This window comes from Urocitellus parryii, chromosome 12 (assembly GCF_045843805.1).
Source record: "Urocitellus parryii isolate mUroPar1 chromosome 12, mUroPar1.hap1, whole genome shotgun sequence".
Classification (NCBI taxonomy): Eukaryota; Metazoa; Chordata; class Mammalia; order Rodentia; family Sciuridae; genus Urocitellus; species Urocitellus parryii.
The window spans coordinates 70,979,998-71,124,176 of record NC_135542.1 but is presented as its reverse complement, the minus strand read 5'-3'; the positions used below and the strand labels follow the sequence as shown (position 1 = coordinate 71,124,176).

At 36.0% G+C, this 144,179-nt stretch overlaps 1 non-coding gene and 1 pseudogene across 1 annotated transcript; one reads left to right on the top strand and one right to left on the bottom strand.

Annotated features, from left to right (window-relative positions):
- The first annotated feature begins 47,701 nt into the window (after positions 1–47,701).
- LOC113180626 (large ribosomal subunit protein uL30m pseudogene) lies at positions 47,702–142,252 on the top strand (annotated as a pseudogene).
- On the bottom strand, positions 138,571–138,644 carry Trnav-cac (transfer RNA valine (anticodon CAC)). The gene has a single exon. It is a non-coding gene; the product is annotated as a tRNA-Val (tRNA).
- Positions 142,253–144,179: the final 1,927 nt, after the last annotated feature.

The window sequence follows — 144,179 nt, the reverse complement described above, 5'->3', positions numbered from 1 at the left end:
TTCCAGAATATAAATCTAAGAATGGGGAGGAGATGATTCGTCTCTTCAGGTTTATTTCTAGTCTAACTAAAGAGGGGATGTGCTCCTTTTGCATGATCATTTCCTATATCTCGCCTCTTTCTACTCACCAATTTCTTTCCTGTCTGCCCGCCTCCCACCACCACCACACACTTTTTTTCTCTGTCTTTTGCCTCAAATCACTCTGAGTGAGAGGAAGGATAGGGTTTCTCCCTCTTTTTTTTTTTTTTTTTTTTTCACTCTTGCTTCAAGCCTTGGCTGATTATTATTAAGGCAAGATGGTTCACACAGAATTGTGGGTGGATGCAGCTAATAACAAACCCATTCATTCAACAAATATTAAGAACCTATTGTATACAAGCCAGACCATTTTTAAGCACCTGACAGATTGAAGTGAACATGGTCGATTCATTCTCTTTCCACCTAAAACTTTCATTTTAGAAAACAAAGAGATTTCTTAAAATGCTTGGTTGCTATTAGATTCTTTGGCTCGAAAAAAGAGTGGGTCAAAGATTAAAATGAAGTCAAGGGGAAAAAAAAAAACCCAAGTTCCTCTAGGGAAAGTGCTGGCCAGCTTTTAGCTGTGCTTGCTTCTGAATCACTGCTGGGGGTACCTGCAGGTTATACTTCCTCCCTCCATGTTGAAGATGATGTCACCCTCAGAAACCTTTTCCTTTTGATCTGTTCTTCCTTTTTCTTTTACGGAGAGAAATTCAGGGCATCACCTACTTTCAACCGAAAGGGAAAAAAATCCTTTTCCCCATGGGGTTTCCTGATTGACTCCTTGAGTGCTGAGAATTGGTTCCAGGCTCGATATTTCTCCTTTCAGTGAGAGAGGGAACTCTTATGACAATACTGTGCTCCTGGGGGTAATGCCTACAATCAACACAGCGCTCTCATCCAGTGCTGGTTCTGATCAGTTCAAGTGATTTTGAAGAGGAAGGGGAAAGGAAAGCTTCAAAACAACTTGCCCGTTCACGTACTTAGGGATTCTTAAGTACTCCCTGCTCTGACCTCACACCCAGATGATCACATGGGCCCTGCCCTTCTGTTGGTTGTGGAGTCAGGCAAGCCATCAGCTGGGAGGCCGAGATAGTCATGCTACGTGGTCACAGCAGTGTTCTGAGCTAACCAAGCAGTAGCAAATAGGAAGGCTGATGTCAACAGCCAGGGCTCATACACTGCTACACAGAGTATCAGACTCATATTAAACATTCGGGGCTTGCCTTTCTCTGTGCTAGATGACAACATTTTCTTTGGGGCAGATAATCCATTTGTTGGAAGAAGTGGTGTTCTGATTTCAAGCAAAGAGAATATCACATACCTGTAAAAATAAAAGCTTACTTGGTGTATTTTACAGTTAGAAACTGCATACTGGAAAACCAAAAAGAGATTAGAGTGTCACTAACTAGATGTGACATTGTGGTACATGGCAGGTGGGAGGAAATAAACACAGGAGAATTGAAATTGCCTGCCCTAAGTATGGCTGAAAGATTCAGTGAATGCTACTTGTAGGTAATGTGACCACTGAGTTCAATATTTTACTATATACATACTTGTTCCTAGCTCCAGTTTTTTTCTGTGTCACAAATAGGTACATGTCCTCAAATACTTAGAGAGTCATTGTTGCTAGATCTCTTTATTTATATTAATATGCAATTATTTTATTAACATTTGTCATACATTTAGATTTTCCCTAATATTTTCACCATTAAGTTGCAATACTGTCAATCATTTCACTTTTTTCCCTTTTATAGAATTGTTATTAAAATTAATGCATAAGAATGGAAATGCTGACAGTATGAAAATAATCAAAGTTCTTTGTATTCTTTGTCATTCTACTTTGAAAATATCAATTTGTAATTTCATAAACAGTGAATGAATGGATACTCTTACAATGACCTAGTCATCTCTGAGTACTAAGTGTATGAAATGTTTAGAGCTGTATCTCATACCTTTGTTCATAATGCTTTTTTGGATTTAGAGTTTTAATATGAATTTTAGAGTCACTGGAAATAAAATACACCTGATGAGAAGTAGAAATTCTCTAATACAATAATATTGAGCAAAAGAAAGTTATCCGGTACTGTTCAGAATTCTCATAAAATGTAGACACACATCAAACAAGATACTAGCTTGCACTTAGTTAAATATACGTATTTTCTGTGACTACCAAAGAAATGATCCCACAGATCCATAAGGGTACATGTAAGAAGATGTGTGTCATTGTACGTTTATGGGATGAATAGGAAACAATTTAAATATTTATCAAGCACATTGTGCTCTTTATGATTTTCCGTTGCTCCCACTCTCCATTTTTCTAGCTAGAAAAATCAAGCTCACTCCTGAGGGCCCTACTCAAAAACCACCTACTCAATTAGGTTCTTCTGACCATCCCAAAGAAAGTTTTTATTAAGCTTTTTTACAGGATTCAGTTTCTTGCCCAGTTGGGGTGAAGAATGTATTTTTACATTGCTTTTAGAAATAAACGTCTCCACTTACTGTGCAACTATCTTTGAGGTCACCTTGTTTTAATTGCCACCCTTGTTTTCTCAATAAAAAGTCTAATATTGTAAAGATGAGAGGCACTTAAACATTATATTTAATCTTTAGGCAATTTGGAATGCAGCTACTATAAAATCAAACCCATTCCCAATTATCCAGGAGCTGGAACATACTTCTGCGTTTCAGCCAGTTCCTAAATGTGTTTCAGAAATCTGTGTTGTAACAGAAGCGGTCTGAAATACCATTTTGGAACTAGAAACTCTGTGTTCTTGTTTCTAAATCTGTACTAATTTTCTAGGAAAGTAGATGGCTTCAGGCAACTTAACCAGCCATGGGGTTCCCAGATTAGATATTATTTCTTGTTGTGGTCCAGAGGGATTTCTAGATAAGATTCTCATTTGAATCAGTACACATAAGTATGGTGAACTGCCCTCATCAGTGTGGACAGGCATCATCCAACGTATTGAGGACCTAAGTACAACAAAAGTAAAGAAATGAGGAAATTACCCTTTTTGCTTCTTTCCTGGTTGAGCTGAGACATCTAATTTTCTCTGGACTTTGGACTGGAACTTATACCATGGGCTCCCCTGGATCTTGGGCCCCCAGACTGGGACTAAATTATACCACTGCCTTTCCTGGTCCTCTGGATTGCAAGGCAGCAGATGGTGGAACTTCTTAGTCTCCATAATCATGGGTAACATCTCATTTCTTTCAGTCCTGTTCCTACTGGTTTCATTTCCTAATACAGGTTAATGTATTTAATTTCTTCAATTCTTAGCTTCCTGAATGGTCAAGTGAATTGAAGGGTATTTTTTCTAACCTATCAGAGCTTTTGATAACTTGGAAGATAGTACTACTTGAGACAAGAGAGGGATATATATATATATATATATATATATATATATATATATATATATATATATATAATCATTCTGATAAAATACCAAGACACATTAAAGCTGTAGCACTAAGAAATTTCTGTTAGAACTTTCATATACACTGGTTAACCGAAGAGGAATTTTATTTGTCTCCACTTGATTTTTTTCAAATAATTCTGCTTAGACAGGCCTACTACCCTGAAAGTTACTGAAAGAACCTTAAGTGAATTGGATTCTCCCCATCAAGATTTATTCTAGTTCAAGAGATGACACCTAAATACAGGGAAAAAAAGTAAATTCAAATATTAGGCTGGGCATGATAAAATGTTGAAAATAATGAGAACAATTGCTTAATACTAAGCATCTAATAATGAGTAAAAACAATGAATATAATGCTTTTTTTTTCTGCTTTCTACAACTTAACACACACACACAATGTCAAAACATGTTTCTCTGAAAATGTTCAAGGCCTTTTTAGGATTGCAAAGAAATAAAGCTATGGAAAATAAAGCAGTACATTACCCTCTAAAATTTAGCAGGGTGAATAAAACTTTATTGTTCATTTTTTTTTTCCTAATTAAACTTTATAGATTTCTTTATGTTAATCAGCACACAGAGTGTCTGAGATTTTTTTACTTCCTGAAGCAACTGCAAGCAGATTTTTAAATTGTCCATTAGAACTTAGTAGAGAAAAAGTGGACTTGAAATTGTTTTTTAATTATAAAGTTTTCATGGGAAGGGAAAAAACTGAATTAAATCACAATAGAATAAAAGTGGGATTTAAACTAGAATTTTTCTTCTCTAATTTGTTTTTCATTTTATTTAGCTGGGGGATAGTTGATCCTTCAGATAATGATTACGGCTGTCTGCTCATATCTGCAGTTTTCCTTTCCATAGTTTCAGTAACCTGTAGTCTATTGTAAAATAAAGATATTAATATTTATCTTTACTCGCTCAAAAGAGTCCACATTCACAAAACTTTTATTACAGAATTATAATTGTTTCATTGTATTAGTTATCATTAATCTCTTACTGTGCCCAATTTACAGATTAAATTTTAGCATAAATCTACATGTATAGGGAAAAAACTGTGTATGTAGGTTTCTGTATCATCTGTGATTGCAGGCTTCCACTGGGTGATCTTGCATCCCCTCTAGGTAAGAAGAGATTGTTGTATTTCCTTATCAGGAAAATATCAAATGTATTAGTGTTAGTATCCACTGATTTGGGGGATTCATTCATGATTTACTCATTCTTTGGCTCAATGGAGTGAGTAACAGAAATAGCAAATGGAGAAACCAAATTAGGAACATGTTTTGGTAAGCATTTCTATGCATAAATTTCTCATAGCTTGAATGCAGTCTGTCCCATCCTTAGTCTTTCAACCGTCTTCTACTCTCTGGGAATAGTAACCCAACTTCCTGAATTAGCATATGGAAATATGAATTAATATCTTTTTTAACCTGCCACATTGTTAGTAATAAATGAGTAGTAGAGTACGTGATTTTCTGTTATAATTCTAACCGGTCTATATATACAAGAGAAGTTTTCTTGGGCCTTCCAAAATAGCCTACCTATCTTAGTGCAGTTATATAGGAGAAACTAATTCTAATCATCTATAGCACAATATGGTAACTATAATCTATAACAATATATAATATATATTAAATAACTAGAAGATATTTTACTTTCTCAGTACATAGAAATGATAAATTCTTGAGGAGATGGTAATTAGCCTGATATGATGATTTCACATGTATACATATATCTAATAATACTGTACCACATAAATATGTACAAATATTAAATATAAAAAGGTAAAAAAAATTTAAAAGATATTTTAAATGGAGAGATGAGACAAACCAAAAAAAATTCTCCAATGACCAAACAAATTAGAAAGTATACATAGTTAATACAATTATATCTGTCAATTTAAAAAATATGTAAGAGCTAAGTATAGTGGCACACACTGATAGTCCCCAGCCACTCAGGATGCTGAGGCAGGAGGATCAAAAGTTCAAGGCCAGTCTAGGCAACATGGCAAGAGCCCTTTTATAAATAAATAAATAAACAAAGGTAAGACTAGGAAGACAAAGTACTTGTACCACTAAGGGATATGGTAACAAATGCTTGTCTTTTAATTTACTGTTTGAATGAAAATAAAATGTCTTTCCTGTGAATTTTTAATCACAAACAAGCTGTACCAAGGAAATGAAATATTATTTGCAGAGAATGTGTAGTCCAAAACATCCCCCTTGTTTAATTTATAGTGGTCTCAGATCAGCAATACTATGGTTCATGGGGGAACCAATACCAATCCTCTTTAAAAGAACACACCACACGTAAAAACTAGTTCTATAGGTAAGGTTTCAGAAAAAGTTGTTTTAAAAAAAAAAAACCAAGAGGACACAATAAATAAAGGTAAAAAAGAAAACAATGAAACATAAAGATATCAAATTCTCAAATTATGAGAATATAAGGAAAATATGTAAAAAAAAAAAAGTTAGAGAAGGAAAAATGAATAATTGGGAAGAGATTATTGAAAAAGGGACTAGATAGATTAGGAAAGAATAAGCTAGACTTTCAGAAAATGAGAGTAATAAAAACTTAGCATGTGTGATTACTCCCAGCTAAAAGAGTTAGTGAATTGCAAACTAAGTATGAAAAATTATCCAGAATATATCAGAGAAAAAATAAAAGAAAAATATAATACAGTATTTAAAAGACTAGAAAGAGCAAGAAGACATAACTTCTGCCCCTTTCAGAAATTCTTATAAACACAGCCTTGTGAATAGCCATGGATAGAAATCGGGGAGTCTGAGACAAGCATGGGGAAATTATCTTATTTTTCTTAAGCTCCAAATGAAGTCCAACATTTTATTCAATTATTCATGTAGGGAACAAAATGCTATAATTTTGCCAGTATCTTTCACCATTAAACATGACTTCTATTTTTATATTCGATTTTGTTGCAGGTATCTTAATATATTATGCTACTCATTATCAGAATTATTGAACTTTTAGATTCTAATTAATAATTAGAGCTTTGTTAATATGTTAGTATAGATGTAAATAAATTAATATATTATGAATTCATTTGCTTTTGTAATGCTATGTATTTTTTCACTAAGCCCTTTTTTAAAATAATGTTTTTTAGTTGTAGATGAACATAATACCTTTTATTTATTTTTATGTGGTGCTGAGGATCAAACCCAGTACCTCACACACACTACGCAAGTGGTCTAACACAAGCTACAACCCCAGCCACTTCACTAAGTTCTTAAAAATACTAGCTTGTAGCTGGGAATGGTGCTACATGTCTGTAGCCCTCCTGTAGGCAGGAGGATCATAAATTCAAAAGCAACCTCAATAACTGACCTATGCAAGAAAAAATTTTAAAAAGGGTAGGGATGTGGCTCAATTGTTAAGCATCCCTGGGGTCAATCTTTAGTGTAGCCAGGCACAGTGGGGCATGCCTATAATCCCAGCAGCTCAGGATGCTGAGGCAGGAGGATTGTAAATTCAAGGCCAATCTCAGCAATTTAGTGAGGCCCTAAGCAACTTAGTGAGACTCTGTCTCTAAATAAAATATAAAAAAGGCTGGGGAGGTGGTTCAGTAGTTAAGTACCCTTGGGTTCAACAGCTAGTACCCACCCCCAAAATAATTACATATAGTTCTCAGTAGAAAGAATATCAATATGTGATATGATCTGGCATAAAATACAAAATTCATTACTACTAATATCAGTATGAAATAAAAGATGCAATTATAGATCTTATAGGTATTCAAAAGGTAAGTAGAAAAGGAATTCCAATACTATGCTGAACAGAACAAGTGAGAGTGGGTATTGTTCCAGATCTTAGAGGCAAGATCCCAATTTTTCACCCCTGAGCACAATGTAAGCTGTAAGCTTATTGCATATGGTATTTATTGTATCGAAGTACCTTACTTCTACACCTGATTTTTGAGTGTTTTTATCATGAAAGGATGTTGGATTTTGTCTAGTGCTTTTTCTGAGTCTACTGAGATTATCACATGAGTTTTGTCCTTCATTCTGTTAATCTGGTGTATAACATTTATTGATTTGCAAATGTGGAAAAATCCGCACATCCTAGGAGTAAGTCCTATTTGATAATGGTGAATGTTTCTTTTAAATGTATCATTGAAATTTGTTTGCTAGTATTTTGTTGAAGATTTATACATCTATATTCATTAAATACGATTTTTGGCCTGTAGTTTTTTATGATGTTTTGTCTGGCTTCAATACTAGGGCATTCTGGCCTTGAAAATAATAATAATAATAATAATAATAATTATTATTATTATTATTATAATTATAACAACAACAATAAAAAATCATTGCCTTTTTAGAAAAGTTAGTGGGGAGTTAGTATTGGGTTTTGGTTCTTATTTAAATGTTTGGTAGTATGCAGTAGCAAAGAGTAAGTAGCTAAGCCATTATGTCCTGGAATTTTTCTTCATGGAAGAATTTTTTAAAACTGATTCAATCTCTTTGCTCACTATTGGTCTGTTCAGATTTTCTATTTCTTCTTGATTCAGTCTTGGTAGGTTGCTTGTGTCTAGAAATTTATCCATTTCTTCTAACTTATTTAATTTTTTGACATATAATTGTTCATTATATTCCCTTGTGATTCTGTGCATTTCTTTGGTGTCAGTTGCAATATCCTTTCTTCCATTTCTGTTTTTTATTTGAGTCTTATCTTATTATTTGTTAGTCTTGCTAAAGTTTGGTCAATTTTATTCTTTTAAAAAAGCATCTCTTAGTTTTGTTGTTGTTTTTATATTATTTTCTAATCTCTATTCCAGTTATTTCTGCTGTATTTTTATTATGTCTTTCATTCTGCTAACATTGAGCTGAGTTTTTCCTTCTATTTCCTTGGGGTGTAGTAGACAAGAAGAAGTGAAACAGGTGCTTTTTGCTGATGAAACAATCTCATACATAGAAAACCCTAAAGAGTCCTTCAAAAAAAAAAAAAAAAGAAAAGCCTTTTTGGAACTGATAAATTCAGTAAGGTTGCAGAATGAGAAATAAGTAGTGTTTGTCTTCCTGGAAAAAAAAAATCAAGAAAAAAAATCCTATTTACAAATGAAATAAAATACATGGGAATACATTTAATTAAGTGGCAAAGTTCTGAAAAGTATAAAATATTAATGAAAGAATTAAAGCCAACATAAATGGAGAATGATTGCTCATTCATAGATTAAAGACTTAATATTAAATTGCTCAGAGTCCCCAAAGTGACCTACAGATTGAATGCAATTCCTATTAAAATTCAATTTCCTTTTTCATAGATATAGAAAGAAAAATCCTAGAATTTATATGATATCACATACAGAAAAAAGGAGTCAAGCCAATCATGAGCAAAGAGGACAAAGCTGAAGCTACCAGATTATCTGATTTCAAACTACACCTCAATGGGATGGTAATTAAAATAGCATAGCACTCACATAAAAATAGACATACCAATCAACGGAACAGAACAGAGAGCCCAGAACTGAACCCATACATGTATAGTCAATTGATTTTTTTTTTTTAACAAAGGTGCCAAGAGAATATAATGGGCAAAAGATGGCAATACATGGCATTGGAAAAACTGGATATACAACTCTAAAAGAATGAAATGGATTCATTATATATCTCAAACCATATATTAAAATCAACTGCCCATTCAGTATTTTACTATAGCTTTTGCCCAGTGTAAGAAAAAAAAATATGCAGATTGGAAAAGAATTTTTCATTGATTTGCAGACAACATGATTGTTTTTATAAAATAGTCCAAAGAAGCTATAAGAATATTACCAAAATTGCAAAGAGAGGTTAGTAAGATCCAACTGACAAGGTCAATATATAGCAATCAGTGGAATTTTTGTACTCATAATAAAAATTTAGAAATTATAATTTTAATAATTCTATTTTAAAAAACATCAATTTTAATATATTTGTAAATTAAAATATGTAAGACTTATTTACAGAAAATGTCAAAATGTTCTATGAAGATTAAAGAAAGTATAAATAAAAGAAAAACTATATCATATTCTTAGATCAAAGACTTAAAAATCCCATTGAGAATTAAACAGAATTGTAGAGTTAAAGAAAAAAAAGTAAACCACTGAATAAAATGAATTTCAAATGCTAGGATTTGGGAAAATACATAATCCTAGTAGTGGGTAACTAAACATCCATCCTAAGAGAATACAGGGAAACTGAAATGGAGAAAACTTACATGCATTTATGAATATGTCAAAATGAACCTAAATATTTTGTATAACTATAATGCACTAATACACACACACACAGTTTTTTTGTTTGTTTTTTTAAACAGGGCCCTAACTGAAACACCAGGCCTAAATTCAAAATGGAATCTGGTAACCATTTGCTAACTGAGAAGTCACACACATAGTGTGTTCCTGGAAAAGCCATGAAATGGACATTTGTGGCCCTTCCTGAGGTATGTTCTTGTTTTAACTTCCAAGGTAACAGCCTCCAGAAAGTTCCATTTTGCTTATAGGACCTGGCCAGTGAGCTGTGACTTGTAATCAACCATCAGACTGAACACATTCTGTATCCTTCATTTGTATAATGGACTGAAGTGGGAGCTTGGGTGGGAGATTTCCCTACACAGCCAGCTCTTCTCTTTGCATCCTCAGAGTACAGTTTTGTTTTTAACAAGGGCTACATCTCTCAGGTTTGCAAACTTTTTTTTTTAAGTCTCCCTTTTTATCAGGTTATTTTCTGGAGAATTTTTATTGACAAGGCCTTAGGATATTGATTCTACAGAGTTTTTTTTTTTTTTCCCAATAAGCTACTAAGATTATATTATAAAAAAAATTCATGTTAGTAACATTGAAAATGTAAGTAAGGAGAGTATAAAAATTCAAAAAAAGTCAACCCCCAAATTAAATTATAAGGTAATTTAATCCATGCCTTAAAAAATATGTATATAAATCAAGGTATACTTTTTCCAAGAATTTATTTAGTTCAATATTAGAAAAATCTATCGATATTCTGAATGAAGGAACTTATTAAAATAAAAAAATGGTTTTCTAGATGCACAAAGAAATATTTTAAAAAATTAAATTTTTTCACAATTAAAAGCATTTTAACCAGTCTTCAGTGAACATCAATCATATTTATGATAAACAATTTTAAAAATATCAAAACATAATCAGTTTTAAGTATCAGTTGCAATAGAAATGCTTACTATCATCCTGTTTAATGTTGTATTCAAATTTGTAATCAGAAAAACAAAGAAGAAAAAAGGCAATAAAAATGAATAAATAATGTAAAAGTACTGGAAACCAACTGACTTAATAATTCTCCATATATAAAATCCTAAAAACTCCACATAGGAGGTATCATATTAAAAGATGTAACAATGTTGTTGGATATGAGATACAAAATTAAAAATTTATCATTTTTCTGTTTACCATGAAGAAAGTATTAGAATTATAATTTCATAATGATATTATTTACAAAAACATTTATTTTGTGCCTAAAAAGAAATATTACAAAAAATACTATCTTTGTGGAGAGAAATCACAAAGTTTGATCCAAAGATTAAGGCAAAAGTGTGAAGTGGAAATGCAAACTTCTTAGAGATAAGAAAACTGAACTTCAAACATTATTTTAAATAATTTTGATTACAATCACATATAATTATGAGATTTGTAAAATATGTTAAAATACTACGTAATAATGATATTATGTAAAATAGTATATGAAGATACCAAATCTTCACAATTTAACCGCAAATAGCCAAGACACTATTGAATAAAATAAAGGAGATGGTTAGAACGACTATTAAGATATATTCTCTAGCATAATAAACAACACAACAACTAAGTAAAAGAGTAAGTAGTAAAACAGTATGGTGCAGAGACACAAAAACCTAATGAGTTAGGGTAGAAAAAAAACAAACTGGATGTAAAAATCCTAAGACTAGTTTCATTTAAGAAAGTTCACTTAAAGAAGAAGGTTTTAGAACCACACAGAATTCCAAACCAAAGCTGGTTCAGAATGTCCCAACTTAGAATACAGTGAACTACTTTTATAACCAGAAAGACAGGAAATGACATACAGAGATTACCTAACTGTTGTACTCCAGCCTTTGCCTTATTAGCATGAAATTAGCCTTCTGCCTGGATTGGCTGAAGGGTCAGCTGTCCTGATTGGCTAGTTACATAGCTAGGAGAGCAAACGTTAAGGTTAGAGTACAACCTACTGGTACACCAAAGTAGGTTGTAGTTTGCTACCTATAGAGGCTTCTTTGGGTCAACTCATCAATCAAGTATGGAAGCTAGTTTAGGCCAATTTATTCCAAATTTAACAAGGCATACTCATATGCTTAGATTTAAAAAGAGACAAATGACAGACTCTCCTTTCAGAGGAGAAATTTCTATCAATGATGCTGAGACAATTCAAGTAGCCATTGAAAAGGCAGTAAATTGGATCCCTCCATCATATCATACACAAACATCCATTTCAGGTAAAACTTTAACAGAAAGGTAAAAATGAAAATCGTTTAGGAAAAAAATTAATGAGGTACCTTTACACTCTTTTAGTAAGGAATCAACAAGACTCAGATCTTCATATGTCAAAGGAAAAAAACTGATAATTGAAACTACATTTAGAACTATTAATCAAAGAACTCCATTAAAAAAGGCCAACTCAAGCCTCTAGAGGGCGATATTTTCCACACAGCATCCTCCTCTTCCTCTACACCACAATAGCCAACACTCATTCAATGCCTGGAGTGGTCCAGGCAGTGTTGTATGGGCTTTTCCAGTTTTTCATTTAGTCCTCACCACTACACTAGGACAGACAATATCATTATCCCCAAATTAAAATGAAGAAACTAAGTGCCAGAGAAGTGAAATAACTTATTCACGGTCATAATGATGACAGAACTGGAACCCAAAGAGATGTTATCTGTCTTGAAAATATAATGCACAAAGACAAAGACACAAAATCGAAACCAATGGTAAGATACTAAGGGATAGATTGTTTATGGAGATATACAATTCTGACAAAATCAGAAAAAAATCAATCGGTCATATGTACACCTAAAGAAACCTCAAAGTCAACGAGCATAACAAAGGCTATTTTAACATATTAGAAGTTAATGATTAAAGTGTTGCATATTAAGATTTGTGCCATTTCTAAGTAATTAAGCTGATACTTATAAACTTAGCCTCAAATTTCTGTTAGATATAGCTAATCAGATTTGCTGAAAATAAATGAATTTGACAAAGTCCTAAGAATCTTTCCCCAATATGGAAAAAAATATGTAAGCAACACATACAAGAATATCTCACAAGAGTCTTCTATGGTTAATAAATATGAAAAGTTATTCAAGCTCATTAATAATCATGAAAAGAAATCAAAATCTAAAATTATATACCATCTGCAATACAAACTTGGCAGAAGTCAAAAGTTGGTCTAAACCTAGTTAGTGAGGATGTGAAGTAAAAGAAATTCTTATATACAGCTTCTGAAAGTACAAAGTGCCACAATCACAGAAACATAAATGCATTATTTTCTGGTGAAATCAGCCATTATATTTGTAGTCATAATTGAAAACCTCACACATTTGCCTCAGGAGGATGGATACAAGTGTTTTTAGCAACATGATTTCAAGTAAAAAGATAAAGAAACCTTATCAAAAACCTCATCAAACCTTATCAAAAGAATGGAAAAAATATCCTTTGTGAAATAAATATAATGTGCGGATTTATACAATGGTGTAAAAGTGATGTACCCTAAAACTGACTTGTCACATTGATGTTTCTCAATGTGGCATGATAACAATCATAGGTTTTCATTTATATAGTGGTCCAATAGCATAAAAATAAACCACATGTTACTTTAGGCATTAGTAAGCATTTGATAAAATTACCAAGTATCAAGATAGTGGTTACTTGAGTGTGAAAAGGAGAGGTGTGTAACTGAAGGGAGCTAAATGACAGATAAACTAATGTGCACTTGAATTCATTTGTAATGTGCAAGAGATGTTCCAGGGAATGTCTCCCATGATAAGAAAGTCTTTTGCTTTTTAATATCTAAACTTCATAGTATATATGTAGCTTTAAAATAGTGCTTTCCCACTTGAACTTTTATAGACAATATTTATAATTATATTCTTAGAAGTCAAGGCAACATTTTTTTTTTTTTTTTTTACAAAACTAGGTGTACAACAGGTGTTGAGTTACACTCCAAAACCAGTGGTAGAGTATCTGAATCATGTAAAATGTTGGGAAAACAGTATTTTGTTTGAGACCATATTCATTGGTGATTAGGAAGTGATATTGAAAGCATTTTAAATTCCAAGATGCTAAATTTACATAGGACTGTAAATGTTTGAAGGAATTGTGTATATGTTTATGGTTGATTGTGATATCTGATAAATTTTCACATTGAAAACATGGAAAATAGACTCCTGATATACTTTCTTCCCAGAACATCTAATTTTCAGAATTTTTTTTTTTTTATCTTAAATGGAGATGTTCTAGGGTAAATAACTCCTTGGCTAGACTCATAAGCTGTTCTGTTTTGTTGGGTGCTCATTCCTCAGGCTTCATCACTGTTGACTTCTGCCTAGATACCAGTGATTCTGCTATTCTCTTTCATGCACCATTCATTTGCATATGATGCCAGCACCATGCCCCCCTTTCTCTCTGGAATTCCTTTCCCCATCAAAACTCAGACATCATTTCTGTAGGGAAGCTGCTCTGGCTTCTCCAGAATCTATGCTCCCACAATATCTTTTGAATCATACATTCTAGAACACAATCAGATACTTGAATCAGCTGTCTACTTCTCCATTTTCTAGTTGTCTTTTCATGGCCATGATCAAAATACCCAACAAGAACAACTTAGAGAGGGAATGTTTATTTTGGCTAATGCTTCCAGTTTTAGTTCATGATCAACTGAGTCTGTTGTTCTGGGCCCCACATGAGGCATAAATAACATCATGGTGGAAGGGTGTGGTGAAGGAGCACTGATCCATTCATGGCAGCCAGGAAGCAGACTGAGGGAAAAGGGGAAAGAGGCCACAAGGATGATGAACCATTCCAGGTGTGCCCCTGGTGACTCACCTTCTTTAGCCACACCCCACCTGCCTACAATTGTAACCCAGTGCATTCAAACTAGAATGGACTGACTAGCTTACAGCTCTCACAGTCCAATCATTTCACCTCTGAACAGGTGCATTATTAACACAGGAGTTTTGGGGACGTGCTTCATAACTAAACCATAATATCTGTCTATGGGCTTCTTCACAAAAAGAATTATGTTTGAAGAGGTGATGACAGTAAGTTTTAAACAAACATTTATATAAAGGCATAAGAGCATAGATCTCTATATGTCGAGATTTAAAGGATCTCTATATGTCTGAAAAGTAGATGTTCTGGGCAGAAAGTGTATCAGGAGTCTATTTTCCATTATTTTAAATGAGAAAATTTATCAAGTATTACAGAAAGAGAAAATAGACCTCAATGATATAAATGCTAAGAGGATAAAGGAGCCTAAGTAAGGACTAAGAAACAGAAAAAATAAATAAATAAAATGGGTTGGAAGAACGGAAAGCAGAATTTTCATAGGGGAACAATAGGAGAAAAGATTGTGAAGTAAAAGTGACCAAAAATTTAAAAATTTATTTTTTAATATTCTGAGACCTCAAAGTTACATAAATTTTTAATAGCCAACTGTTCTTAGTTGTATGATATGATGTACACACACACACACACACACACACACACACACACACACACAGGAATGGAGAGATCCCTACAATACTTCTTAACACTCTGTTTACATATTTGATATTAATCAGTTCTTTAGAATTAAGTAATTCCCTCTGCTTTCCTACTCCCAGTGTGTGTGTGTGGGGGGGGAGGGGGGTTGGTGGATGGCTAACACTAAATACACTAGCTTCACACTCACTCTTACCCTGTTATTGTTGATTCACTAAACAAACAATAAATAAATCCAAGCCCAATTGTATTTTCTGATTATTTCCCTAAATCATATTGACTTAGAAAATCATTTGAACACAGAGCTACCTCAAATTATTTGCTGTGAAGATGGAGATGTTTTGTCTGTGCCCTCCACAACAGCAGCCACTATCCACACGTGGCTGCAGAACACATGAAATGAGTCTGTGCTGCTGAGGAACTGAATTCTTCTTATCTAAGTTTAATGAATTTAAATTTAAATACCCATATGTGGTTAGTGTCTGCTTTATTATGCAGCACAGATCTAAAATATTTGTGAGAAAACTAAAACTGCAGCCACTACGCCTACCTCACTAAGCGGCCTTTCTTACTGCTTGAGCAAATAGATATGAAATCTGCAGTACCAAACCCCTAATTTGCTAGCAATTCTCCAATGGCAGTCTTTAATAGGAATTAAGGGAAAGCTAGGCATGAAGATTTACTCATTCCTGACTGTTACACATGAATGGCCAACAGAATCTATGTATAATCAGTCTATCAAGAAAAGTTATAATTAGAATCTCATTTATTTGCTTCTTGTGGAACGCTGGGTCCCCTTTACCATATTAATGCCATCAGTGGAAAAAGGCAATGGAAAATTGGCATTGACATGCACATTATTCCTTTTGTACCCATGAGGTTTTTGACATAAGTCAAAGCAGCATTTTGGATTAATGTTAAGGATGTTCCTGGTGATCAGACTGTCCTAAATAATACATGAGCCTCCACATGCATACACATTTCATGACAGCTACTACTGAGAGAGCATTCCTAACTACCCCTGGTATTTCCATCCTGTCCTCTGGAGGTCCACTTAAGTTGCTGAGTACACTCGGAAGAACTCTAAACTTAATTTAAAGAGGGAGCTTCTCCAAGCATTGGTTGTCTTTTGGAAGTGGGATTATATGCAAATAACTGGGGTGGAGTCTATGAATTTGCATTTTAATAAGTAGTATGATGGTTCTAATGCAGGGGTCTTCCCACCATGTTTTTTTTTTTCAGAAACATGGAATTGTACTGAGTAACCAACAGAGAGCCCTAGGCATACAACATGATACTGTGTACATTAATATGACATTAAAGATTTGAGGGATAGACCCTTTCAGGCAGTTCCCTTCAAAAAATACATGTGTTCAGAGATCTACTGTGCATATTTAAGAGTTGTGGGCCTAATTATATATATGCTAGAAGAAAAAGGCATTCTGAAATAGGAAATGTACAGGGAACTGAAAGCCCATAGAATCACGGCAGCCATAGCAGATGAAGAATTGTTATGGAGCTATGTCCTTTTACCTCGGCAAGATGCCCCATCACTAGTGGTTAACAAATGGTAACCTCCATATTCTGTTTCTTTTTTCTTAATAATATGGAGGGAAAGGCAAGCACTGACCTGAATTAAAATCCCTTTCCAGTCTCTGGTTGGAAGCAGATACCTTGTTTTAAAAGCACTGTGCTCTGAGCTGGGGTAAGCAGCTCAGAATGAAATGATTTCCAGCTGTTTGTATTCTTTCTCTTCATGGTAAGGCCTTATTAGGTATGGATTTCTTGGTAGCACATTTGGGGAACATCACTGGGAATCTGTCCAACTAAAGCCATTTCAAAAGTAGCCTGCCTTCCAGTAGTGCAGTGACTCTTATAAAGGTTATTTCACATCTTTAAGCATAAAAATAAAAAGCCATTCCACCATGCTGAAATCTCAGAGGAAAGCTTGCTGTGACTCTGTGTCTCCTGTGCTGAAATGGCACATGGCGGCTTCCTAAATGGGAGAATAATTATATTTCAAAGAAGACTAAAAGGATGCTCTGATTTGGTTTGAAAAGGCCAGAGTCTGAGACATACTAAAAATATTACATATTAAATACTGAGAAGTGCTCATGAGTTTTCATTAAATGGAATCCAATTTTGCCAGCTAGAGTTCCTAGGGTCAGCTTCTTTGTCTCCCTGCACCTTTACCTTCCTATCTCCCTCACCTTCTTTGGAAAAGAGTCATCAGAAGGAAAGGGACAGTGCTCACATTTACATTACATATCAAGTGTGATGTTTTACAAAAATTTCACGAAATAGTTCATAGTATCCCCACTTTATGGAAGAGCAAATTGAGGTTTAGAGCGGTTAATTAGCTTGCTCACTATCAAGGAACTAGTAAATGTCAGAACTGGTTCATATTCAAGGATTTGAGACTTCAAACTTCCCACTTTGTTAAAATGCCTTGGTCCTTATTCTTCTATTCAAAACTTTAACTTGTATCTATCTTTTTAATATATATATATATATATATATATATATATATATATGTTTTAGATGGACACAATATTTTTATTTTGCATTTATGTGCTGCTGAGGATGGAACCCAGTGCCTCATGCATGCTAAACGAGCACTCTACCACTGAGCCCCAGGCCCACACTTCCACACTTGTATCTCTCTTTAAAAAAAAAGTCACTACAAAACACACATATACACACTCTATTCTTTCTTATGTTTACCTAAGTTTTTGGAATAGCTCTTTCTTTGGCCTTCCTGTTGGGATTGTTTATAATTTTACCTACCAATGACTTCCTTTTAAAATGTCAATTTGCCATTTCCTATTCAGAAGGGGTATACCATTTATCATAGCTGCTAACCATATTTGAGAGTGCTTACTTTTGCATCGCCTTGTCAACAAATATGTTGGAATTTTGCCAACATAATTTGGCAAAATTAGGCGAGAAAAGAAAAAAATAGGTGAGTAATTAGAAATCTACCCACTTTTAATAAATTTATATGCTTTGGGAACAATTATTTCATATTTTCCATGTGTAAAGGCTTATTTTAAAGGATATAGAAAATCATCTTGATCTCACTGAGATTGTTACTGATTGAATAATTAGCAGTTATTCCACCCCCCCACCAAAAAAAAAAGTCAAAATCTGAACTGTATAATGGTATTTCTGAAATCCAGTTTTTTTTTCCTTTTTTTTTTTTAAGTATAGTCATTCAAACATAATAAAGCTCTAGAAGACAGGTACCAGAATGACAGAATGCTATTTTGAGAATAACAAATTATTGCCAAATTCAAGACAAATGTAACTTAAGCAAGAGTCACATAGGTATAGCAACAACACTTTATTTTTTTTCTCTTGTTTTATTACATGAACTACTAATTTGACATGGTGGGGACAGCACAACGGCACACCTAACACACTTCCTTCTATGTTGACAAGGCATATTCAGGTAGATATTGCAGGAGACTCAATAAGAAGTTCATGTATTGGCATTATTACACTCAGGAAGAGTTGTCTGCAGCTGCTGTGAAAGCTTCAAATTGATTTTCATGCAGGATAATCCTTTAGGGAGTAAGATAAAAATGCCCCAAATAGTGAGACAAAGCAGTTGTTTATGAGGAAATACTGCCAAGCTTACTCTACAGCCATGTATGCCAAATACAAAACTTCCCATTATTTCTTTGGCATTCTTGATTGCTTTTAACCTGCTCAGTCTTAGTTTTAAGATTCTCTTGTGTACCTTTTAACATATTTTTTAACTACTGTCAATCCATCAAAAATTCTCCTTATGTTGGAAAAGCAGTAAAAGAGAGATTTCAATGATATTGGCCCTTACTAGACATATTTAATTCAGGACATTTTCACCTCAGATTTTTTTTTAGAATCAAAAGACAACCATCATCTCAACTTTTCTTAGTCAAGTATCTGTGTAAGTCATTCATCAGTCTATAAATTTGAACTAAGAGCAGTCACATCCGGCCTTTGCCCCTACGTATTCTCTCTTGGGTCCTCTTTTCTTACTTTTATTGGCTACCTCATTCATTCTCAGGGTTTTAATGAGCATATGTGTGTTGATGACTTGCATACGTGTCTCTGTCAGGCTTCTGTATGTTTGACTGCCTATTAAATATACCAGTTTGAACATTCTACTGGGCATGTCACTCTGTTCCCCATATTCATTCACAGAAAAGTCTAGTCTACTAGTTGTGTTCTCTATATTAGTGAATGTTGTCACCATCCACTGACTTTCTAAAGTCACAAGTCCAATCAACCTCTTTCTCCCTCTCATTTCTCTTACGCTATTACTGAGTCCGGGTCATTATTTTTTCTAAATAATTTGCAAAGCAACCCTCTTTTCTCTATCCTGTGGCAGCCATGTGTGCCTGGGGCATTCTCCTCTTTCATTGGATGACCAAGTGACTCACTGCGGGTCTCATGTGCCACCTCTAATCCAATCCCCAAACTGCAGCAAGAGGAATGTTCTGAAAAAAATTGCAAATGAGGTTAAAACACACTGCTGAGCCCCAGATTGACATCTCTGGCTGCCTTTCCATTGTTCCTACAGACAAAATTTATGTGTTATAAGGCTACTTCATATTAATACCTGCTAACTTTTCACTCTTCACTATTCACCTCACTTTCTCCATATCTGTCAGACACAACTTCCTTAGTATCACTTCTACATTTGAACCTCTTAGCTATACCAATAGCTGGAACATTTCTAGTCTTACCTTGTTTTTAAGCTTTGGATGTCACATCTCTTGAGTGAGAAATAGATGGGCTGGGAAAGTTAGCTGTCAATAAACATATTTCTTGGTCCCCAGGATCTGCTTTCTCCAGATCTCATGTATACCTTCACAAAATGATAGACCAGTACAGGGCATGCCTCACTTTATATGATGGTAAGTCAGATAGCATCTAGACCACAATGGGAAAAGGTGATACATAATAGCCAGACGGATTTGTTTGTTACCAGAATCTGGTGGTATGTTAGTGACAGTTAATCAAAAGTAATAATGTTATTTACTTAAATGGCATGACTTCCCTTCAAAACTCTGAAGGTCTACATCATGATTTTCCTATTTAGTTTCATCATACATATCATTCAACCTCTTAATCTTCCATAGAAGCTTTAAACCTGAGGGGACAAATGGCAGAGCCGCTTTCTCTAGAAACTGGGCAATCCCCTTCTTTCTCTGAATCCCATTTTAAGATAGCAATTTTAACTTCCTATGAATTATTCAGAATAACACCTAAAATATGGTATATATACTATCCAAAATCTAATGAAAGCCTCTAAATGTCGGGCCCTTTTTAGAATCATAAGACAAAACCTATAGCAATTTGACATTGATGCTATCTTACATGCCCCTAGTCATTTTGATGGATCAATGAATCCATCCCACTCCCAAGCTTTACTGAAGTAGTTTGTTTTTGCATTTAGAGGAGGTTTTACACTTGAATGTTATGGTATGTTTATTTCCTATCACAGTTTCTTGGTAACTGCTAATATGCTTCCCAAGTATTATCAGAATCTTGTAATCAATGGTATGGACAAAAATCAATATCTCAGAGATGTTGAATGCACAGGATCCCTTGTGGGTAAGATTCAAAGCTAAATATTGCTGTAACTTTGAGGCAACATAGTGAAGGTAAGTTTCTGATCCTGACAATTGTAAGTAAGTGCTCCTGATGGTCTCTCATACTGGAAGAGAAAATATAGAATTTACTGGATCAACACCGGGTTCTAGAGGATAAGATAATTTCTTCATTGAGAGCATATCTAGAGAAGCAGCTGCAATCCGAATCAACTCCTGGATAGGCTTACAAAATTCGCTGTCATTCCCCAAGACTCATTTGTCTTCTGTATAAGTCAAAGAGGCAAATTAAAATGGAGATGCTTTAAAGATTATCATGCTGCCTCTGGAAAATATTTGATGGTGGCTCCAGTCTCTGCAGTTTACCAGTAAAAAAAAAAATACTGCTTTTGATTTGATAAGGGCCAAAAGCTCTAGAGGTTTCATTTGTCTTTTCTATCTGGAAGACAGGAGTTCTGGTAGCTGCCAAGTATTTCTATTCTGATTAAAAATCCAGGAATGGTACAATAGTCACAGATAGAGTTAATGGACTCAATGGTTAGGTAAAAAATCCATTTGCCATCTGATCCAGATAAGACCTCACTGTGACTGATGGACCACAGAGTAAATCTATGTTCTCAGAACTTAGTGTTAACTCAGAGGCAGTGATCAATAAATCCATCCCACTCCCAAATATGGATATTTCCATTTCTCTAGTTCACATTTAACCTGGTGAAGGATAACAATTTCCTTGGAGGAGGTATAAGAAGATCTATAGTGTACATTCCTGATGGATTTAGTACGACATTTCTCCAATGCTTCTGACTTTTATTAAATGGGCCTAAGAACAAGGTATATACATAAAGTAACTCAGTTCTGGAGAGTGGTGATCTGCCATGAGTCTACATGGTAGTGGCTGAAGCCAGACCTCTCATGTTACCTGGGTCGTGAATTACTACTATTATTATTTATGCATATTAAGTTGGACTAAAAGGGACATTTTAGTTTCCAAACTTCAATCATAGCCAAAGATTCTTATCCTTGAAACAAGTCACCTCCTCACTCTTTTGCTTACTATTTTCTATGGTCACCTCTTAACCTTGTCTTTAATGATTAAATTCTGGTGTCTGGCCTCTACCATTCTGAAAACCATTCATTTCAAATAAAACCAAGAATCCTATTTCAATTGTAGTATCTCCTACTTGTATCTGGGCTTCTAGAAGAATTCCATACAACTCTTTACAAAAATTCTGGTACTATCAATTTATTCCTCAATACCTGTACTTAAGAGAGGATCTTATGTGACTTACTGGGGACATTGATAGATATCAGGAAATTAAAGTGTATATGATAAACCTACTTTGATATTTATAGCAGAATTTTTAGATTCTCTTATGATAGGAATTCCTATCATCTAAATGTTTTTATAGGTCACAGTTGTAGCTAAGTTTCTTTGAATGAACCAAGCAAACAAAACCATTTGTACTATTACATCATGTGCAATCTCTGCATATCATTGTACTCAGCTTTACATAAAGTGATACTACGTCAGAGTCTATCTTCCCTCATTTTATCAAGTTATTGTACATATAGATTAACAAAACCTGCTCTGTAAGAGTTTCTGTCTTCTCTTGAGTTTGAGTTTGTGATTTAACACCCTGATATAAACTAGTTAGATTTAGTTGTAAACATGGTGACAATAAAGAAAATACAGCTGGGACTTGAAGGAAATCGATGTACCCCGGTAAGATAATATGGAGACAACAAGCAAATGTAGACTATTTTAGGACTATGTTTTATCCTAAAAGAGGATATTTAGTGAGGTTTAAGAATCTGGAGCCCTCTGAACCACGAACCTCCAAAAATATCCACAAGATCATGTTATGATCCCTCTCCATGCCTTAGTCATAGGAGGTGCCTGAGAGCCCACCTAGAAATATGTTGACCAGGAGAAATTCCCAAACTATCAAATCTTCAATGGCTCGATACTGAAAATGCCAGAGATTGAACTGAAGACCTTCTTCTACTGTGGCCATAGAATGACTAAATGCTTCTGTTAGCATATCTTCTTACAAAAAGCCAATGCCTCAACTGGCTAATTTTATTTTCCAAGTCTTTCATCATTTCTTTTAGAAATATGGTTTTAAGAGAGTGTAAAAAAATTTGGGATTGGGTTTTGATTTCTAGCCTCAGAAGTACAGGAAGGCACGTTAAGAGATTTGAAATTGTAGTTGAACAAGTCAATCTGAAGTATGTTCTCCATAAATATAAAATATATATTTAGTAAATGAACACAAATATGAATAAAAAAGAAACCATGTCACCAGTGACATTCCAAATTTCAAATAGGGAATTAATGTCACAGAGTAAAGTTCTGGGACCATTTCTCTCTACAAGTGTCTTACCTCCAAGAATACATTCTTTCTAGCAAAGAATATAATGAGGGCTGGGGATGTGGCTCAAGCGGTAGCGTGCTCACCTGGCATGCGTGCAGCCCGGGTTCGATCCTCAGTACCACATACAAACAAAGATGTTGTGTCCGCCGAGAACTAAAAAAAAAAAATTAATAAAATTCTCTCTCTCTCTCTTTAAAAAAAAATAATATAATGAAATACATGGCTTATCTTTTCATGCACTGCTCTTTGTTTTATTATTCTCCTTGATGTTTTAATAAACCCATTCTTTAACTCCTTAAGAATAGGATTCTTTTTCTTTTGATTTTTTTTAAACTTATTTTTGTACTGAGAAAACAACATAAAATCAAAAAATAGTTTGTATTAATGGAATACCATGTAATGTTTTAATACATGCGTAAATTGAGTAATGTTCAAATCAGTTTAAACATTTATATCTCATCAAACATTTCTTAATTTTCAAACATTAAAAATCCTTTTTCCAGCTTTTTGAAGTTTAGGGGACATTGTTGTTATCTATAGTTGTCCCACTTTGCAATAACACCCAGAACTTCTTAATTCCTATCACACAGTGATTTAGTACTTGTTGATCAACACTTCCCCAAGGGATGGGATTCTTAAAATTGACTACCACCAAAGGAAATCCTGGTGGTATTTTGACAGGTGTGTATCTATGCTAGCATCACAGTCTCACAATTTCCCTGGATCTGGTTTCTACCAAAACCAGGAGAAATAAAGAGAAAAATTTTTAGAATTATCTATTTCTCCTCCTCTTCCTCTTTCTCCTCCTCATTCACTTGCTTATTCAGTACCTGGCAGGTAATGAAATAAACCACGAAGATATTTGCCCCATGAAACTGGTGTTCCAGAGAAAATGAAAAGTTGCTTTAAGTCCTATGGAGTAAATTAGCACAATCATAGAGAACAATAGGGGTATTACATTTTAGATAGTGTGATCTTGGAAGGTCTCTCGAGGCAGTTCATCTTTTTTATTTTTATTTACACATGACAGCAGAATGCATTACAATTCTTATTACGCATATAAAGCACAATTTTTCATATCTCTGGTTATATACAAAGTATATTCACACCAATTCATGTCTTCATACATGTACTTTGGATAATAATGTCCATCACATTCCACCCTCATTTCTAACCCCATGCCCCCTCTATTCTCCTCCCACTCCTCTGCCCTATCTACAGTTCATCTGTTTCTCCCATACTCCCTCTCCCTACCCCACTATGAATCAGCCTCCTTATATCAGAGAAAACATTCAGCATTTGGGTTTTGGAGATTGGCTAACTTCACTTAGCATTATCTTCTTCAACACCATCCATTTATCTGCAAATTCCATGATTGTATTCTCTTTTATTGCTGAGTAAAATTTCATTGTGTATATATACCACATTTTTTTTTTATCCATTCATCCACTGAAGGCCATCTAGGTTGGTTCCACAGTTTAGCTATTGTGAATTGTGCAGCTATAAACATTGATGTGGCTGTGTCCCTGTAGTATGCTGTTTTTAAGTCCTTTGGGTATAGACCAAGGAGGGGGTCAAATGGTGGTTCCTTTCCCAATTTTCCAAGAAATCTCCATACTGCTTTCCATATTGGCTGCCCCAATTTGCAGTCCCACCAGCAGTGCTGAGTGTACCTTTTCCCCCACATTCTCGTCAACACTTATTGTTTTTTGTATTCATAATAACTGCCATTCTGACTGGAGTGAGATGAAATCTTAGAGTGGTTTTGATGGAGCAGTTCATCTTTAAGGTGAGAAAAATGTAAAGGGAGGTGAAGAGGCAGAAGTGAGCCCAGGTAGGAGAAAGAGGCAGGTGTGTGCTGAGCCTGAAGGTGAATAGCACGCAGCAATGAATGGATTTGGAGAAGAAACAAGGACCTGATTACTGAGAGCACCATGGTCATTGACTGGGGTCTACATTTTCTCTAAAGTCCTGGAGGCAAATGGAGTTACTTCCAACATCAGAAATAGTGCAGGAAGACAAACAGTGGTGGACTGAAAACTCTAGGCTGAAATGTTTCTATGGACCTTTGAGAAGTTCTATAGGGTTCTTCAAAAAGAATCAGAAAGTCCCACTTGCCTCAACCCAAGGAAATTTAAAAAGCCCCATGAGTCAACTTAAATAATCCTGAAGTCCATATAATTAATAAAGTTGCATTGATTCCTCCAGTTTATAGTTAGTATGTTGTTTGAGAAGCATAAAATTTTCATTCAGAAAGAAACTTCCAAAATCTTCTGATTAACTTTCTCATGATATTGGTGCAAAAATTAAAGCTCAGAAAGGTGGAGAAAACTGCTGAATTTTTTCCAGAGTAGCAGAGCCAAGAACCTGGGTCTCTCCCACGAGGGGGAAGGGAAGGAGAGGGAACCATGACATACTCAGGATATACCTAAAAGAGAATGAGCCTGTTGGGGGCACAGCTCTGTGGTAGAGTGCTTGTATAGCATGTGCGAGGTCCTGGGTTCGCCCTCCAGCACTGCAAAACTAAGAGTGAGTCAAATGTGAGAAATTGATTTTTTAAAATGAAATTGACTCAGTTATCTTGAAGGGGTCAAAGAATAAGTGATTTGTTCCTTTTTCCTTCTCTCAAAGAGGGGAAAGAAGCTAAACATTTTCTTTTTTTGGAGACAGAAAATGTCTCTACGTCTGAATTGTGTTTTAAATTGTATGTTGGCTGCACAATTCAAAACAAGATGGCTTGAGAAGACTGGGAAACCAGGAGATAATTATGTTTGGGGATGAAAAGAAACAATGAACATGAACCATAAGGAAGAGAAAAGCTTTCCAGAGGAAAAGGAAAGAAGGGACCAAGCCAGAGTATTCTAAACTGAGGAAGATGATAAGAAAGAGAAGACCTGAGGGATTTAAATGTAGTTTCTATAAAGGCAAGCAAGACACAAAAGGTTTAAGTACAAATAAGTCATTAAGGATTTAACAGGATCCTGCTTATTTTCCTATAGATCTGTGATGATCTTTCATTGTTTGATGCAATTGTTGTGATGAGCATGCACCTCTTTCCCCAGCCTGCCTCTCTCTGAACATGGTGCTCTAGGAGGAGCCTGGAAATCCCTTCCTGAGCAGCTGGGGTCATTATTGTGTCCAATTTTGTTGTGGGCTCAACATCTGGGTCTCCTTCTCAAATCTGTCGGAATTATCCCACCTTAGAGCTCTACATGTACAGGCCAACTTAAGAGTATTTCATATCAAAGTTAATAGGATCTTTATTCTTATTTGGTATGCAACCAACTTTCATAAAAAGAAGCCATAAATCATGGAGAGGAAAGCAGTAAAGCCTCCAAACAAGGCATCCAGCCCAGGATAGTGGTGAACAGAAATCCCAGAATAAAGTTTTGTATCAGGATGGAGAATGATCACCCATAACAAGCAGCAATCCTGAGAGCAGGAGGAGGAACTCAAGGAATGTTCTGCAATAAATAAATATTATTTTTAGGCTTTTAAAAATTGTATGAAAGTATAATTTGTAGTTAGTAAAATTCAATGTGTGTGTTATACGTATCTGCCTGTATTGAAAATGCATACAGTCATGTTACTGTCACAAGATCTAGAATAGTTCCATCACCATCCCCCATTCCCCTTTATTCTGATAGCTCGTCCCTGGCACCCACTGGTCAGTGTTGGCTCCATAGTTTTGCCTTTTTCCCAATGTCGTACAAATGTTATACAAAAGCAATATGTCATGCAGCCTTTCAAGTCTGACTTTTTTCACTTAGGATAAATTTGCAATTCATCCTTGTTGCTACCTATGTCTGTAATTTATTCCTTTTTTTCTCTCTTTATTACTGAATAATATTCCATTTTATAGATTTTTACAGCAAAATTATCCATTTATCCTATAAAGGATACTTGATTTCCCCCCATTTCTTAAGATTACAAGGAAAGTTTAATAAATTTAAACAGCATAAATGTATGAAAAACACAAACATAATGATAAATTAGTTAGTGGTTAGATCATGCAAACTCTAGACTCCAAATGAAGGTTATTTCTTAAAAGATAATGAGATAGGGAAAGAGAAGGTTATTGAACAGAATTAAATTCTCTACCACCAGAAGACATCAATAAATGGTGTCTAAAACATATAAAGGAAGGAATAATAATAAAACAATATTTATAAGCATGAAGAAAAATATCAGAAAAACTATCTAACGACTCCATTTGGATAATTAAGAAGGTTGGATCAGGGAACTGCAGAGTTTTGCTTTGCTTTGCTTTGTTTTTAACTCTTTATTTTCTTAAACTCAAAATCCAGTGAATTCCATTTAATTTTTTTACAATGTTTATTTAGTATTATGCTAGACATAAAAAGACCAAAGATGCTAGTATTTTTCTTTACATGCTTCCAGGGCTCTCCATGTGACCATTCTCTCAAACTTGAGGCCACCTCTCCTCCTTTACTTCTAAGAGTCATTTCTCTGTCTTGTTTCTTAAAATTATCATCTCATTGTTGCTATTATTATTTCTCTTGCTTTATCATTCTCTTGTCTTTTCAGGATTTTTCATGTATGTGTGTGATATAATTAAAGATATTGATAGAAATCTAATGATTCTTTTGGTCACATCAACTTAAAAGGGGACACAATAAAGATTTTCCCTTACCTGTATGTTGCTCAGACCCAAATTTATAGTCTCAAATACTATGCAGAGAGCCTATAGTCAAACTACCACCAAAAACTATAGTAATTCCCAGACCAAATTAAATGATTTAGGAAATTACTTAGGGGATCAAAGTTTCCCTTCTCTGGAATAAAAGAATCCCAAATAATATTTGTTCCAAATCAGCAAAAACATTAAATAGTCCATTGAGAGGAAATTTAAATAGTGGCAAGCCGAGTGGGACTATGGGAAATGTGGAACATTGAAGAAGAAATGGACTCAAATATGGCATGAAAATAGCAAGGAATTAAGCCCGTTAGCAAGACCAGAAGCTTCAGAAAAAGAAAGTAATTTTGCATGGCCCTGCTTATTTCCCTGGGGATTAATATGTGGTTGTATCTTTAAGGATGCTTTCATTAGATTTCAGTACTTTTGGTTTAATAAATTCAGAATATCCCTGGGATTTTCCAGGAGAAAAGAAGTTGATATCACATAAGTGAATCTGTGTAAAGAGAGAGCATGTGTCAAATCTATTCCTTTTCTTATTTTCCAAGTTTATTGACATAAAGGAGTCATAGGATACAGTAGCACCTGGGTCAAAAAACACTCTTGCCTATTTGTGAAGTGATTCAATGCTTAATGTCTCATGAGATTTCCTTAGCTCACCTGCCAAGTAGAATTTCAAAAAATTCTCCTGGAAAGATTAACGAGGCCATAGACCACAGTATAAATTCTGGTTTAAATGTAATTCACGGTAGGTACGTCCTGGTTAAACAAATTGCTGTTAAATTTTGCCAGATTAGCTTAAATTCCATTTACTTTTAAACTGACAGGTCTTCTCAAACTGCCACCCTATTGAAATGTATATATTTGGAAAGTTTCACCACTCCCCCACCCCCTGCCTATTTTTTGAGAAAATACATACTTGGCAACATTAAATTCTTATAAATATTTTTTGGGAGCAAATTAACGCAAAATAATGTACAACGGGTGTTAAGAAACACACTTTTAGAACAATCAGCATTTTAAGGTATATTGCAATTTTCAAAATAACTTACATTTAATATCTCTTTAGTTATCTGTAATAAGTCTGGCTCTTAGAGGACAGAAATATATATAAATAGTAAAGAAGTAATATTTTTAAATTTTGGCTTAAAATTTAGAAAAGTTGTGTCCCTGACTCTTCAGCTGAATGGATCAACAGACCTGTGATCAAGTTTTGACTGTCTTAAGTAGGTCACTCATAGCCTCTCTCAATTTTCAGATTCTTCATCTGTGAAGTTGTATTCATTATTTCTAAAGCTCCATAATGTTGTTAAAATCAATTATTTCCTTAAATAAGAACAAGATGTTCTATTATTTATTTTTATATCCTCTTGATTATTCAATCATTTTTTATTAATATATTTATGAAGACATTGATAAACTAACATGTTATAAATTAAATGCTAAATGCTAATATGACTTTTTTTTATAAAAACCATAATTAGTTTCTTAGCACACATACTCCCTTTCTTACAGTAGTCAATATGGTTTATTCAAAACTGACACTTTTCTCAAAGAAGGTAACAAAAGAGTGATGAAACTATTTTTTCTTTTTCTTTTTTCTCCTTTTCTTTATCTTTTTCTTTTTCTTTTTTTTTTTTTTTTTGAGATAGTCTCATTAGCTGGCCTCAGATTTACAATCCTCCTGCCTTAGCCTCCCAAGTAGCCAGGATTATAGGGATATGTCACCATGCAGGAACCTGGCAACTTAAATGGTTTTTAAAGAACATGCAATCCAGAGATGGTACATATATGCAATTTACATTTGCACTTAGGGGCTATAGAGGTCTAATTGATTTCTGGATTTCTTTTTTTTGTCCCCTTAGGAGGTTTTCAATAGAAGGTGCATCATAGTAAGTAAAATCTATTTCAATGTATTTATTTTATGATAGGTGATTGGGTTGATCCCTGGTCAAAACTAGACCCCAAATAAGATACTTCTGTGTATTCTAAAATAAATCTGTACTATTAACTTATAAAGCAAAATTCTATTCAAATTGATTTTGCCCTATTTTGTCCACATTTTTAGAATACTCAGGAAACCAGGTGTTTAAAATAATTTTAAGTGAATTAGGAGTGACAGAGGGTAAATTCATGTGGGGGAAAAACAAAGATCCAGATGAAATACTTCTCACTGGAATTAAGTGACAGGCAGATGTGAGGTGTTAAATAACACCTAGCATTTAAATGACAACTAAATGTAAACTGAGAAAACAGAACCAGAAACCAGGAACCTATCTTGAGGTTACCTAAAAAGAGGGAAGTATGAAAAAGCAAAAGGACCCATCACTTGTACAACTGTGGTAATAAAAAGTGATTTTTACATTCAATATTAAAATGTCATCTAGTAACCTCTCTATTTAAATGTTTTCCATCTTTTGTCTCCAACCCAAACTACAAAATCTAAAATTATTATTAGAGGCTAACCAACTTGAAGGTGTATAAATCAGTCAGAACTAAAAATTTCACAGACATGTGATTATGAAAACTTAGACTTTTCTAGAAATAGTTCAACTAGAATATTCCTATGGACTTAGATTGCCCCATCATTGTAAACAATGAATGTGAATTTACATTTATAGACTACTTGATTTTTGAAAAAAAAAATTCCAGGTCTAAATGATGCATATAATTTTTAATAGAAACACAAATTATGGTTGGGCCAAAGGAACATTGCCAAACTTTTTAGAAATGAATTTAACCTCTGTGTGGAGCAAAATTGTAAAGTTCCTTAAAGTGAATGATAATCCACAAAACGAAGTGTCATGGCAATTAATCACTTTTGCTATTTTCAATGTGACTTATTGTATAACTCCTATCTCATTTTATGGAAATAGACAACTTGTTCATTAGTGTAAAGGAAGTTAGAGTATTTTGTCAGGGGTGCTTTCAAGAGACATGCTTTAGGTGATTTGAAGTAAGACTTGGGTCAGTTATTGGTAAGAATCCAATGAAAAGATGCATGCTCTCACCAAAGCATGTTCTCATTTGGATTTTGTTTCCCCTTTGTAAATATAGAGGCTCCAAGCTATTGCTATTTGTTACATTTCAATTTAGGATCCATTTCTCACACATGACATGGTTTATCCATAGGTAATACCAACTAGTAGAAAGCACAATGCATATTCAAAGGCACTATCAACAGGAAATGACTCACCCTAAAGAAAAGTGGTTTCAATTGAGAGGCCCTGTAATTCACTGATGCTCAATAATAATAATAATAATAATAATAATTTATAATAATAATTATTATTATCATTATTATTTTTAGTTGTAGATTAACACAATTCCTTTATTTTATTTATTTGTATGTTATGAGGCTCGAACCCAGTGCCTCATTCATGCCAGGCAAGTGCTCCACCACTGAGCTCCATCCCCAGCCCCTGATATTCACTAATCTTTACTAGAGTTCTAGTTCTCAGCTCCTAGGGAGGTGTAAGCAGGGAGCTTGACAACTTAAAAAAAAATTCTAGAAGCCTATGGCAAGACCAGATACAAGCAGATCAAGGGTCTCTTCTTAATCTGCAGGTTATTCTTCAAGGGACCCTATCCAAAGAGTGACTATGTCCTTGGAGTTTTACCAAACGATTTATTTTGAAGCTCACCCATGGTGGCCCCATGGGAGGGAGAGTCATTCTTAGCCGACAATTGCTACCAAGTGCGTGGGCAGAGAGCGAAGGGAGCGAAGGCACAAACAGAAGAAGGCACTTGAGGCGCACAGTGCCGAAGTCAATTAAGCCTCATTAAAGTCCCAGCTTACCAGACACGTAGGTGGATGGGTTACATTTAAGTTGCTTGGGAAATAACATAAAATTCACTAAGTTCGGAACCAAAAATTTCTGGGCTCAGTTCTAACACTTCTGATTTAATTTGTGGATTCCACAAATATGCCCTTCTTCCTGTCTCAAACTACACCTACTTTAGGGGTTCAGAGAGCTCCTGGCCAATGGAACGCTGCAAAACAGCTTTAAACATAGGTTTCAAGGATCCATCTTTGCCACCCTGGGTCCTGGCACTGAAATTGTTTCAGTGAAGCACATCCCTTCCCAAACTACCTTTCACAGCCCCACCTTGGAAGGGAATCCGAATTGAGCCTCTCCATGTTGCTCCCTCTCCATCCCCTTTTCAACCCTAATTAAGTTGTCTACATAGTACAGAGCAGTGAGCAGGACAAGATATTAACATGGATCTTAGAAGGCTTGAGAGTAGATTATCATTGTCATAATTTAGGTCTTAGCAGTGAAAGACCTTTTTTTATTTTTCTTAATAAAAGCTTGAAAGAAAGTTAAATGCAAAAAGTCTGGCACGGCAGCAGAGACTTCAAAAATCGCTTGTGAGCATTGAGGTTTCCATAGTAACATTTGCTTGTCCAAAGACTTTATTTCTTCTAATTTATCTACCATAAGATATTACTATTTATTTTGACCTGTGGACCCAGAGCGATACTTATTCCATGCACAATGAAATTACAATTTGAAATGCTCTGAATTATGAGTATCATTCCTTACTGCCTCTTATAAGGATTTCCTGTTTGCCTATGTTATATATGCAGCAGTACCGTGTGGATCTTATCATACAAATCCTGCATATCAAATAGATTTTGGTAAACATACTTTTGATAGACAAGATGAGATAATAAAATAAAATGAATTCTAAATATACTCTCCCATTTCTTGAGCTATTTTAAACTATTCAACTTTAGTTTGGAGCATTTGGTTGAAAAATAACAGTTTCTTTCCTTGGAGATATGCCCTTCATCCTGTAAAAATTTTCGAGGTGAAAACCAAAAAATTTCGTTTTATTAGAAACTTATGAAAAAAAATTGGCAGCTTTGATGCAGTAACTTTTGCTGATGATTGTTGGCACTCTGTATGCAATCTCAGTCCATCAAGAAAAAGTGCTCATAATCAAAGTACATGCTAGGTGCTACTGGGACACACCAAATTTCAGGAAAGAAACTTTGACTTCAGATAATGGAACATCAAGTTGAGGAGAAAAAGATGTTCACAGACATAAACAAAAAAAATGACGGCAAATAATCCTAGTTAATGTCACAGTCAGACTGGGCAAAAATAAATTCTTCTACTGAAAGTTTTATTTAATGATCTTAAGCTATAAGTAAGTTAAAAACAAAACTAGCCAAACCTTATTAACTGGGTTGAGTGGAAGATGGGGATTGGTAGAAGGCTATTTTTAAAAACAGTGTAAATCAGAAATTGATGTAAAATAATATGAATTAATTTCAAAGATGTAGATTAAATGATACAAATCCTTACCTGAATAGGTCTCAGGACACTTCTTTTAGTAACTACTTAAGACAGGTTTTGTAAAGAACATGGTAATTGTACATAGTTAGTTCTTGAGTGCATTACATTATTTGAAATGTCTTATCTTCATAAGATTCCTGAAATTACTCACCTTCAACAGTATAAAAAATGCTACTGAATTCAAGGTAAACTTTAGCCAAGCTCTACCTCACATCATGTTATGGCATTCAGTAAGTTTTTGAATGTGTGACTGAATTATCCCCACCTGCAATGATTTAAGAGAAACCAGGACCTTGCTCAATTTCTCAAAGTGATCCACAGAGACCTACCTGGGGATTATTACTAAAACATCCTTCCTGTTAAAGACAGTATTTTATATAAAGGAAACAGGTTATTCTTCATAGCAATGAAATCTATCTTTCCAAAAATTGTAAGGACTAGTATAGAGAACACAGGTGTATTGTCAGAATTCTTGCAGGAATTTGAAAAAAGTGGATTTACTTTTGTAGCAACAGGGGGCTGGCAGTTCCTGGCTATGCTTTATTCGTAAACTCAAAGCAGAAGGATGGCCTGAATGCCTATGGGAGGGTTCCCAGGGGTGATATGTAAGTGAATTTGAATTTGTTTTATTAGAGGGAGAATTGGAGGGAGGAATTCTCTCTCTCAATGAAGAAAAGTAAAAAAATAAACAGTTATTGTCATTTAAGGAAGAGAGCTTTAGGCCAAAGACCAATGTCAGTTCCTTGCCACTGCAATTTCCTATTTATTAAAAAGAAATTAACAAGCACTGAAAATATCTCTTATTTGTCCTTAAAAAATAAAATCTCTGTGAGAAGTTTTGATATTGCTTCAGAAGCTCCTTCGCCTAACCCAGGAGGCTACTCAAATATATGATCACTATATTATAGGGCTGTGCAGAAAGGTATATAAAACTAAAAGGTAAGCTTTTTAACCTGTGAGTTAGGATCAAAATGTGTTTTAATTCCCTGCTACACCAGTTAGACTGTGGGCCTCAGTAAGATTGCTTTGACTGTGTCAAAACTGTGCCTTCAATTCAGGGAGTCCTCTTCATGCTCCAGAGAAAGCTGGGTGCCTTATACCACAGCAAACTCTGACTTCTTTCTGGTTGCTAAACTTCTTCAGATAAAACAAAAAAAAAAAAAAAAAAAGAAAAGAAAAGAAAAAAAAGCTCCCTCATAGAAATAAAGTCAGGCAGGAATTTTGTTATGTCATTTGAAGTCATGATACTTTACTTCTTATTTCAGAAATGTATTGTAAATTTGTAAATAGTAAATTCTACTTTTTAAGAATCTTAAATAAATAAAAGCTCTAGTTTTTCTCCTGTTACAAATTCAGAGATAAGCATTTCAGGGCTGGTGTAGCTATTGCTTCTATCTTTCAGTTCTGGCTGCCTTGGCTCATGGATTTCATCTTCATGTTCACAAGGTAGCTGATGATGAACTTCTAGGGGTTTCGTTTTTGTTCCAGCAGGAAGAAAAGAAGGGCAAATTGGCAAAGGAGGTTTGAGTCTCTCTGCTCTGAAAATCTAGATTCAGAAGATGACAACTTACATTTAATTAGCAAAACTGCATCACATGAACATCCCTAATTACATGAAAATCTCAGGCAGTGAAACTTTAAAAAAAAATATTTCATCATATGTATACACAATATACATATATATCTTACATATATTATCATATATAACATATTATTTATTAGTTATATATATTAGTTCAATTTATTGTGTGAGTATGTGAGTATATATGTATACCACATTATAGGGCTCTGAACACATACACACACACACACACACACAGACTGCCGCATACAACAAAATCAGTAGGAGGAGGGAGGGACTGGAAATTGGAGACCCAGATGTGCTCATTGTTATTACTCATTCTAGTTTCTTTCTTGTAGTTTAGCTGAGATGTTAACCATTTCCCCTGCTTGAGTTTAGAAATTAGTCTAACTTCAAACAAACTAGGGGTGGGAGAAACCTTATTGCTAATCTACACAGTGACAAGAATGACGACAGAACCTTATAAAGGCAGATAAAATTTTCTAACAAGATATCATTGGCAATGATTTTGTGTAGAAATGGTTTTCTCGAGGATGTAAGGCTTCACAGAGCTAAAAGATGGGCAGAAACATGAGTAAAACATGAAAAACGATTCTGTTCCTAGGTAGCAAAAACTCGGAATGACTTTAATCTATTTAGCCAAAAGCAAGAGGTGAGAGTCACTGATTACTCACTCAGAAGACAATGCAAGAATGACAAGAAGAATGATAGAAATGAAGTAAAATGTCTAGGAAGAAGAATTTTCTCCAGAACTCTGCCCTGCTGAAAAATAATGGGAAAGTCATTAAATGTTAAAGCATGCAAAAATGAACCTCAGACATCTAAAATGAAAATGTCTTTACCTTTCTTTAGGGATTTGAGAAATTAGCTCCCAGTGAACTGACAGTGGGATATAAGTGTGCTCTTTTCTTGTAATAAACAGCAAACATTCATAAGCTTCTATGAAATGTGTAATGCTTGTTTTAGACCTTAGTGGAAAATGAAGAATTTTAGAAGATTTTAAGATTTCCATTTTCTTTTTCTTTCTTTTTTTTTTTTTTTTTTTTTTTTTGTCTTGATCTGAAGTTCCAACAAGCATACTGCTACTCTCCAGTTGGGATTTGAATCTCAGAGCTCTAATTAAGTTCTACTGGATGATACTTAGAACTGGAAAATCTTCCCTAAGATTATTTAGAGATGAACTTAGAACATAGGTGAAAGCCAGTGGTCTGTGGAAAAATGTTTGTTTCTTCCTCTTCACCCCTCTGGATATAGACATTATTAAAAAAAAAAAAAAGAAGAAGAAGAAGAACAAGAAGGAGAAAGTGAAGGGCTAATTATCTTTTCTAAAGCATTGAATTTTCTTTCACTTCTTTTGTTGACCTTTAACTTAGGAATTTTACAGAATTCCTGGGTAAATGGGTTGATAGGGACAGTCCTCTTCAGAGTTGGAAATGAACCATAAGTGGGCTCCATCAAATATATTATAATAAAAAATATCCCAGGAGCTTAGACTATAAAAATCAAATGGCAAACTATATTTATTGTGAATGTTTTATTACTTTGTCTTTGTAAGGAGTCTTCCAATCTACCTTTTCTCTTCTGGGTCCCTTTTCTTCATATATAGTTCTTATTTAGTTAAGTTACAGCTTTTACTTTTTTTTTGTATCATTACAACCTTCATATATACCTTACAGTTTAATTAAGGATGATAGAAAAGCTATTATTTTAAACAGAAAAATATTGTTGACATACATGTGTACACTATACATGCATACTATTCATCTATTAATTATAAAGCAATAGAGTATAATAGAAATTTTGTAAGCAAAAATCTATACTATAATGAAATCTCTGAAGCAAGTCTGATGTAAAGTTCTTTCAAAATGATTATGGTTAAAATAAAGATACAGACTTCTGATAACTGACAATAATTCTTAGTACTTATTATCTATAGTGTTTTATCTCTTCTAAGTCTTTTCCTCCTCCCTCATTTTAAAGTTTTGTTTTTTTTTTTAACAATTTAACTTTGCAAAGAGGTTTTTTTTTTTTTGGTAGGCTGTTAAACATTACCATTTTCTTTAACTTAAAGAGGAAAGAAGGGAAAAAATCCTAAAATCCAATTTTTTTTGAAGACCTCAAATAGACTCAACTTTTATTGGCTTAAAAGAATTTGTAATTAATTTCACCTACTTCTTTTCTTCCCTTCTCCTCTCTAGAATAGTACAAGGAGAAAGCTGTAGCCCAATTAGTCAAAATAATAATGACTTGGCCTGAGAGCAGAAGGTGGGTAAGTCAGCAAGGATATTCAGAAGATGAAAAGAAATGAACCAACTGTCCACCCTATCTCCAGCCCCTGTATTAAACACAAACCATATTTGGTTTTCATCCAGGATGACTCTCCTGTCATTCAAATAAATAAGAAAGAAAATTGTAGAAAGAGAGAAGGAAAAGAGAAAAAAAATGTGTTTGTACTAGTCTTATGTCTGCCCAAACTACAGACCAATTTTGGGGACACATTTGTCTTTGAACACACTGTCTTGCCGCCAAACATAAACTAGTACTAAATTGACAGTCCCAAGGAGATTTGCTTAAGATTGCATCGTCTGGCTACTTGGAAATAGCAGTTGATATCCAGAGCTCTAAAACGGTAAAATCTGCTTTCTCTTAGACACATTGTCCCTTCAGACCCTTGATTGACTCCCATCACCAGAGCCAGGTGGGGATCAAGTAGTAATATCTGCTCATTTGAATTTAAGAAACAAGACAGGTAATGCCTTTTTCTTTTCTTTTCCTTTTGATTCTTTTTATCAAGTAGACAAGCACTCTTGAAAGTAAGAGAAATGGAATCTGCAAAAGCTCCAACACTACAATCTCCGCCAAATTACACATGATTGGCCTCTCAAAACCCAATGTGATTGAAATTGTACATGCAAGCCAACCAGCATGATAACAATATCTTTTTACTGTCCTATAAAAGTGTACATATCAGCTTCCCCTTAAATTAGTGACATTCGCTTAAATGTAAAGGGACATATTTTGATATTAATAAAGAATCATAGAATTTTAATGGCAGATACAAATAATAACATTAATTCCTATCTATAATGTGTGTAAAAAACTGGTTAGATTGAAAGTGCCAGGTATGAGCCCATAGCAAGTAGGGATAAATCTATCCAAAACAATTCTTATCTTTTTTTTTAATAATCCGGGGACTTCAGGAAGGTAATATTGACTAGATACTAGAACATTCTCTGTGACTAGAAAAAAAAGTCTATTCTTTTGCTATCCATATTTTTTTATCCATTACTGTCTATCTTCATTCTTTATGGAATAATTATTAATGGATGGACCAATCATTTAGCTGGTAGTTTATAACATTTTCACAACTAATCTGATTGTGTGGCTTTATTAGGTTAACTGAGGTTCAGTTTCAAGATAGCTGGTAGAGCATATGTTTTTTTTTTTTTTCTTAGAACCAAATTTGTAAATCACTAAGGAAAATACTGGCTAAAGATGATGGATACATTTATTATGATGGCAGTACAATGAACTGCAGCCGATGAGAAATTTTAGCAAATTCCTCAAATATGGAATTGAATGAAAACTGGCAGAATAATGAAACAGAAACAGAATCTACACCCCATATTTTGCATGGAACGGTTGCTCAGATAAAAGAACTAATTTTCCTTCGAGTCCACACACCCCCAAAGAGTAGACTCAGGAACAGAAGATAACCCCAAACAACCTAAAATGTTTTCAGAAAGCCTCAGAATGAAAGAAGAAATTTAAAAAAAAAACTAAATTCAAATCAGAAAGGTCAAAAAACAACAAAAAGTAAAACAAAACTGAAAATTCTCTTTAATTAATATTACCATAGTTATTTGAGAACATTTTACATCTTAGAAAAGAAAAGAATGGTTAGTATATAACATTAAAATCTAAGAATACCAGTACTTGGAATTGTGATTGCCCAGACTCAATTCACAAAGAGTAATTGAACATGATAAAAATGTTGACCTTTTAGAAAATCATACAAGGAAGTATTTCCAAAGAGCATAGAGATGGGAAATACAAGAATAAAAGTAAGAGACATAAACAATCCAGTACATCTAACATATTTTAAATCAGAGTTCCACAAAGAGATCTCATAGAAACCGTTCAAAGGAAATTTTCAATGAAGAAAAAGAACATCTCCCTAAATTACAGAGAAATGAAAGTATTTATGTGAAACAACTCCTTGAGTACAATCATGAGGAAATTTTACAAGTACTTCAGAGAAAGAAATGACTCTAAAAGCATCCAAAGAAGAAAAGCAAACCCAATATAGAAAATATGAAGGAAAAAATCAGATTGGCATCAGACTTTTCATCACCGAAATTGATGCTAAAAGATAGAATTTGGATAGCCTAACACCATAGGGGGAATGGCTTTAATCAAGCATTTTATATTCAGTCAATCATTCATGGGATTTGAGGGGAAAATAAAATAATTCCTAGATTTATATGCACTTTTAAGTTTTACTTCCAATGAATTTTTCCTGAGACCATTTCTTGAAGATGAACTCTGACAAAGTGAAGATTAAAAATGGAAAGTAGGAAGACGTGGGATTCCGCAAATGGTAAAAAGAATGTAGACTCTTAGTAACAGGAAATGCCAACTGAACACAGCTGCTAAGAAGACTGAAGATAGGCTAAATGAAAAGCTGAAGGATAGCAAAGGTGTAAGTGGCTTGTATTTCTTCTCATGCAAAGAAACAAAGGACATGAGTTATTTCAGAAAGTACCAAACAAAAGTACAAGAAAATAATTGTCCCAATATAAAGCAAATTGAAGTGTGGCATGACTCTGAGCTATAGTAAATGAGATTTCATTTAACTTAATGCTAAAAATATTTTTGAGTTGCAATGGAGTTACACTGTACATTAAGCCCACCAAGGAGGAGTAGGAGGTTTCTACCTGTCTTGGTATGGAGCTATATTTACAACTCATGATAACATAAATGCTGCTTTTGACCTTTTAACTTTCATAATCAATGTTTAGGTGACCCTCAGATGATTTAGTTGATAATACAGAACAGAATGGAAATATTGCCATCTCAGTTTGCATAAAGATTAATTTACTAGTACCAAAGGTAGAAAGTAGAATGCAAACATTGACACAGACTCAGACCCACCAAGCAGGATGAGAACAAAAGCATTCATTCATTCATTCACTCATTCATTCATTCCTCTTTCCTTGCAAGCCACAGTGGGGAAGAGAGAAAAATAAAGTAATTCACAACTCTAGGGAACTTCCATTAGTGATACCAAATAGGTGCAATAAGAACTGGCCTAGTATTTGTCCTGCTGACTCAAGCTGTCCTAAAGAGAGGCTCTTCTTTCAGTGGAATAGAGAGCCTAAAATAATTAAAGATACTTGCATGCTAACTAGACATGAGTGGTGGTCAGAGACAGATTACAGGGTCACACTGGGTTTTCTGCAGCCAAAAATTGATTGGCATTTCAAACACATATCCCAAAGCCATTCCCACGCTTATATTTCAAGCACTGGCATCTGGATTCAGACTTTCCTGTGTTAAGTAATAAAAGCTACTTTCTAAGGCTTCTTCTGGGACAGCTTAGTAAACAGAGAAAGAAAGAGTTGTTATTTTGTTAATTTTTCTATGTAGGGCCCTAAAATATGTTAATAAGAATTATCCCAAGGAAACCTATCAAGATTTCTTAACAGTATAAAATTAAAGGTATAGAGAGAATGTGTACATGAGCCTGAGAGTTGGATTTGAGAAACTGTGGCAAACATAAAATGGGCAGCCAAGAAAATTTACCAAACATCAGGGGAACAAGAAACAGTGGTTTGGGCTGGGGATAGAGCTCAGATGGTAGAGTGCTTGCCTTGCATGCACAAAGCCCTTGGTTCAATTCCCAGCACCAAAAGAAAAAAACAAAACAGTGGTTTGGGTATATTTGAGTTATATAAATAATTAATAGACAAACTAAATATCCTGACATAACTATAAAATTTATGAAATGAGTGGGCAGGTAGAAGATTTTAGTGAACATGTACTGAAATATCCATCATTGCACCAACTCAATACTGTCAAAATTAATGAGTTTACTATGTCTTATAAACATATTTACTAGAAATGGGTAGAAATTTCCCAGGAGAAATAAGGATAGTTATCCTTAGAAATGGATGGGGTATGGAAGTGGCAGACAGGGGCCTATTGCTTTTCATTTTAAGTTCATTTGTGCTATTGTAATTTTAATCATGAAAATGCATTACTTTAATTAAAACAGGGCGTGTGTTTGCAAAAGGAAAATATTACAGGAAAAAACTAATTGAACCTGTTCTTTGATTAAAAGGACAAAGACAAAGATCCACTGGCTATTTATTTTTTCTACAAGCTGGCATGATCTGTCTCATTTTCTTCTTTTTCTCTCTTATATAAGTCTTACGTAAGTCTACCCCTCTACTTCCTTCTTGCTCAGCTCACAAAATACTAAAGAATCCTTTGTCCTACTTTAGCAAGCATATCATAACCACTGAAATGTCCATTGTGTCAATCTTGTATTTAATATACTATTTCTATGTGCTCCACACTCCTGAAAGTAATTGACATACCAGCTCTGTTGTTCCTGTTATTTTTAGCTAAGAAAACTGATCTCCTGTATCAGATTTGTTTCAAGGGGAATCTGAACACTAAGTTATTGCTATCTATGGTGAGATCATAGTGAAAGGTTTTTTTAATTTTTTTTATTAAAGGGTAAGATGTTCCCAGAAAATGGGTGATTCAACAAAGTAATTATTTTCTATGAAGGCCCAGAACCTCAAAAGACCAAGAAGCATTATTTTCAGAAAATAGAAAATATCTTTGTAATTTGTCCATAAACTTCTTGTGTTACCCAGTTGCCTCCAGAAAACTATCATTTCAGCCTACTTGGACCTTTGTCTTTTTAAGTACATAGTGGATATGCCATTTTTTTTTTAATAATGGCCTAACTTTTGTTTGGGCCAAATTTTTAGAACCTCTTTCTAATTTTTTTTTTTTGTTCCCTGATATGTTGCCACTTCGGTCATTGGTGAATTAGATGTTGTTTATTATATATTAGGTCCTAGGTCTCCTAACTCTTTTTTAGCTCTTTTCTCCTAGCTCTTTTTCCAAGTCACTAAGGTGCTGGCCACCATGATTGAGTAGATATTCACTGAATGCTGGCTCTTTCACTGATCTTAACTTATGGACTTTTCCAGATTCACTTAGTCCCATCACTCTCTCTGATCATAGCTACATCTCCTGCTTCCCACAGTGAATGTCTCCAGTGACTACATTGGTCATTCTTGATCCCACAAAGCCTGCCCACTGCTTCTGATCTTCTCACAGCTTCTAACTCCTCTATCTCTGGTTCACTGCTAGGTGCAAAGCCCCCCAATACCCTCTGTAGTGAGAGTCAGAGCAGGAGGGTGGTCCAGTCCACCAAGCCCAAGGCTTCTCTGGCTTTCTCAGCAGAAGCCTGGAGAGTCTAGGAGGAAAACCCTGGAAGCTTCCAAAATTTCATGTCTTGGAGGAGAATTTGACCAAAAAGAAAGAATTTACAAGGCAGCTGGAAGATAAATTGAAGGGCTGCTTAAACAGGTCTGTTTCTTTGTAATGCTGTTGCCAATTGGTATTATAACATACTCCATCGTACTTCCTTTCCTTTCTTCTCTGATCTTCTCAATTTCCTGTGATTGTGCTCCTTCAATAAAGCATTCACATGAAAACTCCCATTATAGTCTGCTTTCTAGAAGATCTGGACTAATGTATTTGGCACCTAAATTTGGAAAGCAGACCCACAGTATGGGAATTTGGAGTTGGATTGCCCAAGCTGAAGGAAATAGGGTTTCATTACTGATAGAAAGTAGGACAGTAAAAAACTATGATGTACATAATTCTCAAAACTTTCACCTATGGTTAATTGGAATGAGGTGCTGGTTGAAGAGAGAGTTTTGAGAGCTCAAGTATTTAATGCACTTGACTAATGTGGGAGCAATGATAATTATATGGCTGTGTTTTGGCTGGCTAGTTTTGCAGCATCGGAGGTCAAATTAAAGCACACTTTGAAAGCAAGAAGTCTTAGGTGCATCTCTAAAAAAGATTCTTTCCCTCCCACCCCTCTGCCCTATCTAGAATTCATCTATTCCTCCCATGCTCCCCCTCCCTACCCCACAATGAGTCAGCCTCCTTATTTCAGAGAAAACATTCAGCATTTGTTTTTGGGGGGATTGGCTGACTTCACTTAGCATTATCTTCTCCAATGCCATCCATTTACCTGCAAATGCCACAATTTTATTCTCTTTTATTGCTGGGTAAAATTCCACTGTGTATATATGCCACCTTTTTTTTTTTTTAATCCATTCATCCACTGAAGGGCATCTAGGTTGGTTCCACAGTTTAGCTATTGTGAATTGTGCTACTATAAACATTGATGTGACTGTGACCCTGTAGTATGCTGTTTTTAAGTCTTTGGGGTATAGATCAAGGAGAGGGATAGCTGGGTCAAATGGTGGTTCCATTCCCAGATTTCCAAGGAGTCGCCATACTGCTTTCCATATTGGCTGCACCAATTTGCATTCCCAATGCAATTCAGCAGTGTCTGAGTATACCTGTTTCCCCACATCCTTGCCAACACTTTTGTTGTTTGTCTTCATAATAGCTGCCATTCTGACTGGAGTGAAATGATATCTTAGCATAGTTTTAATTTGCATTTCTCTAATTGCTATAGACGATTAACATTTTTTCATATATTTGTTGATTGTATATCCTCTTCTGAGAAGTGTCTGTTCAGATCCTTGGCCCATTTGTTGATTGGGTTATTTGGTTTTTTGGTGCTTAGTTTTTGAGTTCTTTATATACCCTAGAGATTAGTGCTCTATCTTATGTGAGGGGTAAAAATTTACTCCTAAGATGTAGGCTCTCTTTTCACCTCACAGATTTTTTTTCTTTTGGTGAGAAGAAACTTTTTAGTTTGATTCCATCCCATTTATTGATTCTTAGTTTTAAATCTTGCATTATATATTGCACTTCCTTCTTATTAAGGAAGTTGGGGCCTAATCCCACATAATTAAAATTAGGGCCTACTTTTTCTTCTATCAGGTGCAGGGGATTAGCAAGAATGGTGGAATGTGATAGACATCATTATCCAAAGTACATGTATGAAGACACAAATTGGTGTCAATATACTTTATATACAACCAGAGATATGAAAATTTGTGCTGTATATGTGTAAAAAGAATTATAATGCATTCTGCTGTTATTTATTTTTTAAAAATCAATTAAAAAGTTTATGATATAATGTTAAGTTAGAGAGAACTGATGTATGATATTATCCCTATTTAAAAATGTATCTACATCTATATATATAATCTCATGATAAGTTAAGTATGCTGGAAACAATGAAAACGTTAACAATGGTTATTTCTTAAAAAAAGATTCTATCTTTCTATGCACAGGACATTGTAAACTAAAATGAGACTTAGGGTTTGATCATAATAGTGGCAGAGATAAAAAGAAGATTGACTATGTAGTCTGTGATTTGGAAAGATGAGAATCTTGATACATTAAATGGGTTAATAAGATTATGACCCTGAGAATCTTGAGCCTTCAAATTTCACTGACCCTTCTGGCCACTAGAGGCACCCATCTTCCCCTTGCTGGAAGACAACAGTGTCCTTAAATCTGAAAACCATGAAATGCCCTCACCTGAAGTAAGATGATGCTTGTTTTCTTTAATACTTGCCCCTATTGGTTCACCTTACTTCCAAGTCAGGAAGAAATACTGTTCTGGGAATAGAGAGAGTACCCTCCAAAAGAATAATGGATCTGGAATATGGGTACCATCAGGAACTGAGGGAATAAGTACAGGAGTGGATTCTGAGTGTGTTAATTTAGGAAGACAGAATATAAAGCTGGGTAGGGGAGAGTTCATTGACACTGGGGTACTCATCCATATTCATAGTTCAACATTTATGAAACACACCTGATGTAGTTCATATTTTGCTGTGATTTTTTTTTTTTTGGAGATTGGATAATATTGACCTATGTGAATGTGGTGAAGACTTCAGAATACTTGACATAATACTAAAGGAGGACACAGAAGTCACAGAGTTGGCAAGACTTAGGTCAATTTGTATGGTTCATCTGAGAAACTATTACCTGTCTAAGTTTCCAGGGAGGACCCCTAAGACTCACTATGACAATAAAGAACACATTTTGAGAAGGATTTTAGTAGCTATTTCTGTGTGTAGATGTTACCATGGTAGTAAAAATCCAGGAAAGGGGGAAAAAAAGGGGGGAAGAGAGTATTTTGAAATGGTGTGGGCAAGGTGGCAACATTTGACTCTTAAAGACAAAGTGTAGTGGTTCTCCCTTACCAGTGTTCAACTGTGATCTAAAAATATTAAACTGAAAATGCCAGAAATAATGAATTCATATACTTCAAATTGCATAGGATTCCAAGTAGTTTGTTGAAACCTCATGCTGGGCCTCTTTAACCTGTCCAGGATGTGAATCACGTCTTTTTCTAGCAATGCATTAGTCAGCTTTTTGTTGCTATGATCAAAATATCTGATCCAAATAATTTAGAGGAGGAAAGGTTTTTTTTGACTCATGGTTTCAGAAGTTTCAATCTGTGGTTGTCTGACTTCGTTGCTCTGGGTTGGAGAGGAATTAGAATATCATGACAGGGTGTTGTGGAAGAAAGCTTCTCAATTCATGGCATCTGGGAAGGAGAAAGGAGCCAAGGACAAGAGATAGTCCCCAGGGGCATACCCAAGTGACCTGCTTCCTCTAGCCATGCCCCATCTGCCTAGTTTTCACCATCTCCAAGTAGTCTGTCAAACTATTAACCCATCAGATAGATTAATCCACTGATGAGGTTAGAGCCCTTGTGATCCAATCACTTCCTAAAAGTTCCAACTCTGCGCATCACTGCATTGGGGACCTAGCTTTCAACACCTGAGGATTTGAGAGACACTCCATATTCAAGCCATAGTACATATCTACACTCTATAGGTCACCAGCTTGTTAGTCACTTAGTAGCTATCTTGGTTATTAGGTTGTCTATCACAGTTTGAAAGTGTTTGTGTTTAAGTAACACATACATAGTAGCCTAATATTATAGCACAATAGTAGATATTATATCATCTCACATCATCACAGGAAGGGTAAGTACAAGAGTACAATAAAATATTTTAAAAAACTACATTCACTTAACTTTTATTATGGTATATTGTTATAATTGTTTTATTTTATTTGCAATTATTGCTATTGATTTCTTAGTATACCTAATCTATAAATTAAACTTTATCATAGGTATATATGTAGAGCCAAAATGATAGTGTATGTGTTTGCATATATATGTATGTGTATGTACTACCTGAGATTTCAGGCATCCACTGAGGGTATTAGAATGTATTTCCAAGCACAAGGAGAGACAGCAAAGTCAGTATAGCAATAAGCTCCTATAGCTCTAGAGCAATGGTTATCAGAGCCAACATAGACAGAAAACTAGGTGGGGTGTACTTAATTTACATAATAATTATAACAAAAGAAATCTGGCTGGCATACAAGCTCATCTCAACTGTCATGATGGAAAATCTCAGTTTTTCACTCTGGCTCCAAATCTGTCAGTTCATTGAGACAGTTCATTGGTTGAAGAGGAGGCCAAGGACTCTTGAAGAGATGCTCAAAAATGATGTAAGTGTATACAGTAAATATTCTCATAATCTTTCCCCAAACAAACTTTTATTTCTAGGGTAGCTATGCTCTTCTGAGAGCTTTCCGGACTTTGTAAGATGTGGGGCTGACATGATTCTGATATTGAGGAACTAAAAATACCATTACGATTTTCTGAGTGGAGTGAGAGTTCATTGGCCAAATGTTTTTGTTGTTGTCTAGTGAGTGTTTGGGTCCATTAGGAGACAACATTCTCGAAACTCAAATGTTTAATTGGGAGCTTAGTAACTGGAAAATCCTTCATGTTGATTCTCTGACCTCTGAGGTAAGTGTCATTATGGGAAGAAGGAAAAACAGAGAAGTTTATGGAACTGCTCCTTCAACCCAGTAGACAGAAAATTAGAAGAAACACTGAAACTTCAGGGAAATTATAGAGATTATTGTCCACATCAAACACTTGAAAGAGATAAGGGTGGTGGTTCCAACCATAGTATCATTTAATTCACTTGTTTGATTTCTGCTAAAACATGATTTGTCATGTGGGTGTTGGACTACCTATAATTTATTCCGGTGGCAGATCCAATTGCAGTTGCTATAAAATCTGGTTCTTTACCAGGGCAGCTCAATTACAATCGTTGGCATTTTGTATGAGGAATTTGTGTTTAAGTGGGAAGGGCAGCAACACTATCGATAATTTTCCTGAGGATTAGGGTGAGTCTCTTGTTCCCTCAGAACATAGTATACCAGGCATTTTTATTGTTTTGACACACCACTGAATATAATGGCAGTCTACTGTATTGATGACACCATGCTAACTTCCATACTAACCATGGGAGTGAAGATGGTGAGAATTACCCTTTTTTCCGTTTTTTGGGGGGTACTGGGATTGAACTCAGAACCACTGAGCCACATCCCTGGCTCTATTTTGTATTTAGAGACAGGGTCTCACTGAGTTGCTTAATGCCTTGCTTTTGCTGAGGCTAGCTTTGAACTTGTCATCCTCCTGCCTCAGCTTCCTAAGCCTCTGGAGTTATGGGTGTGTGCCCCTGCACCCAGTTAAAAATTACCTAAGAAGCCCTCCATGGCCACTGCAGCCTCTACCTCCTCCCTGGAGAAGAGAGATGAGCTGCCTGACGGCCTGGGGATCACTATTGGCAATGAGTGGTTCCGCTGCCCTGAGGCACTCTTCTAGCCATCTTTCCTGGGCATGGAATCCTGTGGCATCCGTGAAACTATTTTCAACTCCATCATAAAATGTGATGTTGACATTCACAAGGAACTTTATGCTACTAGAGTGGTGTCTGGTGGTACCCATCATGTACCCAGGCATTGCTGACAGGATACAGAAGAAGATCATGGCCCTGATACCCAGCACAATGAAGATCAAGATCATTGCTCCCCCTCAGCGCAAGTACTCTGTGTGGATTGGAAGCTCCTTCCTGGCCTCACTGTCTACTTTCCAGCCAATGTGGATCAGAAAGCAGGAGTATAATGAGTCTGGCCCCCTCCATCGTCCACTGTAAATGCTTTTAGGTGGACTGCTACTTAGCTACGTTACATCCTTTCTTGACAAAATCTAACTTGCACAGAAAATGAGATTGGCATGGCTTTGTTTTCTTTTCCCCTTTTCTTTCTTGTTTTGGTATTTTTGACTCAATTTAAAAACTGGAACAGTGAAGGTGACAGTCACTTGGAGCGAGCATCACCAAAGTTCTACAATATGGCCAAGGACTTTGTACATTGTTCTTTTTTTTTTTTTTTTTTAATAGTCATTCCAACTATAGTGAGAGGAATTGACCCTCACCCTCCCAAAAGCCACTCCACTCCTCCTCATGGAGGATGGCCCAGTGCACACCGGAGTCCATACAGGGGAGGTGACAGCATTGATATTTTGGAAATTATGAATGCAATTTAAAAAAATCTTTACCTTAATACTTTTTAAAATTTTGTTTTATTTTGAATGGTCAACCATCATGGCCCCTTTTTTTGTCCCCTAGCTTGCAATGTATGAAGGCTTTTGGACTCCCTGGGAGTAGGCTAAGGTGTGGAGGCAGTCAGGGCTTATGGTATACTGACTTGAGACCAGTTCAATAAAAGTTAAAAGTGCACACCTTAAAAAAAATTACTTTTGAAGCCCTGTTATGACAGTTTTATAGAAGGTAGAAGATAAATCCTATAATGATTTGGGATATTGGAGGGAAGTTTATGGGAATTGAGAGGTCTGGGTCATCCTATGTAATGTAGAGAGCAACATGTTGCATCTCATAACTCCCACAACTGAGAAAGAGGTACTGAAGCAAGACATCTGTAGTTGATGACTATTATTCATTCATTGGAATAACAACTCTCTGCATGTTAACAGACCCTATAGAGACTGAACACCAGATCATGGGACATTAAGAAACTCTGCAACTTCAACTGCCAATATAAACTGGGTATTATTATGTCATTAATTCCATGGTATGATGGATATGGTACATTTAGGACTGACTAAGGCAAATCCAAAGGCACAAGTACATTACATGAAAAAAGTAAATTACATGTCATCTATGTTAGTCTGTTTCCAGTTACCACAATGAAACGGATGAGGATGGGTACTTTTAAAGAAAAGGTTTATTTAGTTCATAGTTCTAGAGGTTCAAAGGCATGGTATCAGCATCAGCTCGGCTCTGGTGAGGATCTCATGGTGGGTGGCATTATGACAGCAGCTTGTGCAATAGGAGTGAGACATGGTGAGACAGGAAGTCAGAGTGAGGGAGGAGCCTGGCTTACACTTTTAATAAAAACCCTATCTTGAGAACTAACTCAAGTTTCCAGGATAACAATCTTAATCCTTTTCAAGGATGATGATCCTTATCTCCTAATCAACTATCTCTAGATACTACATTTTAAAGGTCCCAATACCTATTGTTACTCGGAAGTCCAAATTTCTAACATATAAATTTTGCAGGGACAAACCACATTCAAACATCGGTATCACCTACATCTGCTATACTTATACCTCTTTCTCAAGTCTCAACTATAGTCTCGTAAAAGAACTTCCTATGGGTTTCTTGCAGCCAACTGAGGTGGAAGGACAGTATGTGGGTCTTGTTCATATTTAAGTCAACTGTCTGTTTACATGTCACTCAGAAGTAGGCCCTCAAATACAACAGGGAAAGAGATGGTTCTGTAAGTAGGGAGAGCTTAAATCAACACATTCAATAATCCACTTAGTGTGGATAGAAAAGTGATGGAAGGATAAGCATTCACTCCAGGGCAGTGAGAAGAATGAACTAACGAGTTGGTTAAGGTCTGGGAATGACAGGGAATGAGAAGATCTGAAGCAACATTAAGTGGAGGTACGTATGTGTGAAGGCCAAGAGTATGCAGATCCCCAAAGTCAGGCTTTTGTCCACCAGAGAGAATATAGTACAGATAAGTTTATCAGCAAAAGATGGACTATCTATGGTTTCAGCCAGTGTCCTCCTAGGCCCCACAGTGCTTATGCTAAACTCAGATCATGGGGTCTGCATAAGTTCAACAGCAGGGATTTTATCTCATCAGTACTAATACATCTATCACCACTACTAAATTTCCAAACTTTCATTTCTCTGGGCCCAACCCTGAGCCCTCAAAATGTCACTGTACTCAGTGATACAAGCCAACCTTTCAGTGGTAGTTTACACTGAAACTTGGAGGAGGTAGAAATTCTTCTGAAGGAAAATCAATATATACATTGATCAGGATTTGTTTTTCCTGTTGGAAGTCACCCAAGGACTTAAAACGTGCCTTAGCTACCAACATATGTCCCATGCAATATTGTCTCAAATGGAAGAATCCATTTTAATGCAAAGAGGCTTGAAAGCAGATTTACAAATATGGGGTTACCTGGCCTTACATCACCTAGAGGCAGTCATTCATTGGTAGAATGGCATTTTGAAGGCTACTTAATTATTAGCTCAGGGACAATACTTTGTAAATTGTGAAGCTGTCCTCTGAATGCTCACTGAACCAACCACTGATACATGGTGCTGTGTTCCCAATAGCTAGAATTTCAGGAACCAAAAGAAGGAAGGAGGATTGGGCCTTCTCAACATCACTTTCAATGACTCTTATAGAATTTGTTTTCTATCTCTGCAGAATTGGTCTCTGCCAGGTTAGATATTCTATTTCCCCAAATAGGACAGACCACTTCAGTCAGGAGATACAGAAAAGGTTTCCCTTTAATTGGAAGTCATGATTGCCATCTGGCTACCACCAATGGACCAGAAGGAAATGACAGGAGGTACTGTTCTCATGGGGTTAATACATCATGGCCATAATGAGATAGTGTTTTTATTAGAATTAAGGTTAATAGGAATATATCTGGAACAGGGTATTTATTGCATCCCTCTTGGTGTTTGGTAGTTGTAAATGGACAATTGTACCAACCCCCTTTTTTATCCCCTGCTAATGGTAATGCAACTAAGAATTTAGACCCTTTGGGCCCTATCAGGCAAGCAACCAAGATATTTAGGCTTGGTCGAAAAAAACTCAACTTAGTAGGGGAAGACAAAGATGATATAAATCAATTATTGTTCCAAAACCAACTGCAACATTAGGAGATATAGTTTATTTTGCTTATTCTCTTTAACTCTTTTAAAGTATTGTTGCACTATGAAGAAGTTGACTGCACCTCCACTCTCAAGGTAGAAATGAAGGCATCATGTATTTATACAAGCGAGTGTAAGCAGATCTGGATAGTTCAGGAAATGAACTCTGCCCAATCCAGTACATGCATCTCTAAATATCATTTGTCTCCTATCTCTTAATAATTTGTCCTGCTTCTCAGATTCAGTCCTACTGAAAATGCTCTTGTAGTCCTAATGCCCTGGCCATTGCTGTGTGGCCTCATCTTCCCATACTACCAGTTGATTCAGTTTGTTCTTGAATTAAGAGCTGGGTCTTAGTATAGCTTTATGTGTTAGCTGTAGTGAGAGCCATTTAGCCTCTCCAGTGCCCAATTGCATCCCAAAGGAATGCACTGGGAGTCTGATTACCTGAAGAGGCCAAGGAGAATTCCCAGAAGTACAGAAAAAATAAAGCCCAGAGAAAATAAGTGGGCTGACCCTTGACCAATGAGAAACAAGACACAGGAAGAAGCTGTCAGTTAAAAAGTCTTCCTCTTTCTCCCCTTGGATAGATGTTCTGGAGAAGTGGTAACTCTACATCGCTTCTCCTTGTTATGAACACAAGTTGTCTGATAAAATGTGGCAGCTTGTTAATTCAATGTGGAGTGTTCATCTTCCTTCCCTGTGTCATGTCCCTTTTCCTCACTTCTGTCCTAGGGTTCCTCCTCCCAGTAAGCGTTAGTATCAGAGCCCTGCTTTCTAGAAACTCAAAGATGAGGCCACTTCTTACACTGGGAAGAATGAAGATCATCAAGGTGAAAATATTTGGGATAGAAAAAAAAAAAAATGAAAGCAAAACAAAACAACAAAACCCCCCTCCAACCAAGCAGTTTAGAATGTGTGAAGAGATTAATGAAATGGAGGTCAGGCAATATTTTAAAAGAAGAAAAAAAATCTTAGAGTCTTTAGAGAGAGTCTTAAGAGTCTTTTTTTTTTCCTATCATTCTCTGAGTGGCAATAGGGTGGTGAGCCCGGAAATGTGCATTTTGATTATGAAGACACGCTCGACTATTGGCTGGATAGATGATAAAGAACAAGGAATAGGAAGGAGAGATTTTCAAAATGTTTATGCTCTCATCTTTAAGGAACAGGTGTAAATGGAAATTTGAAATTTTATATTTTCCAATCTGGACTTGTAGAAATTTATACCAATAGTCAAGGTTAAACCTTAGTGTATTTCTCAAGACTTCCCCCTCCCCACAAAAAAACTCCCATATCTTTTATTCTCTTATAACTCTCTCATAGCAAGTATATTGAATTGCAAATTTGACTCTTTGCTAGATTATCAACTCATTGAAATCAGAGACCATATATTTTTATCTTTTTATCTCTTAAATTTATCACAGTTCCTTAACTACTCAATTATTTCCTGGAACAAATGTATTTGTGTTTCTGGAACTAGAATATGGCCATATGTCACTGAGATAGATATATAAATGGGTGACACAACACTTTACCCCAAAGTATTGACTTTTGTCTTTTGCCTTAAAAAAGCACAGTGCTATGGTTTGGATGTGAGGTCTACCCTGAAAGCTCACGTGTGAAACAATGCAAGAAGGCTTAAAGATGAAATGATTGTGTTATGAAAACCTTAACCTGATCAGTGAATTAACTGAGTAGTAACTGAAGGCAGGTGGGTGTGGCTGGAAGAGGTGGGTCACTAGGGGTGTGCCTTTGGGGTATATATTTTGTATCTGGTGAGTGATATTCCTCCCTTCTCTCTCTCTCTCTCTCTCTCTCTCTCTCTCTCTCTCTCTCTCTCTCTCTCTCTCTCTCTCGTTTTCTTTCTCTCTCCCCCTCTCTCCCCCTTCTTCCCCCTCCTCCCTCTCCCCCTTCCTGATCATGTCATGATCTGTGTTCCTTCACCACAATTTTCTGCCATAATATTCTGCTTCATCGTGAGCCCCAGGAAAATGAGCCAGCTTTCTATGGACTGTTATCTCCAAATCTGTGAGCCCCAAATAAACCTTTCCTCCTCTAAAATTGTTCATATTGGGTCTTTTGGTCACAACAGCAAAAAAGCTGACTAAACCACACATGTTATTGAAACACAGGAGTCTGAATTGTAGAGATATTGGATACTTCTATTATTGCTTTATTGTTTAGCAATTCTAACATTTATTTTATTGCAATGGCTTCTATCCTGTGATTTTGTCAAAATTAAACTGAAAAATTTTCAACAATTGGGTATTAACCTATTATCACCTCTTAGATTGTGTGATTTTAGCATAATTCTAGCCAATGGAATGGAGAGAGAGATTACCAATTTCTTTTTTTAAATTTTTTTATTTCTTATATCACAATAGAGGAGTGCATTACATTCATTTTTTTTGCATTGCAATTATTAATACACATTTATACCACAATGTATCAAATCTCGGTTTTATATAAGGTACGTGGATACCAAATTCACATCTTCATACATGAATTTTGTATACTAATGACCGTCTCCTTCCACGATCCTTAAAGATAAGAAAAAATTAATAAATTTTTTCAGAACTCCAAGAGAAACCACTTCTCCTCTTATCTAAATATCTCTGTTAGCAAAACAGCATGGTGGCACTGCCTCTTTGCTGGCCCACAAATTCCATCACTGGGATTTAAGAAAGAACTGTAAGGACTCCATTCCTTCTGGAGCCTACCTCCAGAGAGGCTCACGGCCTCTCAGCCTTACCATTGTGTTTACAATCTGTGTTGCCGACCATCAGTTTTTATCTGAGGTATGGATGTTATATCACTGTTTACCTCACCAATATATCCCTGTATTCCCATATCACCCTGCATTACCTGAGCTCTCCTCCTAGTATAACCCAGTTTCTGTCCACTGTAATCCTACACTAACTTCGAGTGCACTTCTGAACTAGGTTTCTAAGAACCCTGAGGTTTCTGCAAGGTTTCTTTCGAATGAGAGATTTTATTTTCCACCTTCAATGTACAATCCTTAATATTCAAGGCGTTTTCCAAGCACTATCTCCTTTTGTCTCCCTAAAATCCTAGTTACATTAAAGCACAATTATTATTCTAATGCCACTCTTTATTTTCTTACAGTTGTCATCTGCCTTCCTCATGGTCATAGTCCCTATCTGTTCAACTTTGTGTGCTGGATCATTCTCTTGCTCTTCATAAGACCCCTTTCACTAGCGATCCTTATTGATTTCTATTCAGAAAAGTGATCCCACCAATATTCTAGCTTATCAAGTCTAAACATACTTCATAACTGGGTAGAAGACTCCCATTCCCATAAGAATGTCTTTGTTATTTCTAATAAACACAACTCCTTCACAATGCCAACTTAATGTCTCTAACCATTCTATTTCCCACTGTTATCCCTACTCCCATAATCTTTTTTGACATACTGCAATTTGCCAAGAACTGACCTTATCTTTTTTAACCATTCCTTACTCCCCTCCAATTCTCACTTCATTTTTTATGAACCATGTGTTCCATAATCCAGTACCATTATCACTCATTTTCCAAAACATTCATCTCTTATCCTATTTTTTTCCAACAGTAAACTTAGCTTATAAAAGAATCATTTACAATTAAGACATTTTCCCTATCTACTTTGCCCCTGTAGCATATCCCTCAAAATTCTGGGAGAAACACACACACACACACACACACACACACACACACACACACACACATACACACACATATCAACATGTTTTTCTTTAATTCATGACTCATATCCTCAATAGTCATAGTATTATTTTTTTAATCCATATACAGTTCTCTTTTGCCTTCATTATCCTACCCTCTAAAACTACTACTTTACATTTTCTTCTTTTTTCTCAAACCTCAAGCACAGTTCCTGATCATCTTCAGCTGGTACATTAATTCTCATTTCATTAAGAAGATAGAAGCAGTCAGAAGAGTGTTTTAACATGCTGGGTTCGCCAAAACTATCAAACCACCTATGCTGGACTCATGTACCTCCTTCTGTGAACTGAATGTACTATTCTTGTCCCATCTATGGACACTGTCCTCATTTATGCCTGGGATCTCACTTCTTTTCTTCTATTAAAGAGTTTTATTCTTGTAATTGTCCTTTTTCTCCTCACATCAGAAAGCTGCTCTATTGGATCATTATCATTTACTTATATATATTCAAACATTTCTTAGCTTTAAAATAGTAATTATAAAAAATGTTCTCCTGATTCCACGTTACCTTTTAATTAGCAGTCATATTCTTCCCTTTGTAGCAAAACTCATCCAAAGAAGTTTTCATCTTTTCATTTCTACTGAAGTCATACCAATGTTTTCCTCCCACATACTTACTACACATGAAAATGACCAGAAGATCATCAACAGCACCAAAGTAGTCAAGTTCATCTGTGTACTTCATCCTCATTTGATTGGCTAGTGGAAGCATTGACAGAATTGATTACTCTGCCTTTATATCAGTAGGATTTAATCCAGAAAAAAAAAAATCAGCTTTTCAAAAATAAGGAATTTCATGAAACTTCAAGATCATGAAATCAGTGTAAGGTCTATGGGAGTAAGAATGAGACAACTGCAGTTGGCTTCAAGAAAGGAGAAAGAGCCATACTTGCTTGAAACCTCCAACAATTAACTCAGATTTTATCTCAACCCCTGATCAGTTCAGAAACAAGGAAGTAATTCATAGGAATTAACAATGAATTTACTTCAGAGCTCATGCTTGTTACCACCCATGGCTCTAAGAGGCTAATGGCTATTCTTCCAATTACATCTTTGATGAATGAGTTAATATTTCTCAGAGACATAATCTAAACCAGAAACCTTCTAGTAAAGGATTCTATGAAATGCTGCTCATGAAATTTTAGTCCTGTGATCCTGTGCAGGGTAGACTTTAGAAGGTTGGAACCCATATTGAGTATCAATAAATAATTCCCTGCATGTTCTTCTTAACTGCAATATTTTTTTCTGTTTGAAATTAAGGGAAAAAAAAACCTCTTTTTCAGAGTTCTCCCTTTATTTCTTAGCATGCTTCTTCTCAGTCTACTTTTCTTTCCCTCCTTATTTTCTAGACTACTAAGTATTTCTAAGAATTTTAGTTTTCTATCTAGTCTCTCTTCTTAGTATACCCCTAATCAGATTACTTTAAATAAAATCTCATACTAAAACCTCTAAAACAAAATCTCCAAACTGTACTTTTCTCCTGAAACAGACTTATTGAACAAAATGCCTAACCAATGCCCAAATGTGTATATCTATAAAATATTTTAACTTTTATACAAAATTGCACTCCTGGTCTTTCTCCTTAAGCCAGCTATTTTCCTAGTCTTAGCCTTAGTAAACTAACTAACTCCATTTTTCCTGGTCCTAAAGATGGGATCTTGTTATTATTTTTGAAACTTTTCTTTGTCTCTGAGCCTGTATTCAAGTATTGATAAATCCTGTAAAATCTATCTTCATTTTATATGTACTTATTTTTTATTTGATATTTTTAATTATGAGAATAGGGTGTATTTTGCCATATTGTACATACATGAAGTACAACCCATTCCAATTAGGATCCCATTCTTGTGGTTGTGCATGATGCAGTGTCATGTATTCATATATGAGCAAAGGAAATTATGTCCAGTTCATTCTACTGTCTTTCCTATTTCCAACCCCACTCCCTTCCTTCACTCCCCTTTGTCTCATCTAATGAATTTCCATTCTTCCCCTCCCTAATATTTAGAATCCAAAGAAGTTAAAACACAGAAGATTTGAAATGAAAGTATACAATATCACATGATTCAGAACTTTACTTTGGTTCCATCTATCCCTTAGGACAAAATTCCACATTCATATCTATAAGCCTACAAGTCATGGCACCTACTTCCTCTTTGATCTCACCCCCTACCTTGAGAGCAGGCATACTTTTTGTTTTGTTTTATTCATGAACATGAATCTTTTGTGCATATAACAAACCTTGTTGATGTTATGAACTTAACAAATATTTTTGAATAAATTAATGTATATTAAGCTGGGTTTTTAATCCCTAGAGATTAAAAAAAGGAAAATCATTAAAAATGAAAGAGTTTAAATGTGAATTCATGGATACTTGGATTAATGTTGCTGTTGCTGGGAGATTTTTATATGTTCTAATTTTGGAAATATCAAATGGTTGACAGTGGCATGCCTGTAGTAGAGAACAGCCTAAGATGAAAAGATAACTTGATTTCAAAAAGAAAGTTGAATAAAATAGAATTTTAAACTAATATTAACCATGATCAGATTGACACACTGGTTGAGAATTTCCAGTGCACCCAATTAGCAAAAAATTCTTGGGTAACCAAATAGTGTTTGTTCTATTTAACGCTAAAGAAAATAATGAAATTTTATGGCTAAAGTGATAAAAGTTTTAGAAACATCTATTATTAGCCTCATTAAGAGAAATTGTGAAAGAACACCTCCATCTCCAAGTGATACAAATAAATTTAGTGCCCCAAAAGGCAGATGTGACAAGCAAAAAAAAAGAAAGAAAAGAAAAAAAAATGTCATGGGACTTCTGTAAAAGCAGACTTCCTTGACATTTAAATAAAAACAGCAAAAATTACCTACTGGCTGTGAAATACAGTGTTTCCTATATATATATATATATTTTTAAAATCACCTTTATTGTGATATGCAGTTATTCTGTCATTTATAGCATTAGAAATGCTTATATAATATGAATCATGTCATATGCTCTTAGGTTTTTTTTTTAAGTTATGCCTTCTTAAAATAAAATATTCTATTCATCAGTCCAAAAAATCAAGATGTTAGGCATCTTTGAAGTTAGGATCCTGCATGAGTTGGTTTGGCAAGATAAGGAGTGAAGAGCCCTGATTTGGGAGTTAGCAGGTCCTCTTCCTGGTGAGCAGCCAGCCAACTGTGGGACAATGGCATATCACTCCGATTACATAAACCTTACACGGAGGATGTGGATTAAGTTAGCTGCAGACCCTGATATGCTTTATTAACAATGTGAAATTTCTAAATACTTAAAGTTTAACCCCAACTAGCTATTATACTGCAACTAAAACTACATTCTCCCCAAACCATGGCTCTTTTTTAAAAACTGACTCTAAACTTTCCAACTAGTTTCTTTTGTTGTAGTCATCCAACTTCCCAGATTTAAAAACTTGGTTCATTTTTTTTTATTGAATGATAAAATTATATGATTCTGTCATGTACAACATGGTGTTTTAAAATACATATGCATTATGAAATGACCAAATCTAGGTAAGTAGCATATTTATTACCTGGCATAGTTATCATGATTGCGGAGAAAACACCTAACATCCATTTTCTTAGAATCTTTCAAGAATGCAATATATCATTATTAACTATAGTCACCATGTTTAACAATAGGCTATGTGAGTTTATTTCTCTTATATAACCGAAATTTTGTCTCTGTTAGCCAGCTTCTCCCCTCAACCTCTATCCCCCAATATTCCCCACCCATTAGTAACTGTCATTTTACTCTCTACTTTCATGAAATCAACTTTTTTAGATTTCATATAGGAGTGAGATCAAACAGTTTTGTCTTTCAATACCTGAATGACTTTATATAATGTCTTCCAGGTTCTTCAATATTGTTGTAAATCATAGGATTTTCTTCTGAATAATATTTCATTATGTGTGTGTATACACCCTGATTTTTTTTTAAAAATCATTCATTTCTTTATCTAATCATCTTCCTATACTGTTGATGGCCATTTAGATTGAATACATTGGAGATCAGGAATAGGGCTTAAATTAACATGGGAGTACAAATATTTCTTTGACATACTAATTTCATTTATTTCGTATATATAGCCAGTAGTGAGATTGCGGGATCTGAAAATAATTTTATCTTTAATTTTTTTGAGGAGATTTATACTGGTTTATGTAAAGGCTGTGCTAATTTACATTCCAGATAATGGTGTGGCAGGGGTCCTTTTTCTACACAGCACTTGTTACCTTTCATCCTTTGGATAATAGCCTTTCTAAAAGCTGTGAGGTGATACCTCATTTGGTTTTAATTTGCATTCCTCTGATGATTGGTGCTATTGAGCATTTTCTTTATACTCCTAAGGGTCATTCATATGTCTTTTTTGAGAAATGTCTCTTTAGGCCCTTGACCTATTTTAAAATCAGGTTATTTGTTTTCTTTGGAGTCATTTTTGACTCCTCTTTTACTATTGCTTAACTTATAGCAGGGGTTGACTGATTTTTTTTTTTATGAACAGTTTCTCAGATTGACCACTACTTTATGTCCTCAAACCTATGACTTTGCTTGTACTCACCAAGCCATTGCCATCTTCCTCTCCTGACTGTATGACTCCAGCAGTTGCCTCGATGGTTTCACAGTCTCCAATGTCCTACTTACTCTACTCATCCCATATTCCACTTTCCAACTAATCTTCTCATATCAATGCTTTCATTTTACTTCTCAGCCCTAGAACCCATCTTCCTCACTCTTTAATGCCTGCTTTTTTTTCAAGACATATCTGTTGTCTAGGGATTTATGTCTTCTTAATCTCTTTTTTTCCATCTTTGCTCTTCCACCTTCCCTAAACTCGGTACCAAAACCAACATAGTTGTGCTTATTTGACCATCAATTCCTTTTCTTTGTATTATTCTTAAAAATAGCTATTGTTCCAACATAACAATTACTCATTGCGAAACATTTGAAAATATATAAAGTACAAAAAAGAGAATAAAAGTAACAAAATATAACATTGAAAGATAATCACAAATTCTTTCTCTTATATCTTGTATGTGTATATGTATGTATGTATGTATGTATGTATAAAAATGGCAATAAAAGAACACTTATGAATACTCACATGGGCCAAAAATTGTGCTTAGAAATTCATATAGATTATCTTGTAAAAGTTGAATGAACTAGATATATTTATTACTACTCTTTCCAGATAAACTATATTCTGGTGTTGAGGGATTTGTCCAAGTTCACACATAAAACTTTGACCTACTTTTTTGGGAGTCTATTTAACACATTGATACTGCCTACTAAATTCTTCTATAGGCAAATGTGTTAGCTTTGGCATTACTGTGACCAAAATACCCAACAAGAACAAATTGAAGGATGGAAAGTTTATTTGGGGCTCACAGTTTCAGAGATCTTGTCTATAGATGGCCAACACCATTGTTCTGAGCCCAAGGTGAGGCAGCACATCATGGTGGAAGGACCCAGTGGATAAAAGCTTCCAGTTCGTGGCAGGGTCAATAAGCAAGGAGAGGAAGTGGGAAAGGTGCCATAGGAAGATGCACCCCTATGGGGTATGCCCCCAGGGCTCCACCCCCTCCAGCCATATCCCACCTGCCTACAGTTACCAACCAGTCCATTCAAATTAGGAAGGACTGATGAGTTACCCTTTTCACAATCCAATCCTTTTATCTCCAAAGATTCCTACATTAACATAGGAGCATTTGGGGGATGACGAGTCACATCCAAACCATAACACTAAGTATATTCATTTTTAACATTGTTTAATGTCTAATTTGTTTATCTTATGCTGAGATACACATCTTTTAGAGGAAAAAATTATACCTGTTTCTTATGGAAAATCCCAAAGTCTTAGTCATAACTATGCTTAGTCCATTTCTGTAATACTGTGGCTAAAAAGGTAATACAAATATATAGACTCTGAAAGGTTGATAGTCTTAGACTCAAATTTAGAATTATTTTCCTAAACTAATTACTAAATTACTAATGACTAAACATTTTAGAAGTGATTTCATAGATCGGTAGAGAAAATAATTTGGCAACCTGAAGCAAAAAAGAAAATTCTTATGAAATTAGCTGGAAACATGTACCATGTTAATTATAAAGAGATGAAAGATCTACTCTGACAAGTTGAATAAATACTAAGTTATCATATTGATTCTATTTAAATACATATATATGTATATATTCCCCCTCTCCATATATATCTCTATATCTATCTATATTTTACTCAGTCATGGCCTCCAGTAAGCCATAAAAGCTGTTAAGAAGAGAGTTTTAATTTTAAATTTGGCATAACTCCTGGATAAAAATGTGCTAGATGAATTGAAATTTGTTTTTAATGATTTTTTATAAGGTATAACTCAAGAGTGAAGCCACATCATTTTGTTTATATAGATGAATGTATTAGTGTGTATTTCAGAGAAGTAGAATCATGCCAGGTGCAGTGGCTCATGCCTATAATCCCAGTGGATCAAGAGGCTGAGGCAGGAGGATCACAAGTTCAAAGCCAGTCTCTACAAAAGCGAGGTCCTAAGAAACTCAGTGGGACCCTGTCTCTAAATAAAATACAAAATAGGACTTGAGATGTTACTCAGTGGTGGAGTGCTTCTGAGTTTAATCCCTGGTACCAAAAAAAAAAAAAAAAAAAGAAAAGGAAGACAACAACAACAACAAAAACCAAAACAACAAAGAATCAAAGGGATATTTATATAGAGAAGGAGGAGATTTATTCTAAGGAATAAGCTTATGTGATTGTGGGCACTGGCCTGTCTGAATTTTATAAAAATGTAGAAGGGCTAGAGACCCAGAAGGAGTTGATAGTACAGTTGGAATCCATAGATGGCTGGAAGCAATTCTCTCTTCCTCAGAATCTTTAAGGCCTTCAACTGATTATATGAGGCCCACTAGCAGTACAGAGGATAATCTGTTTTATCCAAAGTCTACTGATTCAAATGTTAATCAATCTAAAAAAACACCTTCACAGCAGCACCTAGACCAGTGTTTGAACAAGTTGTTGATACATAAAATTAACTATGATAATAGCAACATATTCACTGAAATTCATCAAATATATGTTTAAAATTTACTTATTAGTGCATTTATTTATCCATGAGCATTTGTGATAAATGAACGAGCATAAGCAAATCAACCCTATGTTGTGTTTGTATGTGTGTAGACTACATCAAAATTTTCAAATTCAAACAAATTAACATTTTCTCAGACCAAATAAAATCCTGAGGAGTAAAATAAGAACAGGGACCTTACAATGATAAACAATCTCATTGTCCATCTAAATAAGGGGAAGAACTTAAGGAAGGCTAATGCTTTAGTAATATTAAATGTGATTTAATGTTGCTGTTTTTGTAATAATGAGTCCTATTCACAGAAGTTCCTGGTTGTTCCACACACACACAAAAAAAATTTCTGCCAAGGGAAAAAATTTATATTTATAGAGCAATATCTGCTGGCTCAGAGGTTGATAGATGACATTTGTTAATGATGTCCCATCTGGGCACAGAGAAGGGATGGAAACACAATATCAATGCTCCACCTTTTTGCATGATAAACTTTAGTGTGCATCTGAATCATCTGAGGCACTTGCTATAAGTGCAGGTAAATAGATCTCATCCTAGAAATTTTGGTGTAGATCTGGGCCATAACTCAAGATCTCTCATTTTCAAAGAATCTTCAAGATGTTATTGAAGCATGCAGTATGCAAATCACTATTTGAAAAAAAAAAACTGCTACAGTTAAACATACATTATGCCCCATTCTTGTTCTTATCTCTATTCTAATCATTTTGAAGATATTTTTTTCTTCACCATTACTCATCATTTTCCTGGAAAATAACTGATACAGTTTAGGCAGAATGGCAATTGCTCCCTTGCTTTATTGCCAATTGCTAACCAAGGAAAGTCTCAGAGAACTGAAGCCAAAGTCAACAGATTGACTCTTCTTCATACATGGAACTGTTAAAAATAACTTAATTCAATTGTAGGGCACATATTTTTTGAAAAACAATCATTGTTAAAATCAGTGTGCATCTTAGAGTAGATGGTACTTTACAATTCCTGTGGCCATGGGGCATTAACTGCCATGGGCCATGCATTTGTAAACTTGGGCATAACTTTCCACATTGTCAGTGATACAGAGGAATTTCATTCATTCTTAGTACTTTATAAAGCTTTATTGTTTTTTAAATATTTCCCCAAATTCATGTTATGTGATTTTACATTGAAGCAAAATGTGCAATGTTTAAGGAAATGCTCAGAAAATGGTGCCGTATCTGTTTTGTTATTAAGTGAAACAAATTTCTTGTCATTAGAGAAATGCCTACAATTCTCCATGTTCTTGCAAATCAGTGATCAAGTATTTAGCAACAGTGCTTTCCCAACTTTAATGTGCTGATGAATCACAAGGGAAAATGCTTAAAATGCATAATCCTGACTCATTCTGAAATAACAAATATTTCACAAGCTTTCAAACCTTTTCCATGATTCCATCCACAGACCACATTTCAGTGATAAGGTTACTCAAAGAAAATGCCAGTAAGTTCATTAACTTGTACTACAGAGTTCTAAGAAAAAGAATTGTCACATACCACTCATAATTTTAAACTCCCTACCCATTTATTATATAACCTAATATATCTATAATTGATGTTTTTTGTTCTAAATATATATACAAGTGATATATGGGGAACAAAGCCCCAAACAAGTCTAAAAAAGAGTCATTCAATTAAGTATAAAAATTCTGTGTTAAATCACTTAACTTACACTTCTGTTTTTCTTTCTTAATGGTACTTAAGATGGGTCTTAAAAATCAGTGCATTTCTGTGTCTAAAATGGGGAGCGTCATTCTATAAAGCAGGTAAAATTAAGCATATCAAATGTGACCTTTATTAGATCATGGCGGGCAACTTTTGGTATGGCTTTAGCTTCCCTATACTATTCTTGGTCACGTGACCTCTGGGTTGAGTGGATATCCAATTTCACTCACTGCAAATATTCCCTGATTCATGATGGTTTGACTTATTATTTTTCAACTTTACTATCATGCAAATGTGATACACATTTAGTAGAAAATGAACTTTGAGTTTGACATAATTTTACATTAGATCTTTTTCTGGGCTACTGATACTGCATATCTCCAGTATCTCTTGTGATACTGGACAATGAGAGTGAGATATAGTTCCAAGGTACCACCCTATCATAAAGGGTGAGCAAATGACACTCTATAGTAAACTGTGTTGTTAAGTTATGATGTTTAATTAGATGTATTAGTGAATTTTCAACATGATTCATTTTTTTTGCTTTGATGTGGATGTGAGTATATGGTCCCATTGGAACTTGAACATCTGTATTACTTAGGCTACTGAAGGGGTAAAGCTGAGTTTGGGGTATTCTAATTATCCTCTATATTGCTGGAAAACTTGGATCTTCTGATCAGGTCAGGTTGGGAACAAACAGGACCCACACCCTGTCCTTCCTCCCTTCTTTCTCCTTCTTCTTTTCTCTTCCTCTTCCTCTTTTTTCTCCTGTTCCTTCTTCTTTAATAAAGGTAAAGACACTAAATCTTAGAGCTCACCGAATTTCTATATATGTATGCAACGAATTACCACCCAAACTAAGACATAAACATTTTCAGGAACTCCTTGAGGCCAAATGTAATTTTCTTATTTTCAGTCTTTTCTTGTACCTAGCTAGGACCTGTGGGTAGGTGTGGGAAAGATAAGGCACTTATTTCAGAGAACAGTGTAAAATTCAGTTTAGCCCAAGGCCAGAGTCTTGCCAAACTCAAAGTGTTGTCTAAAAATCTTACATTTACCTACTGTATTTGTTATTAAAAGCACTGTCTTTGTCCCCCACACCAATCTGATAATGAAGACATGGTTTTGAGAAAATGGAAAAAGAAGTTTTATTGCTTTTCTAACAAAGGAGAAATACAGGAGACTCCTATCCCAGAGTCTGTGATTCTGCTTATCAGGGGGAACAGGGGGATTTTAAAGACATGATTCAAAGGCTACATTCTCCATGTTCTCTGTCTGAAGTTGTAATTCACTTGCTAATTTAGGAGCTATTCATTTTTTTTTAGATCTTCTGGTTCTATCCCTGAAATCTGAATTACTTAGTTCCTGTGGTGAGTGTGTGCTCTAGGACAGATAACTCTGCCTAGGATGGGGATGAAGGTAATCCTGTTTTCCAGAGATTGGGGAGAGGGAGGGAGAGAGCAAGAGAAAAAAGCATGTCCATTTTAAAAATAATTCACAGTGGCAGAGCAGCAAGGGCTATATTCAAAGCCTAAAGCAGACCAATGTTACATTTCTAGTAAGCATGTTATCTTTCTATTTTTAATAACTTATTTTAATAAAATAATATTTAAACACATGATGAAACACATAAGATTTAGCAATAGATCTTATGGCCATTTTTCAGGTAGGTAGAATAAAGTGGGGATGTTGGAGGATCATAATTACAATTACGCTAAGCAAAGTAAGACAATCCCCAAAACCTAAAGGTCGAATGTTTTCTTGGATTAGTGGAAGCTCATCCATGATGGGGCAGGGGGTGGGGATCATGAGAAGAATGGAGGAAGTTTGGATTGGGCAAAAGAGAGGATGGGAAGGGTTATGGGGTTAGTAAAAATGGTGGAATGAGATGGACATCATTACCCTAGGTACATGTATGATTGCACGAATGACTCATCTCTATATCGTGTTCAACCAGAGAACTGAAATGTTGCACTCCATTTGTGTACAATGAATTGAAATGCATTCTGCTATCATGTACAATGAAGTAGAACAAATAATAATTTAAAAAAATGATTTCATAGCTCCTCAACCACAGAAATGTTTGGTGTCCTTTTTTTCCCAAGGACCCAAATAGCCATGTCATCCTCACTTCTGTTTTATATGAAGCATGAGTTTTGAGAGCCAGGCTATCTTTTCCATCTTAAGGAATTCCTTCAGCATTTCATATTCTTATATAGAGGGCCTACTTACTTGTCCCCATGTCCACTCCAACTGAAAGTTTTCCAATTCTTGGAGTTCTCTTGGTCTTGTTTCTCTCCCCTACCCCTCTATGCTAGCTAGTTTAAATTTTAAGCAATGAAAAGTGACTGGCTAGTTTCAACACTTAAATATATTGAATAAGTGAAGAGAGGAATGTCATCAGAAGATTCCAGGGTCCCTCAAAATATCAAAGTAAGATTTTATAGGGCAAAGCAGAACTCGGGGAATAGGAGAACCCCTGCCAGTAGAATATGTGAAAGTTGACTTTAGTACATCTAGATAAATCCAAGTTCCCACACTCTGTAGATTTTCTGGGCCAAGTGTGGATTTGTGGAAGGTAGTGCTGGATCTGCCTCTGGATCTAATAATCTCTGGGGATAGCAAGACAGGGTCTGGAGGTGCAAATGTAGAAAGTTTCTGTTCATTTGTAGTTGAGGGGAATTATCAGGTATTCAGCAGACTCTACAGTGCCTGACATAACTCGCTACCTCTATTTAAAAAACAGATATTCTCCAAGGGAGAAAGATTGAGCAGAACTGAGTTAATTAAAATTCAGTTAATTCCTTAGAAATGCTATCTGCTGCTACAGTGCACCCTTCTCCTTCTTTATCAGTCATATCACCTTAGAACAAGCCCCTTTCTCACTTTATCGAAACAAGCTCTATAACAATGGAGGCTGGTGTTACACTGTTTAGGAGGGATCTGAGTGTCTACTTACTAGGGAATTTTATGTTCCTTGGTTTTATTCTACTCTGTTATATTAGAGATTAGGAGCAGGGGCTTCTAGATACCCCTCCCAGGCTTAGGCTCAGATATATTATAGGGATGTAATAGCTATTCAGTATATGAACTTGGGAAGGCTAAATAGCTTCCATTTCATTACCTCTCAAAATTGAAATAAAGTAATATCTTTCTCATAGGAGGTTTCAGTGAACACAGAGATTTCTACATGGATCGCTATTAGTGCCTGAGGTGCCCTCAGACAACCAGGTGCATTCCCAAAGTTGCTATTCCATTGGGGTGTGGATTTATCCTTCCCACTGAGGCCAAACAACCTTCCTCCCATGCAATATGGCTTACTGTTCCAGAATTGGAATGTTAAACCAAGCAGGCAGATGTATCAAAGATTCTTTGGTAAACACAGCCCCTGGAGAATTCTTGATGGAGCAAGAAAAATGAACTCTTTTTCCAACTTGGCTCATTAGAAATCCTCTCCCTTAGGTGTTCTCCTTGGTGTCTGCTACTCTGATGAGAGAGATGTCAGGCAAGTGTGCTTTGTCCCTTTATTTCAAATAAAACTTTCTTGAACCCTCTTTATAAATCCTGTGAGAAATCCAGTGCCCTCTCTTGACATCTCTGTAGTTTCCTGGGATGCAGGATCATTTCTTACTCTTTTCTATTGCCGTTACTGTATTTATTTACACATTCACATTTGTCTTGCACCTTGTGATGGGTGTGAAAAACTTTCCTGAATCTTCTTGAGAATGAGGTGTGTCAGAGAGAAGCACATGATTTACATCAACACAGCTCAGGAGATAACAGAATGACCAAGTAGGCACTCTGCTCTTTCAATCTTATGAATAAAGAAAGGCAGCAGATATCCGGGTAATACTTTTAAAAACACACTAGTGGTTTTATTATCTTATTTTTCATTTAAGAGAGTAGGTAATTTGGTGACTAAGTATTTAGAATGTACATCTCAGGGATTCCTGGGAAACTGAGTTCTAGCTACCATTTTTTTTATCTAGGTCATAGATACATAAAATCATATGCTTGTTGAGCTTCAAATGTGTCACTACTCTGAACCACTTTTAGGTGTGCTAAAATCCTGTGTATATAAGAATTTAGGTACCTATGGATAGAGCCATTCTTTTAGTTGTTAATATCACACACCTGTTGGCTATTTTATAGCCAAGTGGTCCTACCCTAGGAGAGCATATGCATTATTTCAGTTTTGTTGCTGGCACTAAATAGTTAACCTATTTCTAGTTTGTACCTCTCTGTATATATATGTATGTGTGTGTGAGACTGTGAGAACAGAGAGCCTCACTGCTAAAGGATTTTATAAATATAGAGCCTACTGCTTTGGGATTCATTGTGAAATCATATTGTGGCAAGGAAAAAAAATATTACATTCAGAGATAACAGCAAAATTCCTCTTAGGTATATAATAATCATTCCTTAGAGAACTACCTTACTGAGTGTGCTTATTTATGAAGACATGGCTCTTTTGTTTCAGGAATAGGAAAGCTTTCCCAGACCTTGTCTTTGTAGCCCCATATGCCTCCTCCAAAAAAATAAAAAAATGAAGAAAGAAAGAAGCGATCTTAAGCGCAGCAGAGCCATAGCTCTGGACAGATGGCATCTCCAAAGACAAGGCAAGGCTCAATCTCTGTAGCATTCCTTTACATCAATGAGAGCTGTGGGATTTAACCCATCTCTTCTGTTCTTTTCTTTCTGTTTTTTTCCTTTGCTTTTGAATTCCCATAGCTATTTTTTAAGGGTCATGGGCATCTGTTCACTCCCAAGTCTGTAGGCAGTCTCTCTGTGCTTCACCTTCACTCTCTTTGAAGAGATCCAATTGATCAATTTGTTTCTATCCATCAGAGAGCACTCTTGCTGAGCAAAACTGTCTCTTTATGTCACATTCATGCATGCTGCCTGGGCTACGAATAGCTCCTTATGTACTCATCACTGATTCCTTGTTCAACTAGTTGTGGCAAAGATGGTGGTGTCCCTTGGTTCAGGCTTGATCATCTAGGCATGAGAATGCACATAAGAAGCTATGGGTATGGTAAGTCATCTGAAGTTTCACAGACAGTCACTGTGACGGGCAGACATCTGACCTGGTCTACTGAAGCAAATTGTCAAGACTCACTGTGGTCTGCACGCTCTGAGTTTTAAATCAGTTTCAGTGATTTAAATCAGACTGATTCCTTTGGTATCCAACCCAAATAATCAAATAATTTGTCCTCTAGGACCTCCGGGACTATTCATCTACATGTGTGCACAACATTTTCCTTCTGTCCCCCAAAACATTTGTATTAAACATCTCTATTCCTTCAAGCATTCTAAGATTTATTCTGCCTTTAAGAATTTCCACAGTTCAAACTTTAATTCGACTCAATCATTCACACATAATACTTCAGTGTTCTGTAGCATATCGGGGATGAGACAATACATTGAGACAATTAAAACACAGGAAAAATGATTAAGATATCAGAATTTACCAAAAACAGATTATGCTACCAGAAAATAAAGAGCCAAAAAGCAAGTAATAGAGTTCTTCTAGCTCAGGACTGAGAAAAGCAAAGGGTCAAATGATATTGACTTAAAATAGAGTGGGGACAATTTGGGCTGTCACAAGAACGAAGACAGGGTGAGGAAAGAAGAAGGATAGGAAATTCTATTTAAAGAAATTCCGATGCTCTCTATGCAATGCAGAAGATCATCTCTCCCAAGCCAGGAGAAATATAAAAGACTGATACTCTTGCGGAGGTCTGGCAGGGCCAGCAGAGCCATTGTTACATCACTATCAGGCCCCTGTCACTCAAACAGAAAATCCCTATAGTACACAAGGAGTTCAAGGCTGGGGGCACATCTGTGAAATCCCTGCTCTTCACGTCTGAAAGTTGACATTCACTGCAGGAAAAATCCTGCAATTAATTGAAGTTAAAGAAATCTCTACCAAAAAGTTCCAATAAAACAGCAAAGGAAAAGGCTTTTAACTGTGAGAGTGATCTAAACTTGAGTGTGCAAGTTCCTGAACTGAACATGTACATTTTATTTAAAGTAGAAGCTGACTAAAACAATGCTAGTTCCCCGATATCCCCCGCCTGCTTCTACCCTTTATACATAATCACCATTATTTGTCCCGCAAGCCTACTTACTCCAACTTCATTTCATATCTGCTATAATGCCCTGCTCTTTACAGAAGAAATAAATAGAATAAACCTTTTAGGGAGACTGAGTTTTATGATAAATCTTCAATTAGACTGCAGACATCTCAAGAGCCATGACAATGGAAAGCTAACATAAGCTCTTAACAATTTATTTTTTAAGGGCATTCTTTTTATATTTATTTTTTATTGGTGCATTATAATTATACATAATAGTGGGATCCATTATGCTATATTCATACATGCATAGAACATAATTTGATCAATCTCATTTCACTGCAGTGTTTTCTCTTTCCCTCCCCTCCTCTCAAAGGCATTCTTTTTAAGAGTACTGAAAGGCAGTTTGATAATCATACATGTACATAGAATATGACCACTGAACATGTCATTTTCACATTAAGAGTGTGAACATTCAGAATCACATGGGAACTTAATTTCAACCTGTGTGATTTTTCTGAAGACCCCAGAGATCAACCCAATGCCTGATTTATTTTTATGCAAGTGAACATTACAGATTTCCTTATAGAGACAAGTCAACAAAATGAAAGGAAGCTGCATGCTTCCTGTGGGTATTATTGTTGATCTCCATTTTGGAGTCAGTGAGATAAACTGTGCCTTTCATGCTTCAAGTCATTTATAGCTTTTAGTCTTGAATGACATACTGTTGTTCCAAGAATGGCAACCATTTAATTCAATCAGATTGTTTCGTATATAATGTACTGCATATGCAGATTTAATAGTTGGTTGGACACTGTCAACTCTATGTGAGAAAATTTGTAATAATTAACTCCAGTTCCGTATTAGTCCACTGAAACATCTTCAGACCTGCATTCATAAAACTTAGCTCAGTGACAAATATAGCCATGTTATTTGTAGACAAATATCATCTGCATGATTGACTAAATTGACCTCAAAATTGCCTACACAAAACTCATTATTTAGAAAAAAAATCTCAAACATGACCCAATTTGCATTTTTTTTAAAAGAGCAAGTATAGAAGGCAACTTAGCAGCATGACTTTCCTAAAGGTTCTTCTAAGACTCTTCATGGAGCATTTATTACCAAGTAAATCTGCATAGATAAGTAAGATGTACCCCAATACTCTAGGTAATTGAATGAAATGTATTTATATTCTAGTTTTTCTTAACTTGTAAATTCATGTCAACAGTTCTAGTTACTATTATCTAATTATTTAGAGCAACTTCATGATGGATGTGCAGATACTGCATTTAACAAAGAAGTGGAGAAAGGCTAACCAAAATTCAAAGTTTCACAGAAAACAACTGACCCCAATATTTGGCCACTTCAATGTGGTTTGTGTGTGTGAATATGTTTGTTGCATACTTATACATATATACGTATAAGTATGCACACACACGTATACAGGGAGAGAGAGAGACTGAGAAGTACAGAGACAGAATATGTAAAGGGAAAGGAAAGAAAGAGGATGAGTATCTTTAAGAGATACCTCAAAGATATTGCAAGTTCAGTTTCAGACCACTGCAATAAAGTGAGACACAATTTTTTTGTTTCTCAGTACATGTAAGTCATGCTTACATTCTACTAGAGTTCATTAAGCTTGTGATATCAGTACATCTTAAAAGCAATGTACATATCTCAATTAAAGATACTTTATTGCTAAAAATCGTTAGTAATCATCTGTACCTTTAGTAAGTCATAGTAGTTTTGCTGGTGGAAGATTTTGCCTCAATTTGCTGACTGATGAAGATAGTGGTTGATGGTTGGGGTGGCTCTGGCAATTTTGTTCCTTTTTCATATTTTTTATTCTCTTTTTTTCCCTTCAGTACTAGAAATTGAGCCCAGTAGTATGCTACCACTGAGCTACACATCCAGCCCTCTTTATTTTATTTTGAGACAGGGTCTCACTCAATTTTCCAGTCTGGCCCAGATCTTGTGATCCTCCTGCCTTAATCTCCTGAGTATTTCAGACTTTGTATTATAGGTGCATGCCCCTTCTACAAGCTGACGGTGACAATTTCTTAAAATAAGACAATAATGAAGTTTGCAGCATTGATGGATTCCTCCTTTCCCAAAGTTTTTTGTTCCATGTAATCCTGTTTGGTAGCATTTTACCCACAGAAGAACTTCTTTTAAAATTGGAATCAATCCTCTCAGATCTTGCTGCTGCTTTATCTACCAGGTTAATGTAATGATGTTCTAAACCCTTTATTTTCCTTTCAGCAATGTTCATAGCAACTTCACCAGGGTTCAGTCTCAAGAAAGGTTCTTTGCTCCTCCATAAGAAGCAACTCCTCATCCATTAAAATTTTAACATGAGAGTATAGCCGTTCAGTCACATCTTCAACAGCCAATTGTAATTCTTATTCTCTTGCCATTTCTATCACACCTGCAGTTATATTCTTCACTGAAGTCTTCAATCTCTCAAAGTCTTCCATGAGAGTTGGAATCAATTTCTTCAGAACTTTTATTAATGTGGATATTTTAAACTCCTCCGATGAAGTACTAATGTTCTTTTTTAAAAAATATGTTTAGTTGGAGATGGTCACAATACCTTGATTTTATTCATTTATCTTTATGTGGTGCTGAGAGTTGAACTCTGTTCCTCACACATGCAAGGTAAGTGCTCTACCACTGGGCTACAAAATCCAGCCCAACTATGTTCTTAATGGTGTCTAGAATGGCAAATTGTTTCCAAATGGTTTTCAATTTACTTTTCCTGGACCCATCATAGGAATCATTGTCATTGCCTTATGAAGTGTATTTTTTATAAGACTACTAGACTAAAATTAATGCTTGATACTTGAGCTAGAGAATAAATCTTATGTTAATAGGCATGAAAACAATATTAATTTTGATAATTATCTCCATCAGGGCTCTTGGGTGACCAGGTGCATTGTCAATGAGCAGTGATATTTTGAAAGTAATTTAATTTTTCTGAGCAGCAAGTCTTAACAGTAGACTTAAAATATTCAGTAAACTATGTTATAAAAAGATGTGCTATCCTTCAGGCTTTGCTCTTCCATTTATGGAGCACAGATGAGTAGATGAAGTATATTCTTAAGGACCCTTGGATTTTCTGAATGACAAATGAGTATCAGGCTCAAAAATCACCAGTTGCATTAGCCCCTAATAAGAGAGTCCAAAGAACAAAAGGAAGAATTGGGTGATTTAAAGAAGCTTTGGAAGCTAGGCATTGACTTCTCTTCTCTAGCTATGAAAGTCTTAGATAACCTGTTATTCCAATATAAGGGTGTTTTGTCTACATTAAAAATGTGCAGTTCAGGGTAGCTGCCTTCCTCCATGATTTTAGCTGGATCTTCTGGAAAACTTGCTGCTTCACGTTGCACCTACACATTACAGAAATAGCTTTTCTTTCATCCTTGTAAATCAACTTCTGCTATCTTCAAATGTTTCTTCTGCAGCTTCCTCACCTCTCAGCCTTCATAGAATTGAAGAGTTGGTTGGGGGCTTGTTTTGGACTAGGCTCTGATTTAAGGGAATGTTGTGGCCACTTTGATCTTCTATCCAGATCTCTAAAACTTTCTTGATAATGGCAAAACATCTATCTTTTTTAATCAAGGGTCTGCTCACTACAGTAGTACTTTTAATTTCCTTGAGAAACTCTTCCTTTGCATTCACAACTTGGCTAACCAGCACAACAGATTTAGCTTTCATCCTGTCTTGGCTTTTGAACTGTGCTCCTCAAGATGCTTTTGATTTACAGTTAGACTATGCATCTCTTCTTTTCACTTGAACATCTAGAAGCCACTGGGTGGCTAATTTCAATATGGTTGTGTCCCAGGGAATAAGGAAGCCCAAGCAGAAGGAAAAAGATGGGGAATTGGCTATTGATTGGAACAATCAGAACATGCACAACATTTATTGATTAAGTTTGCCTGGACACAATTTGTGATATCCCCAAACATTTATATAATAACATCTAAAAAAAAACTGATCGCAGATTCCCATAAGAGATACAACAATTATGAAAAAGTTTGAAATATTGCAAGAAATGCCAAAATGTGACACAAGGATACGTTAGCAAACATGTGCTGTTAGAAAATGGTGCTGATGCTGGTTGCCACAAGTTTCAGTTTGTGTATAAAAAAAAAAAAAAGTCTGCTGAGTGCAATACAACAAAGCACAATTAAATTAAGGTACACAGGTATAGTCTATGTCTACTCTCTTTGCTGTTGATACAGTAGTGCACCTGACACTGGGTAATTTATCAAGAAAAGTGATTTATTTGGCTCACAACTCTGAAGGCAGGGGAGTTGGGGAATCAGGCATCCACATCTGGTGAGGGCGACAGGATGTATCATGACATGGCAGATGGCATCACGTGGGGGGATTGTGTGAAAGAGGGGCCAGCAGGTGTCTGCTGAAGAGGGAGGGTATAGGAAGTTACCACCAGCATCTCACTAGGGGTTCTTCTTCCTGCTGAGGAGGGTGTAAGCCATTTGAAAGTCTGAAATAATTAGTGAAGAACAAAAGACAAAGAGTCAGATATATATTTACAAAAGCTGAGCCCTGATAGGTTTAGTCCACACAGGAGCAGGAACTAGACAAGGAAAAATGGCTCTGGTGGTTTATTTAAGGGAGTATGTCAAAGGTAGGGATAAGTCTTGCTTCATGATGTCTTGCAATCAGCAGATTCATTGGCATCTTGACAGGTTATACTCATCTCAGGTGCTGTGAGGCTACAACAGGTCACCTCATCTTCTATGTGGGACCTTTGGCAGAGTGGGATAGGAATTCACAATTTGTCAGGGCAATTAACCCAAGGAAATATCCACTGGTCATTCCCAGACACCAGATGTTCCTGTTTACTAGGCTCAGTGCACGGGGACCTACATGTAGCCCATGGATGGCTCGCAACAGGAGGGGAAATGGAGCTGGGCAAGTCATCAAATCTTGCTCTGGTGAGAGCTAATCCATTCTCATAAGAACTAATCCAGTCTCCAAAGAAAGACAAGCCCTCTTCCAGGTCCCACCTGCCAACATTGCTACACTGAGGATCAAATTTCAGCATGAGTTTTTTGTGGAGACAAACCACATCTAACTGTAGTAGTATATCTAATTATATTTATTTCCAAACGCTTGAAGGATTTCCTACAATATATTAAAAGGCATTTTCAAGTATAATCCTTCAGTATTTATTGAGTTGACAAGGACCATAAGGGATAAGAGAGTAAGGGTTAGGTGGTTCCCATTTGAAGAGGCTGGTAGTAAGGTCATTTTTTTTTCCTTCAGAGTTATAAGAACAAAAAAAATTATGGTCATAAAATATATAGTTGTGATAAGTGCATGTTTTTAATCAAAATTTTCGGGTTCATTATAATTATATACTAAAAAAAATTCTAAAATATTCTCTATAAGAATTACTGCAATAAAACTCGATGCTTAGGTAGTGACAGGCACACAAAAAGTCTTTGTCCTATTGCCTCCTAGTTTAAATCTAATAACTATCTTCATGAAAGAAAATGGGTTATTGGGTCAGGCCAACTGACATTCAAATCTAGGTTCTAGCTTGTATGAACTTGGAAATGGTACATAACTTTTCTGAAAGTCAGTTCCCTCTTTTGTAAAGAATGGTTAATAATAAATACCATACACAGTTGTTTTGAAGTGCAGTGAGATGGGGTGCATCTCAAAATACAGTGCCTAACATCTGGTAAGGACTTGTGTGTGTGTGTGTGTACACGCGTATTTTTTCCTTAACGGAAGGTAGTTGAATTGTGAGGGGTATCAGGCTGTTTCTAAGACTTTGGAAGGGTCTTTAGAAATGTAAAATTTCTTGCTTTGATTAACAAGTTCTTCTCTTCTTCCAGTTCTATTATTAGAGTTGAACCCATATGTTCTGGTCTCCAGAAAGCCATAAGTGTAACCACTTTAAATTAAACTGTAACCTCTTTAAATTAAAGGTAAATTCATTACATTATAACTAGCTAGTTCTTTTAAAGGTAAAAGGGTGTATTTTGAAGTGCTAAGAATTTGGAGGAAAAGGCACAATGTACACAAAAGCCAACTTTTTCCCTTAAATTGACACAAGCACAGTACATGGGGTATTCATAGAAGTCCCAAATGTATTACTCCAGATTGTCTTGAAGCATATTCAACTAATATCCTGTTTTTGTTCAACAGAGTTTATAGATTTTTGATATTTTAATGATTTCATTGTATTTTCTGTTGCTGCATGATCTTCAGTATCCTTAGATATGGACATGAATATGGATACAGACATAGACATACAATTGGACATTTTTTTCATTTGTCCTGAGAATTAAATCTAGAGCCTTACATGTACAAGGCCAGTGCCACTGAGCTTCACCCTAGCCCTTGACAATTTGACTTTTAGAACACTTTCAAAAGTAAATATGGCTAAAGGTATGATGCTATTATAAATATAAAAAAACTAAAACTTGGATAATCTATTCTGGCTTATATTAAGTATCTGATTGATTCATATTTACCATTTGCACATAACTATTCAGTTCAAAACCCAAAATAGTCTTGTAATTAAAGAATCATTTTAAAATAGAATCATTTTTACTTTTTCTTTCACCTATTGCACAAATGAGAAACATTTTATGGAAGTATTACTATCATTTAGAAAAAATATATTAAAATTTGGATGTTCAGTGGATAGTAAATATGAATTTTCTCTTAGCAAAATGGAATTGGTGTAATTACTCCCTTAGTGCAGTCTAAAATATTTTTCAGCTATAATATCACTGTAGGGAAAATGAGTAAAGAAAATGACATATGGATGATACACACACATACATACACACACAGAAGCATAAAAGAATGGAAGAATACTTTGTAAGCCATGGAAAACAACTGAAAAAAAAATCTAGAAATACTTGTGTGTATATAGACTTTGAAGAGGGCTGTGTTTGTACATGAAGAGTTTGGCATAGGAACATAAAAAATGTTTAAAGTCCAAGGAACTAGACCTCAATGTGAAACAAAAATTCACAACACAAAGGTGATAAGGATAGCATTCTTTATAATTATAAACCACATGAAAGCAATTCAAATGTTTTAATACTGATTAATAGTAAAACAGTCTTTTTAAAATTTGTTCTTTCTAGATATCTTATAGTAGATTGTATTTTGACATATATACATACAATAAGTATAACTTGTTCCAATTAAAATACCATTTTTATGGTTATACATGATGTGGAGTTACATTGGTCATGTTTTAGTACATAAGAATAGGAAAGATATGTCTGATTCATTTTACTGTCTTTTCTATTCCCATCCCCTGCATCCCTGCCCTTCATTTCCCTTTGTCTAGTCCAATGAACTCCTATACTTCCCCTCCCTTGTTGTGGTTTAGCATTCAAATATCAAAGAGAACATTCTGCCTTTGATTTTTTGGGGGTATTGGCTTATTTCACCTAACATGATACTCTCCAGTTTCATCCATTTACTGGCAAATGCCACAATTTCATTTTTCTTTATGCCTAAGATTCCATTGTGTATTTACACCACATTTTCTTTATCCATTCATCTTTTGTGGGGCACCGAGGTTGGTTCTATAACTTGGCTATTGTGAACTGAGCTGCTATAAACATTAAAATCATTGTAGTGTGCCATGTTAATTCCTTTGTTATAAACCAAGGAGTGGGATAACTGAGTTAAATGGTGGTTCCATTCCAAGTTTTCAATGGAATTTCCATACTGCTTTCCATAGAGGTTGTACCAATTTGCAGTCCCACCAGCAATATATGAGTGTTACTTTCCCCCCACATCCTCACCAACATATATTCTTGATAATTGCCATTCTGATTGGGATGAGATAAAAATCTCAGTGTAATTTTGATTTGCATTTCTCTAATTGTTAAAGATGTTAACTGTTTTATTTATTTTTTGACCATTTATATTCTTCTGTGAACTACCTATTTAGTTGCTTAGCCCATTTATTGATTGGATATTTATTTATTTATTTATTTTAGTTCTTTGTATATCCTAGAGATTAATACTCTATCTGAGATACTGGGGGTAAAAATTTTCTCCCACTCTGTAGGTCTCTCTTCATATTCTTGATTGTTTCTTTTCTGTGAAGAAGCTTTTCAGCTAGATATCATCCCATTTATTGATTCTTAATTTTACTTCTTGCACTTTAGGAACCTTAGCCAATATGGTAGAGATTTGGACCTACTTTTTCTTCTAGAAGGAGCAGAGTCTCTGGTCTAATTCCTAGGTCCTTGATCCACTTTGAGTAGAGTTTTGTGCAGGGTGAGATAAAGAGGTTGTTTCATTCTACTACATATGGAGTTATAGTTTTCCCAGCACCATTTGTTGAAGAGACTATCTTTTCTCCAGTGTCTGTTTATGGTGCCTTTGTCTAGTATTCATACTAGACAACTGTAGTACTCATACTAGATAACTGTTTTTATGTTGGTATGACTCTGTTATCTTCTATTCTGTTCCACTGGTATGCTAGTCTCCAGTGGATACTAGAAGATGGCCCAGGGAAGGGAAGGTCCCCAGCACAGATGCCTCCAGTCTGAGCTCCAGGCAGGAGGCATTCGAGGTGGGCTGGGTGGGAGGACGCATGGCAGGGTGCTGGGGTTCTAAGGCTGCCAGAGGGGCACTCCACCATAGTCTCAGGCCTGGCCGCTTGCCAACAGCAGCAATGGCAGCAGCAACAGAGGCCTAGATCAACTCCTAGAGCCACAGAGACCCACAGGGGAGGGCGGGCGCACACGAAGTGACTTCTAGCTCTGTAGTATAATTTTTTTTTCTTATTGGTTGTTCAAAACATTACAAAGCTCTTGACACATCATATTTCATACATTAGATTCAAGTGGGTTATGAACTCCCATTTTTACCCCAAATACAGATTGCAGAATCACATCGGTTACAGGAAAGGTAGCAGAATACAACAGTTACTAATAGGGCATTATGTAAAAATGTGGATGTGTAACCAATGTGATTCTGTAGTATAATTTAAGATTTGGTATTGCGAAGCCTCCTGCATCACTTTTCTCGCTAAGGATTGCCTTGGCTATTCCGTGTCTCTTAATTTTCCACATAGATTTCATGACTACTTTTTCTATTTCTATGAAGAGCATCAGAACCTTAATAGAAATTGCATAAATCTGTGTAGTGTTTTTTGTAGTATGGGCATTTTGACAATATTTATTTTGCCTATCCAAGAACATGGAGCATCTTTCTATCTTCTAAGCTCTTCTTCAATTTCTTTCTTTAGTGTTCTATAGTTTTCATTATAGAGGTTTTTGACCTCTCTTGTTAGATTGATTCCCAAATATATATATTTTTTGAGGTTATTGTGAATGGGATAGTTTTCCTGATTTCTATTTCAGTTGATTTGTTATTGATGTATAGGAACACAACTGATATTGGTGTTAATTTTATATCCTGCTACTTTGCTGTATTCATTTATGCAATAGTTTGAGCTCTTCTTTTCCTTTTGGTATCCCTTTAACTTCTTTCTTTTATCTAATTGCTCTGGCTAGGGTTTCAAGGACTGTGTTGAATAGGAGTGGTGAAAGAGGATATCCCTGTCTTGTTCCAGTTCCTAGAGGGAATGCTTTCACTTTTTCTCCATTTAGAATGGTGTTGACCTTGGGTTTGCCATACATAGCTTTTCCAATCATGAGGTATATTCCTACTCTCCCTAGTTTTTTTAGTGTTTTGAGCATAAATTGGATGCAGAATTTTGTCAAATGCTTTTTCTGGGTGTATTGAGATAATTATGTGATTCTTATCTTTAAGTCTGCTGATGTGATGAAGTACATTTATTTATATCTGTGTGTTGAACCAGCCTTACATCCCTGGAATGAACCCCACTTGATCATGATGCACTGTCTTTTTAATATGTTTTTGTATGTAATTTGCTGGTATTGTATTAAGAATTTTTGCATCTATGTTCATCAGGGATATTGTTCTGAAGTTTTCTTTCCTTGATGTGTCTTTGTTTGGTTTTGGTATCTGGGTGATACTAGATTCATGAAATGAATTTGGAAGGGCTACTTCCTTTTCTATTTCATGGAATAATTTGAGGAGTATTGGTGTAAGTTCTTCTTTGAAGATCTTGTAAAACTTGGCTGAGAAGCTACCTGTTTCTGGACTCTTTTTGTTGTTGTTGGTAAGCTTTTGATGGCATCTTCAATTTCATTGTTCGAAATTAATCTGTAAAACAGTCTATTGAAAGTTACATGACTATCCAAATGATGTTTGTGAAGCACTTGTAATGATATAAAAATATTGTTTTGACTTAAAGAAAAAACAGGAGACAAAAAAGTACATGTAAAATATGACACTGTTCCTGAAAAAAACATATACCTGTGTTTAAAACAATATTGTTGAGAAAAGAGCAAAAGTATTAGCATAAGTTGAATGCAGATGAGAGAACTTAGTAATAATTTTCCTTGTTCTTACATTTCTCTATTCCTACATTTCTTATAATGGAATAAATAGACTTTATTCTCTTTTAAACTACCTAACATTCCAGTTTTGCATATAAAACCAACCATGCACTTTATATTTATTACTAGAAATACAGAAATATGCTACATATTTCAAAGGTAGAAACTTGAAGGGGATTGGTTCCAGGGCTGGGTATTGGAGATTGGAAAGCTCTCCCCTTCCTAAGTAAAGGATCATTGCTTAACTAATCCTAACAGGAGCAAGGTCAACAGAATGGAAACTCTTCTGTTTCCTTCCTGCCTATTAATTTCTCCCAGGAGGGCGTAGCCAAACCTGGGAATCTACTGGATGCTGAGAAATATAGTTTGTGTAGTCCCATCCAGAGCATCATGAAGAAAGATATAGAAGGATAGATTTGTAGCTAGAAGACAGTAACTTAACAGAAACCACAGGCTTATTCTGAATAAATAATAAGAATGATTCACAAGATATATTGCTCAAAGCCAAAAATCTTGGAGTTAACAGTATTGAGACACAGAAATTTTTATTAATGACTTTTGTTAATTTGATTACCAAGCCAAAATGCTTCTTAATGGGATGAATTGAGTACAAATAAGTGTTGTTAAACTTTTAACATGTATCATTTGTTTTTATTAAAGTGATTCAGCCATTGCCATTCTACTCCAATAGATATTTTATTAAAGAAACTAATTTAAATGTACATGATAAATGAACTGTGTTGAAAATTCTATTTTTCTTCAGTTCTAACCCCCTGATCTTAATTAGCTTCTCCACTTGTGTTTCCATAGAAACCAGCAATGCAATCAATAAGATGCAAAGGTAGTAAGGTACATGCAGAAGCATTCTACAAGTACAGTAACAACATTTATTTTAAAGCACAGGACAAATTAGTATTTGCAATTAGATTAGAGGTAATATAATTCAAAATTCAAAATGGGAATGGAGTCAAACTGTAAACAAAGATGATAAATTTTCCCTGAGCTCTACTGTTTTCTGTATTCCAATGCAAAACAGTATAATTCCTAGAAAATTGAAGATCATAATTTTGCATGGCAATTCTTTTTGTTTTTCTGTTGTTTTTTAAAAATTCTTTGATGTTCTATCTGCCTGCCCCATACATGTTTTCCTACCTACAAGTAAAAATGAGCCAACATAATATATAAAAGTTACAACATAGAAGCTTTGCTTTTTTGCATGAAAGACCTGTCCCATTTTGCCGGCTTTGAAAACTCCACTATCACAGGTGGGTACCAACAGGCAGTTACACATTCAAGGCACAACCCAAAGGAAACCCTTCCTGAGAGTTGCCCTTGGCTGATTAAACTGACAAACACCAACAGGGTTAAACTCTACTAGTTAGATGTGGATCAAATACTGAGCACCACAGTTGACAGGCTCATGACTGTGCGCTGGGTTGAGTTTCTTTGCAACATCCTAATTCAGTTGTCCTGCATCTGGTTGTGATAACTTTCCTGGATCTCCATCCCTTAATAAGAATTACTAGTAGCATACTGCCAATAATACTAGATAAGACAAATGAATGCAAACATTGTTTATGAACGTTTTGCTTAAAAAAAATGGAGTAGGTTCAAAGTTATTTCTATATACTTCTTTATCTCTTGTATTTCAATGTGATTTTATGAATGCAGAGAAGTGGATTAAGAGCTTCCGTTTATGAGAACAAATTTGTGAGGACAACTGTAATAATCCGTATTTGTCATTTCCCTTTCATCTTCACTGACTTGCTCTACTCTGCCAAAAAAGGAGCTAATCCTTAAATTTGTCTTTTCAACTGTATGATAAAAATGCTAAACCAACAAATTTGGTCATCAAATTATTCCCTTGATTTCTCATTTTTCAGACTTATATGAATGCATACATATAATATTTTATTGATTTACTGCATATGTGGTTAATTGAATATATTTTCATATTGTGAATATTTCATATTATATATACATATATATTTCATATATATATACATGCACACACATACAGTGAAAGAGAACACTATAAAATAAATCATTAGGTCAACAAATTGATACTTTTGAAATATTCTGGTGTATATTAGGGGTAAACTGTGTTCACATTATTTTTTATATTACTATCTCTTTCCTGTCTCCAAATACTGAGCTAGCCTATTGAGGGAATACACTACACAGATTTAGCACATTAAGATAATATATTGGGTTGTTATTTTCCTTTTTGAATAAATAGATATAGAAGACAACTAGTGCTTACTTCAATGTGCACACTAATGAACTTCGACATGTACAGGGTTTGCAATTACTCAATTTCCTCAACTCCATTTATCTTCAGTGCCAGTTTTCTGCAGCTATCTTAAAGCAGATCTTCATTATCAGAAATTGGATCATCAAGAATTTTAAGCTCGAAATTCCCTCTCTTAATGCAAATCCTTGCTGCATACTATATTACTATTCACAGTTCTTAGTTCCCTTCATGCATACCTTAATACTTTCCTGCTTTCTTAAACTTGGACACAGACATGTAATGTTTAGGTTGATGAAATTCAAGTAAAAATGAAGGATTACCACTTCTAGAGAGAAGCTTTAAGTACCTTACACCTTTTCTCTTGGCTATAATTGAAAGTGATATTCCAGATTGTGACTTTTTCATAGGCTTGGGTTCTAGAAAGTCAAATGAGAACATGGAGCACCCAGCTGACCTCTAATGAACATAAACTGTAAGCAAAATATAAATCCTTGAGACTTTTAAACAGCGGATGTGAAAGCCAAGACCCAATGTGTTTGGAAGTTTGGAACACAGCCATGCTTATTTGCTTTGGTATCAATTATGGTCACATTCCCTCCTACAACTGCAGAACCGAGTAGTTGTAACACAAAGTCATTGTGTAGTCCAAAAAGTGAAAACTAATTGCCACCATTCCCTTTGCAAAAAACACTATACTAAGTGTATCTTTGCCTGTATAGTTATGTTAGTCCCTTCCTCTTTCAGTATTCTCACACTGTCTAGCTCCTTTATGTTTTAATGTATTCCTTAAGCAACCTAAATTCTATGGACAGTTATTTGATTTTCTTGGTTTGAGCTCAAACTGAGCTCAATCTATGTCCAACTGAAAACAGGTTTAAATCCCTATTGTAGGCTTTTTTTGCCTTGCTTGAGAAGCTCACTAAACAGTGATGATTAGTTCTACCACAAATGTGTTCTCCCTAACTTGGCAGGATCCAAAATGCAACTCAGCAATTCTTTAAGTCTTCTCTAATTGACTCCCAATTATAATTCCTGCATTATAATTCTAACAGCTGTTCCAAACTATCTTCAAGCCCCAATTACAACCTATTCATTCATTCAATAAATAATATTTTTAGCATTTACTCAACACCAGGCTCTCTGCTAGCTCTTAGAGAAACCACAGTGAGAGAGAGAGACATAGCCTCTGGCTTTGTGAAGTGGATGAGTGGGGCAGATGAAACCCACACAGCTAAGGTATACTCTGACTAGGGTAGCAACAGAGCACAGGTATGCAGGAGTCCTTTATCACAATTCATTACATCTTATGAGTCTTGCTTTCTTCGGTTAAGAGCTGGGTTATCGCTTTCCTTGTCTCTCAACAGTCCAAAGTTGATGCCTGTGATTTGAGTTTACTAATCAGATCTACCTACATGTCAATTTAGAAAAGACTAGTTGGAAGGTAAAACTGAATGGAATTTAACCTGCCAAGAAAAGGAGACAGGTAGCCAGAATCCACTTAACTATGACAAAGGACTGAATGGTGGCAGCCTGCAGTGTCTGGGGCTGGAGGTCTTTGCTGCAACTTGCAATAGCAGAGATGGGGAATTGTCAAGAGGTAAATTCAGACATTCCTGTTCATGTCAATAGAGCCTCCAAGCCTAATTATCTAGCCTTCTGCCCTGAAATATTGTCAGTTACATAATATATTCTAATAAAGCCTTTTCTGGTTAAACTATCCAGTGTGTTCTTTTGCTTATGGCTTATTTGCTCTGCCAGATATAAGAGTGTTTGAGAATATGTGAAAGAGATAACTTGAGTAAGAGTAGGTTCTGCCATATTGCCTGGAGTTATCAACATTCAAGCTGAGACCGAAATGATAGGCAGGACTGATTCAAATGAAGCAAGTGGGAAACAGGATTCCAAGAAAAGGAGATTGTTGAGAAGTGAGAGAATATAGCAAACTGATAAAATGCAGTGTGACCAAGGAATGCCATGCGGATAACGAGGTGGGACAGGGTGGGAGTGGTGAAAACTGAAGCTGTGGAAATAATCAATCATATCGGTCTGATCCTAAACATTGGGTAAGAACTTGATTTTATCTTAAGATTGATGGGAAACCTATGGGATACTGTAGATGGGATTGTGAAATAATTGGATATGCATTTTAGGAAGAGTGGGATAAGAAGCAGGGCAGGAAGATGGCAGTGGTTTGAGTCAGAATTGCTGTGGACCTAAGAAGAAAGAGGTGCAGGAGGGTAAAGGAAGAAATAGATATGTATGAGAAAATACTTCATAACTTATAAACATGATTAAAGTGATCTGGTCTACACTGTCTTAAGTGTCCTCGCGTCCACCTCAGGATTTGTTCAAATATTTATTCATCTTCATGTACTGGAGGCTATTTCAATCAATTCTGAGTAAGACATCCTGCCTGTTCCCATGAGAATAGAGGAGGCAAACAACAAATAAATACCCAAAAGATGACTCCAGTGAGTGGTTTATGCCTGATTAAAATTAAAACAGACATCCTGCATATAGGTTCCTTCACCGGGAGGTCAGAGAAGGTCAAAGTACCACATTGGAACTAAGACCTGAGTTGTGGGAAATGGCTGGCATTTAGGAAGTTCTAGCAGTGACTACTTGAGGTGTAGGAGTAATACACATGGGGCAATGAGTCTGTGTGGTTTAAGAACATGAAGACAGGAAGGGCTGGAGCCTTGGGGAGAGTGGAGAAGAGGTGGCATACAAACATAAGGCAAGATATGTGTTATGGTTTAGATGTGATGTCCCCCAAAAGCTCGTGGGTCAGACAATGCAAGATTTAGAGAAGAAATGATTGGGTGATAGCCTGAACCTAATCAGTGAATTAATCCTTGAGGGATTAACTGAGTGGTAACTGGAGGCACATGGGTGTGGCTGGATGAATTGGCTCATTGGGGGCATCACTGTGGGGTATATATTTTGCATCTGGAGAGTGGAGTCTATCTCTCTCTGCTTCTGGATCATCAGGTGATGATGATCTGCCACACTCTTCAGCCGTGATGTTCAGCCTCATCTTGGGACCCAAGGAGTGGAGCCTGCTGTCTGTGGATTGAGACCTTTGAAACCATGAGGCTTCAAATAAACTTTTTCCTCTCTACCAAATTGTGCTGGTCAGGTATTTTAGTCACAGCAGCAAAAAAGCTGACTAAAACATTATGGAAGGTCTGGAGAGGCCACTAAGGATTTTGGATTTTATTCTAAATACAATATTACTATATTACATTATTCCTCATCTTAGCTTCTAATTTAGAGCTCAAAATGTTATTACCCAAGCCCTACTAGAATTTTCTTTAAAAAAAAAAAAAACCATCCTACTCTCTTTCTAGTGTCCCCCTATTAAATGACAAATATGTTTCTCTTATGTATTAAACAAATATTTATGGAACATCCATCTCAGATGTGTCAGATACTATTTTCTATTATTGAAAAAGAACTCTTCTTGCCTCTCATTCAATTCCTTTGGCATAACATTGCAGTCCACACCTTTTTCAAACGGTGATCGTGATCTTCTAATCGTGACCTCACCCCTTTCTACAAACAATGTCCTGAGTGTTTCTCAGTGAAAACCTGCTTGCCAGACCCTGGGGCTTCTCCCTGCCTCACCCCCCTGACTCTGGTGCTTGATTTGACTCTATTGAATATCTCATGCTCAAAGTCTCTTGTGGCTTCCAAGAAAGTGAATATACTGCTTTCCTCTTCTCAGACCTTGTTATCATTCTCCTTCACAGACTTCTTCTCTTCAGTATGCTCCAAAATATCAGCTTCTTAGATTTTTCAGTTTTTGACCTGAAGACTCCTTTCTCTTATTTGTTCTAGACATTTTTTTTTTCCTTCAAAAATCTCAATCCAATCTATAGCCTTCGGCTACCACTTCAGAAAAGAATTCACTGTTTATTTTCATTGGATTATTCCCCTGGATTCTTGAGTGCTAGGCCTGAGAGAAGCATCATCTTTCTTATACTTGAAGTTTTTAATCCTCCTCTACTTCTTAATCTCATTTTATGCGACTACAACTTCCTTTTTGGGTAATTCCCTCTCTTGTTTTAAATCATGGCTCTCTACCATGTTCTTCTTTCCTCCGTTTTTTCCCCCTGTATGTTACTGGTAAAATTAAATTTCCTAAAAAATAAAGTACTGTTCCATCATTTTCTTGCTAAATAGACCGTGTGCCATTTAGAAATACCTGTGATCCCATTACACTTTGCTCTTCTAGTTTTATCTCCATCTCTGTCCTTTAGACATCCTCTATTCTCCTCAATCTCAGTTCTTATAAATTCTACTTTCCTTCCACCAACACTTCCTTCAATATTGAGATACATTTTCTGACTTTTCTCTTTTGTTTCTTCCTTTTGAAAGTCGTGACAGATGTTTCAAGGCCTGGTTCAATTATTTTTTCCCTTTTAAAAACAGTTCTAAATAAATAAATGCCGTATTCCCCTATAATTGACATCAGGAATTTATTTATTCAAGAAAAAAAAATTTTTTTCTTGGTACCGGGGATTGAACCCAGGGGTACTTAACCACTGAGCCACATCCCCAGCCCTATTTTGTATTTTAGAGACAGGTTCTCTCACTGAGTTGCTTAGCAGTTTGCTTTTGCTGTGGCTGCCTGTAAACTCTCAATCATCCGGCCTCAGCCTCCCAAGCTGCTGGGATTACAGGTGTGTGCCACTGCACAATAAATATTTTTAAGCTCTAATTATTGCAGATATTTTTTGAGGTACAGCTGTGAATAAGACAAAATCCCTACTCTCAGAAGCTTACAGGTGGGGTATATGTGCTTGTATAAAGGGGGTAGATAGACAATTAATATGCACAGGTCTATAGAATATATTAAGAGCTAGGATTAAGGCTAGAGAAAAGAAAAATACAGTAATGGTATGGAAAGAGACTGCTGATCTCATTAAGGAGTTCAGAAAGAATTCTGAGAAGTCCATATCTCAGAGGGAGAGTGGAATGAAGTGAGTGAGTGCCCCACTCAACAGTGTGGAAGAGCAATCTTTCCAGTCAGGGGAACGACAACTGCAACTGCTCTGAGGCTGCCTATACCTGGTGGGAAGGAGGAAAGGCTCTGAGAGGAGCAGTGAGGGAGGGAAAGTAAAGGAGCTAACACAGAAAGACAGCCAGGGGCCACACCATGGAAGGTCTTGTAGGCCCTAATGAGAACAGGAACAGAGGAGGGACCATGATCTGACTTAGATCCTAAATGATCACTTTTGCTGCTGTGTAAGCTATCTGGTGTAAGCCCGAAAGTACAATAAATGAAAAAGTCATTATAGTCATCCAGGTAAGAGATAATGATAGGCTAACATCATGGTGAAATCAACATCTCCTTCATGCAAAGCAACTGTTAGTAAAACTTAAAACGGGCCTGGAGGCACACAGATGTAATTCAAACTGCTCTGGAGACTGAGGCAGGAGGATCAAAAGTTCCAGGCCAGCCTATGCAATTTAGTGAGACTCTGTAATTAAACAAAACAACAACAAAACCTCCCTAAAGCTTAATGTTGAACTTTGCATTTTGGGTAGTTGTCTACAAAGATGTCCCTTCACCCTGAGCAGGGACCTTGGCTGGTCCAAATCATATCTTCCAGAGAGCCCAGCTCTGGGCTTTCCAGAGACAGGCTGAGTTGAATTTACCATCCTCTCTTCAGCTGTTTCACACTCTTAGAGACCTTTGTTTCAACTCTACTCAGTTATTTTTCTTTTATAGGATACAGAACACCAGTTCCTTCACACTTGTCTCCTGGGTCTTAATTTCTGTCTTTTAGCCATCTTCATGCCCCTTCTCTGAACTGTAGCATAGTTGGCTCCCTTTTAAATTATTAAGAATCTCCAATAATGATGTCAAACAGTCTTAGGTACAAACATATAAAATTCTTGTATAAACATGCTTTCTGAATTTTTATATTATTTTGGGGAGGACTTTACTGAAATGAATAGCCTGTTAAAAATATTTGTAGACCCCAGGAACTGAGGCTGAATGGTTTGCAATTCTAACAATAAAAAAAAATTAACTAGTGAGAAGCATTACTTGAAATCGAATGTGGGAAATTTTCTTTGCATAACAGCTTTCTACTGAGAGGGGAGGACTTTCAAGAAAGCAGTGAGTGTGGCCCATACATAAAATATAACTTGCCTTTTGACCAGGAGCTAATGGTGGGCCTGACTGCATATTATCTGAGATAATTTATTTTAATTTCACTACATTTCTTTGTATGGTGGTGGAAAGAGTGATATACCTTTAATATAGCATTGTGAGGAAGATTAAAATAAATGGTATAGAGCACTTAGATGGGTGTCTGAAAAATACAGACCCTAAGAAACATAACCCTTGTTTCTGGGTGGATTTTTCTTGGCTGTCCTGCTGGTCATACTTCACCATCCCACTTTGATCCATTATAGCCCTTCTATACCGTGCTCTGTGCCCCAGAAGGCTGGCTGTGTAAGGGTCCGGTGAAGCGTCGGAGGAAGAGACCACACAAGAGACTGGCTTCATGCAATTGGCAAGAGGGAGTTTATTGAACCAGCATGCTGGGGCTCAAGGCTCACTCAGGAAGGGACAGCAGCCCAGAGCCCAGAGCAGAGGTCAAGCAGAGCTTAAGTACACTTTTTGAGGAGGGTGGGGGGCTTTGCATACATCAGAACAAATCATCATGAGGCGCAGGAAAATTGAACAACAACTCTGAGACATGATTAGTACATTCGTTGGTGGGAACAGTCTGGACGGGGGTGATTGGTCACTTCTAAGCAGGGTACACATTCAAACTGATTGGTTTTGGGGCCTGGATGCCTACGTGCCGAGCTACTCAGAGCCCTTAGCTATTAAACAGCCAGAGGATCAGGAGGAATATTTACTGGGCAGTTCGGGTATTGTCCTAACAGCTACAGGGATTACAGGTTTTGGGGGTAGCAGAGGAATTTTAACAATACCTAGTCTTTTACTTTTTAACTCAGGCCCTGCAGCTTGGAAACTTTACAATGCCTGGTCTCTTACACTTTAACTCAGGCTTTGCGGCTTAGAAACAGCTTAGAAATTTTACCTTTACAGCTGCAGAGAAGCGTCCCCTGCATCCCAGTGATAGTTGGCTTTGCGATGGGTCAGCCAGTGGGAGGTTCAAGCAGAAGAAGGGAACAGAGAGAATAGGAAGATGCCAGGTGTTCCTTCCAAGCTCTCTTGCCTTTTACTTGGGATGTCTGGCAATGTCTGAGTTCCTCTTTATCATGATCCCTCCTCCTTAACTCTAGCTCTTTTCAGGCTCTGGTAACACTATTTCCTCCCCTGTTGTTAGAGAGTAGGTGAAATTACATCCTTGATTGGTCCCATGAAAGTAGTAGTACTTGGGTAAGTTCTTTTCCCTGAACCACTGGAGAGAAATTTTGTTTCCTGCTGGAAGACCTGGACTGGCATACCTTTAAGTCCTTCCTTTCATTCAAAGCTGAGTCCATTCAATTGGGAAAAGATCTGAGATCCTTGGAGCAGGATTTGCATTCATTCAGCAAACATTCATGACTATGCCTCATTTGCTATGTGCTACTTTTCAAAAAACGGGGATATGAAATCACTAAGACACAGTTCCTGCTGTTGAGGCGCAGCCTAGTAGGAGTGGGGGTGGGGAAACAGAGGCAATATGTACAAAGGTAAATACGTAAGTGCCAAGAACAAACAAATATCTGAAAATCAAGGTAAAAATATTTTTTAAATTATCAGGAATAAAGTTTGAAATAAACCATCACACGAGATATTTTAGTGAATGCTTTATAGTAAAAAGATCCTGAGGATTTTATTTTAAAGGATGGATACCAATTCATCAGGCAGAGAGGGAGAGGTATATTCCTAGTTCAAGAAAACAAACAACAGGAGTGAGGACTCAGGTTATAAAACTGCTTGGTACATTGCATCAATGTTTGGAATGATAGGATATCTGTAATTATGATGATCTGGGATGATTAAGATATGGACAAAAAGCATGTTTGGGGGGCCTGATAAAAATTGAGGCAGTAGGAGATGGCAATGGAGAAGCCATCAGGGAATAGATCACAGAGGATTTATATGACACTCTGAGAAGTTTGGACTTTACCCTAATCAGTATATTTTAAGTAACTGACTCATTTTAAGCAATCAAACCATAAAACCCACATAATAGTATCCGATTAAAAAAAAGGAATAAAAGAGATGGGGATGGCAGAGGCAACAGAATTGGACGCTGTGAGACATGGCAGACTTGCTAAAGGAGAGGATGAGAGATATTGAGCTGGAAACACAGAAAAATTAGACATTCTAGAAACTATTATAAGTGATGGGTTAGATTCAGTGACAAACTCTATGTGAGAGTAGACAAAGGCCTCTAGATGGCACTGAATTTCTGGCTTGCTTAGGTTGATGATGTCACCACTGACGGTTTGCTTGAGTGGCGAAAAGAATGAGTGTTTTCCATTTGAATTTTGCTGAGATGAAGGATTTGTGGCAGAGACCATCCAGGTTTTGTGGGAACTGAGGCTAACTCACTTTTGGAGCCCTTTTGAAGAAGAAAGATTTAATGTCATCCTCAGTCTTTGGAGAAACATTGTCCTGTATGTAATGATAGAGTGAGAGAAGAGCAGAGATGGTAGTTAGGAGTAGGGTTTTGAATGCAATCAACTGAAATTGATATATATTCTAAAGAACTAAACAAAGGCTCCTCTGAAATCTTTAAAATACCAGTATCATGAAATAAAAAAAAATATTCCACATTAAGGAAAGCAAACAGACATGACACTGAACACAACACATAATCCAGGCTTTCCCTCTAGGATAAAGAATAGTATTGTGTATGAAAGAGAATGTTCTTTATGTCAAGAAAACAAACAGGGATCCATGTAGGATGAAAGAGGCTTGATCCCTGAAAATTACTTAAAACCATTCAGAATATAGGGAGAAGTAGTAGTGAGATGAAAAGGTAAAGCAACGTAAAAAAATGTTAACATTTGGATATTCTGAGTGAAAGGTATCTGAGAATTCACTGTACCATTTTTTTTAACGTCTCTGTAAGTCTGAAATTATCTCAAAGTAATTTTATTTATTTTTTTATTTCTTTTTAAGAGAGAGTGAGAGAGGAGAGAGAGAGAGAGAATTTTTTAATATTTATTTTTTAGTTCTCGGCGGACACAACATCTTTGTTGGTATGTGGTGCTGAGGATCGAACCCGGGCCGCACGCATGCCAGGCGAGCGCACTACCACTTGAGCCACATCCCCAGCCCTCAAAGTAATTTTATTTTTAAAGAGTAAGATTTTAGAGACAATTTTGATTTGCATTCTAGTTCTGCCACTTTGTAGCTTTATGATTTGGTGCAAATTGTTTAACCTCTTTCTGTCTTTCTTGATGTAGCTATGATTAAAAATAATAGTGTCTATTTTATAGATTATTGTGAAGATTGGCTGTGACCCCATACAAAATCTACACAGCCTGCCTTGCACACCTTGCTCCAACTGTGCTTCTGTTTAAGAACAGGAACCTTAGAGGTTCTTCATGGTTAAAAGCATCTGGGTGCAAGATGACTGCCAGTTGACCTCTAATAGACCTCAAACTTTACTACCATTTGCATGTTGAATGACATACCCCCCAGGGCCAAGAGAGTTTACAATCACCATGGCAGCAATCAGGAAGGTCAGATAAGCAAAGAAAAGAGGTGGTGCCTGTAATCTAGAAAACTTCCCAAACACCTGATTAATATACCTCCCCCTTCTTTCTGTTGCCCTGGACCTATTGTAAGCTCAAGGTGCACCAATGTGGGAGGTGGGGAGAAGACCTCAGTTCAGCAAGCTCTTCTTTATTCAGAGCAGGGGGGTCAATTGGCCAAACACCTGATGTGGCTCATTTCAGGGTAAAATGGCTATGGGCCACAAGGTTTTTGGCTTTATATAAATAGGCTAGGCAGAGCCAAGCCATGGGAAGAGTTAGTTACTTTTGGTGAGCCCTTTTGGCAGGCAGGAGTCAGGGCCAGGTCATGGGAGGAACTTTGGTGGTGAGATCATTTAGGGTGGGGCAGGAGGACAGGTAACCTTATTCCTTCCCTATGACACCACAAACCCCAGTGGGTTGAGAAGTCGACTCCTAAGGTAGACTCCTGTTTCTCCACTGTTTGATCATTGAAGGAGGCTTGTGCTGTTGACTTCCAGTTTTGGCTTAACTACTGGCTTCCTGAAGGGAGCAGGAAATCACCCTACCATGAGACTCTCTCTCTCTCTGTCTCTCATATAAGGGCCCAGCATTTTGTTGGTGACACAATTAAAATGGAAAAATAATAATAATATTCATATTGTGCCTTGCTTTGCAAGTGTTTTTATCTCAATGTTTGTGTCCCTCTGAAGTTCATATATTGAAATCATAACCCATAAAGTGATGAGGTGGAACCTGGGGGAGACAATTAGGTCACAAGGGAAGAACTTTAATGAATGGGATTAGTGCTTAAAACATGATAAGAAATATAGACATTTGATCTCTGCCCCATTTCTAAACATACAGACTCTGAAAGTGAAATCTCTTTTTGTATACTAATGAGATTACTGTTGGCTGGGGGCCTCCTGGATAGTCTTTGGATGGGGCTTGATTGATATGGGAACCATTCATAGGAATAGAAGTTTGGAGTTTTCAGCTTTATCCATTGGTATTAGGGGACTGGAGAGGGGCTAAAGGTTTAGTTGGTTAGCAAAGGCCAGTAATTTAGTTAATCATGCCTATATAAGGAAATCTACAAAACAAAGTAAAACAAAAAACAAAAACAAAAATCCCAAAGTGCAGGGTTTTGGAGAGTTTCTATGTTGCTGAATGCACAGGGTTGCTAGCAGATGGTGGGACCAGAGAGGCACGAAAATTTGCCTTTCCCACATAACTTGCCCATGGCAAACTTTTCACCTGTTTGTATTCTTTGTAACGCCCTTTATAACAAACCAGTAAATGTAAGTAAAATGCTTTTGTGAGATGTTAGAGCTGTTGTAACTGAACTGGAGGGGGTGTGAGAACCTCTGTAAATAGTCCAATGGTCAGAAGCAACCTGGGACTTGAAATTAGCACCTGATGTAGGAAGCAGCTTTGTGGAACTGAGACCTTAATGGTGGAACCTGTTGTAACTCTAGTTAGTGGCAGGATAAAAATGAAGAATAAAGCACCCAGCTGATGTTGGAGAATTGATCCATGTTGGGAAAATTCACATTTTGGTGATAGGAAGTGTGTTGTTGTGAGAAATATTAGTAGGAAAAAAATTTTACTGTTCCCTATAATCCTCTCATAAAGGAAGTCCAAATGACTCTTACCTTTTCCTTTATGAGATTACACTGAGAAGACAGCTGTCCATGAGCAACAAGCTCTTACCAAACACCAGATCTTCCCATGCTTCCATCTTAGAGTTCCTCACTATGAAAAATAAATTTCTATTGTTTATAAATCATTAAGTCAGCAGTATTTTGTGATAGGCTGAACATACTAAGATGCTAGGAAGAGTTTTTAACAAGCACTCACTAGTATTATAAAAAAATTGGCAGTCCTGGTTTCTGATGATTGCAAGGAAAGCAGTGTCTCCAGTAAATACCAAAGTCAGAATATTAGGGCAAGAAAGTAGAGGTAGTTCAGGTTACGGAAAATGGAATGAGTGTTGTAACCTTGTCTGAGGCCAAAATTGGCAGAAAATTCAGAACTTTTTCAAGTGGAGTTTTGAAAGACCTGGCTTAAAGATTTGTGTGATAAACACCCCAGAAGGAAACCCTGTAATTCTGCTCCAGATGTCCAACAGATGCACCTCTGTTGAATCTCGAGGTCTCTCAGAAAGTCAAAGTAGCTGTGTATTGAACAAACCTTATCCATAGGGACAGGCACAGAAAGGAACACTTCTTCATTGCTTGTCTAAGAAGCCCAGTAGATGGACATGAAATTTTCTTCGTGGTATTGTTCATCTTTTTAATATTTAATTCTCTTTTTCTAAAAATCGTCTGTTGAATATGTAGATCATGTTCTATATCCCTTTATATTTCTACAATCTTTCATAGTGCCTTCTATACATTCAGTAAAGATGCATTATCCAAAAAACTACTTGTTCAAACCTGGTGCGCACCTGTAATCCCAGAAATTTTGGAGGCTGAGTTGAGAGGATTGCAAATTCAAGGCCAGCCGCAGCAATTTAGCAAGGGCCTAAACAATTTAAAGAGACCCTGCCTCAAAATAAAATATTAAAAGGGTTGGGAATATGGCTCTGCAGTTACACAACCCTGAGTTCAAGCCCCGGTACAAAACAAACAAACAAAAATGCCCCCCAAACCACTTGTTCAGTGAATGATGGAATGGGTTAGTGAATGAATGCAAACACAGGAGTAGTTTTATTATGAAAAAAATTATTTTCGTGTGATTTGTTATTGCATTTTGCCCACAAGTCTTTACATTTATGAACTTGTTTCCAGGTTTGCTTTGCAATCTTGAAATGGAGAGAAAAAATAATGTTCATTTCAATTTTATAAACATGTACTATGAAGGAAGTTTGCAAGATAGCTATTAGTTTCCTTTTTCTTTCTTTTTTTAAGAACATAGGGTTCTATGTTAAGAAGAACAAGGTAATGACATTATTACTGGGCACAGGAGGTAAAAGAAAAGACATTTATATCCATCTTTATAATGTTCATTCTTTTCCTTCCTCTGACTGACTTTTAAAATTAATTTCATTATACAACTGTCCTATAGGGTTAATCTAGAGTGATTTTGTCTCTTAAGAATAGTAAAGGTGTAAATAAATAGAATTAAGGTGGCTCCTGCCTAGAAACTGTGCTTACAGATCTGCAGGATATTGACTCAGTAGTATTACACTACCTCATTCTATGAGTGCAGTTTCTTAGAATAACGATATGGAGTGTGTACCTAGTGTTCTAATTAAAACCCAGGGTCATTCATCTATCTAATTGCAGCAATGCCCTCCAGGATACTTCCACTCCAAATGTACCATTCTTCTTTTGCCTGAGCAAGTGACTTTAAAACCACCTGGCTTCTTGCCAAGACCTGAAGTGAAAAATTTACTGACTGTGATATCACACTAGAAACAGCATTTCTGGATGAAAAATTGAAGAGGACAGGCAAAGAAGTGAGATTTTTTTCTATCAAGTTTCTGGAGATATAGCTTATAAGGTTTGGGCATTAGCTATCATAATATCTAATTTTCTCCACAAATTAATAGAAGGCATCTGTTAATAAGTAAAGACTTGCTAGAATACACGAAAACCCCTGAGTGCCTAAGAGAAAGATGAAGTTTTAAAGAGGCAAGCATAGCTATTTGGTCTGCTTTGTTATAAATTTCAACCCTGAAGGCTGGAAAACTACATTCAAGTAGAGTTAGGGCTAGCAACCCAAAGATGAATTCACCCCATACTGGAACTGCCAATGCAAAACTGAAGCTACTCATACAAATTCTGTAGGTACCAAGTACTTGGATGCTCTTTTCTGTCAGGATATGCAGTCGGCCCTCTATATCTGCAGGTTCTGCATGTGTGGATTCAACCGATTGCTAATTGAAAACATTTGGGGGAAAAAAAGTATCTGTATTGAATACATACAGACATTTTTCCTTGTAGTTATTAAAAAAATACAGCATGACAGCTGTTTATATTGTATTATATATTATAAATAATCTAGGGATAAACTATGTGGGAGGGTGTGCATAGAATATAGGCACAAACTTTACCATTTCATGTAGTGACTTGAGAATCATAGGATTTTAGTATCCATGGGGTGTCCTGGAACCAATCCCTAAGGCATACTGAGGGACAACTATATTTTGTTTTTAGTTTGATTTTATCCTATGTGAGGGTGGGTAAAAAAAAAAAAATAAAAAAACTTAGAAAGTACTTCTTTTTACATGAGCAATTAGACATTATCATCATCATAATAATCACAACTGTTACCATTTATTTACTTCTTAACTATGTACCTGGCAGTATTCTAAGAGATCTGCACACGGTAACTTATTTAATCCTCAAAACCACTGGATATGGTGCAGGTGATATTTTTATCTCTATTTTTAAACATACAACTGAGGCATACATAGGTGGAAGCAATTTGGATTTAAACATAGATTCTTGCTTCATGGCCTAAAAATATTTTTGAAGCATACTACTGGTCATTTTCATATTTGAATTTAAACACTAGGCAATGAGCTCCCTAGTCACATTTCCATTTTTATTTCACAGTATAAATACAAGATATTTGGCTAAAGCAATATATTAAATTCAGCAATGATATTATTAAGGTGTCTTAAATTAAGTGGTTGCTATTAAAAACTGGAACAACCACCCCCATACTTACCTGACTGCAATTGCAGAATGTTTTACAACTTGCACAACACATATTTTCTCAAAACCTTGCCCCACATAAATCAATTCAAAGACTTCATCCCACTTCTAATACCCCCTCCTAATGACCTCTAAGTCTAACCTTTAACAACAAAAAATTGCATCTGCTTCCCCTACTGAGATTCCACATCAGAATTGTCTTTGTGGTGGTTTTATCTTGCTGTAGGAAATCAATAAAATTTACTTTATTTATATCATAACAGATTTCTTTATTTATGGAGGGAGCTTTTTACAATTTGAAGCCTCAATACAATTCAGCTGAGACCCCTCACCTTGCTCTACTTAGGATACTTATCTTTCAAGGACATTTGCATCTGTTGGTCTCAAGGTTCCTGAATCACAATAGAGAGATGAGTCACATGTTCAGTCTTACTCTGATTTTGTTAATGTTCCAGAGTATTGAGTTTATTTTGTTCTGGAAAAATTAGACTTCGCCTATTGCAGGTTTCCTTATTCTAGGCAGATTTGTCTTTGTGGTAGGGAGACCCTCAATTGTTCCCAATGATCCCCATCTCCCAGTCCTTGTGGAATCCTATTCCAGTGAACATGGCAGCTAGACATGATACCCTGATTCTAATTTTCAGAATATGGCAAAGGTGAAACAATACCTCTTCCAGGATTATGTTTTAAAACATCTCTATTTCTTGAGAGATGTAGGATTCTCCTCCTCAATTCTAAGTGAAGGCAGCTGGCTTTTGTGAGCTCCCCTGAGAAGAAGCCCAGGAGCCAAGGAAATGAGGTCTCCTGTGAGCAAACCGGGCAGAGCCTGAGGGCTGCCAGCAGACACTCCAATGAACTTGGAAGTATATCCTCCTCCACTTGAGCCTTGGAATGACTGTAGCTTCAGAAGATGATTCTACAGCAATTTTTGTGAGGGAGGTTACATCAGAGGCACCTGGATTTCTGGCTCACGAAAACTGTAAGATAAAATTTTGCTTTTTTTTTTTTTTTTTTTGCTGCTGATTTTGGAGAGTGATATGTTATATATTAATAGGTAAATGTTTCAGAACAATGAAGTACCTGAGAGTGGAGTTGCTGTCTTATGAAGCTCTGAAATGAAAGGGTAGGTTTTAGAACTAGAGGAGCCCCAATTTGTGAAACTGAAATGGTGCTTTGAACTCTGTTGGTAGAAATAGGGACTTTGAAGATACTACCAGTGAGGCTTCAGGAGGAAGTATTGGAGACCAGAGGTGGGAGAGTTGTCTCCTCGTTGTATAATCGTAGCTGTCTTGGCAACACTCTTGCTGTAGTAGCATGGAAAGCTGAAAACGTGCTTTATGAACTGGATGATCTAGCTAAGGAGACTGCCAAGCCAAGTACTTGGAGGTACTGCCAGGCTGCTGCTTGCTACTTCTAGTAATCTGGGAAGGGAAAGAGATAAATTGAGGAAAGGAACATTAAACAAAGGGATTCAGGACTTGGGATTTTTTTGTAAATTTTCAACCTTTTCCAGATGGCAGATGATATTAAAATTAAGAAATATATCTTGAGAAAAAATTAAATCCAGGTTGCTGCCAGGAAAACATGACCTGGAAATGAAACCAAGTGTGACTCATCTCTTGTTAGAACCTCAAATTGAGAGAGAGAGAGAGATCTTAGAACACTATTCACTCACACAAAAGACCCTGTAGAGAGATTAAGTGTGTGCCTCACAGATCCTCTCAATTACAGGGGGTGGCAGGAAGGCTTGAACATATTTACGTGTGTGACTTTTTACTAAGAGAATAAACGACAATGAGATTTATAGGATACTCATAAAAATTTGTAATGAATTATATCAATAGAAATATACCCAACTTGGATTGAAATGGACATAGGACAAATTAAGAGATCGGGTCCCCAAATATTACTAGTAGGAAGTAGACCAAGAAAAATATTCATCTGAAAACACATGTTAGCTTTGATTTAAAAAATAAATAAATAAAAGATGTCTCAGAAAGAGGAAACAAGAACCTAGAGAGTGAAAATGAGATCCATGGGAATTCCAACATTCTTCTGGTTGGCTCAAGGAATTGTTTGTATGGAACAAAAAGCCACTCTCATTCCCCACCCCCACCCCTTTTTGAATTAGAATATTTATAACAATTATCCTTTGTTCTTTCTTCATTGTATATTGGATATGAGGAAGGGGCCATAATTTATCTGTTTAGTCTTAAAGGTTGGGAGGAGCTTTATCTGCCCTAGACCTGATTTAGATGATGTATTCTGAACTTTAAACTGATACCATACTGGGATACCACCTCTGGCGGCTTCGGAAGAAAGTGAGTGTGTTTTTCATATGGAAGGGATGGAAATCACTGTGGTCAGAGGAAATTATAGTAGGAAATTCCACAATTGACTGCAAATTTTTCCTGCCTCCTAGTGTTCACTCCCTGTATAATTCCTTCCTATTGAGTATGGACTGGTCTAGTCATTTGTTTCTAGTTAGTAGAGTATAACAGAAATAATGTATGAACATAGCTTAATTACAACCTTGCCAGTCAGAGGCATTTCTCTAAGCCATACCCTGATCCCTAATGCATAGAAACTTTAAGGAAACAAATATATTGTCACTTTAAATCAACATGTATTGTGATGGTTTGGTATGTAGTAATAGAAAATTGATGTATCTTACCAAAAATCATGGGTAAAATTATATTCCTCATCATTGTTTTTAATTGTCTTTCATGAATAATATTTTTTTCTACCTGGTTAAAGAACATAAGAATGGACAATGTTTATTAGTCTAATAAATCCATGATCAAAACCAGTCCTAAGGACTGACAAATACAAGGTATCATTAGACTGGAGTCTCTCAGTATATAAGCTTTGTCTTAGATAGGTCATCACTTATAAAGTTTTTAAATGATGACCTGTCTTTCCCTGTGTTTTGTCTTTGTTATCATTGAAAATTGTTCATGACTTGTGGCATGCTTAGAAATTCCCTTAGAAAGTCCCTATTTACCTATGTTTGTTGAGTAATATTATCTAAAGGCAAAAATGGAAATTATCAGCATGACTCTTAATTCACACTTAGAATATGATCTCTTATCAGAGACGGAATGGACCAAATGGCAGAACTCATTGCTCTCTAAGGCATCATGATTCTCCAAGGTCAAGAGAGTTAATAAACACACAGACAATAGAAATGTATTTGGAATTGTTCATTAAATTAAGACACTTTGGAAACAGCTAGATTTTCTAATTTCAGACAGGACCTTTATAGAAAACTGTCAACAGGTCAAGGACTTCTGGACATCCTAAAGGTGTCAAACAAATTAGCATCTATAAAAGTGGAAACTCAAAGACAGGTAACCTAGATACCAAAGAAAACTCACTGACTGATCACTATACCAAGGTTACCTTTAAAAAGCGATTTCTCCTTTGATACCTCTGAGAAACAAACTTTTGCAGAAATTATAAAGGCTACTATATAATGTCCACATTTTATCCTAATATTATTAATATAAATATCAAAAAACATCTGGATATCAGTTACTTAAATATAATCTCTGTTCTTGTAACGTCAGAGGATGTTAAGAGGAAATTTTCTAAGACCCTATATGTAGTCAATATCTCAAAGCTGGTGGGGCATTTTGGAAAAAATGATAAAGGATATCTAGTGTGTGCTTTACCTGATCACAAATAACCCTGGCAAAAGTACAAAGATGGAGCATTCATGAGATCCAAACCTTTAGCATCCTTCTGACTACTTTCACATGAGCTTCATATAATTACTATATTTAAGGGGATATAAATAGTTTCTGTTTGTTGTGCTCTTATTTCTTAGATAAGACAAAGCCAATAAAGCAACATAATTTTTAAGTTTCCTACCTTGGCTATCCTACACAATCTTTCTGTAGTCTGAGTATCCTTTTGTACTGAGTGTCATTAAACAGCTCTGAAGTGCTTTATTGTTTACACATGAACTCTATTTCTTTTACTGATTGCCATAGTTCTCTTTGTTTTTCCTAAATGGGATACTAGGGCATTAGCAACTCTATTGTTTGAATCTCAGATCATAAATACAGCCCTACACCTAACTTTCTATTGCATTTTCCAACAACCATTTGATCCTCAGTGTAAAAATAAATCTAGTTTTCATTTCCCTAATTACTTCAGAGAGTCACTACCCGCCATTGAAAGCTTTGAGTACCTGAAATATCCCCATGAACATTAACCTTTGATAATATACAAGTCAGGACCCAAAACAATAACATATTTCTACCAAATATAATTAGGATTCTATCCACATGGTTAGTGATACAACAGGGCTAGGAACTATTCGGGGTTATTCTTTCTAGTTCACTATTTTCCTTATCAATTTTCAAATCCACATAATAGGAATTATTCACTTACATCCAGGGAATTTTCTTTCTTCAAGGAAAAGACAACTGACACACATTGTTAAGGAATATGGCAGCCACACCCCAATGCAGTGAATGCTATTTTACAAAAACCTCAACCTACACTTGTTCCTCTCACTGTAACTTAATTGTGTCTGCGATGTAATTGTCGGAGAGGAATCAAAGATCCTTGACTTCTCTTTCAACAATGTCTCATTGAGGCATGTGCATATAAATTTATAAAATGAAGACACTAAAGGCTATTCTGGAGAATTACCCAGTGGAAATACTGACTCAATTTTTATGTATATCTTCTAGGCAACGATTTCTATACAATGAGGGTCACACCATTGGAATAGTGATGAAAAATGTATTGTTAATCTTTCTTGAAATTTTAAATAATGCTTTCATAGATCCTATTATAGTTTGGATGTGAGGTATTCCCCAAAATGTCATGTGTGAGACAATGTAAGGAGTTTTAGAGAAGTGATTGGGTTATGAAAGTCTTAACCCAATTAATGAATTAATTCCCTGACAGGATTAACTGAGTGGTAACTATAGGCAGGTAGGGTTGTGGCTAGAGGAGGTAGAATAATGGAGGTGTTCCTTTGGGGTATGTTTTAAATCTGGCGGGTGTAGTCTCTGTCCCTCTCTGCTTTCTGATCATCATGTAAGCCACTTCCCTCTGCCATGTTCTTCTGTCATGATGTTCTGCCTCACCCTGAACCCCAAGGAATAGAGCTGGCTGTCTATGAACAGAGACCTCTGAAATTGGCGGCCCCCAAATAAATTTTTCTTTTTCTGTGATTGTTCTAGTCAGAGCTTTTAGTCATGACAGTGAAAAAGAATGAGTTTATCTCACCCATGTGACACCAGCACATCTAGTAACTTTAGACTTCCTACTAGACCTGTCCAGGCTGCACCTGTGTACCTGCTGTCTGAAATGCTTCTGTGCAGCCATTATCACATCAGATGGTCCAAAAAAACCCTTATCCTTTAATAAAAGAAGCAAGTGATCAAACCCAGCCTTGGTTCTAAACTGTTTTCGATGTTTGTTGAGATTGATTACCTCAGGGATCACAACAGTGCTGCAAATCAGTAATGAGACTGCTTTTGAGGCCAAGCCTTTGTCTTGGCCAAAGATAGCCACAACCTGGGGTGACTGAAAACTGTTAAAACCACCCCTCATTATCAGTTTCACAATTAGAAATGCAGAATATTCTTTTGACTTTCATAGCACTTCCTTCTTTGCTCACCTAGTTGCATAAGTGCTCATCTTAAGTGAAGCAATTCAAAGACTCACTCTCCTATTTCTATACCATTCTAAGGATTTATGGTTAAATCCATAAATAATCAGAATTGTACATTCATTTCCTGTAATGAGATGCTAATTCAGAATTGATTCCTTACGTTCTCTCCTGCAGAAATAAGTGAGTAAAACCCAGTTTGCTTATGTCAGAACAGGTTTCTTTATTTAAGGCATAGCTTCCCACTCTGCCACTAGAAATATCTGAAATTAATATACATTGCCATTGTCTAAATTATCTTTTCAAAGTTTTATGCATCTTTGGTTGTTATTGGCTAGTGTTGTAATTTTTCTTGGTTCTTTGTTCATAAAGAAGTTTTTGAAGGAATGGGTAATGACAACAAGAGTTGTAAATAAACACAGCTTTATATTTTCAAGTAAAAACCTTGCTTATTTAAAATTCAGCCTTTTACCCATTATTTTTTTGTCACTAGTGCCAGATAATTATTTGCAATAATTTTATCCTTAATATCCTGAGTATTTTAATGTTGTATGGATAACACTTACGTTTATGGTAGACTGACTCATGATATAGTTCAAGGATCTGGATCCTTGTATTTTAAAACTACCATTATACTACATAATCATAAATATAAATTATCAAGTTCATAATTTGTCAAGGGTCTAACAGTGATCTACAGGCATCAAGTGGTACAAAAGAAATGTAGGTGTTTCTCCTTCAAAATGCTCGCCATTTTGTTAGAAACACAAAATGCAGATATAGTACATTAAACAATGACCAGTTTTGGATTTTTTTATCATCAGAACATATACAAGGTAGGAGGGTTTTTTAAGCATGAGATGAAGACTCACCAAAATTAAACCATAGCAATGCCATTTAAAGTTAACATACTTAAATGTTTTCCTTTTCATAGGTTGTTTAAAATATATATATTTTTTTAATTTGGAGACTTAAGAAGTAAATACAATTAGTAAACATTTCAATTTTTTCTGATAATTTAATAGAATGGCTAGATTCGTTAATGAAAATTTAACCTAATTCTTTTTGAAGCATTGATTTTTTCCATTTTATAATTTTTCTTCTCTCTGGACAGCCTCTTTCCTCTTTAAGTGTCTTGGCCTACCATAAGATCATAAATCTATGCCAAATGGATCTTTAAGAATTTGCTTCTTCAAGCCTTTATTTCAGAATCACTTTAATTTCTTGCTAATACTAATTTCCTGCTGTGGTTGTTTCTTGACAATATGTTGGTGTTAAAAAAAAAAAAAAGTATTCACATTCCAGTATAGGTGTAGATGTAACAGTTTAAGAATCTTTTCACATAAACACTTTGGCAAGGTAATGAACAAAGAGTTAGAAAAAAATAGTTACTGTGAGAAAAGTTAAATATATTGTCAAAGTAGGTCATTTTGTATTCTACTTAAAAGTTCAAATAGGCCAGAGAATATTTTTATGCTGAATTAATCCTGTCCTATCAAATGCATACCAAATCCCCAGGGAAACCTGATTATGTAGCTTGAGGGCATATGCTAAGAGGTCAATTGACTCTTTTTTCAGGTTATGATCATCATTAATGATAATGGACATTCTGTTCTGGGACTGAGGTAAGGGCATACCTTTTTATTGTCCAGCAATGCTATTGAAAATAATAGAGACATTTATATGGGAGAATTGAGAAGTATCTCAGAGAAGGTGTCCAGAGAAGGTCAATTCAGCCTCATATCAGAAATAGCCTCCCACCATTCCAAGGTATTTAGCTGGAGTATGAGTCAGAGGAAAGATGTTTTTGGCAGATAAGAAATTTGCCACTTTCATATTACTCATTTGTGTACTTTCAATATATTCTCTTTGCATAGAAATGAGTTTCTTCCTGTGTTCCTGCATCTGTCCTAGGTAGAAAGGTGAAGTAGAAAAAAAAAAAAAAAAACTTTTGAAAGCCTTTTTCTGCAGGGACAGTCTTTCCCTGCTGCAGAGAGAGAAGGTGGAGAACACAAACCTGTGTCTTGAGTAAGCATGGTGTCTCCAGATGAGCCCAAAGGAATGTGTTAGGAGCACAGGAGACCCAGAACTAAGTGAGGTCAGGTGGTAACTGGAAGAATATTCACAGAATCACTGAGTGGAGGAGGGGAAAAACGTACAAAACCTGTATATGGGAGGTACACTGAAATCAGAGACCTAGGAAGACTGGCTCGTATTTCAAATTGAAGGGAAGAAACAATAGCAGAAGTGGAGAAAGATTCAGGATCAAAAGCACTAGCGATTGAGAAGAAGGAAAGAGAAGTGAGATGTGGAACTGGTAAGATCAGGAAATTCGAACTTGGAGTCAACAAGTAGGACACTTCCACAAAGCTTACAGGATGCTAGGATTTGGTTAATGTGTGGGGAGGAGGAACCCTCAAATAACAGTGGCTGAAACAGGTAAGGAGTGTATTTCTGTTTCACATAAAAGTCTGGGTTGGTTCTCCAAGATGTATATGGCATGATGTGATATTGAGGACACGGATTCTTCTGCCTTGTGTTTGGCTGGGTGACATGATCATGTCATCTGTGTGAAAGTGGAAGACATGATGAACACAAAGGGTATGCGCAATATTTCTTAGGGAAGAGTCTATTGAATGCCCACAACACTTTGGCTTACCTGCCATGGGCCGGACCTTAGTTGAATGACCACACCTAGCAAAAACTGATTCTGAGAAATGTATTCTTATTCTGGGAAGTCATGTGACCAATTAAAATGGCAAGAGTAGATGGCAAGGGTTCTGTCAGATCAGTCAGGGGAGGCTTTATTGAGATATCACTCCAGGGCAGAACTTGATCAGACCCACAGTGGGGACAGGGGAAGGGTCTGAGGAGAAACTGTGTGGAAGCTCCACCGGACTGGACTTTTATGGGGCTTACAACAGGAAGGGAAAGGCTGGGGCCGGAAAAGGTGTTTCTAGGGTCTCTTGTCCCCTTGAAGTTGGTCAGGGGAGTTGGCTGAAATCCAGGATTGGCCAGGGGGTCCTGCTGATTGACAGGCGTTAGTCAGGAGATCTGGCTGATTGACAGGCGTTTCCATTGGCATCTGATTGATGTTCTTTTCCCGGAGCTGGCTGCTTTGTTCTAAGTTGCCACTAAGTCGCCACCAAGTCCCCGCCACCAACCTAACAGGTTCTTTTACAGCAGAATAATAATAATAATACAACTTAGGAGACAATTAACTCTGATATAGTGTTAAGTAGAACTAAATGCATTTAAATCACATAGTCTGTCAAGTTGCCCACTGAAATGAGACAAAATAATTCATTGCTTATATAGACATAGGTTGGTGAAAAGTTTCAGTATTAGGGGTTCTCCCTATCTTTGAGGTGGATTTGGAAATCACAAAGTCCCAATGGTTATGAGAGAATTCAAGTCAAAGTCAGAAAGCTGTTGATATCCTAGTAAAATTCTCTTTGTGTTTTATGGCAAACCAACTTCTACTGGTTTGCCAAAACCTACATCCTTGGGTTTAACTGCTATGGAATATTGTAGGACTTGGAAACAGATTCCATTCCCTTAACTTAATTTTCATGGAACATAAAAGTACAGTGAGAGAGAACTTGAATTTGTCCCTCACATGGTACTTAAACCTATATAAATTCTATTAGAGAACTTGGTTTTCTTTGAGGAGATTGAATTTGAGTAAGAGACAATGAAACATCTACTAGAAAATCACCATGAGTTGAGGAATCTGGTGAATTGGACCAGGGCTTTTTTGGCAGCTGACACTAGATGTCAAAGAAAGCAGTGGTTTCAAATGTAGTATGAGACACAAACCAGTGCCTCCATCCCACCTGCAGTGTGACAGTACTTGCTAGGAAAGATTAGGTTTCACTATAAAGAAGATCTCTGCTCTAAGGGTTCAACATCTCGTTCTTCTGAGCTCTCCTGAGACAGAATCAGCCATAGGGAATGCAAGGTACTTGCCCCATACAAAAGGAAGTAGCCTTGGCTATGAAATGAGCAAAACTCATTAGACACAGAACCCAAGTTAATGAGAACAGTGGATATCAGAGTAGAAAAAGATATGGAGTGGCATACAACAGAACCATTCCTGGCAACCCTAAACTCCAAGAGCGATACATTTGATAATGAGATCACTGGAGATTTTGGACTCCTGAATAATTAGCTGGATTCAAAGCCTTGCTAATTGGATAATACTTTAAATGTGACGAATTTATGGTCATTGGTGGGATACAACACAAGTAATGCAGATTAAACACAAATTAGACACAGGCTGATCTATCAGAATTTAAAGAACTATCAAGATCATGGTTGTAAGCAAATGCTTATAAGAATTATAGACTATAGACCAAGCTGGATCTTAGGAATAAGTTTCCTACGATGAGAAGTAAGATCAATAATAAATGTGATTTTTAAGAAATGATGCTCTCATTTGTCTACAATGTGCAAAAACTTGTTTTAAAGAAAAAAGACCATGATTAGAGATGAAGGGACCTATTAAATGTGAAGGAACACAATAACAATCAGATTTTATTTTTGTTCACTGAAAGTCTCTATACTTAATTTTTTTCTGAAGCATTTAGTCTTTACTTTTGAATAGTTTTTCTGGCTTCACAATTCCAAGTTGACTGATATTAATTTTTTTTATATTTTTATCTTAGGAAATCTATCATTTATTTTTCTAGTTGATCTCTCCTTTGTCTCTGGGTTTGTTTAAGATAATGTTTGTTTTTGGTATTCTGAGACTTAATTCCAATTTGTATCTACGCAAGTTTTTAAAGACTTGTGGATTTATTACATTTGGCACAAATATTTTGTCATTGCTTCTTTAAATATTGCTTCTAATATCTCTTTTCAGCATTGAAAGTACATGAGATATAATCTGTCATATTTTTTTTTTTTTTTTGGTACCAGGGATTGAACTCAGGGTCACTCGACCACTGAGCCACTTCCACAGCCTGTTTTTGTAATCATTTAGAGACGGGGTCTCTCACTGAGTTGCTTAGAGGCTCCATTTTGCTGAGGCTGGCTTTTTTCTTATTTCTCCCCATCCACTGAGTCATAACAACCACTGTTTTATTCACAGTCTTGGTATATTTGACTAGTGTTTTCAGAGTACACAAATAAGTGGGATCATACAGTATTTTTTTGTGGGTCTGGCTTATTTCGCTTAGGATAATGCCCTCCAGTTTTATATATGTTGTGGCAAGTGTCAGGATCTCTTTTTTATGACTAAATAATAATAATCCATTACACATATGGACACCACAATTTCTTTATCCGTTCATCCACTGTCAGACACTTGGGTTGTTCCCAAATCTTGACCATTATGAATAATACTCAAAGAACATGAAAGTGCATATATCTTTGGAGGTTGTGACTTCATTTTTATTGGGAATATGCCCAGAAGAGGGATTGCTGGATCATAAAAACTTCCTAGAACAGAACTTAGGGGAAAAGCTCCTTGACATTGACCTTGAAAAGGGATATTTTGGATATCATACCAAAAATTCAGGCTACAAACCCTCAACCAAATAACCCAATTTTTTTAGAAGAGCAAAGGACCTAAATAGATATTTCTCCAAAGAGGACACAAAAATGGCCTGCCGCAGTCTGGCTGGGCACAATTCAGGAGCCACTTGTCAAAAGAAACAAACTTTATTTTTAAAACTACAAACGCCAAACAAAACAGCTCCTCAGGAAAAACCCTCAGAGCCCAACTGCCACCACCGGCTTCCACAAGCCTCTCCCACACACCAACAACCACCTCCCACAATCCTCCTGCTCTTGAGGCCGATTGGCTAGGTCGCGTGGGCGGAGCCAAAGAAGTCCCCCAATGAGCAGTTCCGTAGTCTGAAGGGCAGGGAAACAGCCCAATGAACATGACCGCAGAGGAGCCAATCAGCTAGATGTTGCTGGGGCCGCTGTGAGCCAATCATCAGCTGGCAGTCTGAAGGGCAGGGAAACAGCCCAATGAACATCACCACAGAGGAGCCAATCAGCTAGATGTTGCTGGGGCCACTGTGAGCCAATCATCAGCCGGCAGCTGGGAGTTTGCTGGCAGCTGGAAGTTTTCTGGGGCCCCTTTGGCTGTGGCTCTCAACATCTCCCCCTCTCTGTTTAAACAACAAGCATGTGGCTTAGGGACCGTGCCTGCCTTAGGTTGTCCAATACTACATATGGTCCTTACCCGTCTTCGGATGAGCTGACCTCAGGGCGTCAGCCTCCTGTCTTAGGTTGGAACCATTGTAATTGGATCTTACCCGTCATTGACTACCGGTCCAGTATACAGCCACACCTGTGGAGAGGTACCAGCGGGGGGGTGAGGTTCTTTGCCTCACCTCTGTTGGCCCCCAAATAGCTGAACGATCATGACAAGCAGAAGAGAGGAAGATATACCAAGCCAATTGACAGCTCTTGTTGGAAAAATTGTACCACCGATGACATCATCAGCAAAAATACTCCAACACTACCACAAGTCGCTGCACCAACAGATAGTTCACAATGCATACAAGTGAGTTCACAATGCATACATGTGACACATAGTTTAGGCAAGTTCTGTAAGCGGTTCAGTGATGGCTATTGCAGAGATTGTAGATTAGTTTTATCTTTGTCTTCACCGGCACAGGGATGAAGATAGGAATTCTGGCAATAATGGCTAAAGAAAAAATTATATAACATTCTAGAAGGTACTAAAAGAAAACAATTTTCTTAACAATTTACATTGTCTTCACTGGCACTGGGATGAAGATAGAAATTCTGGCAATAATAGCTAAAGAAAACATTGTGTAACATTCCAGAAGGCACTAAAAGAAAACAATTTTCTTAACAATTTACATTATCTTCACTGGCACTGGGATGAAGATAGGAATTTTGGCAATAATGGTTAATATTAATAATTGTGTAACATTCTAGAAGGCACTAAAAGAAAACAATTTTCTTAACAATTTACATTATTTTGAAAAGAATTATTAAATATAATGAAAAGAATAGGTGAAAGTAAACAAACAGATCTGTTAACCTTCTTAACAGTTATTTACCCAATTTAAATTAAACCATTTAAATCACGTGAATAAAAAAAAAATTTTGGATCCATTTTTTTTTTTTATGAGCGCTCAATCATATATGATATATGGACATATGTACATTCAAACATATAACACAAAACACAAGTGTGCACACATAATATAATACATACAACACATAACATAATAGTAAAGGCCTTATAACTTTTTACAGGTGAAATCTCCATTGCAATGTTTAAAAACTCTATAGTAAAAAAAAAATATATATATATAGAACTGATCAGCAAAACATTAACCTAGGTCTATATGAGCTCAAAAAACAAAATAGAATAAAATAGATATTGAAAAAAGCATCCTGGTTCTGTTGCAGATGTAAGGATAGCCAAATTGGAGTTTTGGATATCAGCTGTTATGGATTTGAGCCAAATCATCTTCTTTTTGGTCTGTAGAAATTGCTTTAGTTAATCTCTCTGGAATCCAAATCGGCTGCTGTTCTCCCTGTGGAAACACAAAAACAGGCCCCCAACTCCAGACAATCACTGGGTCAGGACTTTAGTTAATCTCTCCGGAATCCAAATCGGCTGCTGTTCTTCCTGTGGAAACACACAAACAGACCCCCGACTCCAGACAATTACTGGGTCAGGACCTTTCCATTGTCCTGTTAGAATATCTTTCCAAAGTACCTTGGGCTTATGTACATTTTTTGGACACATATGCCTTTCTGCAGCACTAAGTCCTGATGAATCCAAATTTAAAAAGTTTAGAGTAAAAAGGGTTATTTTAAGTTTATCTTTGGGGAATATATACCCCTTCCCAATTCCGTCTTTTTGCTTTAATAAGTACATTTTAATAGTTTGATGAGCTCTTTCAACTATGCCTTGTCCCTGTGGATTGTATGGGATTCCTGTTATATGAGTAATGCCAAATGATGAGCAAAATTGTTTAAAAGAAGTAGACGTATAACCAGGGGCATTATCTGTTTTTAACTGTTTTGGAATGCCCACAGTGGCAAAATTTTGTAAGCAATGAGCTATAACATCTTTAGTTTTTTCTCCGGCATGAAGGGAGCCCATCAAAAATCCAGAAGAAGTATCAACTGTAACATGCAAATATTTTAATTTTCCAAATTCTGGCAAGTGTGTGACGTCCATCTGCCAAATATGGTTAGGTATCAATCCTCTAGGATTGACTCCAAGATTAACTTGTGGTAAAAAGGTCACACAATTTTGACATTGTTTTATTATTTGTCTAGCTTGTTCCTTAGTTATTTTAAAACGCTTTTGTAAAGTATTAGCATTGACATGGAACCTTTTATGAAAATTTATAGCTTCTTCTAGTATAGAGAAAATATGTACGTCATGTGTAGTTTTATCTGCTAAATCATTGCCCAAACTAAGGGCTCCAGGCAATCCTGTATGTGCCCTGATATATCCTATAAAGAATGGATCTTTTCTGTCCCAGATTAAACTTTGTATAGTGGAAAATAAAGAGAAAACAGTAGAAGGGGAAATCCTACCAGCATCTTCAAGGGATACTATAGCATTAACTATATACTGACTATCAGAAAATAAATTAAATACAGAATCTTTAAACATCACAAAAGTTTGTAATACTGCATTAAGCTCTACCTTTTGAGCTGATTGTTTGGGTACTAAAAATGTAAAAGTTCGATCAGGGGTAACTATTGCTGCTGTACCATTATTTGATCCATCAGTGAATATATTTGGAGCATTCATGATAGGTGTTTTTCTTGTCATTTTTGGAAAAATTACAGGATGCAATGACCAAAAAGACAATAAAGGATTAGATGGTAAGTGGTTATCAAATGAAACATTAGATTTGCACATGATTATTGCCCAAGTATTTAACTCATTAGCTAATTCATCAATTTGATTCATAGTATATGGAGTAATAATTTTATTAGGAGAAATTCCAAACACTGCCTTTGCTGTTTTTATTCCTTTGAGTATTAATTGTCCTACAGCCTCAGGATACCTAGTAAGAATATTGTTAGGAGAATAAGATAAATGTATCCATAATAATGGACCTTCTTGCCAAAATACTCCTGTAGGAATATTTTTTGTTGATAGTACAATAAATAATAAAGGCAAACTTATATCAATTCTATCCAAATGCATATTTTCCATATATGTTTCAATGATTTTTAATGCCTTTCTTGCTTCAGGCGTTAACATTCGGGGTGAATTTGGATCTGATGGACCTTTTAGGATATCAAATAAAGGTCCCAATTCTCCTGTTGGAATACCTAGATAAGGCCTTATCCAATTTATGTCTCCTAATAACTTTTGAAAGTCATTAAGTGATTTGAGTTGATCTACTCGTATTTGAATTTTTGGTGGACGAACCATGGTTGAGGATAATAGAACTCCCAAATAATTAATTGGAAAATTTAATTGTACTTTATCTATTGCTATCTCTAGATTATAATTTTTTAATAAGTTTGTAAGTGTGGCATAACATTCTAGCAATGTGTTTTTAGCTTTGTGTGCTAATAATATGTCATCCATATAGTGAAATATTTGTAGCTCAGGATTTTGATTTCTAAGTGGCTGGATTACTTTGTTAACATAAATTTGACACATAGTTGGGCTGTTAGCCATCCCTTGAGGGAGTACTTTCCATTCATATCTCTGATCAGGACCTTCATGATTCAGTGCAGGGATAGTAAATGCAAAACGTGGACTATCCTCAGGATGAATTGGAATTGAAAAAAAACAATCTTTAATATCTATAACTAAAACATACCAAGTTTTTGGCAAAGCAGACAACTGAGGAATCCCCGATTGAGCAGGTCCCATAATGACCATTTCATTATTAATGGCTCTTAAATCTTGCAATAATCTCCATTTACCAGATTTCTTTTTGATGACAAAAATGGGAGTATTATGGGGAGATACAGAAGGTTGTATATGTCCTTCCACTAATTGTTGTTTGACCAGATCATGGGCTACTTGTATCTTTTCTTTAGTCAAGGGCCACTGAGGGACCCATACTGGTCTTTCTGATTTCCAGGTAATTTTTATTGTCTCAGTGGCCCTTTGTGAAAATCCAACCCATGTCTGTCTGTTCCTTGATTTATTTGTATTGGTGCTGCTATACCTTGTTCTTGTTTTTCTAATCTTTTTCCTTTCCTAAAACCTTGTCTAGCCATAATAGTGGGCGCATTTTGATTGATATTATTTGTTAATGTCAAACCTAATTGATCTAAGACATCTCGTCCCCATAAATTTACAGGAAGATGATCCAATACATATGGCTGTATAGTTCCTTCACATCCTTCAGGATCCTTCCAATCTAATACCATTGCACTTTTATCGGGATTATTCGCCACTCCTAGGCCTCGAAGCGTTTGAGTGGCTTGTTGTAATGGCCAATGTTTTGGCCATTCTTGACGAGAGATAATGCTAAGGTCTGCACCTGTATCCAGTAGCCCATTAAATTCATGTCCTTGAATATTTAGTTTTAGCATGGGGCGAGAATCTAAATTTAAAGAAAGCATAGCCCAATCTACACCTGTGGAGCCTAATCCCTTGGAACCTCTTTCTACAACATGACTGGAAAATTTATCATGTAGGCTTGGTATTATTAGTAATTGTGCTATTCTATCTCCTGGTGAAATTACTGATATACCCTTTGGAGAACTGGCTATAATTTTTATTTCACCTTCATAATCGGGATCAATTACCCCAGGACTTATCAAAAGTCCTTTTAGAGTAGAAGAGCTGCGTCCCAATAATAAGCCTACTGTTCCTTTGGGAAGAGGTCCTTTCACCCCTGTGGGAATGATTTGAACTCCCATCTCTGGAGTTAGTACTGCTCTGGCAGAGGCGCAGATGTCCAACCCTGCGCTCCCTCTGGTTTGTCTGATGAGGGATCTGATGCCCTGGGCACTACCCTGATGGGGTTGCTGGGGTTGCTGGGTTCCTCCAGAGCTCCGTATATTTGTGGTTTGGGGCCCCGGAGCATTGGGGCCCCCTGTCCGTTTTTTGGCAACGGAACCCGATGCCTTTGTCCACGATATTGTGGATAAAAACCTTGTCCTTGTTCGTTTTTTGATAATGGAGTACCCTCTATGGTGGTTTGAGAACGGCATTCATTAGCCCAATGTCTCCCTCTACGGCATCGTGGGCAAATACCCGGTATTCTATTCCTTTGATACCTAGTATTGTTAAACCCTCCTCCTATGGGGCATCCAGACAATTGACTGCGGCAATGGCCAATGAGTGAAAAGTTGTTCAACATCATTAACCACTTGGGGAAATGCAAATCAAAACCAGTATAAGATATACCCTCAGTCCTAATACTGTGGCTGTTACCAAAAACCAGGAAATAAATGTTGGCAAGGATGTTGAGGAAGGGAATGAGTATATACTGTGAGTGGGAATATAGATTGATGCAGCCACTATGGCAAGCTGTATGGAGGTTCATAAAGAGATTAAAAAGAGATCTACCATATATTTCTCACTTTTTGGAGTTTCATTTTTAAATCCTCTGTGCTTGCTTACTCCCTGCCATGTTCTACTGCCTTCTCATACATACCTGGCCTGGACTCTGTTTCACATATACAATCTGTGGTCCTAGGAGGTCTATCCAAACTCTTCTTGTTTGTTTTTTTCTCCCTTTTGATTTTTATTCACAACTCCCAAGTCCTTGGTACTCTGTACTGTGATCTCATTTTATTATTCTAATGGTTTTTTGATGGACGCATATAAGATTATATTTCTCTGTACAACAAATCTTTCCAAACTACAATGTTCCTAAGAATCACTTGAGGAATTACCAAAGTACAGACTACAATTCAGTAGATCTGGGTTGGGGCCTAAGAGTGTGGGTTTCTAACCTGCTGCTGATGTTGTCAGTCTTCGAGCCACACTGACTAGCTTTGGTTTAGATTTGCTTCAGTTCTGTGCCTGCTGGCAGCAAGAAGATTCTACCTAGCAACTGGATGACCTCAACATCTCCCTTGACTTGAAATAGTACAGGAAGCTGCCTTAGCCCACAACTAGCTCAAAACCCAGTATTCTAAAAGTAACTGTGCTTCTGGTGTTTGCTGTCTGGAAAACCCTTCCTCTCCCATCTGAAATTTGTCTCTGGCTTCAGCCCTCTCTCTCACTCAGGTAGGTTCTTTATACATTTAAGGGGACATTAAAAGATACTTCTGTTAGACCAGTGATATCACATGACATGTATCTTGTGTAATATGTGGCGTCTTGCTATGGGAAGGTCCTTTAAAGCACCTGGTCATGATGCCAGAAACAAGAGTCTTAGTTATAAAAATTGCACATTACAACGTATACATGTATGGAACTATCACATAGTGCCATAGAAAATAGGTACAATTTTTATGTTTTTACGAATCAGTTAAAAAATTAAAAATGAAAATAAGAGTCCCTCTCAAAAAATCTTGAATAAAATAGGGTATGTAATGAAACCCTATCTACTTTACATGTTGTGACAAAAAAATCAATGGAGAAAATTGGGTAGATAATTGATAATAATAGATAATTAATAACAATAAAGGACTATAGAAAAATAGAACTATAAGATGGTATTGCTTTCATTATTATCTGTCATTCTCAAAATAGATGGACAAATCATGCAGTGCTATCACAAGACAGTATTTAGTCCCTTTGTCTTCCCTTCATGTCTTTGTACTAAGACATTTTCTTCTAGCCTTTACTTCTTCTATCAACTTTGCTTTTGTTAAGTAAGCCCTTAAAAACAACAATAGTGACAAACTTATTTGGCCATATCTATTTTATCCTCATTTTTTCTCCATTTTATAGAACTCCTATTATTAGTAGGATGCAAATTATTCACTCAGGCTGGATGGTATTTTATAAGGAAATGCAACCACAGCACTGAGTTGGGATAATTTACATTTAGCAGTATCTCTGGCCCCCAAATGTTACACATACCTTGCTTTAAATGATGTGTTAACTTACAAACTCTGCCCACGAGCCTGAGGCAATGCAGCGTCATACCCCCTTGTAGAACAGGTCAGTGTAGGTATGTGTAACTGAAACTGGGCTCACCAAAGCTGCAAAGCATTGCATAGATAAGAGCTTTTTTTAGTGGTAACTAGCAGACCTTATAATGCATGCCAGGTGTGGTACCCACTGCTCTCCAATCCACCCAGTCATTAAAACGTTGCTGAGAGCACATTTCTCTCCAATAGAATTTTCCTAGGGGCTCTATCCAGGTGCAGGAAATAGTTAGGAGGACCACATATGCATTTGCATTAAAATTAGATTCTAATTTGCATATCATTTACATACTCCTACATAGACTGTGCCATCTATTCTTAGGGAGATTTTAGCAAAACATTATTTATTGCCACCATTAAGTCTGACACTTCTTGAATTTTCTCCTTTATTTTCATCCTCACCTAATCTTTGACCTGGAGTTTAAATATACAAAGATGATGCAGAGACAGAAAAAAAATGCTTCCTGCTGGATTATAGTATAAAGAACAGATATAAAGCATATTTCAAGGAAATTCTCATCTATGGATCCAAACTATTTTCCTTTTCTTTTTTTCTTTTTTTTTTGCGGGGGTGGGGAGAGGTGGAGAAGTAGATTTGAGATATTTTTTAACGGAGAAAAAGAGATTTAAAATATTACTATTATAAGTTTATTAACTAAAAACACTTGATGGAGTGATTCATTTATTTATTTAACAAGTATTTATTGAACACCATAATGTTCAAGGACTTTATGTGGTACTGGGCATATAACAGTGAACGAAACTTTTTTTTTTAATTACCTGCTTTTATAATTTATGTCCTAGTTACTGTGTCAAGAGGTGGCAGCAAACAAATAAGTGAGTAGTATACAGAAACTTTCATCTATTAGTTCTAAGAATAAAGGGAGGAAAGGGGGACAAGGAAAGTAGAATATTGTGACAGGGAGACTACATACACTTCCAGTAAAATCTAAAAAAGAGATGAGGAAGTAAGTCATGCTGCTATCCAAGGGAACATTAGTGTGTTTGGGAATTCTAGGAAGATCTTATCAAAATGCAGGATCTTGGGCGTATCCCCTAAAGATCTAATCTTGGAGGTCTTGGGTGGTTATTTAAATTTTATTAATTATTCCCAGAGATTCTAATGATCCTCACTTGTGAAACACTGATCAGCTGTGACAGTATGAGCAGCTATCTCCTCAATTTTGTGAAATATTAGTTATGACAGGAGATTTTCATTGTATCTTGAGATACTCCATTTCTGAATGTGCCCTTTTAGAAATAAAGTTATTAGTGCACACAAAGTTAACTAATTTGTTGAGAATAAATTTAGAAATATATGCTTAGTTTATATATTTAGTATAGATCTTAAAAAGTCTGGTGTCTTATATACTTAATGCTATGGCATAGTATTGTAGTATGGTCCCACACAGATGGAATCTAAGATCCAATTTCAGTTTTAAAATAATGAGAGAAAATGTGAAATGTCTTCATCCATCCGTAAGAAAGTTTGATTATAGTTTAAATGATATACTCTAGAAATATGGAATTCTTTGCTAAGATTCTGGCTAAACACTTATGTTCTTTCCTTCTACCATTCATTATGTTAATCATGTAACAAAAAATTTTGAAACATTTCTAGATGGCCAGAAAACATGCTAGACACTGATTATCCAAGATGAGTCATTCCAAATCCCTGGGGGAAAAATATATAGTCCTCTAATAAAGCTACTTGAAAATGCTAAGTGAAGGATTTATTATACTAAAAGGGGTGAAGAAGTGCTTATGAGAAGTAATTGGGCTGGGCTTGGAAAAGTGAATAGGTTGCTTCAGAAAAGACAAAAGTTGCTCAGGGTGGAGGTAGAAAGGTATGTAGAAGTGGAGGTGGTCAGAGAGGACACTGCAGGCAGAGAGAACAGAGGCAAAGACGTGATGTCCTGAATTGCATGCACATCCAAAGAAAGGTGATTGGTTTTTATAACAAGATACACCATATATTCTCATCACTTTATTTCCTTGCAGAACACCAATAAACTCATGCATGTTCCTGAAGCAAAACATAATTTTCTTTCAAACACAATTGCAAGCCTCCAGCAAAGCTAATGGAATAGTAGGGAGAAAGGGAAAGTTTAACAGATTAAATTTTATTAACTCCATAGCCCAATTTATCTTAGGCTGAGAACTCATGATAATATTAATGGTTTCACTAGCAAACCATTGAAGCCCCAAATCTCATCTTTAATGTCGATGCTGAACTATTTAATAATTATTCATGGTTTTACCTTGGGAGACAGACAGTTCATTTCTTTAGGCAGCAGTGTCTTCTGTACAGAGTACAATGAAATTGTATGGTGGTTAGATGGCTTGAGAGGCCTCATCAAAGATGCATGTTCTCTCCAAGTTTTTCCATCTTTCAGGGCCTAGTTCAAGTTCTATCTATTCCTGAAAGACTTCCCAAACTACTTCTGTGTATATTGATTTTTCTCTTCTCTGTGCTCTCAGTGAATAATTTATCAGATTGTTGATGTACTATCTTTCATTGTCTACTTTTTCAAATAATAAAAAAGAAACAAATGTTTATTGTACAGAAAAATTATGCTAGTTTTTGTAAGGAATAAAATTAATAGAAGAAATTATTCCTGTTCTTAAAGATCTGTGGTCTCCTGGGAAGCGGGTGAGAAAATCAACATGAGGGATCTTGATTTAAAGATTTAAAACATTTTGAAGAAAAGAGGTTATGTCATACTGGAGGATATTTCTAACAGCTAAATGAATGATTTGGACAAATATTATCCAAACAAATTTTAATGATACAGGGCAGAGAGCAGTTGAAATTGGAATGTAAGAGACAGTTTTTACAAAGGAGATGAAACTTTAGTTTGATCTTGAAACGTGGATGAGATATAGATGAGAATGTGGCGATGTTACACTCCTAAGGAAGGGAAAGCTTCATTCACCAAGGCTGGAGGGCCCTTGATTTCTTCTTCTCTCAAGGTATTAACCAAGAGTTTAATAATATAACTTTTCACTTGTTCGGTATCAACAATTGATAGTGTTTTCTCCTCATCTCCAATCCTACCTTTCCTCTCTATAAACAAAGGCACAGAGTGTCCAGTGCAAAAGCTATGACTCACAACTTCATTTCCAAATTCCTATTGTTTGTTAAACTTAAAAAGATGTGGAAACCTTTTGTTGAAATGTAATATATGTAAATTTACTTACCAGACTATTGCCATCCCCAGGAGACACATCCTCTAAATAGTACTTTTAATTAATGAATCCAAGTAGAATGGATTCATCCACAGCAAATAAGGAGTCTTGGCCCCTGTGAGTATGGAAGCTAACGAAAATACCTCTTCCTTATCCACCTTCTAATTTCCTTGTTATAGTTCTTGAAATTGCCTTTCCTTTGAGCCCTGAATTAATCTAATCTAGAAAGTGTAAAGTCTATATTTTCAAAAGTAATTTTTAGATTTTTTTTTTGTTGTTGTTGTTACTGTTGTTTTGTTTTGTCTGCCAAAATACAGAAAACTACTTAAAGGTATAGGAGATTTTTTTTTTTTTGATCCATTTTTTCTTTCTTCTCTCTGTTCTACCAGTAAAGGGGAAAAACAATTTTTTTTTTCTTTAAAAGTATTTCTTTTCAGCTGCTTTAACTATTAAACTTCTTATTTTCTCCTATCCTCACCACCTTTTGGCCAACCCTACAATCTCAAAATTCTATGATAATTACAGAAAAATCTGAGACAATTGCATAGTGGTTTCCATGTCAATCACTACTTTAAGTAATATCCCTGTCTGACTTTCCCTGAAGAGACAGAGAATCCTCTTGTTTTTTAGTTAATTCACGTAGTATCTGGGATAGGCATAAGAAAGAAGAAGAAGGCATTCACCACATGGTTGATTTGAAGTTTCCATCATGAGAAAACAAAAGAGGATCATACACATATTGGGCAGAGATGCAGTCCTGGTTACACGTGCCACATTGAAGTGGGAGTGAGAGATCTTATCCTTTTGTGTGTGGCCCTGAACTGGGTGGTGGTACTTATTTACAGCTTTTGTGGGTGTGTCTCCATAATTAGAAAGGGACCAGCTGAGCCCGAAGTTTCTCCTCTCATCATCTCTGTGATTTATCATTGGAATCTCTTTCCTTTCTGTGATCTTATACTCTTTCCATTTCCATAAACATTCACAATCCCATCCCATTACTTATCTTGAAGCCTGTTTCAAAATGTGGATGGAGTTTAATTGTTGAGCAAAAACATAGATTAGAGTAAACACCTATGTCCCAGGAGTCATGTGGCTTCAATTTCAGATTCATGACTACCTGAAAATCTTGACAGAGTCACCAACCTTTTCATTTATGGACTGCAGTTAAAAATACTTGTCCTGCTTCCTGAGGTATTCTGAGGTAGGACTGAAAATATGTAAACACAAGTATTTAGTAATATTAACACAACAAAAACAAAACCTTTATCTAGGTGTTAGTCATTATAGACACAAACCCAAATATCTTTACTTGAGAGTGTCAAGTTACATAATAAAGTACTTCCCCTTTTTATTTTGCATTGGGGAAGAGGTCTCTACCTGAAGTCCTGATGAACAAGCACACACCACAGCTGAGGAAATGTTGGGTACTTGAAGAGCTACAATGGGAACATGTGAAGTTTCTCTGTGATTTTCAGAGACTGTTGTCATTTGTTATGCTTTTAGTTTTATACAGTTAACCAAAAAGCATTAAGTTTTTCAATGTGCACTTTTTTGAAGGCCAAATGAAAGAGAAAAAAAAGTAAGATGGGTTTCTCTCATTCAGAGGCTCACAAGTTGACAAGATGTCATATCTATAAAGCACCAGGCTCCAAAAAGGTAGGCAGTATTTCCCAAATCATGGCCACAGATAGATACCATTGGTGCTTTGTAGCCTAAAATTAATATTTCGTTGCCTCTAACAACAAATTTAACTATGAGGCTTATATTCTAAGTTTGTGACCAAAGCCCAAGTCTTTGTCTCCTCTCCTTCATGAGATCCCTAAGAAAATGAGAGCAAATGAGTAATTCTGTAGGAATGAATATAATAGGGCAAGATGAAATGAAAGAAGATTTTAATATATCTTTGACAGAAAGAAAATATTCAGCCTGATACCAGATTAAATAAAAGTAATGAAGTTGTACCTAATGCAGATGTACCTACCTAGCAGAATGCCAGCATATCTGAGGTTCAGAGTGAACAGGTTGTAACTGACTACAGAGGGGAAGGAACGAGGGTAGTAGCACAGTGTCTACCCTTCAGGACAGCTGCACCCTGCCCACTGCATCCTGGCAAATGAAAAACTGCCCAGTCATTTACACTGTTAAAAATCTATTATCAATGTATTTTGTGTATTTGCTGAGATTAGAAGGAATACAATGAATTTGAAACTCTTAGAACAGGCAGCCATGAAGATTCAAAATGGAAAGGATCCGGGGCACAAAAAAAAAAAAAATCTTGATATTATAATGTAAAGAGAAACATCTCAGATATTTTAGTTCCTGATGATATTGTTACCGCTGTTGACCGGTGACGAGTTCTTGCTCCCCGATGTTGCAGAATAACACCAAAGAAGCATGCCGAGGCAAGGTCAGAGTAGAAATTAGAAATTTATTAAAGGACAGAAGAAAAGACTTCTCCCGGAGGAAGAAGGGGACCCAAGAGGTGGAATCCAGTTAGCGGGCAATGTGTTCCCCTTTTTATAGGTTTGGTGATGGAATGTAGGTGGGAAGGGTTTGGGACAAAGGAGTAATCTGGTCATTTCCGAGTCAAGTTTGCTGTTCATTAGCACTTCTTTGGGATGAGCTATCTCCAAATCTGTTGGGGGCTGTATCCTGGGCTTCATTAACATTTCTTTGGGATGGGCTGTCTTCAAATCTGTTGGGGGATGTTCATTAACATTTCTTCCAGGTGGACTTTGGCCTAGGGCCTTTTCGGAACTTTATTAACACTCCATGAGTTGTCCTGTTTTCCCTGAGTCATTCCCAGCATGGCCTCCATTTTAGATTTCACTCGATATTAGACCCGATTTACCTAACTACACTGACTACCTAACTTTAAATCTGGCTTCAATATGACCAAGAGTCTTTGCAATGCTTGCCTATGCCTTTTACTTGAATCTCATAATAACTTCATTTTCTGAGAAAGAAACTTGATTGTTTTTGTAAAAACAAAACAAAACAAAAAAAAAAAACAAGTAAGTGATTTGTTGATGGTCAAGATTGGTAAGCAGAGCATCTTGGGGTAGAATCCATGCTTAATAGATTATGCACCCATCTTCAGTCCTATCAATACCCATGTGTCCTTGAGCAAGTTACTTCTCTCTTAAGCCTCATTCCCTTAACTATAAAGGGTTGGAATAATTGGGTCACCTACTTCATGGCACTGTTGAAAGAGTTAAATAAAACAATGGTGTGAAACATGTGGCTGACACTGAGCTCTTGTATGTTAGTCATTATTTGCTGACTTCTATATGGTTTTCTTTATGATTGGATCAGATTTAACTCTAGCTTAGAACAATAGTAACTCTTCTTTACAAAACCATAAAATAAGGATTTTTAGATTTCCAAAAATGTTTTCTCAAGTGTATCAATATATAAACATTTTCTGTGTATGTTTATTTGGTTTACTTATTCATATAAGTATCCATCTAACTTGCTTAACTCTAAACATTACATGTGCTTGTGTATGTGTATAAAATGTTGCTCAGTGTGTGTATGTGTGTGTAGACTAGAGTTAAGCTAACTGGATAGAAAAATAACATGAACATAAAGATTAATTTTATTCAGGGACATTGTTGTACCTGACCATGGAAGAAACAATGGTTGAATATATTTTCTATGGTTCCTCTCCTTCATGGAGGTTACAGGGTGAAAGAGCAAAGCTTACGAAGATAATGCAAGTGTGTTAAGGGAACAAGGGAATTATTAGGAGCAAGGTTTTATGAATACTATATGTTCTCCCAATACATTTCTGCCCTTTTCCCATTTGTAAGGGATTTTAAAATAAGAAAATAACTTATATTTCAAAACAACTGGTTTTATTTGGAGACAGTAGATTCTAAAGAACATATGCTATTCTTTTTAGCTGTGCGTGCCTGTGCGTGCCTGTGCGTGCCTGTGTGTGCGTGTGTGTGTGTGTGTGTGTGTATTTACCTGGCCTCTCATGAAAATACTGGAAATAGTTTACCTCTTTGACATAAATCTTAGGATATAGTTTCAAGGGAAAGCAAATTGTCAAAGCTGCTAGCAGTGCTGTGGGAAAGACACAGAGTGGCTATATCTCTTCTGGGATAGAGAGAGCATCTGGCCAAGAACCCAGATTTTGACTGTGTCCATCCTGTCCTCCTCTTAGAGCTGCCTCTGGACACCACCCAGGGCAATGGGCAGAGCCTAAGACATGGGCAATGAAAAGCCTTTGTTCTTCCTCGCTGTTGTGTATTTGTCGGGTTAGGGATCCTACTCCAGAAACAGTTGTAAGAAAAATCATGCCAAGGAAAAAAAAAAAAACTCTTTTATCCTTAAGCCCAAGGAAGAAGCTCAGTGAAGCTGAAAAACTCCAGAATTTTTAGTTACGCTAGTGCCTGGATAGGATCAAAGTCTGTCTTTTTATCCTTGTTACCTTAGCCAGAAAGGTAAGACTAACTAAAGAAGGGAAACCCTAGATATGTTGTGATTTTTTTACTCAAAGTTGTCCTTGAATTTGGCCTTCCCTGTATGTATTCTTAATATTTATGCTTTCTGGATTGAGGGGACAGAGTACGGAGCTATGAACAGGTTTATCTGAATAGCACAAGATCAGGGAGTGACTTTTCTCTTTTTACTTCATTATTTTCCAACATCTTCTGTGTCTCAAGTTGTGTATATGGGCCCAACATAAAAGTTTGGTTTGATGAGTCCCTTAGTCCATCTGGGATAATACCACAGAATACTGTAGACTGGAATTTTTTCTATAAACAATAGGGATTCATTTTTCAAAGTTATGAAGGATGAGAAATCCCAAATCAAGACAACTGTAGATTGTGTCTGATGAAGCCCACTTTTTGGTACATAGATGGCAACTTCTCAATTTTGTGTCCTCACAGTGGATGGTGGAAGGGGTCATGCTGCATTCCTGATGGCTCTGGTCTCGTGACCTAATCACCCCCCAAATGTGACACCCCTACTACCATTGCATTTGAAGCTGGTGTGTGTGTGTGTCAGGGGAAATATATTTTTATTCTTTAGCAGTGAGATTTTAGATATAGGCATATATAGTCAAGCTCAACTCATTGGCCTAACTCTCCATCTCTCAAAACTTAAACATTTCATTCCAATCCTTTAAATTTCCATTTATCAAAATCATACCATGTAAACAAGTTGCCAACTGCACTACTTACTTAAAATTCTTTCACCCTTCTTTTAAGAATAGCTAATAAACCAGGCAGGGTGGCACATGCCTGTAATCCCTGCAGCTCTGTAGGCTGAGGCAGGAGGATTTTGAGTTCAAAGCCAGCCTCAGCAACTTCAAGGCACTAAGCAACTCAGTGAGACCCTATTTCTAAATAAAATATAAACTAGGGCTTAGGATGTGCCTCAGTTTTCAAGTGCCCCTGAGTTCAATTTCTGGTACCCACAAAATAAATAAATAAAACATAAGAATTACCTAGCAACAAAGAGGAAACAACACATATATTTTTGCCTGACTAAAATATTTGAGTCAAAAAAATTTCCTTTCTGTGCTTTTATCTTTTAACAAATAAAGATTTTCTGCCTTTACCCTTAACAACAAATTTTCCTCTTGATTACTGTTCAATGTTGTATTTCTTCCAGTCTGCTCTAAATCTGCATGGTGAGCAGTGTCTGCATAAATTAGGTCAGTCATGTTTATTTCCAAGTAGGGGTCAGGGTTTTTGGATCCATTTCAAATAAAGTAGCAGAGGAAGTATTTTCTTCCCCATTGGAAAGTACCTAAAGTAGAAGTTGCTACTCTTTCATATCATTTTTTTCTGGGTGGCTAGAGAAAGTTAATTCTCTGGCTTAAACCAGATAATATGATCAGGAAACATATTTGAGAACCAGGTAGAGTATCTTCATGATATATTGGTTTTCATTTTAATTTTAGGACCACACCTAAGAGTTATTAGATACAGTTGTTTATAACTTAGGCTATTAAATGAGCAAAAATGTCATGCACATTCAACTATGTAAGTTAAAATTTAGATGTGTATGGAGACCAGAGATGTGAGAATGACGTAAATGTAAAATTAGATTGTAAGGATCAAATACCTCCTCTCTCTAACTCACCTGTCAAATCAAAAATCGAGTCAGCAAACGTTTATTGGTTGCCTGATGTGTCCCATATACTATCTGGGAGCTCTGCATTATGCAGCCTATCATTTTAGTTTTGGGCCTTGTACAATGTCTCTAATGTTTGATATTATGTACATTAAACCTTCATTTGTTTAGACCCTCATAGGAATTGAAATCAAAGCTAAATGACATTTAAAATAGATTATAAAGAAAATATTTGACTTAGAATCTTTTTAACGTTGTATATATTTAAAAAACTATATATAATCAAGGAACTGATTGAGTCTTTCACTCAATACCTATTTACTTAGTATATGGTAGGTACCATAGATATAGCAGACATAAGGTCCTGCCCTTGTGAAAAAACTAAAATTTACTTCTGGATTATCCAATAAAGTGGGACAGCACAAAATTGCCAAGCAATGACAGCCATTTGTACCAACAAAAAACTGTTCCCACAGTGAAATGTTTCACTAATGGACTGGTATTATTCTTTCAATTAATTTGAATGGAAGAATTCTGTGTTAGTAACTTTTAAGTGCGGCAGAGAATGGAGTCTATAATCTTCTTCTTGTAAATTGAGATGCTGATGAACAAAAGTATTGAATGACTAACCCCTCAGTTATGGCAGGGGAAAAAAAGTTCATTGAACCTCCAGTTTGGAGGATTTCATAAGCAACCTTTAAATTTCTCTTGACCCATACGTAAGAAATAACTTTTTGTTGCAAACACATGCAAAATAATCATGAATGAAATTTTGTACTTATCACATACAATATGATCTAACATTTTCTACCCTGTTGTATTCTAATTTTTTAAAAAATGCTGATAGCTTCTCATTTTTTGAATGTCTTGAAAGGATTTTTGCATCACTGGGAAAGAATGTGGAGAAAAAGAATAGTACAAAGAATAGTATGCCTACTGTCTCCCCAAACCCTACCCAAACAAACAAACTAATAGAAACAAGACAATGATACCATCAGAGAGGACAAAAAGTCAACCAGGAAAGTTAAATTACTTCTTAGCTGTCCCAAATATTTACATATAATATGATAATATAGATATTGACAAAATAAAAAATAAGAGGTTGGAAGAACAGGGTGAAGGGTTATAAAAGAAAGCTAAGTTTCTATTTTTACAGAAGGAAGTCAATAGATAAATCTTAAAAGTGAAAATCAATAAACAGTAAAAAAGCAGATTATTTAGGAGCATGAAAGTAAATACCTGAAAGGGTTCAGAGTGAAGGTGGCTGCTGCTGGAGATAAGAGATGTGTGTGCAGATGGGAGGTGGACGGGGGTGTGTGACCTGGGACTTCTTGGTGTTTTATGCCTTTGAGTCTTTGTTCCAATGTAAGTCTTTATAAAAATACAAATTTAATAACAGCAGCAACAAATAATATGACACAGAAATATCACTTCACAGTGCCAACAGAAACAAAAATATTAGTAACAGCCATGAAAAAAAAAAAGATTGTATGTGGAAAAAATTGGCAAAATTTTACCAGAAGGATAAAATATATAAGCTAATGAAGAAACATCATATTCCTGAGTAGGAAAACTAAATACCCTTATGATGTCCACTCTTTAATTTATTCATAGTTTTAAAACAGTATTGATTAAAATATTATGGGAAGCTTTGAACATTTTGGTGATATGTTATTAACCTATGGAATAAACAGAGCATTTTGAAAAAAAAGTACAATGTGGAGGAATTTGCTTTTTTGAATATTAAGAGTTATGGTTGAATCAGAACAGTCAAGAAAGCTGTTCAATGGAAAGTGATTACCAGCTTTGAAGAAAAATTCAAAGTTTATATATGGACTTATATAATTATTTTAAATACCAAAAATCACTGTCAAAAATCTGATATTTAAAATATTAGGGCAAATCGTGATATTTTATGAAGTACATTTTCAAGGGATTAAGTGATTAAAATGTTTAAAACTGAAAATGTTTGGGAAAAGATAAGAAATATTTGAATCGATTATACAATTAGGATAATAGAAAAACCGATGGAAACTATCCCACCACAAAGATTAATAGGTTGCACTATGTGGAAAGGAAGACTTTTGAAAGTCAAAACAACAAAACACTCTGTATTTTTACTCAGTTTATCAGAACTGGCTTTAGGGTGACCAGGTGAGGATTGCTTATTATGGTGGTAAATCCAGGTCCATCAGTGATGTGCCCTTTATTCCAGGACCGTCCCTGTCCTTGCCCATCCCACCCAGAGCTAGGCATCCCTCATCCTCTCAATTAACACACATATTTTTAAAATAGGTTTATTTCTGTTCATTTGGGCATTAGTACCAACCGTCTATTGCTGTAGACAGCTATGGGGAAGTGGTAGGGTGCTGGCAGGGATTATCCCAAGGGGAGACTTCACCTTCTTTTCACTTCCATTCTTACCCTCTTCATCAAGACCCTCCCTGGACGTCACCTGGGCAGGTGCAACTTCTGCCTACTTCCCCTCTGTCTTTTCCGAGCTGTGGTTTTCTTCAGTTTGTTTCAGTTATCAACATGCCTCCGTCTATTTTGGATTTTCAAAAATCTGTGGTCCCCTTGTGTTCTTATTCTATTGCCCCTTTTACTGCTGTAGCATCATTTTAGTGGGAACTCAAAAGAGAAGGAGAAAAACATGGGTGTTCAGTCAATAAGCTGCAGCCAGTAGTGTTTTAATCAATGTTGTGTGAGTATTTGATTTAAAGTGAAAATACAGCATTTAAAATAAAATGTCAAATAATGAAGTGATTGTAATAAAAATGAACATTTCATAAAGAAAATTTTTGATAAATTGGTGTCAGAAACACTAATAATTCAGTGGAAAAAGAAAGAAGCTGAAGAAATTCAAATAAATATATGAAAATATTGAAAATCTTTTTAATAAGCAAATAAATGTAAGTTTACATAGGAACAAAGTATGCTTTTACATGTATTAAAAAATACTGGTTGCAACCCTCTAAATAAATCTCACCATCCATTAACCAGTATTAATTTGATTAGTAAAAAGGAGTTAAATATGTTTGAATTTTATGTTGATGGGAAAATAAGTAAGACAGTTTCTTTCTTTGTGTCTATTTTATTAATAAACACATTACTATTTCCTTGGAATATGCGTAATGTTGTGTAAGCAGTTATTAATAATCCTAATTCTTTCCTGGAACACGTTGCTTAAGACATGCAACATTTGTTCTTTTTGACTTCATTAAATACCTATTTAGGTGTTTCTCATCAACTCTCTTCCAAATTATTTTCATGATACATTATTTTCATTTTTTTGGTTTATTTTCTTAGGATCTAGCATATTGCTAGGATGTTCAAAGGTGTGTATTGAATAAGTGAATGGAAGGATGAAGAGCTTTGCTATGTTTTGTTGGGTGAACTGCATAGTAAATTTGCCTTTAAAAAAAATAGGACTGGATCAAATAGAGAGAGAACTTTTGGAGGAAAAGTTATGAGCCCAGGCTTGGAGATAGGAAGGAGCACCAGCCTTTGTATCTACAGATACACACACACACACACACACACACACACACAGGGCACTGAGGGGGGTCCAAGGACTGAAATTGAAGATTGAATAGGTGAAGGATCAGAACATAATAAAAATGATATCTGGGGCAGGGGAAAAAGGTAACAATAAGGAAGATAAATGCAACAAGAGAAGAGAGAGAAAATTAAACCTAGATATATTTCCATTGCAGTGCTCAATTCTGATTTTCCTATATTTAAAACTCCAGCCTCCTGGAGGCTTTCAGTGGCTATGTGATGAAGCTGCTTCATCTTTTGTTACATAGCTATTACCATCAGGACTAGCAGAGTAACATTCACTGGTGTATAAAAGATTTTAGAGAAAAAGCTTCATATATTTATTTAGGATGAGTAGTTATAAAAACACTCTTTAGCCTTCTTATCAGATGTTTTCTTAATACTGCTTAACAAAATTTATAATTTATTTGTGTCATTTCTCAATTTTTTCCTGTTACCTGATTACATGGTAAGCTTCATGATGTCAAAAACTTGACTAATATTCACTATAATTAATCCTCGGAAATAAATACAATCCTTAGCACATAGTCGTTGTACAATATCGAATAGAATGTGCACACACACACACACAAAAGAACTTGGACACTATCTATAAATAAGATTGTGTGCAAATCTTTTGTTTTGAAGTCAGCTGGAAAGCAAACAGTGTCACACTGAGCAAACACAACAGAAACTTTGATAAGTGATTAAAGCAAGCCAGAACACAAATTGTCTATTGTAGCATTTGCTGAATGGCTTAAGGGGCTGCCAGCAAATCCATTAGAAACCCTGCTTATCTTCCATAAAGATGAGGAAAATATTGCTTCAGGCTGAAATGTTTCTTTAGAAGACATTATCTGGAAAATGAATGCTTTTTCCAATTAATAACTATGTAGCGACATTGAAAAAATGTCATAAATTCAACATGTGATATACATGTCCCTGCTTATTTCTAGTCTATATTTCTATTTTCAATAAAGAGCCTTGCTGTGTTCTATAGAAAGTCCTTATTCCATGACCATTTGTTGATGAAGTAATCTTTTTGCTATTTAATATCATGATTAATATTAGAAGAGTACAAATGAAGGCATAATAACCAAGAGGTAAAAAAGCAAAACAAAACAGTGCTTTGGAGGGAGGTACATTAGCTTTGAATCCCAGTTGTATGATTTCAAGCAAGTTATTATCCTCTCAAGTTTCAGTTTCTTTTTCAGAAAAAAATGGAAGTAATAAAGCAATTTGGAAATGTTAGGCATAAACTATGAAACCAATCTGTAGAAGAAGGTATAAAGATAATATTGAATTTCTTTTTCTTTTTTTTGGACAATACTCAGGGTTGAACCCAGGGCTTCTTGCATGTGAGGCAGGTGAGTCAGGTGCTATACCACTGAGCTACTCCCCAGCTATTTTAAATCTTATTTGAGACAGGATCTCACTAAATTGCCTAGGCGGGCCTCCTCAGCCTCCTTACTAGGTGGGCTTGCAGGAGTGCACCACAGCTCCCAGCTCCATTTATTTTTAATTAGGGAGCAAGTCATGGTCTATGAAAAGAGGGCAAGGACTTGGTGTTTCCTGAGTATTTCCATTAATAGGTATATGGTTGATGTTATTTATTCTTTTTTTTTTTTTTTTTTTTACTTCTAGAAATCCTGTTAGACCTAGAGTTCATTTCCTCACTCTGTCTCCTACCTCAATGAACATGCACACCTATTAATCTTTTCTTTTAACATTTAAAAATCTTGGGGAAAGAAAGGGGGAAAAGTGCTGGTGAATGATATTGACCAAATTATGCTGTTATATTGTGTGCATGTCTGAATAGAATATGTAACAACAAATCATCCTTATGCACAGCTATAAAAATGTGGAAAAAATTTAAAAATTAAAAGTCTTCATCTTTTGCTTTCTCAATTCTGCTCCCCCCGTCTGTCCCCCAATATCTAGTACTGGTTGAGCTACTGGCTCTTTGGCTGTTACTAACCTGCTTAATTTTGTTAAATGAGGTTTAAGCTTCAATTAAACAATGATTTATTTCTAAAAGTTTCCTTTAATTTTCAAGTCTGCTTTACATTCAGACTCATCTTTTAAAGCAAATAGTTTAAAATAGACTGATTCCATAAGCTTTTAAAATCAGCTGCTCTCTGAACTTCCTAGTGTATTAATTCTCTGCTTTTATGTTTGTTTTCTTGAATTTTGGCTGGCTGATTTGTGTTCATGCTTTGTAAGGTTTGAGTTCAAATTTGTTTTAATCCAGGCTTTTGTTGTTTGAAGAAGTCTCATGTGGTTTGGAGTGTGACATTTCCTGCCCAGTACCTTTGTATTTATATTTTGAATATTAGTCTTTTGGTTTTGGATGTCTGAAACCACAAAGTTGGCATAACTATGAAGTTTTAGATTTGCTCCAACTGTGATTTTTTAAAAAAAATAGTTCTTAGTGCAGAGTTGGTTTTTTATTGTTTATTAACCTAAGTTTCAGGAAGGTAAAAATGCTTCCTATCCTTCTCCAGATGGGTGGATCCTTTACCTTGATAGTGCAACTTTCAAAGAATAAACAGAGCCAAAGTGTCACACTTCATCTGTGTAGAGTCTGACCTGCAGAGCTGGCCTTGACCTTGGCTGAGTGTAACTATTACCATTCTCTCCACATACACACACATAAGTGGGTTACGCGGGACCTCCCTGTGTTTATCAATTGACTATTTTACGTATGTCACTATAAACTCTTCTATTTATTATTTTATGCAGAATCTCCCCATAGACAAAACAGTGTATGGTTTTTACAGTATCTATAATTTGTAAAACATTTAGACATTAACTAAAAAATTAGTGATTCTTTGATATCAAACTTAAAATAATTTGTGCTACTATTAAGAACCATACCAAAAATGAATTAAAATGATTTGACTTACATCATTCTCTAAAATTATTCAAGACATGATAGAAATTTGGGAGCAAAAAATGACCACCCACCAAAGAACCATTCAGCAGTATTTCTGAATCACCAATATTATTTTTTCTTAAATTTGTCTCATTTTTTTCAACCTCATGTGTCAGTATTTGGATTATGAATTATATAGTCTTTACCCCAAATAATTAATCAAAATTAAAGGGAAAGGGAAAACCATTGATTCTATCCTGCCCGGGACATTTTTTTTTTTTAAAGAACCTTAAATATAAAAGCACATTTCCAGTTGGGATGTAATTCTGATGTGCATGCACCTAAAGGAATAAAACCCCAGAAAACACAATATTCAAGAGGGAAGAATACTTTCCAAACATGAGATTTCTAGTTTGCTAAATTAATATTTCATCAATATTACTGAAATGAGGGGAAAAATTGGGATCCTGGTATTTGCTAACATAATAAATAATAAAAATGATGAAAGAATTAATAATAAAATAAATAATAACATACATAATAGTATGTACAAATAATAAAAGAATTCCTTGTTCCTGTGAGCAAAGTCTTCTATTATGATGAAAGACATCAAAAAACTTAATATCTATATACTCATGAATCTTGATGCTGAAATATTTAGCACAGCATATACAGTTTAATATAATATTGACCATAATGAAAATAGAAACTCTAGCTTAAAAGACATTTACCTAAAAGGAAACTAAATTCATAAGTTCAAAAAGCAGATATTAATAGGAGTTGAAACTTAAATATTACAGATTGAGTTGAACAAAAAATAAAAGTGTAATTTGTAGACAGTAAATGAGGAAAAGCCAAGGCAAAAATTCTTCCCACATCCATGTCTATAATCGTATTAAAAATTTCAGAGATTTGGTATCAAAATTAAAGTATCCCATTGAAATAATGAAAACATGCAACTCCAATGCTTTCTGTCTAGGTAATTACTAATATTAATATTCTGTCAATGCTGATTTGAATATAATTTGTGTAGTCCTTTTGGGGAATAAGTGAAATACTTAGTGAAGCTAAGTATGTCTATCCCGTAGGGCCTCTAGTTCCCCTCCTAGCAGTTTATACTTCAGAGAAACTCTCACAGAAATGCACAGAGAAGCATAAGTATCATTTATCAATAAGATAGGGAGCCAACTTTGTAGACAGTCTAAGGAATTACAAGTAAAATCTGTGGTACCTAGAATGAAATACTGTTTATAAGTCAACAAAAATTAGACATACTTACTAGCAATGAGGTTGGGCTTCCAAAACATTGCTAAGTGCATTCCATTTTATGGAAGAAAATAGAGTAAAATGTATCACAAATAAACATGAAATGTAAGACAAACAGTCAATGTAAAATGTATATATAAACCACATATGCAAATAAGCATATGAAAGTTGGAGATGAATATATTGAAGATCAAAGAAACAGGATTCAGAATTGAAGCAAAAGGGAAAATTGTATACAAGCTCAGATAGAAAATCTAAGTAACTAACCAGGGATCTTAAACAGACTGAAAATAATAGTATGTACTATATATATATAAACACACACACATACATACATATACATATACATACATACATATATACATAATATAGTAATAAATAAATATCAGGTTAGGACTGAGGAGACATTCAGTATACAGAAGTCATCAAAATAGGGGCTACTGCTGTGTGCCATGGCACAGACCTATAATCCTGGAGATGGGAGGCTGAGGCAGGAGGATCTCAAGTTTGAGGCCAGCCTCAGCAACTCAGTGAGACCCTGTCTCAAAGATTAAAAGTGCTGGGGATATAGCTCAGTGGTAAAGCATCCCTGAGTTCTCTAGTACCAAAAACAAACAGAAATAGTAGAAAATACTATTCTTTATTCTTTAATAAGATAATCACCAAATCAATGTGAATTAAACAAGTTAAAAATAAATGGAAATTTGTGCATGCACTTATTTTTAACGTTTCTATTTGTTCTACATTTGGTAACATACACACATACTACATAATAATGCAGGGAGTAGAGATGGAACATACCTGAACCACCCTCTTCAAGGAATGACAAAGTTTTTTAAAATTAATTAATTAATTCTAATTAGGTATATATGACAGCACAATGCATTTTGATTCATTGTACACAATTGTAGCACAACTTTACATTTCTATGGTTGTATACCATGTAGCGCCACACCATATGTGCAGTCATACGTGTACCTAGGGTGATGATGTCCATCTCATTCCACCATCTTTCCTGCCCCTATGCCCCCTCCCTATACTCCCTCCCCTTTGCCCAAAGTTCCTCCATTTTTCCCATGATTCCCTACTTCCCCGTTATGGCTCAGCATCCACTTATCAGAGAAAACATTCGACCTTTGATTTTTTGGGATTGGCTTACTTGCCTTAGGATGATATTCACCAGCTCCATCCATTTACCTGCAAATGCCATAATTTTATTCTCTCTTAATGCCGAGTAATATTCCATTGTGTATATATACCACAGTTTTTTTCTCCATCTATTGAAAGGCATCTATGTTGGTTCCACAGTTTAGCTATTGTGAATTGAGGTGCTATTAACATTGATGTGGCTGCATTACTATAGTATGCTGATTTTAAGTCTTTTGTAAATACAGTTATCTCATACTAGACAGAGTGCTAAAAACATACAGTGGAGAAAAGATAGCCTCTTCAACAACTGGTGCTGGGAGAACTGGAAATCCATATGCAGCAAAATGAAAATAAACCCCTCTCTCTCACCATGCACAGAACTCAATTCAAACTGGATCAAGGACCTAGAAATTGGTCCAGAGGCCCTGCGCCTAATAGAGGAAAAAGTAGGTGCAAATTTTCTTCATATCGGATTAGGCCCCCACTTCCTTAACAAGACGTCTAAACTGCAAGAAAGAAAATCAAGAATTAATAAATGGGATGGAATCGAACTAAAAAGCTTCTTCTCGGCAAAAGAAGCAAGCAATGAGATGAACAGAGGGCCAACATATATAAAAAGAACTCAAAAAACTTAACACCAAGAAAACAAAAACTCAATCAATAAATGGCCAAGGACCTGACAGACACTTCTCAGAAGAAGATATACATTTGATCAACAAATATATGAAAAAATGTTCAACATCTCTAGCAATCAGAGAAATGCAAATGAAAACTACTCTAAGATTTCATCTCACTCCAGTGAGAATGGCAGCTATTATGAAGACAAACAACTATAAGTTTTGGCGAGGATGTGGGGGAAAAGGTACACTCAAACACTGCTGGTGGGACTGCAAATTGGTGCAACCAATCTGGAAAGCAGTATGGAGATTCCTTGGAAAACTTGAAATCTAACCACCATTTTCCCCAGCTATCCCATTTCTTGTTCTATACCCAAGGGAATGACAAAGTTTTAATAAGATCAAACTATTATTGAAACCAAATGTATTTCACATCAAAATTAAAGGAACAATGACAGCAAAAAACTTTTTCTAAATTTTGGGAAGTGCTACATTTTACAATATAAATAGCCTAATGAGAACTCTCTACACTTAATGGTGCATCCTGTATAAAAACTTGCAGATATACTGCTCTACATTCAGCACCCAGTCCCTGGAAAATGTCAAGATAATAATGACTGGAGGTGCTTTGAATACACAAGTGCTCCTCCAAAATGAAGTGAAGGTCCTAAATATTTAAATTCCTTTTTTTCCCATCCATTTTCTGTTTCTTCTTTAGCTTTTGATGAATTTTGATTGAAAAAAAATATTTTCATCAGTTATGGTTGAACCCACCTAAAACCCCAGCAACTCAGGAGGCTTAGGCAGGAGGATCACAAGTTTGAGGCCAGCCTCAGTGACTTAGTTAGATCTTATTTCAAAAAATCAAAAGGGCTGAGTAGTAGAGAGCCCCAAGGTTTAATCCTCAATACCAGAAAAAAAGAAAACCCATCCCTAGAATTAGAAGTATTTAATTGATATGGATGCTTACTTTAAATTTCTAGCATTAGAAACAAGGGATAGAATAATATTTAAATAAAGTCTTGCAGGGCACAGTAGTGCATGCCTGTAATCCCAGTAGCTCAGGAGGCTGAGACAGGAGGATCCAGAGTTCAAAGCCAGCCTCAGCAACAGGGATGTGCTTAGAAACTCAGTGAGACACTCTCTCTAAATAAAATACAAAATAGAGCTGGGGGTGTGGCTCAGTGGATGGGTTCAATCCAAAAATAAATAAATAAATAAGGTCTTAGGATAGAATTTCAAAAGTCATAAGATGTGAAATCATTGTCCTCTTCAGAGATAAAAGTGAAAGTAAAGAAGGCCAGGGTAGATGGAACATGAATGAAAAGCTTCTAGGATGCTTCACAAATGTCAAGTGATTTTTTTTTTCACTTTAATTTTGAGACCAAATTATTTTGAGTAGTTGCCTTAGAAATTGTCATCATCTTAGAACACCCAGAAAAAAGGAGAGGAAACATGGCAAATGAATCTCTTACTCTTCAGGCTGACTGGAATTAGAAACAACACTGAAGAATAAAGTTTTTCTTTAATTTGGACGTTGGAGAGCACTCAATATGTTCTATCATTTAATATAGAAGAACACATCTGTTTAAGATATATATTTTAAAATTTAATGAGTTGAGGTCAGATTGGACATAGAGAAATATTTCTGTCCAAGACACATGAAGTAGAGTATTTTTAGAATCATCTTTCCCAGCCAGGTGCAGTGGCTATTCCTATCATCCCAGAGGCTCTGGAGGCTGAGACAGGAGGATCCTGAATTCAATGCCAGCCTCAGCAACTTAGCAAGACCCTATTTTAATAAGCTGTAAGATGGGCTGAGGATGCCTCTGAGTTCAGTCCTCAGAATTAGGAAGAGAGAAAGAGAGAGAGAGAGAGAGAGAGAGAGAGAGAGAGAGAGAGAGAGAGAGAGAGAGATCTCTCCGTGTGCTGTCATTCTTCCTGGCATACAACCATGGTCTCCCTTAAGACTCTCCCCAGTGCTAAAGCCAGCCCCATTCAGTAGCAGACAGTTGAAGTGGTTGTCCAACCTGCCTCCAAGAGATAATCAGGACTAAATCCCATCATGCCCCTCCGCCCAACTCCTTCACTCTGAAAGCACAAGATTCAAGCAAAGATCATCCTTCATTACCTGGACTCCAGGTAGCTCTGTACAACCTCTGCTCTGACCCAATCGAATGTCCAAACTTGACACTTGAACTTTTTTTCTCCATAATCCAGGGTTTGTCATTAATAAATTTTTTATCTCCACATCCTCTTCTGTAAGGCTCAACTTCCCTTCTGTCTACAATTCCAATCTGGCTCTCTTCTGAGGGCCCTGCTTGTCCTTGAAGTACTCTCAAATGGTTTTTTCTTACTCCATGTAACACTGGACTCAAAGTTTGAGTAGGTATCCTCCTTGTTCTCTGCTGGTCTTCTTGGGCAATGTATTCCACTTTTCTCATATGCCAGCTCCCTTGCAGTTCCCAGGAGCAGATGATTCCTCATGAACCTCCTTGCTGTCCTTTGGATAATTGCTCCCATTGACAGTTTTAGTACTTGCCCAATTGTCCTTCACCACTACTCCTGTCATTATAATTTATGATTTCAAGATCCACAACTACTATCTTGCATGTCCTAGGTCTACTCATTGCCAAAGATCTTGGCTTCTAACCCATATCAGCTACCCATTTCTGTGATCAGACCAAAGATATTGCCATTTTCAATAAATGCATTCTTTGTATACTCTCTGTTTCAAGCATCTCAAAGGCAAACTGCCCCTCCATGGTACACTCCTCCATTTTTGCTCTTGTGTTGGATCCTCCAATCCATTGGTGTTCACATCACTTTTTTCCATTACTCATTTCCTCACATTCTTTTAACTTGGATTTGCTTCAGTAGGTCAGCCACAGTCATCACTATCCACTTTGCTTCTCTTCTCTCCCTCTGTCACACCAACTTGACTAGACCTCGACCTTGACTAAATTCAACTTTCACCTTACTTGGTACCTGTAAAAAGGCTGGAGAATGAGAAATATTCCTGCTGGCTAATTGAACTTTAAATTTATGACCACCAACCTTGAAGGATCATGAGGGTTGTCTGGAAACATTCTCTTTCCCAAGTCAATTCACTCTCTTACTTTCCAAGACCACTATTACACAGCTTCCATCTCAATCCTTAAACTTTAAAAAGTCTCCTTCTATTCTCAGCTAATGTCTTTGCATCATGTTTCAATAATAAAATAAATATGACAAGAAGGGAATTCCTATATAGTTCAAGCATTAAAACTACCTATTGGTTTTATTCCAGCTGCAAGGATGCTTCCTGCTCCTACTTAAGGTACATCGGTCCACTTACGCAGTGAAGGACCCTTCCTCTGAACCATTCAGGACATTCCTAATTTCTCCTATTTAATCATTCACATTAGTGTATAAATATGCTGCTGTGTATCCTGTTTTTTAAAATCTTGTTTGCATATCTTCATTCAAATACCACCCCACTTTTCTGCTCCCTTTTAAACCAAATGTTCTCCAAAATGTTTTCTGTACTCCTGTTTCTATGTTCCCTCTTTTATTTTCTCTTGAACTGACTCCTTTCAGAATTTGTTCCACTTCATGCACTAAATATTTTGCTGTTGTCAGCACATGAACCTCATATTGCCAAAGTTCATTGCTTTATTCTTAATCCACATTTTATTTGATCTCATAATAGCAAAGGCCATGCCTGGTCACTACTTCTTGAAATACTTTCTTCATTTTCCCTCCAGGACAACAGTATTCTCTGTCATATTTCCTTTTTTTTTTTTTTTTAGTGGTTCCTTTTCCATCTCCTTTGGTGACCTTCTCATCCTCACAACCTCTCAACACCAAAGATGAAAGCTCCGTTCTCAGACTTTTTTCTTTCTTCTCCCCATGTGCTCATCTAATCCAGTTGCTTTAAATTTCATTTCAGCCCTGATCCTTCCCATGAAATGCAGACTCATGTTCCATCTTCAGATTCATGATAGACATCTCAAATTAACTGACATCTTGATTTTTTTTATTCTCTTTTTTTCCCCACTCATCCTTATTTCAGTAAATATAACTGTCATTCACATAGTAGCTTAGGAGTCATCCTGATTCTTCTCCTACTCTAACAGACTTGATTTTCCTCTAAAAACCCCAATTCGACTAATGTGTGTGTTCTCCCTTGGACACGCAGTCAGGGTCGAGTTGCTTGACATGCCTTCTTGATACCTTGAACCACTACAAGCTTTATGACTGTTCTTCATCCTTTCACTTTTGTAAGAAGCCAGAGTGTTTCTTTAAGAAGTACAATTCCATAGAGTGCTTCCAGGCCCCAAATCCTCCAAAACCCTCCCAGCTCACTCAGCATAAAATGCAAATTTCTTGACAGCACTTTAAGGCTCTGAATCCTTTATTTAACTTGCCTACTTTTTCTTCTCTTATCCCTTACACTCACCCCTGAGCTCACAGCACCATCCATGCTGGAAAATTGTCTCTTTGATAAGCCCTTTTCTGACTACGTGTGCGTGTGTGTGCGTGTGTGTGTGTGTGTGTGTGTGTGTGTGTGTGTGTGTGTGTGTGTGAAGTGCTGGGGATTGAACCCAGGGCCTTGTGCATGTGAAGCAAACACTCTACCAACTGAGCCATATCCCCAGATCTTTTACTTTACACTTTAAGTAAAAGAAAGCCTTATATCTTCCACCTATCTTTTGATCCTGCTTCCACCTTACTTTATAGCCTTCAAATCCACTTGATTTTTTTTTATTATGTCTCCTCCAATTAAATAGAAGGTTTTGATTTAATTTTAGGTTTGATTAAATATAAGCTTCATGAGGCAAGATCTTGGTTCATGTTATTTGAAGTTATCCATTAAAAGATTAAACAGCACCTTGCACATAAAAGGAACTCAATAATAATTTTTTTCCCATTCATAAGTGAATAAATCCAGGAAGAGAATTGAGTAGAATGCAAAATAAACACAGAAAAAGGTTGTTGAAAAGAAAGCCTTTTTACAGTTGTTTCTTATGGTAAAAATAAATAAGAATGGTATTGAAGTCTTTAAAATGAATGCAAAATATGACCTTGGACTTTTAGGTGTGGAAAATGAGACACTGAGAGCCTATACAGAGGATAAAAAGGACCTTGTAGTCAGTCATAAGTTAGAAAATTTCAGAAAGACCACTTGAAATTAATACTGACAATATATATTTGAAAAAGACATGGATTTGTCCTATATAGTCTTTAGGACACATGAAAGGAATAGAGTAATTATTCAGAGGAGTAAACATTGATATCTATGTTGAGATTTTTTTCACCTGTATGACTCATGGCATACTAATACAGGTGTATAACTCCAGTAAATTCCTTTTCACTAGCATTTGCCCCAGATGTTTTTTCTAACCTTTTGCTTTTGGTCGTTTTGTATCCTAAGAGTTAAAATGCATCTCTTGTAGGTTGTATAGCAGATGCTTTGAGGGCTCCATCCATGTTCTCTTGAAGAAAAGAGCATTTGTGTGCAGCCAGCTCTTCTAACAGCCAACAGTTGCATCTTTTTTTAGAGGGCTGCCCTGGGGCTATAGCCACACACCTAGCCCATGATCGCAGCTGTCAGGAAGTGCCTGGGAATTAACATCCCTGAGAGGCAGGCTTTGATCAAACATATGGAAGCAGGAGCACTTCCGGCCCTCTGAACTTGGCAGGTTGTATGTTCTGCACTACTTCCAAGTCGCAGCCTCTGGAAGCCAGCTCACTGATGCTCCCTGTTTCACATCTCCTTCTCCTACCCAGCTCCGCCCATCTCTGAATCAGCTGCTTGCACTTGAGTCCCTGGGGTCCGCTTCTGAATTAAAGTCAAGACAGATGTTTTTTTAAATAAATCTTTTAATCTATTTCAACAATCGTTGTATAATGTTTATTCGTTGTTCTTTTACAACTCACTAGTTGATTTCTACTTATGCTACCCATTGTCAGAGGTTGTTTCCTTTTTCTTTCCTTTCTCCTTTTAGATTAGGATTAAATTGTTAAGACCCTTCCCCATCAGTTCCTTAGTTTCACAGTGTTTCATTATTTTTAGTAGATTTTTTTAATGCATTGCAACATGTATTTTGACTAATATTTGACCTAAATTCACACTTTTTTTTTTAAACATTTTGTAAGAACTTTAGGTAACTTAAGGTCCATAGTAACCAAATGAGATGGATAAGCATATGCTGAGTTATGAGTCGGCATTCTAAGTGAGATATATTTGGTTCCGAGCCCACACCCTTAAGGCTAGCTCAGTGTTTGGCACAAAAGATTCTCAACAAATGCCAATTTACTACTTCCAATTTAAAAATGTAAAATAATAAATGAAATCATGTTGCAGTTATTCTTAGTCTAAAGTTTGAAGATGAACCATTCTCAATGTCATATCCACTATAATTTTTTGAAGAGAAAAGAAAAACTAGCAATTCAATAGCACTTTGGAAGACCACATCTTAATGTTATCATTACAGGTGTGTCTGACAGAGTCTCTATGATTGCTTAGAACACTGTACACAGAAAGGAGCATGTGCTATCCAGGTGCTCTGAAGGACATACTGTGAGATCATAAATTAGTGTTCATTTTATTGTTTATTTTTGCCATAGAAAGTTTAATAGCAATGCCAACACTTCCTCCATGGGGAAAAAAAGAAATAAAGAAAGAAAAAAAAAGGCCAGAAATGATAAACGATGTAGCAATGAAGCCAGTAATGTCAGATAATGCATTTAGTGGTGGGGGAGGAGTATGGAAGAACTATTGTCTTAGCTTTAATACTTATGAATTCTAAGTGCTGAAATTAGGTGGTTCTGCCTTTCTTCTAACTCAAAAGGATTAGCAAAAATACATTCAAACACAGTGGTCTCAGTAACTAGCTTCCTTTTTTGCAGAAATAATGGTAAAGAGAAGGGGATTCAAATACACATCTGCATATATATATATATATATATATATATATATACACAGAAATGTGAAACGAAAGAATGCAGATGAGGTTGAAGAAGAAATTGGTGCATTCAGTGCATGAACCGAAATGAGCAAATATTGAAATCCGATTATGTGGAATCTTTTCTGTGATACTATTTCTTATAGAAGAGAATCATGAATTATATAGTCTTATCATGGAGCCTTCATACAAGATAATCTCACTTTCAAGTCCCTTTCACTGTCAAGGTAGGCGCTGTTATTCATTACTTGGCCTTGAGGAGGTGTTTAATTTTTTTTTAAATTTTTATGCCAGGTGTGAATGAGAAAAGGTGTGAATTATTTCTCCTGCTGTATCTAAAACCAAGAGTGTTCGAGTTCTTTGTGAGATGGCTCTGCCAGAAAATCAGAATGTATTCCAGTGTCTGAGGTTTTGTCTCTTTGCTATGGAGTAATGAGGCCAATCAAAAAGACTAACTGGTTCCTGATGTCTGGGCTAGAGCAGAGGCAGGATATAAACAGGCCAATGGCACATAATATTGCAATACATTGGAGGAACTGTGCTATTTTCTAAGTAGTGCTGCAATTGGGCATTATGGTGCATGCCTGTAATCCCAGCAATTTGGGAGGCTGAGGCAGGAGGGTCACAAGTTCAAAGTCAGCCTCAGCGATTTAGCCAAATCCTAAGCAATTTATTGAAACCCTTTCTGAAAATAAAAAAAAAGCTGAGGATGTAGCTCAGTGAGTGGTTAAACACCCCTGGTCATAAAAAAAAGTGGCTTTGGAAATATTGGACATCCCTATTAAAGAAAGAATAGCCTTGATCTGAATAGACAATCACTATATTTAGAGCAGGGATTATGTGCTCAGTAGTTCAGAGGCCTCCAGGTCAACTAAAGTCTGTGCCAAAAGGAGTGGTGTCTCTCATCTGCACACAAATTTACTAAATCAAGAATTCCAGCTGAAATATTTCTGCCTTCACCTGAAGATCATGAAAAATATGCAGGGGATCAGCAACACCCTTGTAAACCATACTGCTACCAGAATAAAAAGTACAAAAACATGTTCATATTGGGGAAAATATAGGATAAAGATGCTGACATTAGCAAAAGTACGTATCTGTCAAGTTTGTGGGAATCTCCCTTCAGTGGATGCGAAGCTGAAAGTGTTTGACCATTAGAGAAGAATCAAGCCCCTGACATTACCACAAGGACTTCCAACAGAGCAGAACACGTCTCCCACATGTCTTAAGAGCACCGAGGAATTAGTGTTGCAGAGGCATCTAAAACCTGTGGAGCAGGAATTAATTAAGTCCTGATGCCACAGCAGCTTCCTATTAAAAATGCAAATCATTTTTATTTAAAGATGGTGAGAAGTTACTTTTATTAAAATATATTTAGCCATTTTCATTGACTAACAACAACAATAACAAACCCCCCCACACAGATCCTGAAAAAGTTTTGTTATATTTAATATTTAGAACTATTGTAAATGGACTTTTTATAATCTTAATTTATAATAATTAATTACTTTCATATCTTAGCACAATTAGTTTTTGTTTTCCTTGTGTACTGTAGCCATGCTAAACTCATTTATTAGTTCTAGAAATATTTTTGCTGCTTCTTTTAGGTTTTCTATGTAAAAACTCATCCATGAGAAGAAAGTGTTTTATTTCTTCCCTTCCTCCTCCTCCTCCTCCTCCTCCTCCTCCTCCTCCTCCTCCTCCTCCTCCTCCCTCCTCCTCCTCCTCCTCCTCCCTCCTCCTCCTCCTCCTCCCCCTCCCCCCATTCTTCCCCTTCCTTCTCTCCTTCTTCCTTTTCCCTCCCTCTCCGTCTCTTTCTCCTTCTTCTGATTGAATCCAGGGATGCTCTACCACTGACCTGTGTCCCAAGCCCTTTTTATCTTATTTTGAGGCAGAATCTCACTAAGTTGCTAAGGCTGGCCTTGAACTTTTGCTCCTCCTGCCTTATCCTCCTGAGTTGCTAGGATTATAGATAGGTGCCACCACATCAGGCTTATTTCTCCATTTCTAATCAGCATGCCTCCAAATTGTTTTTTCTTGCTTTATTACACTGTCCAGAAACTACAGGACAAAGTTGAATAATTTAATATGATCATCATGACCTTGTTCTTAATCTTACTAAGAAAACATTCTATCACTATTAAGCATAATGAAAGCTGGGGTTTTTTTTTAGATTCTTTTTTTAATGTATGTAATTATCATGCCAATATGTTTGACAACATGCATGAATACATTGTGAAACAGTTATGTCTAGTTAATTAACATGTTCATTGACTTATCTAGTTACCATTTTTGCATTGAGAACATTTAATATCCACTCTTTTTGAATCCCTCAAGAATATGATGATGTCAACTTGTAAATCAGAGATTATCTGCACACTGGCATCTATTGAATTGCTATTTACAATATCCAAAACCTGGAATCAACCTAAGTCTCCACCCATGAATGAGTGGATGAGGAAAATATGTATGTATATGTAATGGAACACTATTCAGCCATGAAAAGAAAATATTGTCATTTGTAACAACATGGATAAAACTGGAGGACATTATGTTAGGTGATATAAGCCAGACACAGAAAGACAAATACAACTTGGTTTCAGTAATATGTAAATACCTTTAACATTTTATAGATTAAATAGAAAAGAGAATAGTGGTTACCAGAAGTAGGAAGATTTGAGGTAAACGGAAAGATTATGGTATTGTTAGTCAAAGAACACAAAGTAGATAGGAAGAATAAGTTCAAGACATCTATTATACAGCATGGTGATAAAACTGCAAGTCATACGATTATATAGTTGTATTCTTTGGAATTAAAAAATGATGGATCACATCAATTAATGTTTGAATATTGAACCAGTCTTTCATTACAAGAATAAATCTCAATTGGGCATGGTTCATTACTCCTTCTATATACTACTGCTTTTGATTTGTTGAAGAGTTACACTAAATTAAGAGGAGAAAATATATTATAGGAGTTTTAAAAACAATCTTTATTTAGTTGTAGGGTCAGAGCAATGTACATTTTATGAATGTGTTCCCTTCTTTTCTATCTTCTGAAAAATCTGTTAGAATTGCCCTTTATGATTTCTTTATTTTTTTATTTGGTGGGATTTACTAGTAAAATCATCTGAGCTCAGATCTTACTTTCTTAGACAGTTTTAAATTATATATTAAACATCTTTAATAGTTATAGGACTATTTATGCTATTTATTTCATGTT